Source organism: Bubalus kerabau, chromosome 11, assembly GCF_029407905.1.
Source record: "Bubalus kerabau isolate K-KA32 ecotype Philippines breed swamp buffalo chromosome 11, PCC_UOA_SB_1v2, whole genome shotgun sequence".
NCBI classification, from domain to species: Eukaryota; Metazoa; Chordata; class Mammalia; order Artiodactyla; family Bovidae; genus Bubalus; species Bubalus kerabau.
The window spans coordinates 70,995,399-71,139,577 of NC_073634.1; the positions used below are offsets into that span (position 1 = coordinate 70,995,399).

Genomic DNA, 144,179 nt, shown 5'->3' on the forward strand with positions numbered 1-144,179 from the left:
GCCTCCCTGTCCATCACCAACTCCTGGAGTTTACCCAAACTCATGTCCATCGAGTCAGTGATGCCATCCAGCCATCTCATCCTCTGTCGCCCCCTTCTCCTCCTGCCCCCAATCCCTCCCAGCATCAGAGTCTTTTCCAATGAGTCAACTCTTCGCATGAGGTGGCCAAAGTATTGGAGTTTCAGCTTTAGCATGAGTCCTTCCAAAGAACACCCAGGACTGATCTCCTTTAGAATGGACTGGTTGGATCTCCTTGCAGTCCAAGGGACTCTCAAGAGTCTTCTCCAACACCACAGTTCAAAAGCCATCAATTCTGTGGCACTCAGCTTTCTTCACAGTCCCAACTCTCACATCCATACATGACCACTGGAGAAAACATAGCCTTGATTAGATGGACCTTTGTTGGCAAAGTAATGTCTCTGCATTTCAGTATGCTATCTAGGTTGGTCATAACTTTCCTTCCAAGGAGTAAGTGTCTTTTAATTTCATGGCTGCAATCACTATCTGCAGTGATTTTGGAGCCCAAAAAAATAAAGTCTGACACTGTTTCCACTGTTTCCCCATCTATTTGCCATGAAGTGATGGGACTAGATGCCATGATCTTCATTTTCTGAATGTTGAGCTTTAAGCCAACTGTTTCACTCTCCTCTTCCACTTTCATCAAGAGGCTTTTTAGTTCCTCTTCACTTTCTGCCATAAGGGTGGTGTCATCTGCATATCTGAGGTGATTGATATTTCTCCCAGCGTTTCTCATTATGTACTCTGCATAGAAGTTAAATAAGCAGGGTGACAATATACAGCCTTGACGGACTCCTTTTCCTATTTGGAACCAGTCTGTTGTTCCATGTCCAGTTCTAACTGTTGCTTACTGACCTGCACACAGGTTTCTCAAGAGGCAGGTCAGGTGGCCTGGTATTCCCATCTCTTTCAGAATTTTCCACAGTTTATTGTGATCCACACAGTCAAAGGCTTTGGCATAGTCAATAAAGCAGAAATAGATGTTTTTCTGGAACTCTCTTGCTTTTTCCATGATCCAGCGCATGTTGGCAATTTGATCTCTGGTTCCTCTGCCTTTTCTAAAACCAGCTTGAACATCTGGAAGTTCACGGTTCACATATTGCTGAAGCCTGACTTGGAGAATTTTGAGCATTACTTGACTAGCGTGTGAGATGAGTGCAATTGTGCGGTAGTTTGAGCATTCTTTGGCATTGCCTTTCTTTGGGATTGGAATGAAAACTGACCTTTTCCAGTCCTGGGGCCACTGCCGAGTTTTCCAAATTTGCTGGCATATTGAGTGCAGCACTTTCACAGCATCATCTTTCACGATTTCAAACAGCTCAACTGGAATTCCATCACCTCCACTAGCTTTGTTTGTAGTGATGCTTTCTAAGGCCCACTTGACTTCACATTCCAGGATGTCTGGCTCTAGGTGAGTGATCATACCCTCGTGATTATCTTGGTCTTGAAGATCTTTTTTGTAGTTTTTCTGTGTATTCTTGCTACCTCTTCTTAATATCTTCTGCTTCTGTTAGGTCCATACCATTTCTGTCCTCTATTGTGCCCATCTTTGCATGAAATGTTCCCTTGGTATCTCTAATTTTCTTGAAGAGATCTCTAGTCTTTCCCATGATGTTGTTTCCCTCTATTTCTTTGCATTGATCACTGAGGAAGGCTTCTTATCTCTCCTTGCTCTTCTTTGGAACTCTGCATTCAGATGCTTATATCTTTCCTTTTCGCCTTTGCTTTTCACTTCTCTTCTCTTCACAGCTATTTGTAAGGCCTCCCCAGACAGCCATTTTGCTTTTTTGCATTTCTTTTCCATGAGCTCCTCCAAAAAAGACCCCCAAACAGCAATGTCTTTTTTGCCCCGTGCCGATCACAGGGCCCAGAAGACATCTGGAGTTTAGGGAATCTTTGCAGAAAGAACAAATGAGCTAGAATTGCCGGGTCTTGCTAACACAAAGGGATGTCCAAACTAAAGCTAAAGGGCAGCTCTGCCTCCAACTCAGGATTGTTGGAGAGACCAGCCAAGCTCAGCATCAACACCGCAGGACAGCACACCCGCGGTACGGCTCCCGCCCTCAACCCATTCTGCGCAGGCTCCACCTGTGACGTACGCGCGCTTCCCCCCGCCCCTTCCGGAGGCTCGCCGTGCGCATGCGCCCTACGTTACGCGCTTTGTTGCAAAAGCAACGGGGTGAGGTCCTGCGGTCCGCGCGCGAGGGGCGGCCAGACGCAGCGGACGGGGCGGAGGATGGAGGCTGTGGCGTCTGCTGCAACGGTCGTGGCCGCGCGTGAGAAGGTGGCGGTGTAGGCAACTCGGGCTCCGTGGAGGCTGGCGGTGGTGGCCGGGCCATGGCGGGAGACCGTCTGTGTTGGGCTCCCTGAGGCGCGCTCCCTGCTGTCTCGGGGAGCTGTGACCCATGGGCTTGCTGAGCAGCCGGGTGCTACGCCACCCGGGGCGAACCCCAGCCCAGCCGGAGCCGGCTTCTGGAGCTGGGGACTCCGCCCGGAGGCTGGAGACTGGTGGCGACGCGCCCGGCCATGGCTTCTGTTACTGTCCGGGCAGTCACAAGCGCAAGCGGAACAGCGGGACCTTCTGCTACTGTAACCCCGATTCCGAGACCGACGAGGATGAGGAGGAAGGAGACGAGCAGCAGCGGCTTCTCAACACCCCTCGAAGGTACGGGGCGGGGAGGGGGACACGCCCGCACTGCCCGCGCTCGCACCTGTTGGGCGGCTCCCGCGCCCCGGCTTGGGGATGAGCCCTGGGGGCTTCGGGGGCTGCGGCGCTCCCCAGCCTGTGAAGAGCCGGACGTGCCCTTGACGGGGTAGACCTGGGAGCCGGTCCGAGGCGGGCCGGATGGGGTGCACCTGGGGAGACGCCCAGTGGTCTGGCTTGTTAACCGCAGACGCCGCCAGGGTGGTGCTACCGCCCCAAGATGAGACTGAGAAACGCCAAGCCGGGCTTGCGCCTCGTTAAACCTTAGACAGGGCCAGCCAGCCGGCCTTCCGTAACACACCTCGGTCCTCTCTTGAGTGGGTGGCAGTAGAATTAAGTTGTTTTGCATCCGGCTGCCTTGAATAGTACGAGACACGTACATTCAAGCCCTGAAATGGGCACTCCTGTTGTCCCACAGCGGAAGGGAAATGGTTACATACAGGAGCTTTTTAACTGTAAAGGTGAAATTTTCAGTAGTGTGTACATTTGTTCCTCAATAGCAGCAGAGTCTTTTTAGCGTCTCTAGCACTCAAAGTCGTTGACCGTGGATATGTGTAAGGCACCTTGCTTAACCTTTTTTTTTTAGAAGAGTTGAAAAACGGGAGTATTTACTTGGAAACTAAAATGTAGTTTGTAAGTTGAATATATTTTCACATAAATAGTCTCGTTGCTACCTTTTTTTTAAGGCTATCAGGGGATCACATAGATGTAATTTTTTAAAAGAAACTTTAAAAGAGCAAAATTTTATGCTACACGTTACGTGTTTATTATAAAATAAGAATATCATAATAACCTCTGTAAGTAATTTGATTTCTAAATTCTTTCATACAGTTTTATGTTTATATTTACACAAATGGACCCCGACTGTCAAACTGTTCAGTTCCCTTTTTGGAGAATTAGTGTAGTATAGTTTTTAGAGCTCAGGTTCTGAGTTCTAGTCTATATTTTGCACTTAATAGCCTTATTTTTTCGTGACTAAAATGAAGATGCTAATACTTTACTTGTAGGACTTGACGGATGTTAGAATGCATACAATGCACAGTGCCTGGTATGGAAGCAGTCAGTAAATATTATGTCTCCTTGATGAATTGGCTCCCCTATCTTTACAAAATACAAAGACATTTACATCTGTATTACTATAGCCAGTATCACTTTGTCTTGATTTCCTTTTAACCTGTCTTAAAGTAGTATTTTGTAGACAGCATTTAGTTGAGTCTTGTTTTTAAAAAAATCCAATAGGATAATCTCTGCCTTTCGATTAATTAGTATTTAGACCACTGTATTTAATGACACTGTAAAAATATATGGGACTTCCCTGATGGCTCAAATGTAAAGAATCTGCCAATGCAGGAGACCTGGGATCTATCCCAGGGTCAGGAAGATCCCCTGGAGAAGGGAATGGCTACCCACTCCAGTATTCTTGCCTGAGAATTCCATGGGCAGAGAAGCCTGGCAGGCTGCAGTCCACAGAGTTGCAAAGAGTTGGACATGACTAAGCGTCTAAGGATTTGCCTGGAAAATCCCATGGACGGAGGAGCCTGATGGGCTGCAGTCCATGGGGTCACTAAGAGTCGGACACGACTGAGCGACTTCACTTTCACTTTTCACTTTCCTGCATTGGAGAAGGAAATGGCAACTCACTCCAGTGTTCTTGCCTGGAGAATCCCAGGACAGGGAAGCCTGGTGGGCTGCCGCCTATGGGGTCGCACAGAGTCGGACACGACTGAAGCGACTTAGCAGCAAGCGTCTAACACACACACACATAGAAATATATATGTCAGGGTCCATTTGAAAGAAATTACATAGTAATTTGAGTAGAGAAAATTTAATATAACCATGGCACCCCACTCTAGTACTCTTGCTTGGAAAATCCCATGGACGGAGGAGCCTGTTAGGCTGCAATCCATGGGGTTGCTAAGAGTCGGACACGGCTGAGCGACTTCACTTTCACTTTTCACTTTCATGCATTGGAGAAGGAAATGGCAGCCCACTCCAGTGTTCTTGCCTGGAGAATCCCAGGGATGGGGGAGCCTGGTGGGCTGCCGTCTATGAGCATAGCATAGCATTAAATTATTGAAGTAAAGGGATCTCTGAAAAATAGAAGAATAGAGGACATAGGGAGCAGTCACTACTTCTAGGGCTGAGACAGACTATCCAAGTAAGAAACAAGTTTGGAATAGGGCCACCTTTTCCAAGCGGAGATTCAAGTGTTAGAGGAGTTGTGGCCCTGTAGATGGTAGAAAAGCTTGCTAAGGTGTGGAAGGCTAAGACTGGCTAGCAAGGAACCACCCACTGGCATGCCAACAAAACTAGCTTCAAGGCTGTCTAGCTCACGAAACTGAAAATATTTACCATCTAGGCCTTTATAGAAAAAGTTTGCTGACCCCCAAGTTACATGAGTAGAGTGGAATGGAAAATCGAATAAAGCAAATCTTTATTAGGAAGTGTATATCAGAATCTAGTGTTATACTAGCATACCAGCATAAGATGACTAGTTTATTCAGCTCAGCGTGGAGAAAGGGTGTAAGAAATTTTTAAGGTCAGGAATTTTGTGAGTTGTCGCTAATATGCTTCCTGAGTCTGTCTCGTGTGCACTTCCACCTCAGCCACCACTCCATGAAAAGCTTTGGTCTCCAGGCCCACTTTCTACCTAAGACCTTTTGTCAAGTGCATGTTTTACTTTTACATTAACAAGACTTAAAACTCAGCTGTTCTGCAACCAGATCTTTAGTTTCTTGTCCATAGAGTGTCTCAAAATTGAAATCTAGTGAACAGTTATTTGTTGTTAGAGCTATGTAAATGTTGTTCACTGCAGAGTCAAGTAGTGTGCTAGGATTATAAATCGTACTTCCTGGGTCCAAAGTCACAACCACTTGTTTTCTCTTGGGAGAAATCTTCTAACCTCATAATTAAATTGAATCTTTTTTCTTTTTTTTACATTCCATTAAGTGTTTAAATTCGAACCCTGTTTTCATTTGTAGCTTATTAGAACAATACTCTTTTTTGTGTGTGTGTTGCTTTTTTATTTTCCTGGACTTCTTTGACTGGCTTCCACCCATTGGACAAAAGAATTATATTCCTTCATCCTGTCTTCAGATTTTTTTCTTTCCAAACACACTTGCATGGAGTCCGTCTTATTTAAACCCAAACCTCCCTCCCGGGTCCCTTCATCCTCCTGTTCCAATCTGGATTCATTGCCCTGTAGGTCAACACTTATCTTGGGACAGACATTGACCCCGTGTGTAGGATTAGATCCTGTTTTCTGTAGCCTGTGTCTTTTATGAACTCTTCTGAGGGAACTACATCCTCAAGTATATTTTCCTAAGAAAATTGCTAAAGAAGGTAATTTGTGCTTCAGTTCAGGTCAGTTCAGTCGCTCAGTCGTGTCTGACTCTGCAACCCCATGAATTGCAGCACACCAGGCCTCCCTGTCCATCACCAACTCCCAGAGTTCACTCAAATTCATGTCCATTGTGATGCCATCCAGCCATCTCATCCTCTGTCGTTCCCCTTCTCCTCCCGCCTTCAACCTTTCCCAACGTCAGGGTTTTTTTAAATGAGTCAGCTCTTTGCATCAGGTGGCCAAAGTATTGGAGTTTCAGCTTCAACATCAGTCCTTCCAAAGAACACCCAGGGCTTATCTCCTTGCCAAGGGACTCTCAAGAGTCTTCCAGTACCACAGTTCAAAAGCATCAGTTCTTCAGCGCTCAGCTTTCTTCACAGTCCAACTCTCACATCCGTACATGACCACTGGAAAAACCATAGCCTTGACTAGACGGACCTTTGTTGGCAAAGTAATGTCTCTGCTTTTGAATATGCTATCTAGGTTGGTCATAACTTTCCTTCCCAGGAGTAAGCGTCTTTTAATTTCATGGCTGCAGTCACCATCTGCAGTGATTTTTGAGCCCCCCAAAATAAAGTCTGACACTGTTTCCACTGTTTCCCCATCTATTTGCCATGAAGTGATGGGACCAGGTGCCATGATCTTCATTTTCTGAGTGTTGAGCTTTAAGCCAACTGTTTTACTCTCCTCTTTCACTTTCATCAAGAGGCTTTTGAGTTCCTCTTCACTTTCTGCCATAAGGGTGGTGTCATCTGCATATCTGAGGTGATTGATATTTCTCCCAGCAATCTTGATTCCAGCTTGTGCTTCTTCCAGCCCAGCGTTTCTCATGATGTACTCTGCATAGAAGTTAAATAAGCAGGGTGATAATATACAGCCTTGACATACTCCTTTTCCTATTTGGAACCAGTCTTGTTGTTCCATGTCCAGTTCTAACTGTTGCTTCCTGAGCTGCATATAGGTTTCTCAAGAGGCAGGTCAGGTGATCTGTATTCCCATCTCTTTCAGAATTTTCCACAGTTTATTGTGATCCACACAGTCAAAGGCTTTGGCATAGTCAATAAAGCAGAAATAGATATTTTTCTGGAACTCTCTTGGTTTTTCAATGATCCAGCGGATGTTGTGCTTACCCAGTTGTAAATTTAGTCTCTCACTTTAGTCATCTTTTGACTCAGTGCAGAAGTCTAATAGGGGGATGCTGGTGGGCTGCCGTCTATGGGGTCGCACAGAGTCAGACACAACTGAAGCGACTTAGCAGCAGCAGCAGAAGTCTAATCTGAAATAACTTTTTATATCTGATGATATTAATTCATTGTCTTCTAGCCTGCCATATTGATGAGAAATATGATACTGGTTTAATTCTCTTTTCTTTTTAGGTGACTTTTTTCTCTCTCTCTGGTGTGTTTGGAATTTTTTCTTTGGTATTTTGGAATTTAGAAGGTACTTAAGTATAGGTCTTTAAATGGCCTTGGTGCTTGGTGGATCCTTACAGTCTAAAGACTGCTTTGGGGAAACTTTCTTCTGTAATTCCCTTTCTTCTATTATCTTTGTTTTTTTCTTTCTTGGACCCCTGCCAACTGGATTTTGGATCTCTTGGACTGTACCTCTTTCTCTTTTTTTCTTTCTAGGCCTTTTTTGCTTTATGTTCTAGGAAATTTTCCTTAACTTTATCTTTTTTTTTTTTTTTTTTTAGTTTCAGCAACCGTGTTTTTGGTCCTAAGAGCTCTTTTCTCCCTCTTCTGAGACATCCTTTATCATAGCATCCTATTTTATAAATGTAATAATCTCAACTCTCATAGCAAATAGATGGGGAAACAATAGACACAGTGACAAACTTTATTTTCTTGGGCTCCAGAATCACTGCAGATGGTGTCTGCAGCCATGAAATTAAAAGACACTTGCTCCTTGGAAGAAAAGCTATGACAGACTTAGTGTATTAAAAAGCAGAGACATTACTTTGCCAACAAAGGTCCATCTAGTCAAAGCTATGGTTTTTTCAGTAGTCATGTGTGGATGTGAGAGTTGGACCATAAAGAAAGCTGAGTGCCAAAGAATTAATGCTTTCGAACTGTGGTGCTGAAACTGAAGCTCCAGTACTTTGGCCACTTGATGCGAAGAGGTGGCCAAATGATGCAACTCATTAGAAAAGACCTTGTTGCTGGGAAAGATTGAAGGCAGGAGGAGAAGGGGTCGACAGAAAACAAGATGGTTGGATGGTATCACCGATATGATGGATATGAGTTTGAGCAAGCTCCAGAAGATGATGGACAAGGAAGCCTGGTGTGCTACAGTCCTTGAGTCTCAAAGAGTTGGACTTGACTGAGCGACTGAACAACAACAAAATCTCAACTCTGTAGGTGTGCTAGTTATAATTAGAGTGTTGGGATTTTTTTTTTTTAAGTTCTCTTTTCCCTGAATTATACATTTCCTCTGATGCCAAATTCTCTCTTTTTAAAAATAGTCTTTAATACTCCTAACTTCCTCATGTTGGGAGATCCTTGGTTGGCTGCCTCAGAATGGGCAGCTTGTGTGTGTGTGTGTGTGTGTGTGTGTTGAATAAATAGATTTATTACTACTGAGCCTCCCCTTTGAGTAGGAAGACTGTCTACTAAGTTGTATATGATTGATTGTATATGGGTGCGACACGCTCTATTTTAGAACAGAGATTCCCAAACGTTATTGGTTCACAGTACCCTTCGTGTCTCAATAATGTTTTTCTTGGCACCTCTGGCCCTAAAGAAATTTTTAATAGTCAGGTCCAAACAAGTAAATAGCGTAGATCACATAGTATCTGAATAATGTTGCTGTGATTTCCTTTAAGTCTGTAATATTTCACATGCCTCCCTGAGTTTGCTGTGGTGTTCCAGGTGCTTTGGCACACAGTTTGGGAACCAGGATTAAATCCTGGTGAATAGGTTGGTAAGTAACAGGTTACATATTGCTCAAATGCCAGGATAAGGATAGCTTTGTGTGGGGCTCCAACACCTACACCAGAGTCTTAATTCTTCCTGATAAATATATTCTGTTTCTTTCTAGAAAAACCTTGGATTCTGTTTGCAGGAGTTATCTGTACTCTGTGTTCATAGTGGTGGAGGTCATTAGGGGAACAAGTCTCCCCATTTTCTGCCTTCTTTTTCTCTTGAGATCTCATCCTCCCAGCCCCATCCCAACCCCACAGTTTTGAAGGGCTTCAGCCTCCATTCTAGATCCTGATACATTTTGGGCTATGGCTTTCACTGCTCTTTTCCGTTCCAGTTTGTTTTCTAACTTCCAGATCCATGGAATTCTCTCAGCACCTGATAAGCCCAACCTCACCTTTTTCCTGTTGTGGGTTTATTCCTTTCTGCACTTTTAATCTTCATATAATCTAGAGAGAGTGCTTTTAGGAACTGGAGACTACTTGTCTTATTTATCTCTTACAGTAACCCAATGAAGTGAATATTTATACCCTTTTTTTACATGTAAGGTAACTGAGCTGTTATAGAGCTGGGACTCAAAGCCAAGTCTGTCTACCACCAAAGCATGTGCAATTTTTATTGTCTGTTGGGAAGAGGTATTCAATACACAGATTTAAGACGCTGTCAGAATGATTACTGATTTTTTTTTACATTTAATAAAAATAATCATTAATTTTACATTAATCATTAATTTTACATTTTTCATTAATCAATGATTAATGATTTTTTTCTTTGTTTACATTTAAAAGTTTTACTAGGAAAGCTGTCAGGATTGGCCAGGAGTATGAAAAATATTGATCAGCCTCTGCCTAGGGGTTTCCTCACCTACTGGATGGACCATCTTGATCACAGATTGTCAAAACAAAAATTACACAGTTCTTCCTTTAAATCTTATGCCCAAATCCAGGATATTTACAGATGCATAATATGTGATGCTGTTCTGGTTGAGGTTAGATGGGATACCCAGAATTCACTCCTCACTCTACTTTGTAAACCCTAAGACACACTTCTCCATTGAGCATAGTTGTGAAAATCTTTGGTCTGAGGCTGTAAACCATTTGTCTAATTTAGGGAAATACACATTTTAAGGAGTTTAAGAATAGTTTGGGGCTTTCCTGGTGGCTAAGTGATAAAGAATCCACCTGCCAATGCAAGAGGCATGGGTTCAGTCCCTAGTCTGCAAAGATTCCACATGCCACAGATGCAGAGCCCCAGAGCTGCATCTGCTGAAGCCTGCATGTCCTAGAGTCCATTGTCCACAATGAGAGAAGACACCACAATAAGAAACTCGCACACTATAACTGGAAAGTAGCCCCAGCTTGCTGCAACTAAAGAAAAGCCCGCACAACAATGAAGACCAAGTGCAGCCCAAAATAAAAATAAATTACATTTAAAAAAAAGTTGTTGGTACTAAAGTAAGATCAAATGTAAATTACTAAAATACTTGGGTAGGTCTTGTTCTTCATTTTGTAGTTGCAGTATTATTGCAACTATATTGACATTGTCCATAGTGCTGATTTCTAAACAAAAAAACAAGCAAAATCACCATGCTGACTTATCTTTATTGAATAGGTAATTGACTTAATTCAAAAATTGCAAAAAGGCGTATAGTGACAGGTCTTCCTCCCACTCCACCCCCGTCTATCCACTCTTGCCCCTCTTGGGAATAGAGTACTCCAGAGATAACCACTATTACTAGTTTTTTATGTGCCCTTCCATACATAAGCACATTTGAATGTGTAATATCTCTATCTTTTTACACCGTGGGCAGATTGGTTCTATTTAATAGAAATTGAGCAAAAAGAGTATTTAGAGTTACATACAAAATAAGTAAAATACTCAGTATTACACATACATAATGTTTGCATTTCTTTTAACAGGAAAAAACTGAAGAGTACATCCAAATATATTTATCAAACATTATTTTTAAATGGTGAAAACAGTGACATTAAGATTTGTGCTCTAGGAGAAGAGTGGAGCTTACACAAAATATATTTGTGTCAAGTAAGTATTTTATTTTTCTCTTTGAATAGCCAAGGTAGTTGCTTAACTCAAATTCTTTTAAGTCTTGTTCTTTCTCATTGTATTTTACAATAGTCTTTTGCATGAGTATTTGTCCTGTCTGATGGAAAATCTCATTCTGTAAGAGATACACTGTGAATATTGTTAGTGAAAACTTAAGTTTGGTCTAGGAAACAGATTTTGAGTTTTCATTGTCATACCGACCTAGGAGTATGTTTTTGTCATTCCAGTGAGGTACTTATTTTAGTGCCTTCTGTTGACAAAAATGGAAAAAGTTAGGGGAAAAGGATAGAAGAAGGACTCAACAGTTTTTAGTTTCTTTTCTCTCTTTCTTAGTAGATTATTTTGTGTCCATCTTGTGTGCTGTCATATGTTTATGAGATACTTAAATGTATAATTTCTATGCTTGAATTTAGAATACTATTGAAAAGGAAAACATATATATATATATATATAAAGTATACTCAGAAATTGTTCCACTGAGTGAAAAGCTTAGTTGGTTCAAGTAGTAACATAGGAATTCAGTTCAGATAGTAATATGAGAATTTAGTTTTCTTTAATTAAAAACAGAGTATTTTGATAAGCCTAATAGTTTCTTTATCATAATTTCTTTTTCATTTTGTTAAGTCTGGCTACTTTTCTAGTATGTTCAGTGGTTCTTGGAAAGAATCCAGCATGAATACCATTGAACTGGAGATTCCTGACCAGAATATTGATATAGAAGGTAACTGCCACCATAATTACTATTATGTAAAAATGATTAAAAACATAACCTTTTTATCCTTTTGACAGAAAGTATTTTCTTCTAACCTTGTTAACTAGGAAAAAAAGCTCCTTTTAACACTCACAGTGACAATTTTTTGTTGATTTACTCTATACTTTATCAATTCTGTTCTGTGTCTCCCTAATCTTACTTAGTCATGTCAGCTTTATCATCCATTTCCTTCATGTTTAAAAATATATCTGCCTGGGATATAGAGGATGTAGAGTGAAGAAAGGAGAAGTATGACCAGTAAACAGTAAGCCAGTAAACAGTATTCATTGCTTATTCCCTGTATAGAAAGATCTTTTCTGGGAACAAGTAGATGTATCAGGTAGTCAGTATTGTTTTAGAGCTATAATGGTCTTTAGATGATGAAGCTGAGGCCAGGAGGATTTAAGAGACTTATTTTAGGTCTCAGAGCAGTTTAGTGAGGTAGGATCAGACTATAGTTCTAACTCCTATCCTGGTGCTCCTGCTTCCCTCTTTGATAACTGAAGTGGAAATACCCAGTACTAACCTCATGGGCAAAGAATGTTTATAAAGCCAACCTTGCAGGACACACATGAGAATGGCAATAGAGAAAAGGACGGACAGGTTTCAAATAGCTGTGGTGGCAGGATACACAGGAGATGCGGGTTCAATTCCTGGGTCAGGAAGAGCCCCTGGAGGAGGAAATGGCAACACTCTCTCGTATTCTTGCCAGGAAAATCCCATAGACAGAGGACTGCCTGACTGGTTACAGTCCATGGTGTCACAAGGAGTTGGACACAACTGAGCACTCACTCACAAGACCAGGAGATAGTCTGTGCTCCACAGTGAAGCACTGAACCACCAGGGTTAAGATTGTCATTTGGTCTGTGTAGTTGTACTTAAAGATTGATCTACTCAGGGATATCTTCATAAAACTCTTTCCAAGGGTGTCTTAATTCTGACCACTAACTGACATCAAGGTTAGATGAAGGAGGATCCAGCATGATTTGATAGAATTGATGGAAATGTGTAACATTGTTATTAAAGCATCATCAGTCCATAACCATTACTAGAAGTTTTATTGGCAACCCACTCCTGTACTCTTACCTGGAAAATCCCTCGGATGGAGGAGCCTGGTGGGCTGCAGTCCATGGGGTCGCTAGGAGTCAGACACAACTGAGTGACTTCACTTTCACTTTCATGCATTGGAGAAGGAAATGGCAACCCACTCCAGTGTTCTTGCCTGGAGAATCCCAGGGATGGGGGATCCTGGTGGGCTTCTGTCTTTGGGGTTGCACAGAGTCGGACACGACTGAAGCAACTTAGCAGCAGCAGTAATTTTATTAGTGATGATCATCTTATCCTTTTAGACTAGATTTAGACATATGTCTTAGTGTATGAAGATTGTCCTTATTCTTGTAATATTCTTACAGCTAAAATTGTTATTTTATTCTATCTATGTATTTTGCTTTTAGCACTTCAGGTGGCATTTGGGTCATTGTATCGAGATGATGTCTTAATAAAGCCAAGTCGAGTCATTGCCATTTTGGCAGCAGCTTGTATGCTGCAATTGGTAAGTATGCCTATTACTCAAAAAATAATAACACTTGTGTCTTTGTTTCAAGGTATCCCTTCCAAAAACAATAATAAAACCTAGCTTTTATAATTTTTAAAATGAATATATAAATATTTCTTTTGTGATAAATCATTTAAAATGTTTAACCAAAAACTTTACTACAAAATGAGGAGGGTCTTGATATTTGTGTAAAATGAATGCAGGCTGTTTCTATGTAGAGATCTTAGAATGACTATAATGTGAAACAAATATACTTGTCTAAATCCATTTATAGATTTCTGTGCATTAATGGGGCTTCCCTTGTGGCTCCGCTGGTAAAGAATCCACCTGCAATGCAGGAGACCTGTTCAGTCCCTGGGTTGGGACGATCCCCTGGTGAAGGGAAAGGCTACCAACTCCAGTATGCTGGCCTGGAGAATTCCATGGGCTGTACAGCCCATGGGGTCGCAAAGAGTCAGACATGACTGAGCGACTTTCACTTCTTTCTGTGCATTAATGACTTATCTTGACTATTATGAAGCAAGTGGCTTATGATTTGATTATTAATTCATATAGTTCATGGATTCGGAAAACATTGAGTGTTTACTATGTAAATGTTTTCTTAGGAAATAATTGTGTGTAAACCACCTAAATGTATATGATCTATTGACAGAATGACAGATTTGTTCATTCAACAGAAGTATATTGAGCAGTGTGTCAAGCTAGGCATAGAGATCCAGAGGTTAATAAAGATATCTGTGCCTTCAAGAAGCTCACAATATAATGTGTGTAGAGTCGAGGAGGAAGAGTTGATATACAGGCCCAAAAACTAAAGTAAGAGCTGTCCAATATTATAGATATGATGATAAACTTTCTGTAGCACTTAGTGGATGTGCGAAGTGGTCAGTTTAACCTGGTGGTGTCAGAGAAGGAAGTTGTGTTTGAGGTTGAGTCTTAAAAACTAAAAATGTGTTTATCTTGTGAAGTAAGAAGAGAGGGAAAGAAAAAGCATTTCATGCAGAAAACTAAGACATAGAAATGAGAAAATAATGGAGCATTAGAAAATCTGAGTGGAACACAGATCTAGCATAGAATAGAAGAAGGGTTGGAGAAAAAGAGGCAGAGGCCAGATCACGAAAGTCCCTCAGTACCTTTTAAAAAGTTAACACTTTGCATAAGTGCTTTTGAAAAGTTCTAATCCGAGGAAAGACAAAGTTGTATTTTAGGAAGAATGCTTGGGATCAATGTGAAGGATGAGCTGAAAGGAAAGTTGAGTATAAATCCTATTGCAGTAATCCATAGGAGGGTCTAGATGAGGGTAAAAAGCATGAAGAGGAAAACTGGATACTGGCGAGGTTAAGCAGGGATTATCCACTAGACCTGATGACACAGATGGATTTTAAAAGGAAAGGGGCGGAGTCTAGAATAGCTTGCCGGAAAGTTTGAAATCCCAGTTTGAGTCAACATTTTATTTTGATCATTTTAAAAAGTTAAGTTTCTTCTTATGTGGCATTTTTATATACTGGTTTATTTGAAATAATAGTTAATAGCTTGTTAAATATCCCTGGCTGAGGTAATTTGACTTTTTAACGTTTTGATCCTTTTGATACTTATTTTCAATAATTATACTTTTGTAACTTTTAATCCTTTTTCGGTTTTATTCTAAATTCACTTTCTGCATTATCTGTGTGACTTGGCTATTTAACAATAATACTCTTGCATGGTGGATGTAGTTCAAAAATTTGAGTAAACTCACTTTCTGCATTATCTTTATGACTTAGCTATTTAACAGTAATACTCTTGCATGGTGAATATAGCTCAGAAATTTGAGTAAAAAATGATAATTCTTTCCCTATATTAAATAAAATTAGCTATTTGAAATCTTCTATATAAACATTTTAGATTAAAATTTCAATGTAAGTTTAAAACAATACTATATTTGTCTTAGGTGTATTTCTTAGATATTGATAGGTGTTTTAAACTTCAATAACAGCTTGCTGTTCATTCATACTGTGTACTTGCCTAGCCCATCACATAGTCGTCTGTGTAAAAAGGTCTTAGTTTTAAAAGAACAGGCAAAACAGAATGCTGCTTAAGTTTGCAAAGGTCCCAGAGAGGAGAACAGAAAAGAGAGTAGCAATTTTTATCTCTGTCTTACTGCTTTTACCCTCTCCCTTCCATTTTTCAGTTCAAGTATTCAGTTGAATACTTGCTGGATTTTTTTTTTTTTTTTTTTTAGCAATTTTTACTGGACTTTCAAAAAAGACTTAGGCTTGCTGCACTTAGTGGTTTTCTTTCTTTCTTCCTTTTTTTTTTTCCTTTTTAATATGTGAAAGCACATGTTCAGAGCTAATTTTTCCCGTATGAAATGGGCCTTTCCAGTGGTTATTTATATTTACAGGATGGTTTAATACAGCAGTGTGGTGAGACAATGAAGGAGACAATTAATGTGAAAACTGTGTGTGGCTATTACACATCGGCAGGGACCTATGGACTAGATTCTGTAAAGAAAAAGTGAGTTACCTTACTTGTGTTTCCTCTCATTCCACTTTTGGGAATTTGACTGCTTTGGTTTCTTAAGAGAATGTATGGCTATTTTAAAAAAAGAGAGAAAAGAATAGAATTTGCTATAAAAGGTTCCTTTTTATATTTGGACTAATTAGTAAATTCTTCAAACGTGTGGTCTCTGTGACTGTGGGTGGGTTATACATGCTTATAAAAACTATGGTCCCTCTTTACAGTACACTTCTATTAAATGTTTTAAAGCAGTAGGCATAATAGCCATTACAGTCGTCCCTCACTATCCGCAGGGGATTAGTTCCAGGACCTGGGTGGATACCAGAATCTGCGGTTGCTCACCTCCCTTATTTAATGGTCTAGTATATTCAAGTAACCATCTTTCTGTATACTGTGAATCATTTCTGGATTACTTATAATACCAATGTAAAGGCTATGTAAATAGTTATAAATCCAGTGTAAATGCTGTGTAAATAGTTGCTGTCTTGCGACAGATTTAAGTTTTGCTTTCTGGAACATTCTGAAGTTATTATTTTTTTCTCCAATATTTTCAATTCTCGGTTGGTTGAATCCACGGATACAGAACCTGCGGATACCGAGGGCTGACTGTATATCAGTGCAACTACTGGCAGTGTTTTTAAGTCTTGAGAATTGCAGTACCCATTTTCAAATTATAAAGAAGGTAACAGAAGTATGTAAGGTCCTTCATAAACCATTTAACACAAACTTGAAAATGAAGTTTTCTCAATTAGAAAGGCTCTTATTAATATTAAGGGAATATTCCCTTACTAACTGCTGACAAAATCAGTACTAAATTTCCAGTTGTTAAATTAAAATATTTGAGCATGTCCTAGCAAGATTAATATTCTGTTTTTACTTTAACTGTATGTCCTGCTTAATAAATCATAAATATATACTATATAATGAAATAATTCCATGTTTTAATTTCAGGTGCCTTGAATGGCTTCTAAACAATTTGATGACTCACCAGAATGTTGAACTTTTTAAAGAACTCAGGTATTTGAATTTTAAATAGCTTCATAATTATCCAAAAGACTGTTCTTCATTTGTTAAAAGTATGCAAGACATTTTTGTATAAACAAAAGTATATTATGAAAAAGTGAACTTAATGAAATGTATCTAAGTTTCTTTCCTTTGTTGCAAATGATACAATGCATTTTTTTTTATACAGGGCATATTATGTCTACTGTTTTAATCAATTTTAATGGAAAAATTCATTGCTGCTGTAAAACTATAGAAAGTCTCTAGGGTTACCTCACTTTAGCTGGACTCTTAAAGAATCTAAACATTTATTTTAAAAACCACTATCTCTTATTATCCAGAAATTACATTTGAGAAAATTGTCTTAAACTTGTTACTAAGACTGATGAAATTAAATTCACAATTAAGGTGGTCTTTTGATTTAGTTTGCTTGTTCTTCCTTCCTCCCTTCAAGTAATTTCTGAATGACGGCTATGTGTAAAGGTACTCTGTTAAGGGCTTTTAAGGAGGCAGAGATGATTATGTCATGGTCTCTGCTCTCTCTGAACCTATTTATAATAATGGAGCTAACATATCTGCTATGGGTCTGAGAAATTCAGAGTGGGAATGAACTTTTTTAAAGGCCATAATCACTTTCAGGACTGCAGTACCTTGACAATGATGCTTCTGAAACAGGGGTACAAATGTCCCTGGGAGTGTATAGCATTCTGATGGAAATGTACAAAACCAAAGGCTTTGTTATGTACAAAACCAAAGCCACATTCAGTGGCTTATTGGTTTGTCAATTTTGCTGACTTTTTGAGGGGAGAAAGGTAGGGAGGAGTAGGAGAGAAGTAAACATTTTTATGTTTAAATACATCGTGGAATGGAGAGAAATCAAGTTTCTTTGGGCTTATAAATACAAAAATTAATAGAAATGTTATTTTTATGGCTAGCCTTCTCCTAGATTCCTGGGTCCTTTCCTTTCATCTACCCTTAAGAGATACTTTGATAGAAAGATTTGAGATGTATTGTATTCTACCAGAAAATCATCATCTAATGATGTCAAGGCATAAAGTCATTAGAAACACTTTTTATCTTCTATAATTCTCATTGAGGTTTTTTCAAAAGGAAAATAAATCATAGTGGTCATCTTAAAAATTCAGATGCTCTTCTGGCTTGTTTAGGGTAGTGGGGGGAAGGGGAAAAAAGAAAAGAGCTAGTAATATCATTTCCATTCTAAATTTACACTAACACTTATTTTTTTATGTTACTCCCTTAATAAAATAAAAACTTGTTTTATGACTAAGCAGTTCTCTTAAGCCTGGAAGTAAAAGGTTACTTTGAAGATATATCTTCTTCAGTGAATTTTGACAGAATTTTTTTTAATTGAATGAAAGGGAAAGGCAAAAGAAAGGGAAGGCTGCTACTTTATGAGAGCATGCTAAAACTTATCTTATTAGGACTTTGCTTTACCTTGGTTAATCAGTGGAGCAAGCTCTTTGTTTCCTCAGCAGTGCAAGAAAAAACCTTTTGCAGCATACAGTCTGAATTATAAGTATTCCTACATTCAAATAGATTGTTTTTGTCTAAGATTCTTTGTCTTGGGCAAAAAGACTGATGTAGTTTTTTAATTCCATGTTTTCTTCTGATAAAAAAGACTTTTAAAAACATTTTCAGTCCTACCAGAGTCTTTAACTTTTGTATAAAGAGAGGCTCACTACTTCTATTTTATCTTTTCTAGTATAAATGTCATGAAACAACTCATTGGTTCATCTAACTTGTTTGTGATGCAAGTGGAGATGGATGTGTACACAGCCCTTAAAAAGGTATTTCCATAATATGATATGTGTAAAGATAGCCACTCAGCATTGCTTATAATAGTGAAAAACTGAAAATAGCTAGTGTCCAGTGGTGAGAGAGTGGTTATACATGCAAGAAAAGGAAAGGGACATATGCCAGAATGTTAAGTCTTTAGGCTTAGGGAATTGGTATCATGAGTAATTTTAATTGTATTCTTTATACTTTTCTCTTCTAGGAATACATTTGTTTTTTCCAAGGTTTTTTTTTTTTTTCCAATAAGTAACATGTTATTTACATGATCAGTAATGTTAAATATTTTATGCAGTTTTCAGAAATGTTTTTAGAATTGAGCTTTAGTTGAATTAATAACTTTATGATGAAATTTTTAACAAATTTTTCTAGAGAATGTTGAGATTCTTTTACAGGTCTTTTGTACTTGAGACATATGTCTCACTTCATCCTTTTGTAAGGTTTCAACATTTTTAGTATAATTTAGTTTTCACAACTCTGAAGAGACAAGTGGGCTGTTACTTTTGTTCTGTAGATGGTAACACTTAGAATTCTTACAATTACTTCATGGCAGACATGAGACAGAACCCAGGTCTGTGAGTTCTAGTCTGTGCTTTCCCCACGGCATGATTTTGCTGTTAGCCTTTTGTCCTTAGCACCAAGTTTACATTAACGTGGTCATGAAACCTGGGAATGAGTCACCTTCTGGGTGAGATTCTATTACTATTTTTCCTCAAGGAAGTTTAGTAAATGTGGTAACCTGTCATTAAAGGAAGGTAGACAGCCCATTTCTATCTCTGAGCCACTGGTAGCATTCATTCTTTCTCATAAGTATTGAATGTTCACTATGTGCTAGACACTGCTCTAAGTATGTTACCCATATTAATTCTAATGTCCTGTGAGGTTGACATATTATCATATAAGCTCATCTTGCAAATGAAGAAATTAAAGCCCAGAGAAATTAGGTAATTTCCCTCTCTATTAGTTGACAGGGCCAGGATTTAAAAATTCATGTTCTTCATTACTCTGCATACTGTCTCAACAGCAGTTAGACAATGAGAAATTCCTTTTTCGCATATTTAATTTCTTTTATAATCTCACATAGTATGTCGTGAAACTTAATTAATTGAGTAAAATAAATTAGTATATTTTATATATTGTATATATGTGTTGTATCTACACTCTATAATACAGTATATTTTATATGTATGTGTGTACACATACATGTAGAACATTTACCTTTTTAATACTAAAACTATAGTGCATTTGAAACCATAAATATTTTTCAGGTATTAGCTTATTCCTTATATGCTCATCTAGTTTTTATCTTTGGACCACGATTAATGCCATGATGAATTTAAGGCTTATCATGAGCATATCATGTAATAGTTTTACTTCCTTCACTTGCTTATAAAATGGAAATTAAATTTTTAGATACTCTGTTTTAAGAAAGCAGTTTGAAAATGTGAACTCAAAATGATGAAGTTTTACGGGGTTTTTTTCTTACTTATTTTTTTTAATCTAGTGGATGTTCCTTCAACTTGTGCCTTCTTGGAATGGATCTTTAAAACAGCTTTTGACTGAAACAGATGTCTGGTTTTCTAAGAAGAAAAAAGGTGTGATTAAAATTGTTATTCAGAACTTTTTTTATTGAAATTTAATTAAAATTGAGCCCTGATTTATTGATAAATAGAGAATTTTAGAGCTGGAGAGGACGTTGGGAATGATCTAACTCAGCCCCTTATTTATACTGAAAAAATTTAGGTTGGATAAAAGAGATTACAGAAAAAAAAATTTAATGGCCATCAGGAGCAAAAAAGTAGATAAAAATCACAGTCCTTAGTTCATGATTTTCTTAGTTCACTATCATTTTTTACCTATGCATAACTACCTTTTTCTTTAAAAAAAAAAAAAAAATAATGTATTGAACCTCAATGAACTAATCAAGTACTTGAACATTAAAAATTCAGTCTATTCATGTGCTTCTTTCCTGTTGTGTCACTTCAGCTTTCCCCAACCACTGTCTTTAGTTTTGTGTTTATTTTTCCCTTGCTTTTAAAAAATAATGTTATGGCATTCTACACATGTCTTAACATGAATGCATAACATAGTGATGTGCTAGTAAGCTGGTTTTCTGAAAACATAATCACTTATTTATAGCATTTAAAAAAAATTTTTAATGATAAATTTTCTTAGCATGACTAATTTCAGGCTAACATGATACTACTAAATGTGGAGTTGGAAAGAAATGCATGCCATGAGCTCCTGTGAGCCAGTACAAGCCAGATTCAACTCACTCCTGGACAACATATCATCCTGTTTTTTGTTGTTATTGAATTGAACTATTATACTGTGGTATTGATTTTCATTTCCTTGAAAACTGAAGAGATTGAACAGTTCTTTGTGTGTTTATCAGCATATGTTTCTTCTTCTGTGAAATGTCTGTTCAGGTCTTTTTCCTATTTTAGTATTGAAATTGTCTTTTCTTACTGATTTATGGGCATTCTTTATATATTCTTGATAACCAATTCTTTGTCACAAATATGTGTTGCATTTATCTTTCAGTTTAGATTGTTTTTTAACTTTTTTAAAGGTGTATTGATGAATAGAGGCTCTTATATTAAAATTCAGTGTGATCTTTTAGTCTTATTTAAATAAATTTTCTAGAATTATGTAGTGAGATTTACTAGCTAATTGTTTTTCCTTGAAGCTCATGAACCAAAATGTATAAATGACCATAGCAATAAAATCTAACTTGATTTGCTTCAAGAATAAAACATTAAATTTCTGTCTTAAGTTATACTTTATGGAAGTTAAAGAGGGATTTAAGAAATTGGAAAGGAAAAAAGTAGAGGAGAAAATTTAAGTTAAAAACAGAAGTAAAAGCTGAAAAAGATGAAGGTAGAGAAGTTAAAAAAACAAAGCGGGTCAATAGAAGCAGTAGATGTTAGGTAAATTTTGACATAAATTTATGCTCTTTTGAGCTCCAATTGGATTAACTGCAACAGTCCATCAAGAAAGAAATTACTTTGTAGTCTAAGTGGCAGAAGCTAGAATAGGAAACTGTGGTCCCCTCTGCCTTCTGGTTTTCCCACTCTAGGCTCTCTGTCCCAGCCTCAGTAGTATAAAAGTATACAGTTTAAGAAAACTTTGCAGGGAAACATTTACTGCATAAGGCAGAATGTATGTCTGATGCCCTTGTTTTTCAAAGGGGACTTCAGAAGTTTATTTCAAACAGTTTTTAAATTATAAAAGTGACAGATACCGAGAAAATAAGACCAAAAAGATCACTTGTAGCCCTTACCCACTATATTTTAGTATATTCCTCTTTGTTGTTGTTTAGTCGCTCAGTCGTGTCCGACTCTTTTGCGACGCCATGTATTATAGCCCACCGGGCTCTTCTGTCCATGGGATTCTCCAGGCAAGAATACTGGAGTGTGTTGCCATTTGCTTCTCCAGGGGATCTTCTTGACCCAGGCATTGAGCCAGGTCTCCCTCATTGCAGGCAAATTCTTTATCGTCTGAGCCACCAGGAAAGCCCAGGGGAAGCCCAATATTCCTCTTAGGTTATCTTAACTATTTGTCTTTTCAGATATATATGCATCAGGACCAAGAGAACAACAGAAATTTAGCAAATTTTCTGCATAGTTATACTTAAGGATTGCTTCCTTTATTTCCTATCAAAGCAACAAGGCTGAGTCCACTGCTGTGGGTATACCTTGTAACAGAAAACAGGCTAAGGATTATGTACAAGTCCATGCTTGATAGCAGCAGACCTTTCGTTCCCACTCATGAGAGCATATTGGAATGCAGCTGAGAGTATTTTTGGAAATAAGCTTAAATTCTCCCTAGAAGAAAAAATCTATAACTTTGAATTATTTTAACAATAAATACTACCCTTGTGTTGCAGATTCACAGCTACAATGTCTTTGTATCTTATTTTGTATTGTAGTACAGAATTAAGGTTTTAAGTAATGTTCATCGCTTGTAACTAAAGTGTAAATTATAAAGATGCCAAGAAATGTTCCGGGTCCTCTGTGTCTTGTGAAGACCCTTGAATGAGGCATTTGGGCTAGAGTTCCACTGAAGTGTTCAGTCCCTGGGAAAAGTGATTCTGGAAAGATATCATACCCTCGACTACCATTCTCAACCCTTCCTTTCCCACCTTGCTGGGCTATGTGCTGTCAGCTCCAACCCCCAGAAAGGCATCAATTGAATTCCCAGCCCAAGGGTCTAATTAGGACCAAAGTTAATTTCCTGGGGCTTTTTTTCTAAATCTCCCCAAGTTTGAAGAGATAATACATTTTGAAAAGAATGGCTATTTAGTTTAAGCTTTTTTGTGTGGTTTTATTTGTTTTGTAGATTTTGAAGGTATGACCTTCCTTGAAACTGAGCAAGGAAAACCATTTGTGTCAGTATTCAGACATTTAAGGTTACAGTATATTATCAGTGATTTGGCCTCCGCAAGAATTATTGAACAAGATTCTCTAGTACCTTCAGGTAAGAACAGGATAAAATTGTGATTTTAAGTAAAATATTTCTGATTGTAATAGTAATATATATATCATAGAAAAATAATAATGAAGAAAATAGAAGTTATCCTTAATTCCAGCAAGGATTTTTATACCAAGCAGAATCATACCATGTAGATAATTTTCTGTGTTCACATTATATATTATGAGTATCTTCCCATATCTTTAAATACTCTTCAGAACATTTAAGTGGCTGTATAGTATTCTATAATGTGGGTGTTCTTTAATTTGCTTTACCAGTACACTGTTTTGGACTAGACTTTGACTTCTGAAGTGTTATTTAAAGGTCAACTTCTTTTTCTATTAATACTCCTTAAATTTGCTGTTTTCTTTTTCATATCCTAGTCTTAAACTTTATGTCAAAGCAAATGTAATATCTTTGCTAGTTATGACTTAAAACTTGTGAAACAATTACTGTTTTAATTTTCTAAGTTAAGTGTCTAGTGTTTGTGTAGGATTAAATTTAGTACTATATTCACATTTAAGAAATAGAAAGTAGCATTTGAAGATTTACTTGTAAATTTGTATAGATTTATCTGAAAATTATAATTTTTTGACACCTTAGTTTTTAACATAATTGTGTTTATAGATTTAAATTGTTGAAATCGGTACATTTATTTATAAGGGTATTCAATAGAAAACAAACTGAGAGTTAACATTTCTGGTAGTTAAAGTAATGCATTTTTTAATAAAATCACTCTAGGCAGGTTTATAGACAGTGCTTTTTTGTTAATTTTGTATAATTCATTTGTATTATATTTGTGTGGGTTGTGGGTCTGAGATTTGTTTGTTTGCTCAGTCACCACTTCATTTGAAGATCATGTGCCCCTTTAGTATAGCAGCTTTATACTAGTTTTAGTGTATATTATACACCAGACACTAGCAGTGTGTGACATTGGATGCCAGGGCTTATTCCATACTCCCACTCTAATCATACTTCTTTTAAGGCTCTCTCTAATGAATTTTTAAAGAGTTTAAAAAATAAAGTCTGTTTTAAAGTAGTTTAATTTAGGTGTGTCTGTGATGCAAGAGGATAAGCTTTATATTTTTGGAATGTAAGATGGGCATAAATATTTCTAGTCTGAAATATTTTGCTTTAATATAAAATCGAAAAGAATTTAGATCCCAAATTTCTGACCAGATTTCATCCAAGATTTTTTCTGACTTAAAATTAAAATAGAGGGCACTTTTTTCATTTTAAAATATAAATGGACAAATAGTTTTTCCTGTATATCCGAATAAATTATCATTTCAAAAGCAGGGTATAACTAAAATTAAATCCCATGCTGTTTGTGAGAGGGCAAAAAGTGGCCACATAGCTCACATCTTCAAGATACCTTGGTATATGCTCTCAATAGGAATGTATCCTAGATTTGAAATAAGTGAAAATAGTTTGTTATTTAGCTAAAATTCGCTGATCATTTTTCAGAAATAGTGCCAAATGTGTTAACATTATTCAGTTGTATGTTCAGTAATCTGGGAAATTTTAATATATACATTTTTTATCATCATTAGGTCAGAATTAAATTCAAATGGAGATTAAATGAGAAAAAAATTAAAATTTTAATAGAAAATGAAGTCACTCAGTCGTGTCTGACTCTTTGCAAACCCACGGACTGACTATAACCTACCAGGCTCCTCCGTCCATGGGATTTTCCAGGCAAGAATACTGGAGTGCGTTGCCATTTCCTTCTCCAGGAGATCTTCCTGACCCAGGGACTGAACCTGGGTCCTCCCGCATTGTAGGCAGATGCTTTACCGTCTGAGCCACCTGTTAATTCCAAATTAAATCCAGACTTTGTGTAAAAACATGGTAGTATTTTAGGATTTAACTGTGTTGAGCGCGGTTGAATTCCATTATTTCATAGAATTAGATTTGTTGTGTTCATTCGTTCAGTTGTGTCAAACTCTTTGTGACAACATGGACGGCAGCACACCAGGATTCCCTGTCCTTCACCATCTCCTGGAGTTTATTCAAGTTCATGTCCATTGACTTGGTGACGCTATCTAACCATCTCATCCTCTGCCACCCCCTTCTCCTTTTGCCTTCAATGTTTCCCAGCATCAGGATCTTCCAGTGAGTAGACCCCTTGCATCAGGTGGCCAAAGTATTGCAGCTTCAGCTTCAGCATCAGTCCTTCTAATGAGTATTCAGAGTTGATTTCCTTTAGGACTGACTGGTTTGATCTCCTTGCAGTCCAAGGAGCTCTCAGGAGCCTTTTCCAGTACCACAATTGAAAGCATGAGTTCTTTTGTGCTCACCCTTTTTAGTGGTCCAGCTCCTTAGATTTACCTTAGGTGAGGTCATTAAGTCTGTTTTGTTCTATACTCTCATTGTCTTGCTTCCCTCCCCATTGATACCTCTGACCTATCTTGTTACCATCTTTCCCAGACCTTTCTCTTTATGTCCTCTCCTATATTCCCTCCATTTTATTTAGCTCTCTCAGAAGAGAGTATTTTCCCTCTGTGGAAGACTTTCTCTCAACACATCCTGCTAATAAAGGGTTAGGAGGCCAGATAGTCATCGGCCCAGCCACCTCAGTGCCCTTTCTAAATCCTTGTTGCATGTGATCCAGCTCATACTCTCTTCTTTCTCTTCTGACCCCCAGTCTTTTCTTTCACATTCATTTAAATGTGAAATGAATTCTCCACCCTTCTTCGGTAATGTAATGTGTCCATATTATCATTACATTTACTAGCCTCTGAGTAATTTGACCTTAACTCCTGTAACATTTATCTGCTGATCATTAAGCCCTTGCTACATTTGAATCTTTCTGTAACCCCAAATTTCTCAGCATCAGAAATCCAGTAGTTTGCAGGCTATAAATAACCTTCTAGATGGTTCATAGTCTCATTCCTCTTACACTGTTATTTGATTTCCAGTCCATTTTAAACTCCATTTTCTGCCGGTCTTTCAAGCCTCCTGCTTTTTTCTTCCTTTCAGATCTGGATTTCATATTAGATCATCTGAACCGCTCTCTCTCACAGTTGCCTTCAACTTTCTGTCCTACTTTACAAAATTCTGAAACTAAACTAAACCTTCTTTGTTCTAATACCCTCTACTTTGTGCTGAGTACTGCTCCAGAACATTCTATAACTTTTGTATTGGTGCCACTGCAAACTCATATTTCATTGCTAAGCTTGTACCTTGGGACTCCTTATATCACTTTTACTTGGTCACTGTTTTTAATTTGCTTCAGCAATCGTTTATCAAACCTCTTCCCCTCTGTTCAAGCTTCCTCTCCAGTCACCTCACTATCAGTGGGTGGTGGTGGTTTAGTCGCTAAGTCGTGTCTGACTCTTGTGATCCTGTGGACTGTAGCCTGCCAGGCTCCTCTGTCCATGGGATTCTCCAGGCAAGAATACTGGAGTGGGTTGCCATTTCCTTCTCCAGGGGATCTTGTCGACCCAGGAATCAAGCCTGTGTCTCCTGCATCACAGGCAGATTCTTTACCGACTGAGTTACTAGGAGAAGCCCATGGGAACTCTGTTGTTTTTTATATAAATTCAAGATAATCAGGCAAAGATTTATTCAGATTCCTAGTTTACTCACCTCTCCTTCCTGTCCTGTCCCAGAGGTTGAGGTGCTCCCTTTCTCTTCAGGCCAACTTCCTTCTGTGTTCATAATCTATAAATTTATGCTATCATTTTATAATATGTATCTTCAGCCCTTCCTGTTCTCCCTCAGCTTATAAATATGGTCAAACCTCTCATTAACAAAACAAAAATCCCTCCACTCCCATCTGGACCCTGAGTCCCCTTCATGGTAACTATTCCTCTGCCTTAAAATCACCTTCTTCAGAGTAGTCTATAGTTGCTGTCTTCATCTTCTTACCTTTCAGACTTTTCTCAACCCACTACAATCTGTCTTTTGCCCCCATTATTTTACTAAAACTTTCTAGCAAAAGTTAGGATTGTCCTGTTTTTAAAATCTAGTGATCTTATGTTAGTCCTATTTTAACTTCCCTAGCATTTTATATCATGGTTTGTTAGTTTTTTCTTTAATTCTGTACAGTACTAACTTAGTTTACAAATACTATACTCTTCTGATTCTTTCCCTGTCCCTCTGACCATTCATTTTCTTGTGTAAGTTTCTCTTACTCTGCCTACCTCTTAACCTCCTAAGGGTGCCCTTGGCTCATTGATCTTTTCCTTCTACATAGTGTCCCCAAATGATTTCCTTCATTCCTATGATTTATTGAGAGAATACAGTTCTGACCTCTTCCCTGAGTTTCATACTTAGATATCCAACTGATAGCGTGCCATCTATAAATTGCTTCAGTTCATCTATTCAAAAAAAATACTTAATCTTTCCCCTCCAGTCCTAGTCCCTGCATTCTTTTTTCTTCCTATATTTGCTTATCAGTCATCAACATTAATAACTTGCCCAGCCTCACAAAAATGGCAGAATCCTGAAAGTCATCCTATTCCTCCTCAAACTCTTTTCTTCCACATCCATTTACCATGTCCTGTATATTTTTTTCTTAGATAATTCTCAAACCTTTTTTTTTTTTTTACCTGCTACCACTTCCTTGTTAAGGCATCATTATCTCTTGCTAGGTTACTCTAGTATAGAATATATCTGTGGCCCTCTTGGGCCATATGTTTTTCATCTTTTTCTCTTAGGTACTTGATAGGTAGTAGACACTCAGTTTGTGTAAACTAAAATTGTGTCCTAAAACATACTTTAACAATTATCGTCTCTACCTTACAAAAATATTAAAAGTTTCCCCATTATACCCACAACAGTAATTCTTGACATTAAAAAGTTACAAGGATACCCATAAGGGAATAAATCTACTGCATTTACTCTATCAAATAAGTTTAGATTCTAATTCCTAACCTAAGAACTATAAAGGGGAGAAGAAAAAGTGTGTAAATTCTTTAGTGTCCCAGTAATATGCCAGATTATGCATTTAATGTCTATTATGTAACATAATCTTTAAAATTATCAAGGTAATTGTTCCCGTTTTATACATGAAATATTACTATCCTGTCACACAGCTAGTTAGAAGCAGAGCTCAAATGCCACCCCAAGTCTTTCCTGTTCTAAAGTCCCCCGGTGCCCCCCTTTTTTTTTTAAACTGCATCTTGTGTGTGTGTTAGTTGCTTAGCCTGAGTAAGCATGTGTTGGACTCTTTGTGACCTCGTGGACTCTTTGTGACCTGTCAGGCTCTTCTGTCCTTGGAATTCTGCAGGCAAGAATACTGGAGTGGGTTGCCTTTCCTTCTGCAGGAGATCTTCCTGACCCAGGGGTCGAACCCAGGTCTCCTACATTGCAGGCATATTCTTTACCATCTGAGCTATAGGGAAGTCCCCAACTGCAACTTACTGATTACTTAAAAGAATTCCACTGTGTTTAATCTCTTTAAAGTTGCATATCCAATTGTATAAACAAGCAGTAATTTTGAATCACCATTTTTTCAAGTATGTTTAATTTGGCTCTTGATAACAAAGTAGTGAAATAGATTTATTCCCTTACGGGTATCCTTGTAACTTTTTAATGTCAAGAATTACTGTTGTGGATATAATGGGGAAATTTTTAATATTTTTGTAAGGTAGAGATGATAATTGTTAAAGTATGAATTTTATGAAAATAAGTTGCTTAAAATGGAAAGATATAATACAGAAATTCATATAATTAGTTTTATTGAAAAATACTGTACTCAGTAAGTTAAATTGTCATCTTTTGGAACTAGATTTTTAGATTAATATACAAGAAGATCTTTGAGCTGAACTACTCCATTTGTATACTAATATACCTAGATGCTCTGTATAAGATATTCTTACTTATCCAGATAGGAGTTTTTATTATGTAGACTTTTTCCTTCACCTTCATGATCTAATTCTGACAATGTGCTTCATATAACAGTTCAACCTATAGGCTGTTTTTTGCTATAAGCTTTACTGGTTGTGAGTAGATTTTTGTATGTTGTATATACCTGAATATCAGTTCAGTCGCTCGTTTGTGTTTGACTCTTTGCAACCCAGTGGACTGCAGCACGCTAGGCTTCCTTGTCCATCAGCAACTCCCAGAGCCTACTCAAACTCATGTCCATCGCATCGGTGATGCCATCCAACTATCTCATCCTCTGTCGTCCCCTTCTCCTCCCGCCTTCAATCTTTCCCAGCATCAGGGTCTTTTCAAATGAGTCAGTTCTTCACATCAGGTGGCCAAAGTTTCAGCTTCAGCATCAGTCCTTCCATATTCATTCAGGACTGATTGAATATTCATTCAGGACTGATTTCCTTTAGGATGGACTAGTTGGATCTCCTTGCTGTCCACGGGACTCTGAAGAGTCTCAAGACTCTCTTCTCCAACACCACAGTTCAAAAGCATCAATTCTTCAGCACTCAGCTTTCTTCATAGTCCAACTCTTACATCCATACATGACTACTGGAAAAACCATAGCTTTGGCTAGACAGACCTTTGTTAGCAAAGTAATGTCTTTGCTTTTTAATATGCTAAGTTGGTCATTTATTTTCTTCCAAGGACCAAGCATCTTTTCATTTCATGGCTGCAGTCACCATCTACAGTGATTTTGGAGCCCAAAAATATAGTCTCACTGTTTCCATTGTTTCCCCATCTATTTGCCATAAAGTGATGGGACCGGAAGCCATGATCTTAGTTTTCTGAATGTTGAGCTTTAAGCCATCTTTTACACTCTCTTTCACTTTCATCAAGAGGCTCATTAGTTCTTCAGTTTCTGCCATAAGGGTGGTGTCATCTGCATATCTGAGGTTATTGATATTTCTCCTGGAAATCTTGATTCCAGCTTGTGCTTCATCCAGCCCGGCATTTCTCATGATGTATTCTGCATGTAAGTCGAATAATCAGGGTGACAATATACAGCCTTGATGTACTCCTTTTCTGATTTGGAGCCAGTCTATTGTTCCATGTCCAGTGCTAACTGTTGCTTCTTGACCTGCATACAGATTTCTCAGGAAATACCTGAATATACACTTTTTCATTTAAGCAATAAAATACTAGGCAAGCTAGGGGTGTATCTTATTTTTCTGTTTGTTTTTTAAAGTTTTGTAAATAAGACATTTAGATTTTCAAATAGTTTGCTTTTGGAGACCTCCTTCCCCATATCCTTTGTATAAAACAAGAGAAATTATCTAAATAAATTCATTCTGACGTACATTTTCTATTAGAAAAGTACTGTGTTTACATTTAAGACTGTTATCAATTAGATCTGCAACTGCTGATTGATAGTGCTATCCAGTGCCACCTTGACATGCCCATTCTGAGTTTGTTTTGGATTTTGGTCTGATAAAGTTTTAAAAAGTGATTGAACTTGTTTTCACTAAGTGGAAGTTTCTTGAAGGCACTTTTACAGAATCTTTCCACTGAACACTAACTGCCAAAAAGGATTCTGGCAAACTCGACCTTTTGGAGATATGTCTGCATATAATCATATTAAAAGCTCTACATAAAGGAAATTGTTTCACTTTTCATCCTATGTTTTTCAGTCTTGTTTTTTTTTAGGGATTTCTCCTTATATATCAGTTGTCAGCACTGCATTCGAATGAGTGGTTCTGTTGACTTATTTGAGGCTGATGCTATTGGGTGAACTACCAGTGACTGAAAAGATTTCTAGTTTGACTTTTTACTTTTAGATTAAGACAAGAAAGGAGGGACAAAAATATGTACACACATTTTTAACTTGTTAAAAATGCTTTTAGGAAATTGCATGGCACAACCAAAAAAAAAAAAAAAAATGTTTTTTAGTTTCAAAAGAGATTATTAAAAGTTGTTGAAACTAAGTTTTAAATTATTTTCATGGGATATAGCTTATATGATATTTGTGAATGTGAATGTATAACATTTTCATTACATTTTTATAAGTGAATCATGAAAAGCCACATTCTATCTCTAGATCAGTGAATTTCAAACTATAGGCATAACCTGAAGGCAATGGCACCCCACTCCAGTACTCTTGCCTGGAAAATCCCATGGATGGAGGAGCCTGATGGGCTGCGGTCCTGGTGGGCTGGGTCGCGAAGAGTTGGACGTGACTGAGCGACTTCTCTTTCACTTTTCACTTTAATGCATTGGAGAAGGACATGGCAACCCACTCCAGTGTTCTTGCCTGGAGAATCCCAGGGACGGGGGAGCCTGGTGGGCTGACGTCTATGGGGTCGCACAGAGTCGGACACGACTGAAGTGATTTAGCAGTACCAGTCGTGAGTTGAGAAATCATTTTAATGGGAAGGGATCAGCTGTTTTTTAAAAAAATAAAATACAGTAAAACAAAACTTTAAATCCAAATACATTGCAAGTAAGATTGAATATGTTTGTAGATATACTGAGTCACATGAGCTTTGCTGTTAGTCTTTACCTACTAAAGATGAATTGTTTGTCACCTAGATATTTAGCAGTTATTTAGCAACAATATTATTTTGAGGAAAGAAACACTCAAAAGTATATTTATGGAGGATTTTAAGAAAGGACACTAATAAATCTGTGCAAATCATCTGGATACCTTTATTAGGTAGAGAATTATGAAGTGAAAATCCAGATTTTAATTGCACTAGGGTTTCACCCCCTGCCTTTTGGTAGAGATAGACAAATCACTTAACTTAAAAATTAGAAAAACTGTCCTTTTAGTTGGGAATAAATAAAAACAAAAAAATAAATATGGTGCTAAGCCATTTCTACTTAGGTTTTTAATAAGTCCATGTTTTTACATAAAATATTTAAAATCTCAGCTTCCAAAGTCTCATTTTGTAGAAAAGGTAATACGCTTATTACTGAAGGAAAACATCTATTACATTTACAGTAATTTTAATTATAATAGTTATCTAAACCAGATGGTGACTGCAGCCATGAAATTAAAAGACGCTTACTCCTTGGAAGGAAAGTTATGACCAACCTAGATAGCATATTGAAAAGCAGAGACATTACTTTGCTAACAAAGGTCCATCTAGTCAAGGCTATGGTTTTTCCTGTGGTCATATATGGATGTGAGAGTTGGACTGTGAAGAAAGCTGAACGCCGAAGAATTGATGCTTTTGAACTGTGGTGTTGGAGAAGACTCTTGAGAGTCCCTTGGACTGCAAGGAGATCCAACCAGTCCATTCTGAAGGAGATCAGCCCTGGAATTTCTTTGGAAGGAATGATGCTAAAGCTGAAACTCCAGTACTTTGGCCACCTCATGCGAAGAGTTGACTCATTGGAAAAGACTCTGATGCTGGGAGGGATTGGGGGCAGGAGGAGAAGGGGACGACAGAGGATGAGATGGCTGGATGGCATCACTGACTCGATGGACATGAGTTTGGGTGAGCTCCGGGAGTTGGTGATGGACAGGGAGGCCTGGCGTGCTGTGATTCATGGGGTCGCAAAGAGTCGGACACGACTGAGCGACTGAACTGAACTGAATGTGTCAGAATTATTTATTGAGTGTGCTTGATTCATGTAATAATTCAGAAATGATTTACTTCTCATTATTTAGTTGCTTTTAGATAATTCCATACACGAACATTCCATTATTCAGTTTTCTATTAAAGGTTTTGTAAACACTGAAAATAATACTTTTGGTATGTTTCTCACATGAAAATTAGTATGAGCTATGAAAAGAAAACCATTAAATGTAAGAATATACTTTTAAATAAAGATTTAAATATATGTGATTAAAGTAGAGTCCTAAGGCGAAGGAAGATAACATTTACCATCATGAATCCATCAGTTCAGTTCAATTCAGTTCAGTTCATCAGTTGTGTCCGACTCTTTGCGACACCAGGAATCACAGCACGCCAGGCCTCCCTGTCCATCACCAGCTCCCGGAGTTCGCTCAAACTCATGTCCATAGAGTTGGTGATACCATCCAGCCATCTCATCCTCTGTCGTCCCCTTCTCCTCCTGCCCCCAATCCCTCCCAGCATCTCCTTGCAGTCCAAGGGATTCTCAAGAGTCGTCTACAGCACCACAGTTCAAAAGCATCAATTCTTCAGCGCTCAGCTTTCTTCACAGTCCAACTCTCACATCCATACATGACCACTTGAAAAACCATAGCCTTGACTAGACAGACCTTTGTTGGCAAAGTAATGTCTCTGCTTTTGAATATGCTATCTAGGTTGGTCATAACTTTCCTTCCAAGGGGTAAGAGTCTTAATTTCATGGCTGCAATCACCATATGCAATGATTTTTGAGCCCAAAAAAATAAAGTCTGACACTGTTTCCACTGTTTCCCCATCTGTTTCCCATGAAGTGATGGGACCAGATGCCATGATCTTCATTTTCTGAATGTTGAGCTTTAAGCCAACTGTTTCACTCTCCTCTTCCACTTTCATCAAGAGGCTTTTTAGTTCCTCTTCACTTTCTGCCATAAGGGTGGTGTCATCTGCATATCTGAGGTGATTGATATTTCTCCCGGCAATCTTGATTCCAGCTTTTGCTTCTTCCAGCCCAGCGTTTCTCATGCTGTACTCTGCATATAAGTTAAATAAGCAGGGTGACAATATACAGCCTTGACATACTCCTTTTCCTATTTGGAGCCAATCTTGTTGTTCCATGTCCAGTTCTAACTGTTGCTTCCTGACCTGCATATAGGTTTCTCAAGAGGCAGGTCAGGTGGTCTGGTATTCCCATCTCTTTCAGAATTTTCCACAGTTTATTGTGATCCACACAGTCAAAGGCTTTGGCATAGTCAATAAAGCAGAAATAGATGCTTTTCTAGAACTCTCTTGCTTTTTCGATGATCCAGCAGATGTTGGCAATTTGATCTCTGGTTCCTCTGCCTTTTCTAAAACTAGCTTGAACATCTGGAAGTTAATGGTTCACGTATTGCTGAAGCCTGGCTTAGAGAATTTTCAGCATTACTTTACTAGCGTGTGAGATGAGTGCAATTTGTTGTAGCATATTTGAAAATATAAATTACCAGCTTTACTTATTGCCATTTTAAATTTGAATTTTAATATGGTAAAAATTTTATCAATGTATTAAAATTTTAAATCCTTTGTTTTTCCATATTTCTTATTATTATTTTATTTGTTTTTACATTTTAGAATGGCTATCTTCTGTGTATAAACAGCAGTGGCTGGCTATGCTCCGAGCAGAACAAGACAGTGAGGTGGGGTAAGTATAGTGTATTGTGTGTTGTTGGGGTCCTTTAATGAACTGGAACCTGGTGGTCTGGAGTTGGCAATAAGAAAGTAAAAGAGAGAGAGTAAGAGGCTGATATTCCTTGGTTTACTCAGAAAACTGATAAAGCCTTTGACACAGGGCTTGCACTGCTTCTTGTAGGCACTGGACGCCCTCTCGAGGGGGTAAAAGCACAGTGTGCCTTCTCGAGAAGGTCTTAGAAGCCCGGGCAAGAAAGTGAGCTCAGCGGGCTTCTGCGCTCCAAAGAATTAGCCTGAGAGAGAGAGAAAGGAAGAGAGTAAAAGAAAAACACGGGGACCCAAGCTCTGATGGAGCAAAGGTGTTTTATTCAAAATAGTGTGGGTATATATACTGTCTTAAGAGGTAGCTATTTTCAGCAAAGATAAAAATCAAAAGTCCAGACTTACAAATTATCATAAGGCAATCCATATCAAAGAGAGAGGGTTGTAAATAATCACTTTTACCTTATGGTTCATAAAAAGGAAGAGGGTCGTAAATAGTTACTTATCACCGTATGGAAAAACTAATGAAGGAAATGCATGCATTCCTCAGCCCCGGGAGCGGTTTGCCAACTCCTCTTAATTCCTAAATATTCAGGAATTAGTAAGGGACAGAGGATTCATGACAGATCCAAAACAGCACACAGGAAGCCTCCTGTTAAATGCTTCCTGACAGTGTTTGTGTGTGTTAGTCACTCAGTTGTGTCTGACTCCTTGTGACACTATGGACTGTAGCCTGCCAGGCTCCTCTGTCCATGAAATTCTCCAGGCAAAAATACTGGAGTGGGGTAGCCATTCCCTTCTCCGGGGGATCTTCCCAACCCAGAGATGGAACTCACATTGCAGGCAGATTCTTTACTGTCTGAGCCACCAGGGAAGCCCCCATGGTACATCATAGCATTTTTTATTTAAAAAAAAAAAAAAATTTTTTTTATACTGAATTTAGTTGATTTTATAATATTGTGTTAGTTTTAGGTGTACATCAAAAAGATTCAGTTATATATATATATATATACAGATTATTTTCCATCATAATCTATTACAAGATGTTGAATATAGTTCCCTGGGCTCTATAATAAATCCTTGTTGCTTATCTGTTTTATATATAGTTGTTTGTATCTGTTAATCTCATACTCGTAATTTATCCCTACCTGTGTTCCCCCCCAGCCTTTCCCCTTTGGTAACCATAAGTTTGTTTTCTATGCCTGTGAATCTGATTCTGTTTTATAAGTAAGTTTGTTGGGTATTTTTGTATAGATTCATTTTTATTATTTTTTAGATTCCACATATAAGTGATATCATATGATAATTTGTCTTTGACTTACCTCACATAGTACAGTGTTCTCTAGATCCATCCATGTTGCTGCAGATGGCATTATTTCATTCTTTTTTATGGCTGAGTAATAGTCCACTTTATAAATTTGTGTGTGTGTACACCACATCTTTCTAAGACAATCATCTGTTGATGGGCACTTGGGTTACTTGGATGTCTTGGCTACTGTAAATAGTGCTAGGGTGCATGTATCCTTTTGAATTAGAGTTTTCATCATTTGGGGATATATGCCTGGGAATGGCACTGCTGGATCATATGGTGTCTCTAATCTAGTTTTTTAAGGAACCTCCGCACCATTTTTTCATAGCAGCTGCATCAATTTGCATTCCCACTAACAGTGTAGGAAAATTCCCTTTTCTCTATACCCTCTCCAGATTTATTATTTATGGTCTTTTTTATGATGGCCATTCTAACTGGTATGAGAGCATACCTCATTGTAGTTTTGATTTGTATTTCTCTAATAATTAGCAATATTGAGCATCATTTCACATGCCCATTGGCCGTCTGTATTTCTTCCTTAGATAATTGTCTATTTTGGTCTTCTGCCCACTTTTTGATTGGGTTGTTCATTTTTTTTTTGAGTTGTATGAGCTGTTTGTATGTATTGGATATTAACATTCCTTGAAAGTCACATCATTTGAAAGTATTTTTTCCCATTCAGTCAGTTGTCTTTTCATTTTGTTTATGGTTTCCTTTGTTGTGCAAAAGCTTTTAACTTTGATTAGGTCCCATTTGTTCATTTTTGCTTTCATTTCTTTTGCCATGGGAGACTGATCTAAAAAAATATTGCTTGGGTTATATCTGAGAGTGTTTTCCCTGTTCTTTTCTAGGAGTTTTATGCTATCATGTCTTTATACTTAGGTATATAAACTATTTTTTTTTGGTATATAGTGTGAGGAAGTGTTCATATTTCATTGATTTACATGTAACTGTCCAGCTTTCCCAACACCACTTGTTGAAGAGACTATCTTTTCCCCTTTGTATATTATTGCCTCCATTATTGTAGATTAATTGATGATAGGTGTGTGGATTTTGCTATGAATTTTTAAATGGACTCATGTTGAAAAAACAGTAACAGTATTAAAATCAAGAGCTGTTAGAGAAAAGATAATGTAATCAACGTTTATTCTTATATTTCTTTAACTGTCAGTATTATAAATATTTATCTTTCTGGTCACTTAGTATAATGGGGCATTTGCATTGTCATTTGTTTTATTAGTAAAATTGAATAATTTATGCATTTTGTCTCAGTGTTATGGTTTTCTTTTAACCTAATTGAAATGTTACTTGGAATAATGCTTTCATAAAGCATGATCTTCATATATATGTATAGGTAAAGCTGATTTTCTTATTTGTGGTAATATTGTCAAATTTTACTAATGTAATAGGTTTTTTGAAGACTTGAATCTAAGGTGAATTAACTCATGTAGATATACGTGCCTTCGTCAAAAGCACATGACCCCTCTACAAAATATTTCTGTACTGTCTTCATTTTAAGAGGAAGCATATTATCTGTTCTTTCAGTGTGTAGTGCTCTGCAGTTCACAGAAGTACTTCCACATTTATTGTTTGATCTTTATACTAGCTCCTTGGTATAGGCAGTATGAAGAAACAATCCACCTATAAGTTTATAGAAGGGCTTTACATTTAAATTTTTTCCTGCCCCAGTCTCTTTTAATTTATTTTTATATACCAGAAAACTTACTAAAATAATAGTCTAGTATGTTTATATCTAAACAGTATGTGAAAGGGTTCTATAAACTCATGATAATGATTATAAGATTGTTATCCAGGGTTCTTAGTTTCTGTTTACTTATAATTTATATCTCATCTTCTCCCAGATATATTCACAGCATACTTACTTTGCAGAAATTAGTAAGATAGTTGAAATAGGAATAAGAAAAATCCCTCCAAAAAATGAAAGTAAATTATTTATTGGAATTCAGATGTGAAGACTTTTTTAATGTATGAAATATTTTATAAACCATCCTACCTACTTCTTTTGTATATTCAATTTTTATATGATGAATGTTCTTTTCTTTTTTTTTCAAGATTTTCCTCATGTATACCCGTTTTGAGTTTATAATATAGAGTCTTACCTAAGAGTCTGAGCTAGAATAAGTGGTTTTCTTGCCCTCAGAAATATATGGCTATATTGCCCCTAATGAAGCACTCTATTCCACACATGCTGAGCATCTTCTTGCTAGTGCAGGGCCAGTAAAATGAGAAGGACAGTGTACTTCCTGGACTCTAGGTTATAATCTAATAAAGTCTCCCTCCAGGGTTCTCCTCTTCCAAATTCTTTTCCACATTGCCAACAGGATTATCTTCCTATGTAGAAATATATTTTCACTTCCCTGCTTAAATAGGACCAGGGACATTTGAGGTTAGTTAGGGATTATTGCTTCATGTGTGATAAATCTGTGTCAATATTATTTGAAAGTTCTTATCTTTAAGAAGTACATACTGAACTATTTACAGATTAAAGGATATGGTATCTGGAGGATCAGCCTCAGAAATAGATAGTTGGGAGGAGTGTGGGAAGAAGTGGGTTGAGAGTAAAACTAAAACAAAATGACTGAACCTAGATGGTAAAAAAAAAATCGGCTCATTATGCTGTTTACTTTTACAGGTTTTAAATTTTTCATAAGAAAAAATTTTAAAGTAACAGAAAAAATACATGGGAACTCTCTCATCTTAAAACTCCATTAGTGTAGCAGCAGGGGCAGCCCTTCAGCAGTCTGTCCCAAATGCCTTTTGCTTCGTCTCTCACTCTCGTTTTAGGTTCTGCCTGCACTACTTTCTTCAGACATTTGGTATCCTTTCATGCTCTGGTCCTTTTCTACCTGCTGTTCTTCTGCCTGGAATGGCCTTCTGCGTAGAGGTCATCCCTGACCTCTACCTCAAGAAACTCCCTCTCAGGCACAAATAATACTTCCCTCCATGATGATCCCACTCTAACCCCAGGCAATAAACCTGTGCCTTCTTCATGCTCTTAAAATTAGTTCTCTCCACATTATTATATTATTACTTAAGTCTAGCTCCCTACTAGACTGGGCTCTTGGATGTCATGGGCATGTTTTATTTTATCTACATTTAATTAATTTTTATTTGTTGTATTTGTTTCAGTATATTTGTGAGATGATGATAGCCCCAGTATCTTGGTACTTAATAAATGCTATATATGAATGAAGATATTATATTACTTTTATCATTTGGAATTCTAAGCTAGTAATAATGTCATTTTATTATTTCATACTGAAATAACAGTTTCTCTTAGTTGATTATGGCTTTTAAAGGGCCAAGTAAAGATTAATTGATAAAGTTCTACAGCAGTTTCCTGTTAAATGCTGAACTTGGTTTTCTTAAAAAATGGGTTGTGTGTGAAACAATAATAATAGATGATACCAAGTTGCATCTTATATATTTTATTTAATAGTTAGACTTTAAGTATTTTTCTTTCTTAGTAAGCAGAATTTCTCATAGATTTTCCCCCACCTCTTCTCTGGTTTTACCCTGCTCTTGTAAAAGTGTTCTAGAAGTCAAGGCAATAAGTAAAACGCTAAAGATTTAAAATTTTTTTATTTAGCAAAGGTAATGGGCTAGATGTAATCCCTGCATTTTGATCTTCATCCATACCACAAAATTTTGAATCTAGTAGCAATTTTTTCCTGTTGATTTGAACTCACAATTATTTTTCAATTATTAGTTGCTTATTTTCTATGAGATTTCATGTTTTATGTATATTTCTAGGCCTCAAGAAATTAATAAAGAAGAACTAGAGGGAAATAGCATGAGGTGTGGTAGAAAGCTTGCCAAAGATGGTGAAGTAAGTATGGGTTGTAACTCAATTGTATAGTCTTATACAAATTGTTATACTGTTAGTGCAAAATATGCTTTCAGTAACGGTCATGATACATGTTATCATGTCATAATGATAAATTATGACATAGTCATAAATGCTCAGAAGAGCATTTTTTTGTGTTTTAGTTTCTGTAGCATGATCTCCTGGGCAAGGAGTTACATGCTCAATGGTGACTAATTTGTCAGCTTTTCATGAGACTGTTCAACCTCTGGAGTCTAGATAAGAGATATGAGAAGATCCCTCAGTAATCCAGAAATTAAGATAAATAAGTTAATCCTATTAATATCTTAATATCTTTAATGAAAGCCATTACATAATCTTAAGAGTGATTCTGTTTTATAGTTACAACCCTAGATGAAAGACATTCAAACCTTTTGATTTGATTGCCATCCACATTAAGAAGTGTTTTTCATTACCACCCAGTGCAAATGCTTATAAGGGAAACAAAAGTATTACAAAACGGTGCTTACAGCTGCTGTGTCCCAAGCTTTGTTTCTACTTAATTTATTTTTAAAAATGAGTGTGACTCATTAAATTGATTTTACAGCCATTAAGGAGACATGAATTACATTTTTTAAAAAAACTCTACCCTAATTGTAATTTTTATCTTAAAAAAAAAAATCAGCCTAATTTTTTTGTTTGTTTTTCTTTTTTTTATTATTTTTTTTTAACTTTTTATTTCTATGTGTTCCCCATCCTTAACCACCCCCCTCCCACCTCCCTCCCCATCCCATCCCTCAGGGTCATCCCAGTGCACCAGCCCTGAGCACCCTGTCTCATGCATCAAACCTGGACTGGAGATGTATATTATCATATGTGAAACAGATTGCCAGCCTAATTTAGATAACAATTTGGTTATTTTTCTCCCAGATTTTCCCTCATTTTAAGTTTTGAAAGGTTTATTATTTTATGTTTGTGTTAACAGTTGTGATAAATGATCAGAATATGAATGAGAAATAGCGTCTTCTTTATTCCTTAGTCATCCTAGTTGCTGCTCCCAGACCTTGTTCCACCCTCGTCATAGTTGAATGATATCTCCTTTGACAAGTATACTTCACCACTCACTACTCTGACTATGGCCATCACTCCCTGGGCTCACTGGTTTGCTTTCTCCCTACTCTTCTTAGCAGTCTCAGTGGTTTTAGTATCTTTTCCTGAACCTTCCTTCCCTCTGTGATCTTGTGCACCACTCTATCTCAGTACCCATTTCCTGTAAGCATATCCTCCGTTTTTGTATGCCTGATTCATACACCCCCTTCAAAATCTCCATTTTAAGCACACTGTTTGCAGAATGTATCTTTGTAGCGCTCTCCCTCTCCTATTTGACCTCCCAACATCTTTCTAACCCCACTGGAATGTACATTACATTGCTCTTACTTTTTCCCTTTACCTTCTCACCACATCCCTACTTCTTTCTTTACTTGACTTAAATTTTATGTTACGTCTTGAAATTGGTCCCTGGCTTATACTCTTAATTTCTCTTTTCCCTTTTTCACTCTGTCAAATTCACCTGGCTAGTCCTCAGTTTTTGTTAAATCCCTCCTTTCCATGCTCTCCATGCCAATTATTGTTGTTTAGTCGCTGTCATGTCTGACTCATTTGAGACCCCATGGACTAAAGCCTGCTAAGTTCTTCTATCCATGGGATTTCCCAGGCAAGAATATTGGAGTGGCTGATTCCCATTGAGCTGCCAGGGAAACCCCTGCTTTCCATGCCTGCTTCCATACAAATGAATTCAACTAAGGAAAAACACCAAATATGCCCCAGCAGGTTTTGTTTGTAAATGTAGACTTCAAGCAGGTCTTTAATGCTGTGTGATCCTTGCGTCTCCCTAGCGAACTTACCCTCCCACGCTTGGAGTAACTCTCATACCTTCTCAAGGGCAGTGCTGCCACCCTTATTCTTATATCCAGTTGCGTTCCTTCTTTCTTTATTCAGAAAGTAAAGGCAATAGGAAGAGAATCTGTGCATCTTCTACCAACAGTACTACCAGTCTATCTGCATCTTAGCCATGTATTGTACTTTTATCAGAATGGATGAACTGTCTGTTTCTGTCCTAGTCCATCCCCTTCTCCTGTAACGACCCCATCCCTTCTCACATATTCAGAAGGTTTGTTCATACAGTCATCACCTCCCTCTCTTGCATCGTCAGTTTTCTCTTCTGGATCATTCTGATTTAGCATATAACATGCTACAGCATCACCCATCTTAAACCATTCCCTGACCCACATTCCACTCTAGCTCCCACTCCATTTCCCTGTACCATTTTTAAGCAAAACTCATTGAAAAAAGTTGCCTGTCTCCATTCCAATTCATTTACTCCAATAAACTCAAGTGAAACTGCCATGCCACTATCACCACTGATTCCTGCATTACCAAATCAAGTAGTTTTTAGTCTTCTGAAAGTTCTTGGCAGCGTGACCCATCTGCTCACTCACTCCTTGGAGATTTTCTCTGTGACTTCCAGGAGAGCACACTGTGCTCGTTTTCTTTCTACTTAATTGGCTGCTTCCTTTAAGTCTTTGCTAGATCCATCTCTTTCTCAACACATATTGATATGACTGGAGGATCAGTACTTGGACTTCTTCCTTGTCTTTGCTCTTTGGCTGGCTACTAAGTGATCTCTAGTCTTATGACTTAACACCAATTTCTAACTCCTGTATCCAGTTTCTCACATGACATCTTTCTTAGAATCCTAATAGCATCTCAAATAGAATGGGCCCAGTTAAACTCTGATTTTCATTCCCAGACTCCTCCTTCCAAGTATTCGCCAACCCATAAATAGCCCCTTTGTTCATTTATTGTATAGGCTCCAAACTTTGGATTCCTCTTTCTTTCATTCCACACCTGTTGTCTGTAAGAAGTTCCTTTAAATATATAGCTTCAAAATATACTTGCCCTGTCTTCTACTGTGACCCAAATCCAAGTCACCATTACCCCTTGCCTGGACTGTATTGGAGCTTCATAACTGCTCTCCCTGTTTTTACTCTTGTTGTACATTCTGTTTTCCACACAACAGCCAAAATCATCTTTTTAAAATGCAAGTTAGATCATGTTATCTCCTCTAAAATTTTCCATTAGACTTTTATCACACTTAGAAGAAATCCAAACTCTTCTCTACTATGGACACTGCACCCTATATTCTCTGGCCCCTGACTGGCTCTCTGAACTCATCTCCAGCTTCTATCCCCCTCAGTTATTGCCCTAGCCACATAGCCCTTTTTGCTGTTCTTCAGATATGCCAAGCATGTTTTTCCCTCCAGAGCTTTGGACTCGTTGTTCCCTTTGTCTAAGTCACTTTTTCCCAGATGGCTAACTGGTCTGCTCCTTAGTTGACTCAGGGCTCTAGTCATGTAGCATCTCCTTAAACATTACCTGACCACCTGCCTGAACCAGTAGGCTCCCCAGCTGCCAGCCCCTATCCTCTGCCCTGTCACTCTCTCCTGGAATTACATTCTGTCCTCCTCCACACAAACATACATGTATTAAAATATACATTTACTAGGGCTCAAACTTATCTACTGCCATTTCTTCAATGCCTAGGGTAGTACCTGGCACAAAATATGTGCTCAATAAATAATCAATGAACTATTGGTTTAATGTTGTAATTCATAGTGTCAACCAAGCACTCAAAGCCCTAACTTCAACTTCATTGTAGCATGCCACTTTACTTAATAGTGTCTTATTAACTATTAGTTGATAGAATAAACAAACTTGTGAGCCTCATGATGGTTTTATTTATTTATTTTTTGGCTACACTGGGGTCTTTGTTGCTCTGTGCTCTTTTTCTCTGGTTATGGTACATGGGCTTCTCATTGCGGTGGCTTCTCTTGTTGCAGAGCACAGGCTCTAAGGGCACGTGGACTGAGTGGTTACAGTTCCCGGGTTCTAGAGCACAGGCTTAATAGTTGTGGCGCACAAGCTTAGTTGCTCCACAGCACGTGGGATTTTCCTGGGTCAGGGATCTAAACCTGTCCCTCCTGCATTGGCAGGCGATTCTTTACCACTGAGCCACTAGGGAAGTCCCTCATGATGGTATTTAAAAAAACTCAGTTGGTGATTCTGTTGGTTAGTTTAGAGTATTTTTTAAATTTAATTTAAACTTTTTTTTAAAAAAAGCAGTGTTCGTTCATTTCTCCTACTCCCTACCCCTTGCCTCTGGCAACTACCCAGCTGTTCTCTGTAACTGTACATATATTTTTGGTAGATTTTACATGTAAGAGAGATCACACAAGGTATCACTTAAGGTATTTCAGAGTATAAATAAGGTATTTTTATTAAGGTATTTTTAAAGCAGGAGAAAATTTAATGGATTCTTACTACCTTTATCTAGACTCCTAGTTTCCTAACCTATACGCCTCCTTAGAATTGTAGTAAAAAGCCATATTAGTTATGATAAAATTACAGTGTGGAGAGTTGATGAAATAGATCATAAAGAGACAATATTAAGAAAGTACCTTAAGGAATAATGATCATAAAGGCTGCTTTTGCTGGCTTTGATGTATACCATGTCTGTGTAGTAAACCTTTTATATGTATTCTGTGTGGTAAGTCTTAAGGCACTGACAAAATTAGGAAACCATGATACAGGAATATTTGAAATGAATTTAAAAAAGAAAAGACATTTTGATCTTTTAATTTTGACTTGCTAATATGGTAAAATGAAGTAAATCTTTCTCCTCTGTATTTCAGTACTGCTGGCGGTGGACAGGTTTTAACTTTGGCTTTGACCTGCTTGTAACTTACACCAATCGATACATCATTTTCAAACGCAATACACTGAATCAGCCATGTAGTGGATCTGTCAGTTTACAGCCTCGAAGGAGCATAGCATTTAGGTAGGATGAAGTTTTACCACCCCACTCTTCCTCACTCCAGAAGAACTATAAAAATGAAATAAAACCATAATTTATACCAACAGTGGTAGAACTTTGGTAAGATACAATATACAATGAAACGGGAAGGAAATGATAAGAGTCTATTCTTATAAAGTGTATTAATAATCAAAAGTATAAACCCTAGATCTAATATATCAGGAAGAAAGAATGTGCTAAAATATAAATGGTATAGGGTTGATACTGGGTTTAAAGCTATTGCCTTGCTGCTAATCCAGAAAGGTCCAAACTGGAAATATAACAAGGTACTTGTATAGGAAAACATGTCTCATATTATCCTTAACTTTCTATAGGATTTCAGATGTTCAACTTTGCCTAATAGTTGAGCTGGCAGTATTTTTCTGGAGAGGATGCTGACAAATTAGAAAATAGCTTATTGAACAGATTATTTAAAAGTCCTGGATTCATGTCTACCTTGTGTGTGTGTATGCTCAGACATGTCAGACTCTTTGTGGCCCCACAGATTGTAGCTGGCAAGGCTCCTCTGTCTGTGGAATTTTCCAGGCAAGAATACTGGAGTGGCTTGCCATTTGCTTCTCTAGGCGATCTTCCCATACCAAGGATCAAACTCTGATCTCTTGCATTGGCAGGCAGATTCTTTACCACTGTGCCACCTGGGAAGTCATATTTAAGTTACACCATGCACAAAAATTAACTCAAAATGAATCAAAGACCTAAACATACGAGCCAAAACAATAAAATAACTCTTGGAAGAAAACAGGAAGAAAGCTTTTTGATACTAAATTTGACAGTGATTCCTTCAACATGATACCAAAACACAGGCAACAATAACCAAAAAAAAAAAATGTTGAACTTATCAAAATTAAATCATGTGTCAAAGGACACTTAACAAAGTGAAAAGGTAACCTGTGGAATAGGAAAAAAATATTTGTTAACCATATATCTGATGAATTAATATCTGGAATACATAGAGAACATCTGAATTCCACAACAACAAAAAAACTGATTCAAAAATGGGCAAAGAACTTAAATATTTCTCCGAAGAAAATGTACAAATGACCAATAAGCACATGAAAAGATGCTCAGCATCACTAATCATTAGGAAAATGCAGATCAAAACCACAGTGAGACATCACCTCACACCTGTTAGGATGGCTAATATCAAAAACAAAAGTGTTGGTGAAGATGTGGATAAATTTAGGAATGTTAAAATGGTGCATACTCTGTAGAAAATGGTATGGCATTTCCTCAAAAAATTAAACATAGAATTACCATATCACCCAGCGATTCCTCTTCTGGTTATTTACCCCCAGAGAATTGAAACCAAGGACTCAAACATATTTGTATACATAGCAACATTATTCACAATAGTCAAAAGGTGGATGCAACCCAAGTGTCAACAGATGGACAGATAAAACATGGCATATACCTAAAACAATATTATTCAGCCTGAAAGTGGAGGGAAATTTTCACATGTGCTGTAACATGAACCTTGGAGACACTATGCTAAGTGAAATAAGCCAGTTACAAAAGTTCATATGCTGTGTGATTCCACTTACATGAGGTACATAGAATAGACGAGTTTATAGAGACAGAAAACAGGATGGTGATTGTCAGGGGCTGAGGTAGAAATGGGGAATTCATGTAACTGGATACAGAGTTTCATTTAGGGAAGAAGTAAAGATTATGGATGGATGGTTCAGTTCAGTTCAGTCGCTCAGTCGTGTCCGACTCTTTGCGACCCCATGAATCGCAGCACGCCAGGCCTCCCTGTCCCTGACCAACTCCCGGAGTTCACTCAGACTCACGTCCATCGAGTCAGTGATGCCATCCAGCCATCTCATCCTCTGTCGTCCCCTTCTCCTCCTGCCCCCAATCCCTCCCAGCATCAGAGTCTTTTCCAATGAGTGGTGGTATTGACTAAAACAGAACAGTGTGAAATGTCTTCGGTGTCAAGAACAATACACTTAAACTTGGTTAAAATGGTAAGTTTTATGTATATTTTATCACAATAAAAAGGCATAACTTATAAATTATTTTTATATCCCAGATGTATATAATAGCACAAGCTTAAAAATATAAACAGAATCAGTTTATAGTTTGGAAAAACTTTGCAAAGTATTATCAAATAAAAGACTTCTAGAGAATAAATAAAAATTTTAAAGTAAAAGAATATGGAAGAAAAAAGTAGAAATTAAAGTAAGATAGGGCTTATTTAATGTGTGCTTTAAAAAATCATTTATTTTTGTGCTTGTGTGTGTATTCTAGATTACGTTTGGCCTCTTTCGATAGCAGTGGAAAACTAATATGCAGTAGAACAACTGGCTATCAGATACTTACACTTGAAAAGGACCAGGTATGTCTGATTACTTTTCTGTTAATTTTTTATTGTAGTATTTGTCTTTTGACTCCTTTTTGAAAATTCGTAAGATTTTAATATTTGACTTAAAGATTGGTTTGAGAGTTTTTTGAAGGTAAAGATGGAAGTGCCATGTTTACTCATTCAAAGTTTACTCCATTCTAGCAGAAGTGTCACTAAGACAAAAAAAGAAGGAAACACAATTTGATTGGAGGGGCAGGGAAAAGTTGACAGTATGGAAATAATATTCATCCTGAACATGATCTTCAAAAAGTTATGACTCTTAATTGTTTTCTCCATTGTGTTCATTATTGCATTTATTTATACATTAATAAGAGAGACCTTAAAAACAATCCGCTAAGTTTCCATAGATCCTGGATATTAAGAGAACCTAATCTGCTAGCACAGTGGGTTTCTAAAATGACAGACATCTACAGTGTTCCTAAAATTATCTCTGAGACTGTTTGTTTCTTCATAAATCACATGCGTGTATGTTTCAAAATGTCATGATGCCAAAGGAAACCAGTTTCAAAAAATAAAATGAGAGCTGTTAAAAATCAAGGAAGTTTGTTTCTAGTACAGCTAACCATCATTTCAAAGGACATACTGAGTTTATAAAGGGTTTGGAGCCTATAGTTTACATAAATTATTAGAAGTTATCAGTTTTGAAAGAAAAAAATAGAAAATAAAAAGCAAAACACACACACAAAGAAGTTAGCGGTTTTCCTCAGACTGAAGAGCCTATCATAGAATATCAGAATTTAGCACTGCATGGAGCAGCCTTGGAAGTGATAGATCTGACCTCCCTGCCTTGTATGAGAACTTCTTTAACAGCATTCTTATGGAGGGTCTTAACCACTGTTAGAACTCTTAGGGATGAAAAGCTGACTCGGTCATGTGGGGTAGGAAATGACAAGGCAGATACATAATAAGTTCAAATCTGCCTCCACTAAAATTCTCTACTGGTCTCTCTCACACCCTCTGGAGCTGCATGAACATTGTCTGTCTTTGCCTTCAACTTAGAACTTCTTTAAAAAAGCACTGTCCTGGCCGAAAGCAGCCAGAGACTTAATTAAAAATCACCAGGCCAAGATACTTGTATTCCTAGTGTTCCTTGATTTGCTCATTCAACAAACATTTGTGTCCCTGTTACATGCTAGGTTTTATGCTAGAAGTGGAGGAAATGAAGAGAAGCTTATGTTATAAAGCTGAGTAGCACAAGAGAGATGGGCTCAAAGACTAACATTGAGGGAGATATCTCTAACCTTTGGGGAGATATCTCTAACCTTTGGGTGTTGGGGAGTGGTGAGGGACAGCTCAGGAAGGCCTGTTCTGGACAAGTTGAAAAGTGAATGGACACCTGAACCAATCCTCAGATGGAGCCCAGGGAGCATATGGGTCCTTCAAGGAACTGAGAGGTTTGAAAGAGGATGAGATCAGGAGTAGAGCAGGGCATGATGGGCTATGGATTGAGTTTGGACTTTTTCTGAGATCTGTAGAGAGCTATGGGAGTTGCATATATGTATTTTATGTAGCTTATGGAGATTTGTTATAGAAAAATAGAAAATAAAAATAAACAGGAAAAAATCATACATGGTTCGCTGAGAGATGACACTTTTTTCATCTCCTATATTCTTTTCCCAGAATTTTATCTTACAGTTCAACTACTTTGTAACCTGCTTTTTTCCCACTTTGCTGTATGTAGCTTTTCTTGTCAATAAATGTATATGTGCAACATCATTTTTTTTGTCCTGTAATTTGTCTTTTTTTTTTTTAATTATTTTTAATTGAAGGAAAATTGCTTCACAATATTGTGTTGGCCTCTGCCATACATCAGGATGAGACAGCCATAGGTATGCATGTGTCTCCTCCCTCTTTAACCTCCCTCCCACCCCTACCCACCCCTCTAGGTTGTTACAGAGTCCAGGTTTGAGTTCCCTGAGTCATACAGCTAATTTCCATTGGCTGTCTATTTTACGCATGGTCATGTATGGGCTTCCATGTTACTCTCTCCATTTGTCCCACCCTCTCCTTCCTCCCCTGCTGCCCGTGTCCATAAGTCTGCATCTCCATTGTTGCCCTGTAAATAGGTTCCTCAGTACCATCTTTCTCCATATATATGGGTTAATACATGATATTTCTCTTTTTGACTTACTTTACTCTGTATAATAGGCTCTAGGTTCATCCACCACATTTTAGAACTGACTCAAATGCATTCCTTTTATGGCTGAGTAATATTCCATTGTATGTATGTACCACAGTTTCTTTATCCATTCATCTGATGATGGACATCTAGGTTGCTTTCATATCCTAGCTATCATATATAGTGCTTCAGTGAACATTAAGGTATATGTGCCTTTTTCAGTTTTCATTTCCTCAGGGTATATGCCAAGTACTGGGATTGCTGGTTCATATGGTAGTTTTTTGAGGAATCTTCCTACTGTCTTCCATCATGACTGTATCAGTTTACATTCCCACCAACAGTGCAAAAGGGTTCCCTTTTCTCCACACCCTCTCTAGTATTTATTGATTAATGTTGGCCATTCTAACCAGTGTGAGGTGATTACTGATTGTAGTTTTGATTTGCATTTCTCGAATGAGTGATGTCCAACTCTCACATCCATACATGACCACTGGAAAAACCATAGCCTTGACTAGACGGACCTTTGTTGGCAAAGTAATGTCTCTGCTTTTCAATATGCTATCTAGGTTAGTCATAACTTTCCTTCCAAGGAGTAAGCATCTTTTAATTTCATGGCTTCATCACCATCTGCAGTGATTTTGGAGCCCAAAAATATCAAGTCTGACACTGTTTCCTCTGTTTCCCCATCTATTTCCCATGAAGTGATGGGACCAGATGCCATGATCTTCATTTTCTGAATGTTGAGCTTTAAGCCAACTGTTTCACTCTCCTCTTCCACTTTCATCAAGAGGCTTTTTAGGTCCTCTTCACTTTCTGCCATAAGGGTGGTGTCATCTGCATATCTGAGGTGATTGATATTTCTCCCGGCAATCTTGATTCCAGTTTGTGCTTCTTCCAGCCCAGCGTTTCTCATGATGTACTCTGCATATAAGTTAAATAAGCAGGGTGACAATATACAGCCTTGACATACTCCTTTTCCTTTTGGAACCAGTCTGTTGTTCCATGTCCACTTCTAACTGTTGCTTCCTGACCTGCATATAGGTTTCTCAAGAGGCAGGTCAGGTGGTCTGGTATTCCCATCTCTTTCAGAATTTTCCACAGTTTATTGTGATCCACACAGTCAAAGGCTTTGGCATAGTCAATAAAGCAGAAATAGATGTTTTTCTGGAACTCTCTTGCTTTTTCCATGATCCAGCAGATGTTGGCAATTTGATCTCTGGTTCCTCTGCCTTTTCTAAAACCAGCTTGAACATCTGGAAGTTCACGGTTCACATATTGCTGAAGCCTGGCTTGGAGAATTTTGAGCATTACTTGACTAGCGTGTGAGATGAGTGCAATTGTGCGGTAGTTTGAGCATTCTTTAGCATTGCCTTTCTTTGGGATTGGAATGAAAACTGACCTTTTCCAGTCCTGGGGCCACTGCTGAGTCTTCCAAATTTGCTGGCATATTGAGTGCAGCACTTTCACAGTAGCATCTTTCAGGATTTGAAATAGCTCAACTGGAATTCCATCACCTCCACTAGCTTTGTTCATAGGGATGCTTTCTAAGGCCCACTTGACTTCACTTTCCAGGATGTCTGGCTCTAGGTGAGTGATCACACCATCGTGATTATCTTGGTCTTGAAGATCTTTTTTGTAGTTTTTCTGTGTATTCTTGCTACCTCTTCTTAATATCTTCTGCTTCTGTTAGGTCCACACCATTTCTGTCTTTTATCAAGCCCATCTTTGCATGAAATGTTCCCTTGGTATCTCTGATTTTCTTGGAGAGATCTCTGGTCTTTCCCATTCTCTTGTTTTCCTCTATTTCTTTGCATTGATCTCTGAGCAAGGCTTTCTTATCTCTCCTTGCTGTTCTTTGCAGCTCTGCATTCAGATGCTTATATCTTTCCTTTTCTCCTTTGCCTTTCACTTCTCTTCTTTTCACAGCTATTTTTAAGGCCTCCCCAGACAGCCATTTTGCTTTTTTGCATTTCTTTTCCATGGGGATGATCTTGATCCCTGTCTCCTGTACAATGTCACGAACCTCCGTCCATAGTTCATCAGGCACTCTATCTATCAGATCTAGTCCCTTAAATCTATTTCTCACTTCCACTGAATAATCATAAGGGATTTGATTTAGGTCATACCTGAATGGTCTAGTGGTTTTCCCTACTTTCTTCCATTTAAGTCTGAATTTGGCAATAAGGAGCTCATGATCTGAGCCACAGTCAGCTCTCGGTCTTGTTTTTGCTGATTGTATAGAGCTTCTCCATCTTTGGCTGCTAAGAATATAATCAGTCTGATTTTGGTGTTGACCATCTGGTGATGTCCATGTGTAGAGTCTTCTCTTGTGTTGTTGGAAGAGGGTGTTTGCTATGACCAGTGCGTTCTCTTGGCAAAACTCTATTAGCCTTTGCCCTGCTTCATTCTGTATTCCAAGGCCAAATTTGCCTGTTACTCCAGGTGTTTTTTGACTTCCTACTTTTGTATTCCAGTCCCCTATAATGAAAAGGACATCTTTTTTGGGTGTTAATTCTAAAAGGTCTTGTAGGTTTTCATAGAACCGTTCAACTTCAGCTTCTTTAGCATTACTGGTTGGGGCATAGACTTGGATTACTGTGATACTGAATGGTTTGCCTTGGAAATGAACAGAGATCATTCTGTCATTTTTGAGATTGCATCCAAGTACTGCATTTCGGACTCTTTTGTTGACCATGATGGCTACTCCATTTCTTCTAAGGGATTCCAGCCTGCAGTAGTAGATATAATGGTCATCTGAGTTAAATTCACCCATTCCAGTCCATTTTAGTTTGCTGATTCCTAGAATGTCAACATTCACTCTTGCCATCTCCTGATTGACCACTTCCAATTTGCCTTGATTCATGGACCTAACATTCCAGGTTCCTGTGCAATACTGCTCTGTAGAGCATCAGACCTTGCTTCTATCACAGTCACATCCACAACTGGGTATTGTTTTTGCTTTGGCTCCGTCCCTTCATTCTTTCTGGAGTTATTCTCCACTGATCTCCAGTAGCATGTATGGATGTGAGAGTTGGACTGTGAAGAAAGCTGACCGTCAAAGAATTGATGCTTTTGAACTGTGGTGTTGGAGAAGACTCTTGAGTCCCTCGGACTGCAAGGAGATCCAACCAGTCCATTCTAAAGGAGGTCGGTCCTGGGTGTTCTTTGGAAGGAATGATGCTGAAGCTGAAACTCCAGTACTTTGGCCACCTCATGCGAAGAGTTGACTCACTGGAAAAGACTCTGATGCTGGGAGGGATTGGGGGCAGGAGGAGAAGGGGACGACAGAGGATGAGATTGGCTGGATGGCATCACTGACTCGATAGACGTGAGTTTGAATGAACTCTGGGAGTTGGTGATGGACAGGGAGGCCTGGCATGCTGCAATTCATGGGGTCGCAAAGAGTTGGGACACGACTGAGCGACTCAGCTGAACTGAATGAGTGATGTTGAGCATCTTTTCATGTGTTTATTAGCCATCTGTTTGTCTTCTTTGAAGAAATGTCTGTTTAGGTTTCCGCCCACTTTTTTTATTGGGTTGTTTGTTTTTCTGGTGTTCAGTTTTATGAGCTCCTTGTATATTTTGGAAATTAATCCTTTGTCAGTTGTTTCATTTGCTATTATTTTCCTCCATTCTGAAGATTGTCTTCCCACTTTGTTTATATAGTTTCCTTTGCCATGCAAAAGCTTTTAAGTTTAATTAAGTCTCATTTGTTTATTTGTGTTTTTATTTCATTACTCTGGGAGGTGGGTCATAGAGGACTTTGCTATGATTTTATGTTTTATACAATGTTCTGCCAATGTTTTCCTCTTAGTGTTTTATGGTTTCTGATCTTACATATAGGTCTTTAGAATCCATTTTGAGCTTAGAGGCATGATAATGGCAGGAAGACAGTTTTTAGAAACTATTGCTATAATCCAAATTATCAGCAGTAAACAAAGCATGAATTACTGGTACACACAATAACATGGATGAAATAATTAAGCTAAATGCAAGAAGTGAGACAAAAAAGAGTACATTCTGTATGATTCTTTTTATTTAAAACTCTAGAAAAGGCAGACTATGGAACAGAAGCAGGCAGTTGGTTTCCAGAGGGTAGAAGAAGCATCAGGAACCTAAGGACACTGAGGGGGATGGATAGGGGGTGGATATGTCTATTATCTTGAGTATGCTGGTTTCTCAAGTGTATATACATGTAGTAGAACTTATTATACATTTTATGTAACTTGTATGTTTATACCTCAGTAAAGACCCTTTAAAAAAATAAACCAATATCCAATTAAAAAAAAAAAAGATGCTCTTGCTGTAACCCAGATCAGAAACAACGAGAACCTCAACTTAAGGAGGATAGTAATGGGGTGAAGAGATGTTGATAGGTTCTCAAAATTAAGGGGTGCACTTGGTAGAATTTGATGCTTAAGTGTGTGTGAGCGTGAGGAAGAAAGCAGTCAGAGATAGTACCTGGCTTTGTGACTTGGGCAACTTTTTTCCCTTATATTTGAATTATAGGAAGGAAAATGAACATGACTTGTGGGTAAAGAGATGATGAATTCTGTTTAAAGCATATTTGATTTGAGGGCACTGAGGTAAAAATTGGAACACTGGTGGATAAATGGGTCTAGCGTTTATCAGCAGTGCCTGGGCTAGGAATAATGATTGGATCAGACAACCTACAGGAAATTATGTTGAGAATATGACAGGATGGAAACCTAGGGAGCATTGGTATTTAAGGGGTGGGCAAAAAAAGTAACCTGGTATGAAGTATTTAAGAACTAGGATGGGGAATCAAAACCAGTTGCAAGCATGGCAGCACTGACGGCCCAAAAAGAATGGAAACGGTAGGTAGTGTTCAGTAGCTGATGATTTAAACTTGAGTTGCTTTATGTCTAAGCGAAGATTTCTAGTAAGGAGTTGGACTTAAGGATTCTGGAATTTAGAAATAATAGAGCTATAGTAGAAATAAGTAACATGAGCCTCAGAGAAGCAGAGAAGATAGAAGAAACAGTCTGGAAACAGATGAAAACTAGGAAGATACCACCACTATGTCTGATGCTGTAATGTATGGACTTCACTGCTTCCATGCCATAGTGGAAGAAGGAAAATGGAGCTTTTCTAAAGATAAAGGTGCACGTATAGATATAAACTGAGCCATCGGGCGGCATTAAAGGTTTTAAGAAAGCAAGAATTAGGTGTCTAATGGACGGGAAATGGGGATTAGTACAGTGTAATAATCAGAAATTGGTATGTCCTTTCAGCCCCCAAGTGATATCTGCATGGCTCTCTTTCCCCAGAATTAGGTGTTTGACCTACTCTCCCCCACCAACCTTAACTATATTTAGATACCAGAATGCTAATTTTCTTAAGAGTTGTGAGTGGAGAATCTTGCTTTTATCATCAGATACACACATCATCAAAGCCTTTGTCCTCAATAGACTTAGTAAATCTGCCTTGAGTCAGGTTATTGCTACAGATGTTGACTAGTCCAGGGTGACTTAAGCATCTGAAGGTCAACTGTGCTTTGACATGCTTGCTGTCTGCCAACCCTGTTTGCACCATCAGCCCAGGTGATGCCTCATCTGACTTGTCATCATATCCATTTTGTTCACTTAAACAAAATACCACTTTGCCCAATTTGGAGACTATAGTGTGTGTGTGTGTGTGTGTGTGTGTGTGTGTGTGTGTGTGTGTGTGTGTAACATTTCTATTCCCTGCCTTCTTTATCCAAATTTATCTTGCTGTTCCCCCAACACAGAAGCTGTATCTAGCTGAGCCTTTGTCTGTCACTCAATTGTTCCAGTTTTAGTCCCTCTTTAGTCCCTTAGTAGGAACACATGCTTCAGTAAATAATATAAAATTCTAGATTTAAACAGTATTTTAAAAGTATATTCTTCAGGGACTTCCTTGGTGGTACACTGGATAAGAATCTGCCTGCCAGTGCAGGGGACATGAGTTTGATCCCTGGTCCAGGAAGATTCCATGTGCCACAGATAATTAAGCCCGTGCATCACACTTACTGAGCCCATACTCGAGCCCAGAAGCCGCGACTGCTGAGCCTATGAGCTGCAACTACTGAAGACCGCTCGCCTAGAGCCTGTGTACTACCATGAGGAGTAGCCGCCACTCACCACAACTAGAGAAAGTCCACACAGAATCAAAGACCCAGCACAGGCAAAAATAAATATTTTTTTAACTTTTTTTAAAAAGTATATTCTCCAGTATGTATAAAGATAAAACAAATGCATATTAGTTCAGAGAATATATCCAACTATTGAAAAAATAGAGGAGTTCCCATTTCAGGGCTAAAAGGATTTATTCTTTTCATGAAAACCTGCTGGTAAACAGTTTCAGAGATCTGTAGCATGAGTGAGTAAGGGTTACATTTGTAGCTCTCAGGTGTAGTATCAACTTCTGTCTCTAGAATCTCAAGTTGCTCTCATGTATATTGATGTAACTGAATTTGATTTTTGATTTTGAAATTGATTTTACATGGTAATGTATTTTAGGTTCCAAGAGACATATAACTTGTTTGCATTAGAGATGGTGGGAAATCTTAAGACAAGGGTGGGAAGGGGCCATGCTTATTGTTGTGACAATAATGACTCCCATCAAGTATTTGCTGTACATAAAGACCATCAGACATAGAAGCCAAATGAGAAGTCTCTGTATTTCTGGGCCGTATCTGTTCATAAAATATGTAGGTACTTGATAGAAATTTTCCAGTAATGAAAATAACTACCGTTATTGGTAACTTAATATATAGCTGGCTTTGCTGAGCCCTCTATGTGCATTGTCTCATTTAATCCTAGTATAATCCTATGGAGTGGTTATTCTCCTCTTTTACAGTGAGGAAGCTGCAGTTGATAAAGTCAGTGACTTGCCCGAGGTCACAAAGCTAGTGGGTGGAAGTCTTGAGATTTGAACAGAGACTGTCAGATTCCAGATGCAAACTTTTAACCACCATACTAACCTTTAGTTCACTCAATTCAACAGTTTGGTTCTCTGTTTTACTTTTATACTACTACTATTATCATTAAAGTAACAAATTTGTTTTATAGGAACAAGTAGTGATGAACTTGGACAGCAGGCTTCTGATCTTCCCTTTATATATCTGCTGTAACTTCCTGTATATATCGCCAGAAAAAAGAACTGAAAATAGTCATCATCCAGAAAATCCAGAAAACTGAAGAACTCACCAGTTGGAAACAGTAGCACTTTGAAGACTTTTTTGCCAGCTTTAATTTAATGGCCCTGCAGATATTCACATCTAAGGTGACTAACAATGACAAAGGCCTTACGAACTGTACAGATAATACAGAAGACTATTCTTATCCTCATTACATTTCTATGCATATATGGAAAAGCATTTTAAAGCCAAGAGAATATCTGTCAAACCATTTGCTAATAAAGATATCAACTCGTGCTTTTTAATTTAGCATCAGTAGAAAATTGCTGTAGGTAAATTTCACATTTCTCTGCAACCATACATAGTCAGTTTTCACCTTGAACTTTGATCCTACTTAATGTTAGTGAACCTCAATTATCCATCTGTTAGTTTCATTTTTATTTGACTAAAAGAATGCTAAAGGAATAATCTGGCCAGTTATAAATGCTCTTTCAATTGGTATATTTAAAGCTGTCCTTAATTTTTTTTCCAGCTGCTCTTTATGATTCCTCCTACTAGTCAGATATTCTTCTAGTCTACATATGTTACTAATCATTAAATATTTTTTCATGGTTTTTAAGACTAAGCTAAGGAACTTTTATTTAACTTAAGCATTTTCATGCTTTTTTATTTTGCTTTCCTAGAATTTTAACAAGAAAAAAATCAGCTTCAGGCTTTCAAATGATCTTGAATAGGGGAAGAAAATTAGTTTGATTCCGAGGATATTCTTTTGCCTTTTATGGTCTTTTCTTTGACATTCTGTACAACTTTATTATTAGGTCACAGATTATTTATGTACCAAATATTATACTTTAAACATTTTCATATTCTGTGGTCTTTGAATTATTTATTTTCAAATTTTATTTGGGAATTCTATTTCCTACTTAAGCTCAGGACTTTATAATCTCCGAATTGAGTGCCTTTGAGTTACACATAATATTGGAAATCTCATAGTAAATGTAAATAAGGTCGGAGGATATCATATAGAAGCTGATAATAAAGCATTAATGTATAAATAGAACTTATTTTTGTCAAAAATGAGATGTACATTTTTCATGATTTATATATGTTCGGTTCTTACATTTACTGCTATTTTGAAAATAGCCAATGCTCATCATCTTTCCAGTCGAAGTGAGTACTTTTTGTGGTTAATATATATTTTTAGTATGTTTTAAGAAAAATGGGAATTACTTTTGTGTACCTGTACAAATAATAAATACTCATTTGGAGAAAGAATAAACAACATATAAAATGAACCAAAAAAATAACTCCGTTGAAACCAGAATTTTTTTTTCTAAGTTCGAATTTTTTCTAGTTAAGATTTAACTTTTAGAACTCATTGCTAGTTTTTATTCCCTAGCGATATGTCCATAGATCATAAATCACTTTTGTCCTTTCAAAATTGATCCTCATGGTGAATTTAAAGGAAGCTTTTAAATGCCTTCCCTATCTCTACCCCTAGAACTGTAGTTTGAATGGTTTTAATACAATAATTTGGCTGTATCAAGAGACTGCATTTCTTGTTTTTGTATTTGGCTATATCTCTTTCATGAGATGCTTTTGGTTTTTTCCTGTCTTATTGTAACATCAGAGATTCCTTACCCTTACATATTAAAAATATAAATACCAAATTTATACCAAATTTAAATAACTGAATTTTTACAAATCTTGGGAGTAAAGATAATTAAAGTTTGAGTATATTAGTAAAATTATTTCATTTCACTTGTATGAACTGATCAAAGTGGAATTATATATGGTTCCTGTCCCTTGTTTGTTTCCTAGCCAAATTGCTTACAAACAAAAGAATTATTTCTTCAGTCACAAGTAAGTTGTAGTCTCACTGGAGAAACCAGTAATTGTCAGCTAGTACTCCACACTGATAGTAAAGATCTGCTTTTGTTTTCTTACCAAATACTTTGCATACTTTTCATTCTTTTTAATTGGAATATTCTTAGTAAAGTATAAGTATCAGCTGGAGTCTTATATCAACTAATACATATGAAGATTTTTGTGTTGGTCATCTTTTGCCTTATAACCTTTGCCAAGTCTTTTTTTAAGCTGCAAAGGCTAGAAAACAATATTTAGCCAACTAATAATTATTTTTACTTGGCTATCAGTAAAGAAGAGGTCCTTATGAGGAAATATTCTAGAGTTCCATGCTAAATTACTAGAGATATATAAATATACCTTTCTTTTTCAAAAAATAAATTTGGCTTGAAACTTAGCAAGGTAGGCAAAATTAAATGATTAGTGGTAGTCATTGGTTTTTTACCAAGCATTTAGTAGCCAACATTTTATCACATTTCAAAGTCTTTAAAGAGGATTGATTGCCATCATTAATAAGCAAATTTCAACATCAGATGTAAAAATAGGGTCACCAGAGTCACTGTGGCTATCAAAGCTAATTAAAAATAAATAGAATTTAAAATTTACTTCCTCAGTCACGCTAGATACATTCCAAGTGCTTAGTTAACCACAAGTAACTAGTGGCTACTGTATTGGACAGTGCAAATATAGTCTGTTCATCATTGCAAAAAGTTCTGTTGAACAGAGGTGCTCTAGAATATTGGACTGTTAACGTTGAAACTGTCAGGAATTATATTCCCTTAAAGATGAACCCATGTAAAGAATAGAAAAGGATAATAGAATGCAAAGGGTAGATAACTTATCAATCACCTAGAATGATGTGTTGAATCATAACTTCAAGTAATTTGGACCTAAATCCATTAACTACATTAAAAAAGAAGTCACAGTAGTTTCCTCCCAACCAGAGAGTTTGCAATTCTTCTAAAAATCCATGATAAAAGAATACAAAAACAGAAAACCTCAAACATCATCAATCTCTATTAACTAGTGGTCAAACTACATCTAATTGGTGGTGAAATTACTGACTCAATAGTATGCATCCATTTGTAAAGATAAAGTCAAGTTGCTCAGTCAGTCCAACTCTTTGCGACCCCATGGACTGGGGTGGGGGGGTCCTCCAGCCATGGAATTTTCCAGGCAAGAGTACTGGAGTTGGTTGCCATTTCCTTCCCCAGGGGATCTTCCCAACCCAGGGATTGGATCCGTGTCTCCCACATTGCAGGCAGATGCTTTACTATCTGAGCCACCAGGGAAGCCCTCTATAAAGATAAAAGTAGGATGCTTTTGTAAAGGCTGGTGATTTTACATAAAATAGGACTAGAAAAGGTAAAACAATTTAACCAAGTCTCAAGATAGTACATTTGTAGGAATCACAGATGCTTAATGTTTAATGTGCCTTAGAGGTGTCTGTGAAGAGATACCCCAGGTCCAAGGTAAGGGAAACTCAAGACAGTAGGTGTTACAAGAGGGCATCAGAGGGCAGACACACTGAAACCATAATCACAGAAAACTAGTCAATCTAATCACACTAGGACCACAGCCTTGTCTAACTCAATGAAACTAAGCCATGCCCTGTGGGGCCACCCAAGACAGGCGGGTCATGGTGGAGAGGTCTGACAGAATGTGGTCCACTGGAGAAGAGAATGGCAAACGACTTCAGTATTCTTGCCTTGAAAACCCCATGAACAATATGAAAAGGCAAAATGATAGGATACTGAAAGAGGAACCCCCCAGGTCAGTAGGTGCCCAATATGCTACTGGAAATCAGTGGAGAAATAACTCCAGAAAGAATGAAGGGATGGAGCCAAAGCAAAAACAATACCCAGTTGTGGATGTGACTGTGATAGAAGCAAGGTCTGATGCTCTACAGAGCAGTATTGCACAGGAACCTGGAATGTTAGGTCCATGAATCAAGGCAAATTGGAAGTGGTCAAACAGGAGATGGCAGAGTGAACATCGACATTCTAGGAATCAGCAAACTAAAATGGACTGGAATGGGTGAATTTAACTCAGATGACCATTATATCTACTCTGCAGGCAGGAATCCCTCAGAAGAAATGGAGTAGCCATCATGGTCAACAAAAGAGTCCGAAATGCAGTACTTGGATGTAATCTCAAAAATGACAGAATGATCTCTGTTCATTTCCAAGGCAAACCATTCAGTATCACAGTAATCCAAGTCTATGCCCCAACCAGTAATGCTGAAGAAGCTGAAGTTGAACAGTTCTATGAAAACCTACAAGACCTTTTAGAACTAACACCCAAAAAAGATGTCCTTTTCATTATAGGGGACTGGAATACAAAAGTAGGAAGTCAAGAAACATCTGGAGTAACAGGCAAATTTGGCCTTGGAGTACAGAATGAAGCAGGGCAAAGGCTAATAGAGTTTTGCCAAGAGAACGCACTGGTCATAGCAAACACCCTCTTCCAACAACACAAGAGAAGACTCTACTTGGACATCCACCAGATGGTCAACACCAAAATCAGACTGATTATATTCTTTGCAGCCAAAGATGGAGAAGCTCTGTACAGTAAGCAAAAACAAGACCAGGAGCTGACTGTGGCTCAGATCATGAGCTCCTTATTGCCAAATTCAGACTTAAATGGAAGAAAGTAGGGAAAACCACTAGACCATTCAGGTATGACCTAAATCAAATCCCTTATGATTATTCAGTGGAAGTGAGAAATAGATTTAAGGGACTAGATCTGATAGATAGAGTGCCTGATGAACTATGGACGGAGGTTTGTGACATTGTACAGGAGACAGGGATCAAGATCATCCCCATGGAAAAGAAATGCAAAAAAGCAAAATGGCTGTCTGGGGAGGCCTTAAAAATAGCTGTGAAAAGAAGAGAAGTGAAAGGCAAAGGAGAAAAGGAAAGATAAAAGCATCTGAATGCAGAGTTCCAAAGAATAGCAAGAAGAGATAAGAAAGCCTTCCTTAGCAATCAATGCAGAGAAATAGAGGAAAACAAGAGAATGGGAAAGACCAGAGATCTCTTCAAGAAAATCAGAGATACCAAGGGAACATTTCATGCAAAGATGGGCTTGATAAAAGACAGAAATGGTATGGACCTAACAGAAGCAGAAGATATTAAGAAGAGGTGGCAAGAATACACAGAAAAACTACAAAAAAGATCTTCAAGACCAAGATAATCACGATGGTGTGATCACTCACCTAGAGCCAGACATCCTGGAAAGTGAAGTCAAGTGGGCCTTAGAAAGCATCCCTATGAACAAAGCTAGTGGAGGTGATGGAATTCCAGTTGAGCTATTTCAAATCCTGAAAGATGCTACTGTGAAAGTGCTGCACTCAATATGCCAGCAAATTTGGAAGACTCAGCAGTGGCCCCAGGACTGGAAAAGGTCAGTTTTCATTCCAATCCCAAAGAAAGGCAATGCCAAAGAATGCCCAAACTACCGCACAATTGCACTCATCTCACACGCTAGTAAAGTAATGCTCAAAATTCTCCAAGCCAGGCTTCAGCAATATGTGAACCGTGAACTTCCAGATGTTCAAGCTGGTTTTAGAAAAGGCAGAGGAACCAGAGATCAAATTGCCAACATCTGCTGGATCATGGGAAAAGCAAGAGAGTTCCAGAAAAACATCTATTTCTGCTTTATTGACGATGCCAAAGCCTTTGACTGTGTGGATCACAATAAACTGTGGAAAATTCTGAAAGAGATGGGAATACCAGACCACCTGACCTGCCTCTTGAGAAACCTATATGCAGGTCAGGAAGCAACAGTTAGAAGTGGACATGGAACAACAGACTGGTTCCAAAAGGAAAAGGAGTATGTCAAGGCTGTATATTGTCACCCTGCTTATTTAACTTCTATGCAGAGTACATCATGAGAAACGCTGGGCTGGAAGAAGCACAAGCTGGAATCAAGACTGCTGGGAGAAATATCAATCACCTCAGATATGCAGATGACACTACCCTTATGGCAGAAAGTGAAGAGGAACTAAAAAGCCTCTTGATGAAAGTGGAAGAGGAGAGTGGAAGAGGAGTGAAACAGTTGGCTTAAAGCTCAACATTCAGAAAACGAAGATCATGGCATCTGGTCCCATCACTTCATGAGAAATAGATGGGGAAAAAGTGGAAACAGTGTCAGACTTTATTTTTGGGGCTCCAAAATCACTGCAGATGGTGATGCAGCCATGAAATTAAAAGACGCTTACTCCTTGGAAGAAAAGTTATGACCACCCTAGATAGCATATTGAAAAGCAGAGACATTACTTTGCAAACAAAGGTCCGTCTAGTCAAGGCTATGGTTTTTCCAGTGGTCATGTATGGATGTGAGAGTTGGACTGTGACGAAAGCTGAATGCCGAAGAATTGATGCTTTTGAACTGTGGTGTTGGAGAAGACTCTTGAGAGTCCCTTGGACTGCAAGGAGATCCAACCAGTCCATTCTGAAGGAGATCAGCCCTGGGATTTCTTTGGAAGGAATGATGCTAAAGCTGAAACTCCAGTACTTTGGCCACCTCATGCGAAGACTTGACTCATTGGAAAAGACTCTGATGCTGGGAAGGATTAGGGGCAGGAGGCGAAGGGGACAACAGAGGATGAGATGGCTGGATGGCATCACCAACTCGATGGACGTGAGTTTGAGTGAACTCCAGGAGATGGACAGGGAGGCCTGGCATGCTGCGATTCATGGTGTCGCAAGGTTCGGACATGACTGAGCAAGTGAACTGAACTGAATGTTCTTATATAAAGTACATGTACTTTTTGGCTTCTCTGGTGGCTCAGTGGTAAAGAATCCCTCTGCTAGTGCAGGAGAAGCAGGTTCATTCAATCCCTGGGTTGGGAAGATCCCCTGGAGAAGGAAATGGCAACCCTCTCCAGTATTCTTGCCTGGGAAACTCCATGGACATAGGAGCTTGGCAGGCTGTGTAGTCCATGGGATCACAAAAGAGTCAAAGACAACTTAGTGACTAAACAACAACAACACACAAATTTACCTTTATTGAAAATTGCCCTGTCTGGTTAGGGAGGAAACTTGTAAGTATGATCACAAGTGTTGACATCACTCCAACCCTACCCCGCTGTAAAGTCATTAAAATAACCATTAGAATGAGGGAACCTCACGCCATGTATTATAAACAGGATTTTTCTTCAAGATAACAGTGCTGAAAGTACACAGTGATGGATAATCTATATTCTTGAGAGAGGGCAACTTGATCAGTAAATAAGGAAGCCTTAGCAGAGCACAGTTTCTGTCCCACATCTTCAGGTGGGGGAGAGGGGGCGCTTTTCTGCCTGAGGTAAATGTCAGGGCTGTCCCTTTAGGAAACTTTATTCCTTTGGTTTTCTCTTTCTCTTCTGTACTTTTTTTTTTTTTTATTTCTCTAAGCTGACTTGTTCATACCAATATTTTAAACATGCTTAGGTTTCTCCCATCTTCACAAAACCTCCAGATTTACCTCCACCCGTATTTTGCCCTGCCATATTTTGCCCTGCATAAGCCAAACTTTTCAAGAGGGTTATGCAGGGAACCCCCTGGTGGTCCAATGGTTAAGACTCCATGTGTTCACTGAGGGGGACCTGGGTTCAATCCCTGGTGGAGGAACTAAGATCTCAAAAGCCACACAGACCAAAAAAAAGGAGGGTATACAAATTCGCTCTCCACTGTAAAAGTCATTCACAACTCCATAAAACTGAGTGAACAAAGACTTTGTTGCTAAATCCTTTAGGTTAGATGCGGGGAAGTGGGGGGGGGGGTTGGTGTTTGTTTTTATTTTCTTTTTTTTTTCATTTTAACATTTTAAATTAACCACTTTGTTCTTGAAACAGCAGACTTCTCTTAAAACTTACCTGATAACACTCCTTCTGTTTCTCTGGCTACCCCTTAGTCTCCTTTTGGGGTTCTTCCTCTAGCTGTCTCTAGGCCCTTTTCGCTCAGCCTCCCTGAGTGGTTTCATGCACTCTCATGGCTTCAAATGAACATCTGTATTCTGATGATTCCTTTTCTGTGTGGTTCCAGCCGAGAGCTCTCTTCCAAGCTCCAGATACGCATCTAGTTGGCATCTCCTTTTGGGTGTTCAGAATGGCTCCTCACATTAGTAGGTCCAGATATACAGCCTTCACCCAAAACTTATATGCCTTATCTTAGCAAAGGATGTTACCATCTACCCAGGTTCACAAGCCAGAAACCTGGATATCATCCTTGAATCTTCAAACTCTCATGCAGACATCTAAGAATCAAGGTTTTCCAATTTTACCAATTCTCATACCTACTGATAACCACTCTAGTCTAGGTGACTAGAGTCCCAACCTAGACCACTGTACCATCCTCCTAGGCGTTTTGCACCCCCACCTCCCAGGCAAGTCTCCACGTTACCCAACATGTTCTCTGAATAAACTCAAATGTGATTCCCTCTGGTCCTCAAAGCCCTTGAACGAACAGCTCTCTGTTGCTTTTACATCAGGGTAACTTGACCACAGCTTACAAGGCTTCCAGTCTGGTCTTCACACGTTCACTCCTTGCTCCGTAGGTCTCTACTTTTAGCCCATCTGCTCCCTTGCCTCTTGTCCTGGCACATGCAGTCTCCTCTGCCTGGACAATCTCTTTCCCTGTCCCCCCAGCAAAAGTCACCCCATTTGACCTGGCTAATTTCTACTCATCCTTAAGGTCTCATTTGGACATCATTTCCTCCTGGAAACATTCCTTGAGAACCCTTCCCCTCAAAGGAGTTAGGTATCCACTTCATGTGAACTCCTAGTTCTGCCCCTCTGGGTGCATCTTGATACTGTTTACTTGTTAGTATCCCTCAGTGGACTACAAGTACTCAAGAACAGACTTGCTTTTTTCATTGATTAATCCTCTGGTACAGGACTTCCCTGGTGATACAGTGGATAGTAATCAACTTGCCAATGCAGGCTACATGGGCTGGATCCCTGATCCAGGAAGATTCCACATGCTGTGTAACAACTAAGCCCATATGCCACAACTACTGAGCCTGCCTGCTGCAACTACTGAAGCCCGAAAGCCTAGAGCCTGTCCTCTGCAACAAGAGAAGCCACAGCATTGAGAAGTCCTCGCACCTCAACTAGAGAGTAGCCCCTGCTGGCCGAAACTAGAGAAGGCCCATGTACAGCAACAAAGACCCAGCGCAACCAAAAATTTTAAAAGTTAAAAAAAATTTTTTTAATCCTCCGGTACTAGGTGTGCAATAAATATTTTTGTGAATACTTGTGTTCATCATGCCTTTTTAACTGCTTTCATTTTCTAGTGTTTTGACATCTGGGGCCTTGCCAAGACTGCCCTTCCCAGGACTAGCTAATTCTGCGAGATAGCAAATGAGTCCCCTCATGAGTCTGACTTTAATATGTAAGCCAGCCAGTGAGAAGTCCCTACTCTATCACCTCCTTTATCAAGCTCACAAGTCAAGGCATTATTCCTCTGCCACAGATCCCAGGGCCAGGTACCAACAGCTCTGGACAGCCCTTAAATCTCAAGAGCCTCTGGTCAGTCTTAGAGAACCTGCTTAGCCTGCTTCCCAGCCTCTGCTGTTCCCTCCAACAAAACTCAACAAAAGCTCTCAGCCATGTTTGCTTTCCCCTTGCTCCCTCTGCCTCCTGACCCGCCCTACTGCTTCCACGTGTGGACTTAAAACTTTGCATATGGTAAGTTTAGACTGGTTTGATATGAAATATTTTTTGCCTATGGACAAGATGGTAGGAAAGAATAATGGGGGCAGGGCGGGGGTGAGAACTGTGTTAGGGTGGTTTATATATGGCTTTTTCCTGACATTTCTAGAATACCAACAGGGAGCAGGGGCTTCCCTGGTGGGTCAGTGGTAAAGAACCCGTCTGCCAATGCAAGAGACCAGATTTCAGCCGTGGGTCGGGAAGATCCCCTGGAGGAGGAACTGGCAACCCACTCCAGTATTCTTGCCTGGGGAATTCCATGGACAGAGGAGCCTGGAGGGCTACAGTCCACGAGGTCGCAAAAAAGTGGGACACGACTTAGCGACTAAACAACAAAGCACATTCTAATGCCCACCTCGAAATAAGGGAGAGAAGATACTGAAGCCACCAGGAAAGAGGGGTTGGAGGAGCAGAGATGACAACTCTGTTCTCCACGGAACCGCTGGGCTCGGAAGAGGTGATATCAGGTGGGGGCAGCCTCCCTTCTTTAGAGGCCGGAACCCTGGCAAGTCGTTTTATCGTTTCCCAGTCGGCGGTGAAAGCTCGGTTCCCGGCCCTCCCGGAAGTTGTTGCACAGCCGTTTCCGGGTCGACTTGTACTGGAGAAGGATTCCAAATGGGTCGCAGTCGCAGCCGCTCCCCACGGAGGGGTGAGTCCAGAAGTGGTTCTGAGGGTCTAGGGCTCGGTCGGAGACTCGTCCCCACTTTGGTTCCCAGTCTAAGGGCCGCGGAGAGGGGGGAACCTTTTCTTCTAAGGAGAAGGGAGGGGTCTACTGGGAACGAAGACCTGGGCCCTACACGCTTCAGCCCTCCGGTTTGAAGGCAGTTTTTTTTTACCCACTTGGGGTTTGGCCGACTCTTTGTCAGCCTCATGTAATAACTTGTTTTACTTGTGGCTTGGGAATTTAGAGTCAGGCCATGGTTCCCGCAATTTCTGGGTGACCTAGTGCAAGTCATCCAGCCCTCCTGCGTCCGAATTCCCGTAATTAGACATCTGGGGTAAATATTATCTTTCAAGCTGACATGAGAATGCATGCCACACTCCGTAACACTCAGCATGTGCTGCCGCCAGGTTCTTCAGTGCTCAGGGTTTCCTCCCCAGTTTATAGTAGGGAAATCGATGTTTAGGAGTTTGCGTTCAGAGTGCTCACCTCATAATGACTTCTGGCCCCAGCCCCCAGAGGGGGCAGTGAGAGGGGAAGAGTTCACTTAGAACCTCAATTCTGCCCCCTCGTTAGTTTTTATCACCTTCAGCTAATCAGGGTTGATCTTAAAAGTTAAATGAGCCTTCGAACCACAGAGGGCTATTGAGCACTTAACAAGTTCTCAATCCGAATTGAGAACTGCTGTTTAAGTGTCGAACACACCGGTTTTCCTTGATTAGTGCGGAAAAATAAATGCGTGTTGAAATGCTGGTGAAGTGAAGTGAAGTCGCTCAGTAGTGTCAGACTCTTTGCGACCCCGTGGACGGTAGCCTACCAGGCTCTTCCCACCATGGGATTCTCCAGGCAAGAATACTGGAGTGGGTTGCCATTTCCTTCTCCAGGGGATCTTCCCAACCCAGGGATCGAACCGGGGTCTCCCGCATTGCAGGCAGAAGCTTTAACCTCTGAGCCACCAGGGAAGCCAAGTTTGGGTTAAATCTATACCGTTAAAATTAATCTCATGTGTCTTTTTTTACTTTTTAAATGTGACATCTAGAAATGGCTCGCATTATATTACTGTTGGTCGGCTCACCATCCAGTAGATGTTTGAAGTAATTTTTGACTCTGCAATTTTGTGTTTTTATTAGAGCGTAGGCGGTCCCGGTCCACATCCCGGGAAAGAGAACGCAGGCGCCGAGAAAGGTCCCGGTCCCGGGAGCGAGATCGGAGAAGAAGCCGTTCTCGGTCCCCACACAGAAGGCGTTCCAGGTAAGTGCAGCAAAGCAGAAGTTTTACCACAGCTGCGTGGTCGCTGCTCTTGACTTTTGTTTTTATCGCTTACAAAGGGACTTAAAGTTTCATGAAATCAGCGGAACTTTATCCCACTTTATTCTAAACCTAACATTCCCATTGGTAAAATGGGGTTGATAACATTCCACATAATAGAGTTGCCTTGAGGAGTAAATGAGAAATAATACATGAAAAGCACTTAGCAGGAGTAAGAAGTAAGTGTTTTGTATATTATAGTCTTACTTTTTTATAAACTTTTGGTGCTAATAGTTTATTCAACCATATAATCAAGAGTGTGAGATCTTGGAAGAATCTTAGAAGTGGACTCTGATTCTTAATAACCATCAAATACACTTGTTGTTTTCTTTTCTCTGCCTTACAAAAAATTTTTAGCCTCGCTACACTGAGTGTAACTGATAATTAAACAATAATAATTTTTTGTTAATAGTCAGGGCCTAGGCAGAACTTTCTTCCTCATTCTGCTTTGAGGAACAAATTCCTTTCTCTAGAATCCGGCTTTTGTTCAGCCTTTACCTTTCATGCACTCATGTATATCTGTGCTCTTCAACACAAGTCACCAGGTATGTCTCTGTTGCTAACATCTTTCCTTATTAAATATTAGGTCCCCAAGACGACATAGATCCACATCTCCTTCCCCTTCTCGACTGAAAGAAAGAAGAGATGAGGAAAAGAAAGAAACAAAAGAAACAAAAAGCAAAGAACGTCAGATAACTGGTAATATTAGATAAATAACTGTAGGAAATGTACAGCCTTGTTTAGAAATTCAATTATAAAATCAAGTATAATTTTTGAATCTTTAGCTATTTAAGTTTTTGACAGTATTCATTAAGGGCTTCCCTAGTGGCTCAGCGGTAAAGAATCTGCCTGCAATGCAGGAGACAAACGTTCAGTCCTTGGATTGGGAGGATCCCTTGGAGAAGGAAATGGCAACCCACTCTGGTATTCTTGCCTGAAAAATCCCATGGACAGAGGAGCCTGGTGGGCTATAGTCCATGCTGTTGTGAAAGAATCGGACGCAACTGAGCACACGCGCGCGCACACACACATACATAGTATTCATTTGCATATGGTTTTGAGATTTTGTTTTAATTGTACCCTAATTACTAGTTATTTGGTGCTCTTGATACAGGAAGGACAGTTAAAAACATGAAAATATTCTATCTTGGAAGTATCTTCACTGTCTGATGTTGAAGGTGGTCCTTCCTAAAGATGCCAAGCATATCCTTTTAAGCAATCTCTTACAATGGAGGATAGAGATCACACTTTTTCCTTGCACCTTAAGTTATATTCTATCCAAATTGAGGGATTTTTCATTAAATTCAAGTCTTTAGCTAATTGTTTAGTATATTTTCTGCTGGTAAAGTGAAACAACTGTTAATCTATTGCCAGCTCTCTTTTTTATGTATAAAATGAGTTTAAAATGTATCACTTATTTTTGCAGAGGAAGACTTAGAGGGCAAAACAGAGGAAGAAATAGAAATGATGAAGTTAATGGGATTTGCCTCCTTTGACTCCACAAAAGTAAGTAAAACATGTAGCCAGTCAGGTATTCTTAATGTGAACTGATCTGCCCCATTTTTCCATATTCTTTTACTATCACTTGTAATTTCTTCCAATGATGCAAGTTTATTCTGTTAGAAGACAGTAACTGTTTGTGTGAAGGGATTTGAAAGCAAGGGAAGGAAGTTGTGGGCTGCCATTGGAATTCAGGAAGTATTTGCTTGGGATATTTGAATTAGATCTTAAAGGGCCAGTAGAGGTGATCAGACAAAGAAGAGGAGGAAGATCATTTGAAGTAGAGGGAAAAGCCTCACAGAGATGCCCTGTCGGCATGAAGCGGCATAGAGTATTGGAGGAGGTGCAAATTCAGTGACTAGAGAAAGGGTGTTGATGGGCTGGTGACTATAGATGGGGCTAGAAATAGAGGTGGGAGGCAAATCACAAAAGGCTGATATCCTTAGCCATACTGAGGAATTTAAGTTGATTATTTTGGTGATGAGAGGAAGCATGGTTTTTAAGCAAGAGAGCAACAGATTATATGTATGTTTAGAAAGATGACCTGGGGCCTCATGGAGGGCAAACAAAAGACTAGGAGAACTGCCCAGTCATGCAGTGAAAGATGATGAAGCCCTGACCTGAGGAGAGAGGCTGGAATACTGAGAACAATTCAGAAACAAGAGTTAGTGGTGGTGGGAATGGAGGTGAGTAGTCAGTGATGACTCTTGAGGTGTCAGGCTGATAGGGTTAACCAAATAAAGGATTGTAGGAAAGGGAAGTGCTATGAAACAGAATGAAGTGCAGCTGCCAGATAAAGATGGCATTGCATCAGATCAGATCAGTCGCTCAGTCGTGTCCGACTCTTTGCGACCCCATGAATCGCAGCACACCAGGCCTCCCTGTGCAGCACCAACTCCCGGAGTTTGCTGAGACTCACATCCATCGAGTTAGTGATGCCATCCAGCCATCTCATCCTCTGTCGTCCCCTTCTCCTCCTGCCCCCAATCCCTCCCAGCATCAGAGTCTTTTCCAATGAGTTAACTCTTTGCATGAGGTAGCCGAAGTACTGAAGTTTCAGCTTTAGCATCATTCCTTCCAAAGAAATCCCAGGGCTGATCTCCTTCAGAATGGACTGGTTGGATCTCCTTGCAGTCCAAGGGACTCTCAAGAGTCTTCTCCAACACCACAGTTCAAAAGCATCAATTTTTCGGCGCTCAGCCTTCTTCACATCCATACATGACCACAGGAAAAAACATAGCCTTGACTAGACGGAGCATACATATCTCATAACTCAAGAAGAGGGATTGACAGGAATTTGAATGCTCTCTAGCCCTGACCATCATATTGAAAAGAATAAGGAGGTGGGGAGGCAAAAGAGGGAGAGGTTGTGGAGAGGGAGATGGGAGAAAGATAAGGAGATGGGGTAGAGAGAAATAGAGCAAAGAGGAGATGGAGGGAGAGAGGAAATTGAATGAAGAGAGAAGGGAGGATAGAGAGAGGAAGCCATTAAGAATAGACAGGGAGAGTGTGTGTGGAGAGAAAATATATTTTTAAAACTTTGTTTATAGAATTTTAAGTCCTTTTCATTTTGCAAATAGAAGTCGCAGTCTCTGAGGGGAGGTGTCAAAAATAATCCACTTCCCCTAATCTTGTGTTCCATTATGTCATGAATGGAGTGGGGCAATCGCAGATGCTCTAAGAGCTTCTAACTGATGTCATTCTGTAGGATTCCTGTGTATTTTTTAAATGACAGTGTGTGGCCTAAGAGGAGTACCAGAGGCATGACTATTTTGAGGTGAGAAAATTAAGAATGAGCTATTTGATTCTCACAAATGGTTATGTGAACCCCATTTTAAAATTTAATGCGATTTCTGTATCAGGTTTTTTCCTTGAATATACCAGTTCCTTATTTGCTATTCCAATGAGCGTTTTGTAAGTAAACTGGTTTATTAATACATATATTGGATGAATAAACATATTTACAAAATGAGACAACTAAATTTCACTGTTTTTAGAAGAATAGTGAAGGACCTTATTAGAATTCTTTTTTTTTTTTTGGTTTTACTATTGCCTGACGTTATGTTTGGAATTCCTGAGTATCAGATGTAAAGATGGAGCCACTACTTTTAAATGTAGTCTGTGCTGAAGATGTTTGTTTATAAAGGAAAAATAAGGTGAGAATTTATAGATTCCATAAAAATTATGGAGTACCACAAGAACAAATGATGTCAGTTGTTTTGTTAATGACATCAACAAGGATGTTATTTCATATGCAGTTGGCTTCAGGACTCTCAATTATAGTTCCTCAGCTCATTTGTATTTTTCAGTAATATGTATCTTATGATATTTCATCATTAATCTATGGTGGAACCTCTTCAAATGCCAAATTAGTCACTTATTTTCCCTTCTATTTTAACATTCTAAAAAATTTCAAAGTTGGTTTTGTTTATGGACAAATTTTCTATTCCAACATGTAAATAAGAGAGCTAAGAATATACAACTCTACAAATAGTTTTCAAAAATCAGTTAGCCTTTAGTAACTGAACTTAGTAAAAAAAGATTAATGGACTTCCTGGTGGCTCAGTGGTAAAGAATCAACCTGCTAAATGCAGGAGACTTGAGTTTGATCTCTGGGTGGGGAAGATCCCCTGGAGAAGGAAATGGCAACCCACTCCAGTATCCTTGCCTGGGAAATCTCATGGACAGAGGAACCTGGCAGGCTATAGTCCATGGGGTTGCAAAGGGTCGGATGCGGCTTAGTGACTTAACAACAGTGTGATGTTACACATGGTGATCGTGTAGATATTATCATCATGATTAGACATCTTGATAAATGGAGGGAATTGTGAGGAAAGCACAGTTAACAGTCTGTGGAAATTAGAGAAGAGAGCTCTTCCTAGCAGCTGGGTCATTTAACTTGGCCTCGAAGAATGCACAAAAACCAGACGGTTGAAGATTGGATGGGAGTTGAGAAGGCAGTTTAGGCATGAGGAACAGAAAGTGGTGAGTTCATTTTGCTGAATCAAAAGACCCATAAAGAAATTAATGAAAAAGAAAGTCTGAGGTACAAGTGATACAACATTAGTACCTGTTATCCTGATTCTTGATTTAAAAATCAAAATTTCAAAGCCTATGCAAGAAATGGGATTAGATACGAATGGTGACTGATTTGAGAATCCCATTAGTTCAGGTCATAAGTTAAATTTTTGTGAATATGAATTTTTCTAGAGGAGATATCCATAACTTGTATCTGGTTTTGAAGAATTCTCTAACCAGAAAAGGTGAGGCTCTGCTACCCACTTTCCCTGCATGCCTTGCACATAATACATATGAGCATTTGTTGGTTTGAATATTGGTATTTCTTTATATGTGACTATAAAAATGTAAACAAGGTTATAACACTTGAGAGTTCCTGGGATATCATCAGGATCTGAAAATTCTTTCAGTCATTGGACTACGTCATGCTTAAATGAATCTTGCCATTAAAGAGGTCTGTGGAATCCAGCTCTTTGATCAAGGCATTTAATATATTCTTTCTCTTGTGTGTTGTTTGTGTGTGTGTGTGTTTTGGTTTTTGTTTTTTGCTTCTCTCCAGGGGAAAAAGGTGGATGGCTCTGTAAATGCCTATGCCATAAATGTATCTCAGAAGAGAAAGTATAGGTATGCATAGCTGCCATTATTACGTTTGAACTAATATAAATTATATGCTTGGGAAAGAATTTGTTATGGGATAATCATGTTTGTAGGAAATGTAGCAGTTTTCCATACAATCCCTTACTTTAGTTAGGTTTCCATATTGTTCCTTGATTTAATCTTCCTTGTTTATATTCTTGTATGTTAAAATAATTTTAAATTTATCTGTGAACCAGAAACTATTACAGAGAAAGGGTAGTTGGAGTAAAATTTTAGGTTATAAGTAGTTCTTTCTTCAAAATAGCATAATCTCAAGTCTTTAGACTTTAATTTCATTATAATTATAGGTTTTAAAATAGATTCCTTCTGAATTATTTATCTAAATTGATTATGTAAGGATTTCAACTGTAAATACCTATCTGTTAAGTATAGGCATATTTTATTAATACCACAAAACAAACCAATCCATACTTGAAATCTCACTGCATGAACAGAAAAGTCAAGACATCTGCAAACATTGTCTTTTTCTCTACATTTTATCACTTCAGTTAATTTAGACTAATACTTCAGTTAATTTAGAAATGTGAATAGTGTGATTTGAGACGGCTGTGAGTTAAAATACTAGAATCAACAGTCCATTATAAAATTACCTTCAAATAAGGTCTTATGGGGAGAACTAGTACAGTGTGTAATCAGATTTGTTTGATAGGTACCTATTTGAAACTCTTCTCTGTTTTCCTTAAACTTGGTAGCTGTTTGGTGTTACTTAAATATGGATTTTCAATTGATTTTTTTTTTTTAGGTCTGTAGAATCTTCCCAAATAATACTGAAAGTATATTTCCATGCTTTTGTTTAGATTTTGACTTTGAATACTTCTTGCCCTAGACGTTGCCATTTTAGAAATAGTTTATAGGTTTAACTTCTGAAGCATATGATTGTTTCTTTTATAAGACAAACCCACAATTTTTTTAATAAATAAATTTTCTCATCATAGGCAGTACATGAATCGAAAAGGTGGATTCAACAGACCTTTGGATTTCATTGCATGAGCTGAAATGTTGAAGAATGATGTTTTTTCCCTCATCTTGATCAGAACAATGGATTTTTGTATTTAATATGCATCAAAAACAGGATCAGAGTCCTTCCTCCTTGTAAAGTAAGAAAATTTTATTTATGATGTGTGTAGTTCACTTACCCAGCCTCAAAAAAAAAAGAAGTTAAATATTACATTTTTATCCTTTAGGAAATATCATTTGGGGCAGTCATCAACCCCATTTTTTTGTCCTTATTCCTATGGAAACTGTATATGTTTTTTTCTTGGATGCTCTTTATGACTTTTTAAAATACATAAAAGTAATTTGGAAGTAAGTTTCTCAAATAAAGCAATAATTTCTACCCTTTTGTATTTGATATTTTTATAACTAGAAAAAAATAATCTCCCTACACATTTTCTTTTTTCATACATAGATATAGATATCATGATTCTTCATAGTTTTAAAAATTAGAATATTGAAAAAATATAACTGAATTTTTTGTGTCTTCTGTTTTTTGCCCCCTGTCCCAATACCGTATTTCCCCAGTTAAAAAGCAATACATGCTTATTCAGTTCAGTTCAGTCACTCAGTCGTGTCCGACTCTTTGCAACCCCATGAACCTCAGCACGCCAGGCCTCCCTGTCCATCACCCAACTCGTGGAGTTTACCCAGACTCATGTCCATTGAGTCGGTGATGCCATCCAACCATCTCATCCTCTGTCGTCCCCTTCTCCTCCTGCCCTCAATCTTTCCCAGGATCAAGGTCTTTTTAAATGAGTTAGCTTTTCGAATCAGGTGGCCAAAGTATTGGAGTTTCAGCTTCAACATCAGTCCTTCCAATGAACACCCAGGACTGATCTCCTTTAGAATGGACTGGTTGGATCTCCTTGTAGTCCAAGGGGCTCTCAAGAGTCTTCTCCAACACCACAGTTCAAAAGCATCAATTCTTCGGCGCTCAGCTTTCTTTATAGTCCAACTCTCACATCCATACATGACCACTGGAAAAACCATAGCCTTGACTAGACGGACCTTTGTTGACAAAGTAGTGTCTCTGCTTTTAATTTCATGGCTTCAGTCACCATCTGCAGTGATTTTGGAGCCCAGAAAAGTGAAGTCAGCCACTGTTTCCACTATTGCCCCATCTATCTGCCACGAAGTGATGGAAATGGATGCCGTGATCTTCGTTTTCTGAATGTTGAGCTTTAAGCCAATTTTTTCACTCTCCTCTTTCACTTTCATCAAGAGGCTCTTTAGTTCTTCTTCACTTTCTGCCATAAGATTGGTGTCATCTGCATATCTGAGGTTATTTATTGATATTTCTCCCGGCAGTCTTGATTCCAGCTTGTGCTTCTTCTAGCCCAGCGTTTCTCATGATGTACTCTGCATGTAAATTAAATAAGCAGGGTGACAATATACAGCCTTGATGTACTCCTTTTCCTATTTGGAACCAGTCTGTTGTTCCATGTCCAGTTCTAACTATTGCTTCCTGAGCTGCATATAAGTTTCTCAAGAGGCAGGTCAGGTGGTCTGGTATTCCCATCTAAATAAAAAAACAACCTTGGGAGAAATCAGAAGGTAGGAAAAAAAACAAAAATCACCTATAATCTACCCCCAGAATGTTAACATTTTGGTATTTGTATTTCCAGGCTCCTATGGGTATATATTTCTTGCCCCTAGCCAAAGAGATCAGATGCTGCTTTCTTTGCTAATTGTTTTTCTCCCCTGTACTGTGAACATCTGTTAAATGCTCTTATAAATTCTTTGGAAACTTAGGTTTTAGTAGCTACTTAGTTATATTGTAATTTATTAACTAATCTTTTATTGGTAAACATTGGCTTCCCTTCCAAGATTTGCTGTTATAATCAAAGCTATGAGTAGATTATTTAGGGGTAAAGGAAAAAAAGCAAAACACAAGACCCATGAAGTAGTATCCTTGTTGCATGTATTCTTTTGTACTTGTTGCCTTACTTGCTCATGTTTAGGTCTTGGAGGCAGCATTGCTGGGTGAGAGAAAGGTGCATGCTTTACCCTTTGTGTCCATGCTTAAGGCTTTTGATATATGTATGGTTAGAAGGCTAAAACCCAAGCATCACCAGTAAAGTATGAGCATTCCTGTTTTATATACGTGTACCAGTATTGTTTTTTTGTTGTTTTTTAAGTTTCCAGTCTGAAGGTTAAAATAATGGCATTTGGTTTTGTTTAGTTTCTAAGGAAGATGTATGTTTTAAGAATGTGTTAGCCATGTATATTTCTTTTGTGAAATACTTATTTCAAACCTTGGCTCCATTTGTCTTTTGGCAAGCTTTTCTTTTTCTTATTTGAAGGAATCTCTTTTTCTAATGACCATTACCTGTTCTGTTTCCTATCTCAGTGATATTTGAGGCTTTGTGGCTAGATTTTTAATTTGGAGGGTTTTTTTGAGTAACTAATATAAACACATGGAACACAATTTGATGAGCTAACTGTATCCTTTTGGAGATATTCCATGTATACATAAGCATATAATTTATATGTATATGTGTTTTTTACTCAAATTTAAGCAAACTTTACACTCTATTTTGTACCTATTGTTTTTTCACTTACTGCTACATCTTAAGATTGTTTCTTATCAATGTGTGTAATATTCAGTTCAGTTCAATCACTCAGTTGTATCTGACTCTTTGTGACCCCGTGGACTGCAGTTCGCCAGGCTTCCCTGTCCATCCCCAACTTCTTTTCAAATGATTTTATTTATTTTATTTTTGGCTGGGCTGGGTCTTTGGTGCTCTGCGGGCTTTTCTCTAGTTGCGGAGAGTGGGGCTACTCTGTAGTTGTGGTGTGTGGGCTTCTCACTGCAGTGGCTTCTCTTGTGGAGCACAGGCTTCAGTAGTTGTGCCTCGGGGGCTCCAGAGCACTGGCTCAATAGTTGTGGTGCACAGGCTTATCTGCTCCATGGCACATGGCATCTTCCCGGCTCAGGGATCAAACCTGTGTCTCTGTCATTGGCAGGTGGAGTCTCTTCCACTGAACCATCAGGGAAACCTTATTGCCTCTTTTTTTAAGGGTAGCAGTTAGAGTTCGTTAAATGTGCTACGTCAGCTGTACAACCTGTAGTACCCACTGCACAAGTGTCACTACCCCAAGCAGTTGGGTTATTTGGCTTAGACTTTTTGCCAAATGAGTAGATTCCCATACCCTGACCCTCCGAAATACAGCCTATCTGTAAAGTATCTGCGATAAGCACTGTTTCTGACCACACTTGTGCACATCTAAAGGAAAGCTCACCCACTTGTCTTATTGGGAAGCTAAAATTTCTGGGATGAAATAATATTCCCCAAATCAAACAATGGGTATTTGGATTGTCATTTTAATGTGGTGTTCACTGTATTGTCATTTTAGTATGCTGACTTGAGATCCTCAAGGCAGCATACTTTGTAAAGAAATAATCTGAGAATACCTAGTAGATCAATAGGTTCACTCTCTGTGAGCTAACTCCAAAGAAATGGAAGAGGAAGAAATCTTTAAAGATCTAGAGATGAGATCAAGTCTTGCTTTGAAGGAACTTTTATCCATCAGATCATCTGATTCTGTAAGAATAACAAAGATGGAGCATTCTTGTCTTCTTCTAACAGGCTGCTCCTCTCAGAAGACATAAATTGTGCCAAATCTCCTAAGCATCCAAATGTCAGAGTGCTCCAGGGCTCAACCCCTAGACTCTCCTGTCTGCCTCTGGTGAGTCGTCCCTTCACAAAGCGTCAAATGTCTTCTGCCGTGGCTCTCCATTGTATACTTCTAGCCTGACTGTTTTACAGAATTCCAGTCTTGTAGATGCACTTGGATTAGTAGGCACCTCAAATTTAAGATGAATTGACTTCTGATTTCCCTGCGCAGTCATCTCCTCTCAGGCTTCCCCATCTCAGTGAGTGGCCTCTCCATTTACACCTCTGCACAGAGTGAAACTCCTTAGGCTCATTCTTCGCTCCTCTCTCCTGTGTGGCACATTTGATTCATTAGAAATCCCTTCAGCTCTAACATTCGAGTATATTTTGAATCCAACCACTTTTTTCTCCCATATTTATTGGGATATAATTGACAAATACAAGTTTAAGATATTTAAAGTGTATATTGTGGTGATTAGTTGTACATCAAATCTGACCATTTTTCACCCACCTATACTAACAGAAGCCATCTCTAATAGATTTCCTTCCTTCCCTTCTGCCTCAGTTTATTCCCCACCTAGCAGCAGAGTGAACCTTATAAATGTACATCTGGTCGTTGCTTCTGGCTCTGATGGCTTTCTATCATTTAGAGTGAAGACCAGTCCTTACTGTGGGTCTACACATCTGTACAGTTTGGACCATGGCTTCCTGTAGCCTAACCTTTGCTACTGCATGCAGCCACACTACTCGCCTCTTTGCTGTTCCTTAAAAATAGATATGCATCTACCTTAAGAGTCTTCCTACTTGCCTTTCCTCCTGGAATGTCCCTCGTCTCCCTCCTCCCACCTCTCATAGTTACATGGTTAGCTTCTTTATATTGTTCAGGTCACTGCTCAGAATAAGGTCATTCCTGACTACCTTATCCAAAACAGCAGCCTCCCCTTCCCTCTCTATCCTTTTACCCTATTTTACTCTTTTTTATTTAGCTTTTTTAAATTGAAATAAAATTCAGCCTATTAAAGTATATCATTTCAGAGACTTCCCTGGTAGTCCAGTAATGAAGACCCTGCACTAACTTGCAGGAACTAAGATCCCATAAGCCCTATGTGGCATGGCCAGAAATAAATAAAGGTACGTCAGTGGTTTTAGTATATTGACAGTTATGTATTTATCACCAGTAATACTAAAATACTTTCATCAACCCAAAAAGGAACGCCATGCTCATTAACAGCTGTTGCTCATCCCTCCCCTTCCACCTTACCCTCCAACCCAGAAACCGCTAAATTTACTTTGTGTCTTTAAAGGTGTATCTGTTCTGGACATTTTCATGTAAATGGACATTTCAAATGGATGGAATCACACAATATGTGACCTTTTGTGTCTAGCTGCTTTTGCACAGCACAGTGTTTTCAAGATTCAATTTATCTTGTATCATAAATAGTACTTCAAGGGCTTCCCAGGTAGCTCAGTGGTAAAGAACTCACCTGCCAATGCAGAAGACAGACTTGGGTTCATTTCCTGGGTTCGGATGAACTCCTGGAGGGGGAAATGGCAACCAGTCCAGGATTCTTGCTTGGAGAATCCTATGGACAGAGGAGCCTGGCAGGCTACAGTCCATAGGGTTGCACAGAGCCAGACATGACTGAAGGGACTTGGCACACACACATCCCTTTTTTATAGTTTATAATACTCTGTTCTGTGGATGTGTGTGCATGTGTGTGTGCATGCTCAGTCGTGTCCAACTCTTTGCAACCCCATGGATGTAGCCAACCAGGCTCCTTGTCAGTGGAATTTCCCAAACAAGACTACTAGAGTGGGTAGCCATTTCCTTCTCCAGGGGATCATCCCGACCCAGGGATCGAACCCAATTCTGTCTCCAGCATTGGCAGGTGGGTTCTTTACCACTGTGCCACCTGAGAAGCCCCCACCTGTCACACTGTAATTTGTAATTCATCAGTTGATGGGAATTGGGGTTGTTCCACTTTTTTGGCTATTATGAATAATGCTACTATGGACATTTGTATCCAAGTTTTGTATGAACATACGTTTTCACTTCTCGTGGGTATGTAACTAGGAGTGCTATTACTGGGTTATATAGTTAAACTCCATGTTTAACTTTTTGAAGCACTGTCTGTTTTCCAAAGTAACCGCCCTATTTTATATTCCCACTAGCAATTTGTGAGGGTTCCAGTTTTTCCACATGCTCTGCAGAGTTTCCTTCTCCTTATAGTTTATCATTCCCTGACACTCGGTTACTATGCCTTTGAACTTTGAGAAGCAGGGCTTCTGTCTTGTTTGCTGCGGTAGCCCCAGCACCACAAGTGCCTGGCACCCAGTAAAGCATTCAGCGAATACCTGCACATGAAGGTAGTTTAGTAACATTGTTTCACTTAACAACGTCTCTTCGTGTTGTTTTTTTTTTAATTTGTATTGGAGTATAGCTGATTTATAATGTTGTGTTAGTTTCTGCTGTTCAGCAAAGTGAATCAATTATACATATAGCCACTCTTTTTAAGATTCTTTTCCCATATAGGTCATTATGGAGTACTGAGTAGAGTCCCTTGTGCTATACAGTAGGTTCTTACCTATTTTATATATAGTAGTATAAATATGTCAGTACCAGTCCCGCAATTTATCCCTCCCTCCTTTTCCTCTTGGTAACCATAAGTTTGTTTTCTACATCTGTGACTCTATTTTTATTTTTTAAATAGGTTCATTTGTACCATTTATTTTTAGATTCCACATATAAGTGATATGTGATATTTGTCTTTCTCTTTGTGACTTAAACTTCATTCCACTTCCCTAAGTTTTTAAGTTAACTTTTAGTTATCCAACTCTTAAATGAACACATTTTTCCTATAAAAATTTTAAAACATAACTGCTTAATCCCTTTTGAACAGTCCTGATTCACTGTGAATCCTTTGTAGTGTTTCCTTCCAGACATGCGTGTGTGTGTGTGTGTGTGTGTGTGTGTAGCAGACTTAGTGCTGGAAATGAGGAAAAAAGCCCAGTTTGAGGTGTTTGGTTTGTTTTTTTTTTTTACACAGATAATATGCTGCAGGGATTACTCAGCACTGCCTTGGAGATGTTTCCATGCCTATATATATATACACTCGTCTTTTTTTTTTTAAACTTCTACATAGCGTTCTGTGTAATATATGTACCCCTGTTTAGCCATTGCTCTGTTTTTAAAAGTAGCAAATATTTGTGGAGTAATTAACTTTTGCAGAGCAGTGTTTTTAAAGGTTTTTAAGTTTTAATTTTGTGATATTGGATATCATGATGTTAGAGTGTCCCAAGTAGCCACAAAGAAAGATTAATACTAAGTCAGTAAATCACAGTCCTGATTTTTACATTTCAAAGAATAAAATCAGTTCCTCAGAAACTCAGAAAACAAAATTCATTTTAATGTCATTATAGTGTTTTTTAATTCAGCATTCATCAGTTCTGGAACTTTTTAGACAGTTAAAGGATAGAATACCAACAGTTGTGTTCTTTGTACTCTGAGGTACTCAACTGAAATGCACCTCTGTCAGAAGTTCCGTTGCATTTAATAAACCTGCCATTCAGCACTGGTATTTACTACTATCCTCTGCCCACCTAGAGTATAAACCCCTCAGAGGAAGGAAACTAGGGCTTTTTAAAAAAAAATAAAGATTATTTGACAAATACAATCTTTTGTGCTTCCCATTTTCAGTATATTTTTAGTTTCCAATTCTATCAGTTTAGCTTGATACCTGCTCAAGGATATATATAAACTGTTGTCAGCCTATGTTTATTCTATTTCATATAGCTTTTTACTTAAAATTCTGGTCATAAAATTTAGGTTCAAACATTCTGGTATTTCAGGTCCTTACTTTGAGGGTTTTGCCTATCCGTTAGTGCTTGTGTAATGCCTTTGAAGTGCTAGATGCTGGGGGTAACCACTTCTTCATTTTAGGATTTCAGTTCTTCAAAATCTATACTTTCAGATTATCTAACTGGTCATTCATTGTAATATATTTGTATAAAATAATTGCTAGAAAAACAAGAAAAAACCCTTTATTTTATACTTACTGCTTGATGTCCAGTAGGTGGCATCAGACACCCTTTGGAGTTCTTCATGATACTAGTTCCTAGTTGGTATTACTGGTTTACTGATCATTTCTTCCAGTGCTGCCAGGGAACAGAAAGAGGTCTATTCCTTAGTCTTAATTCTCTGATTTTATATATTATTTAATTTATTTTTGTTTGGAATTTAAGCTAAACCTGTTGGTGTTTAAATGGTTCCTTTGCTATATCTGACTCAGATTTCAACCATTTTTCCTTTTTTAATTTTATAAGTGTGATTTTCAATCAGGCTAATTCCAGGGGAAGGATCATGATTTTGAAATAAGACTGGCTTTTTAAAAAAAAGAGTTGAGGGTAAGAGAAAGAATAAAGAGATGCTAAATGTTCATAATAAAATCAAAGAGAAAATATAGAAGTATACAGAATCCAAAATTAAGAATGAAATCAGTGCTTTTACTGTCAGTAAAAACTGTATTCATTACTGTTTTCAGGTTGGTTTTACAAATACCCTGCAGTTAAAAATTATATCTTTATAATTTTTATAAACTTATATCCCCAGTTCTAGCTTTTTGTGCTTTTTTGAAAACTTTTATCTTCAGTGTATTAATTTCTGTAAAGAATCAGCTTTTAGATCCAATTAACCATTAAAACCAGAAAATATGTGTTTTGTATGTAAGGACTGGGTTACTCTATTTATTCTTATTCTTTTGAGTTTAATGGATTTGTCAACCATTAGAAAAGACATATTTAAAACTTACCATCATAATTACATGTTTTTCTTTATTTTCCCTGTGTTTGAGTGTCAGTGTTTGTGACTCATGGAGATCCGGTTCTTAATTCCTATTTTTTGGAAAAACTACCACCCATAGTATGGGCTTTGGGTGAAACATATCTAGGTTCAGTTTCCATTTCTGGCTGAAAGGATGTCTAAGAAAGTCATTTAGCTTCTCTGGGCATCAGTTTCCTTATATACAAAATGTAGATAATTAACCTATCTAGTGGGGTTCTACTGAGGATTAGCAATAATGTAGGTAAATTACCTGACAAGCTATTGTTTTCACATATTGGCAACAATAAACTGTTTAAAAGTTTTGTTAAATATGTTCATGCTTTACTCATTTCTATATTCAAGAGTCTCAATTTACCAAGAGTTTTATTTCATCTTTTTTAATGGAGCTGTCAGTGTATTATAACTTGGGTCTCGAGATAGCTTAAGGAACAGTTCTTAAAAATCTTAGTTCTGTTCTACGTACATTTATATTGGTACCACACACACACAAACATTTATAGCCGTCTTGAATAGGAAGTATTCTTTTTGAATGTTTTCCTCTAGAATTAGAAGGAAAGAATATGAAAGAGATGTCAAACAAATCTCAGAATTCAACGTCAATCTGCAGGTACAGGAAGTTTCTGAGCTTTTAAAATCCACTCGCATGAGGGAGTAATTAGCCAGCACTTAGGGCGGGGTATACAGCCTCGCGATTCCAGTGCTTTCTGGGGAAAGGAAAAAAACGCTGGGTGGCGAGCACTGAACACAGTCTCCCCCGCCGAGCGCTACAGCCACGTGGCGCTCGCCGGAGCCCCAGGCCCACCGCCCTCTCGGGCTGTCGGCGGGGCCTTTGGCCCCGGAAAGCCTGGAACCTCCGGGCCGCAGTCAGCAGGCCCAGAAATCTGGCCCCGAACCCGAGCAGGGCAGAGCGCCCAGGTGACGCGCGGTGCCAGCTTCCACTCTAGGGGCGTCCAGCAGATCCCCGCAACTTTTCCCCGGAGACAGGTTCCGGCAACAGGTCCGAGGAGGGGTCGGTGAATCATCGCTGCTCGGTGCCTGGGTCAGCCGTGCAATCCAATGCCAGATTCGGGTAGGAATAGCCCGGCGTCTAACCACTAGCCATTCAGGGATCGCTAGCCAGGGGAACGATGACGTCATCGTAGCTGGGCGGTGTCGGAAGGTCCCACCAATAGGAGACAGGCAAAGTGGCTTGCTTTCTGTATCTCTTGGCCAATACTAACAAAGCAAAAGGGGGCCCGGTTGTTGGTATAGAACCAATGGAAAACAGAGAAGGAGCACGAGGCGGAGTTGAGAATCCTGTCACCAATTGGAAAGGGGGGGTGGAGCCCGGGCCTTGTCAAGCGTGACCAACCAGGGAGAGGAGCGGACTCTGAGGGGCGGGGCCGTAGTGCCTTCCCCCAATCGGACAGGTCCGGGGGCGGGGAATTCTTTGGGGCTCCCAATGAGGGACGCAGCCGAAGTGGGCCTGTCAAGAGAAGGGCCTGGGGGCGGGGGACGGTGAGTCGGGGATAAACACTCCGCGGCGGTGGCGGCTGCTGCTCTTCTGTAGGTTCTGTCACGGTGTCGGTGGTGCCCAGCTCGCCGGTCCCCTCCCGCTTCCGGCGAGCGTGGTCGCCAGAGAGGCTCTCTCAGCCCTGCTCTGCGGGGTCCACAGCGGGGCGCGGGTGTCCGGCGGCGGCGGCGAGCCCGTGTCCAGTGGGGGTTGGTCCCGTGGCTCCGGCCCCCGGTGCAGAATGGCGGCGGCGGTTCGGATGAACATCCAGATGCTGCTGGAGGCGGCCGACTACCTGGAGCGACGGGAGAGAGGTGCACGGGGACGGGAGGGGTCCGGCCCGAGCTAGTGCCGGGAGCTCGGAGGGGCCTGGCAGCGGATCCGGGCGCCCAGCCTCTCCGGGGGTGGTTGGAGGAGCTGAGAGCGCGACCCGCGAGCGCTCCCAACCCCTCCAGCTTTCCCCACGCGCGGTTCGAAGGGAGGCCGTCGCTGCCCCCAAAGTCAATGAATGGGAGTAGAAAGGGACTGCTGCCCCCGGGATCCTGAGCGCTTCCCCCTCCGCACCCCGTCGCGAGTGGGGTGCCCGGGGCCCCCTCAGCCAAGCGCTTGGTTTACCTCACCCGGCTCTTCCCGGCCCGCCCCAAAGTGGGCCTGGCGCCGGGTCTCCCAGTCGGCGGAGCAGCTCCTCCCTTGCCCCGCATCCTCCGTCCTCGGCTCTGGCTCCCGGTGTCTGGCCCCGCACCTTCGTCTGAGGCCGGTCCCACTTAATATACACCAACCTGCTGGACGTTGCCAATGGGAAACCCAGGCTCCATGAGACTTGCTGTGTCTTTCTCAACAATGAGCAGCTGGAATGCTCCTTACACCTGCTCCGAACTGAGGGTATTCACTCAATTAAAAAAACAATCATTGTTCTAAGAATTCCACCTTGCTCCTTTTAATTATTTCCACAGTCTTCTTTTAATAAAAAGTAAATCCATTTTTAAAAGGAAATATTGTGAAGGGGAGAGAGTGTTGACTGTTCTGTGTTCATTCATTAACTGGATCCTCCGGTTTTCTAGAAGCTGAACATGGTTATGCCTCCATGTTACCATACAATAACAAGGACAGAGATGCCTTAAAACGGAGGAGCAAATCCAAGAAGAATAACAGCAGTAGCAGGTAATTTGGTAAACATTTTCCTTTCTCTTTTAGGTTATGCCGCAGATGATACTAGGTTTTAACCCGTAAATGAAGCGGCAATCTTGATTCAGTAATGTATACATAGTCCTAAGGCATTGGAAGAAACCCTTCTATTTGGGTTGAGGGGACTGAGAAGAAAAGAGAAATGGAAGTGTTTTCTATTTCTTTATGAACTTTTTTCCCCCAGAACTTAATTTTGTTTTTCTTCCCTTTGGAACAAAAAATCGGTGGAAACTTCAAGTGGGATTAAGCAGCAGTGACAGTATTTTGCCTTCAGAAGTTGCAGATTCAGGGCAAGTTTTCTATAGCTGAAAATACTGGACATTACCCACTTTTTACTTTTCATAGTGAAGATTTTATAAATATGTTAAAGTATTGATTTGGCATAGGTGGTAGGATTTCATATTTGACGTGTAAATTAAATACAGTGATATGTCTGATAATCTGTCACTCTATTTATAATGGCAAAGAGGAACAATTGAGGTTCAAACCTGCTTTTTGGTGATGGAGGAATAGATTAATATAATATTAAAATATTCATATGCCACAAGCTTTTTACGTTAATCCTGCAATTCTTGAAATTTGTAAGTCTCACTGGAAAGTATTTGGTTAATGGTCAATGAAATCACATAATAAAACCCTGAATGTACTTCCTGGTATAAATGAGTACTCCATTAATGCTGTTGCACTCCCTTTTCCTCCTCTTTCCTCTTAATATATACGTTAGCTAGGAAATCTGTTTTTATTAGATTCATTCAATTATACCTTTTATTCCAGTAATTGAAAATCATTGACATTTTCCTTACTGATTTAGAATCCTTGTCTATCTCCCATTCTCATGAACACTCTGCAAATAACTGTATTTGGTTAGCGTCTGTGACATTATATAGACTACTAAAAGCCAGAAGTTTCCCACTTAAACCTTTAACTCCCTTGTTCTTCCTTCCTCTTCTGTCCTTGGTTCACCCCATTGTCCTTAGCGTTGGAAGAACCACAGGATATGAGTGAGCAGCACATATGTGCCGAGCTCTTGAATAGGAAGGCACGGGAAGGATGAACCTGTTAATTAGTTACCTGGTGGTTTTTCCTTTCCCTGCCACCTTTGGCATTATCTGAAGGTGATAGCAAGTAGATCTGTGCACGAGTGCTGACAACCTTTAAGAAGGTTGATGCTGACTTGTAGTGTGCAGTGGTATAAAACAATATCTGTGTTGCTTTTTGTTACAGTATTTTTTAAATAACTTTTTGAAAAGACATTGAAGCCTTTTGCTTTATTTTTATGGAAAAGTATAGTTCATTTGTTACTTTTACTCTTGTCCACTCATGATTTGAGAGGAATTGTTCACATTAATAGTCAAGGCTTAATCCTTGGTACTTTGTTTTTTCCTAAGTTTCACAGAAAAGTTGTTGAGGGGATGTTCAGTGGTGAGAAGAAGGGGATGTTGTTGAAGAGAAGTAGCTTGGCCCCAAAAGGTGATTGCCATGCTATGCCATGCTAAATCACTTCAGTAGTGTCTGACTCAATGCGACCCTATGGACTGTAGCCGGCCAGGCTCCTCAGTCCATGGGATTCTCCAGGCAAGAATACTGGAGTAGATTGCCATTCCCTTCTCCAAAAGGTGATTAGGAAAGAAAAATAATGATAGTTGAGAATTTCAATTCAAGAAATAGATTCTTTCTCTTTTCTTTAATATCCAGCTTTATTCCTGGGAAAATGATTGCAACTCTGGATTTGGGGGAAAGCTCTATTATTTCTGTAAATGGATTTGGTTTGCTTTCCATAGTTAGAAACAGGAGACTCTCACAGTTTTCCATATTCTTGACTAATGATGAATTCGTGCAGTAATTTAAGTGGTGCAGGGATCTCTGCGAGACCATGATTAAACCTGGAGATTGCACCAAGCAAAACAGATGAAGCAACAGCAGGTTGTTTTCTTTAAATGTAATCACTTCCTTCATGACCTGTTTGGAATGACCCTTACCTGAGCAATGAGACATCTCCCCAGAGAATGCAGTTTGACCCCTTGATTTGAATCAGACTTATATCCAAGGCCATGTATGGTCAGAATTTTGAACTGATATAAGAGCTATAGATTACTTCTGGTTTACATAACCATTGGTAACAGTGTATGCTTGTTAATTCAGGTTGAAATGCTGAGCTCTTTGCTTGTAGCGTCTGGGGGTTACTCTTCCTTGGACAACAATAAAAAAAATAAGATTTAGCTGCATAGCAAACTTATTGGAAACTGAAAATGCAGATCTTAAGTTTCTCTAATTGCTTGTCTAAAAACAAAAACAAGTGAAATTGTGAATATTAATTGTTCTGGAATCATCTGGAGAACTACAGGAAGATGGAATTTTTTTTTTTCTTTCCCACTGATTTTTTAAATCAGTTACCTAAATAATTACATTTGAAATCCAGAGTTTTTAAAAGCATGTTTTGTTACATTGGTGAAGCAGGCATTGGCATTCATGTGAAAGAGGAAGTTCAGCCCTTGTCACCCAGTTCTTTTATGAGACAGTGGTCATATAGCTGACTTGACAGTGTGAGTCTTTTTTAACCCAGGGACTGGTTTGGCTTAGTTATATTTTTGTTAAAATATATTTTTAAGTGATGACATTTGATCTTTTATCAATGAGTCCAGAGTTATCCAATCTTTTCAGTAATCACATGGAAAATGATTTTGATACAAGGTGTCTATATATTCTTATGCTTTAATTAAAAATATAAATGTTTTCCCATCAACAGAGTTGGCAGGGAGTCTCTGGACGGCCTTTTCTGAATGGCCTCCCTTTTATTAAAGACAAATTCAGTTTCACTAAACCAAATGTACTTCAGTAATGCCCTAGCCGTTAGGTGTAAGTCCCCTTGTAAAAATCACCATGTGTTCAACACTCTTAAGTAATCAAATAAGATCCATAGTTTCCAAAACTCTGTTCAAAGTTTGGAAAGAATTGTGCTGCTTATGGAATTTGTAAAAAAGATTATCTTGGGAATTCTGAATTTTTTATATGTATCTTCAAAGAATCCAGATGGGATAAGGGTGACTTGTGGTGTCTGATTTTTCTGTAATCGGACACCATGTTCTTTACAAATATCCACCCTTCTCTCCTCCACCTCCTCAGAATGGTCCATGTCTACAGTTAAACAGTGTAATTTTGACCACCTGTCATCATATATTTTCATCCATCTAAAAAATGTGTCAGACTTTGAACTTGTTATTCTCCGTTAAAAGCAGAATGCCGCGTGCTATCAAGCCAAAGGTTTGCAGTTGCAGGCCAGACTCGTGTTAACAGTGATCTCCTGCTGGCCATTGCAGGAAGTGAAGTATACATCAGAAAAACACTGAAGGGTAACCAAGTGAATCAACTTAAAACTTTTAAAAAAAAAACTTTTAAGTTAACCAGTTTTAAGGTTCATATAGCCCTTATCTAGAAAACAAATATTCTAAAATTTAAAATATTGTCATTATTGTCTTGTTTGTTTTTCCTTGTGAATGAAAATTGTATCCCAGAAGGCTTGTGGAAAAGAAGTTTAGTGCTGGATTAGAAATTTCCCATTTCAAGAATGCCCCAAATCCACAACTAGTCTCTGGTGTGAATGAACGGGATGGTGGTGCCCCTTGCTGTGAATGAATGGTCGCGCATTCACAGAAGTAGGGTTTCTCCATAATTACTGTGAGAATTTATTTCCAAGACCCAGTAAAGTTCCAGTTATTGCCCCACAGAATTCTTGACCTGAGCCAGGGTGTCATCTCTCCTGAACTGATTAGATTCTAGAGAATTTCCAAAAGTAAGGTCAAGATTCAGTTCATTTATAATGCTGGCAGTTTCCTCAAGTTTATTTTTAACTAGTTGGGATGAGTTATATGAGATGGACACTGAGATAGCCACACTGACTGACTTCTTGTGACATCTGTGAAAACCTGTCCATGAATCCATAGGCCAGACCTTATATTCAAGGTCAGCTATAAACGCACTAATAGTCTGATTTCACACATACCTGTGCTTTCATCCAAGCCTCTCTCATCACTTTTACAGTTGCTACCTCACTGATCCACATGTGTTCTGTAGATAATTGGCAATCATTTTTATTTCCATTTTACAAAAGAGTTAACCAAGGACAGGATGGTAAGCATTTGTATTTCTTCCACAGTATCAGTCAGTGGCAAAGCTGGACCTCAGATTCCACCCAAAGGGCTGCCCTTAACCAACCTGTCATCTTTACATTGAACTGAGTTTTGGAAGCCCCTTCCTAAAAGCATTTGGTAGCTCTTCAACAGTAGCATCTTTTGGGAGGTTGCATGCAATAAAATAACTTCAAGGAGTAGAAAGATTGAGGGAAGAAGGGTTATATTTATCCTTTTAAAACTGTATCCTATAGTCAGACAACCTAGCATACAATTTTGGTGTATAGTACACCTAGAGAACTGCAGAGTTGGGTGGGGATGCCAAATTTCTGGTGTTCCACACTCAGCCTAAAGAAAGCCTTGTGGTATTATATAACCCAAATTCACATCACATTGTGCAGCTGTTTTTCCCTTTGTATAAGTAGAACCCTTTTTTTCCTTTCTTAAAATGGATTACTTTTCCACGAGGGAATGCATGCCTCTCAGTTTGTCACTTCTCCTTGAATGCTGTTTGAGATATTTACATTTATCTATTTCCCCAGAGGGACTCATTTCTTAGGTAGAGCCCTTCCTCTGTCTTCTCTCCCTCCAGCTTGAGAGAGAAAGAAGTTAAAATAATTGTGTTGGCATTGGAGCAGTCCTTTAAAACAAGAATAATGTTTCTCTTATTGTTCCCTCTTTCAGATCGACTCACAATGAAATGGAGAAGAATAGGTGAGTTGAGGGTTCTGGGTGTGGGATGGCGGGAGCTTTGATGTATTTTTTCATTGACACTTGGTTGCTGCTCTTGGCTTCTCACAATGAGCCCCTGATATTAGAGTTCGCTCAGTATCCTCTAATCAGCACTGCCTATAAAGGCCTTAGATAGATGGGCTTCCCAGCTCCCAAGATGACACCCCAACCCTCATCCCCTCAGCCTGCTGTTCCCCAGCAGTGCTTTCCCTGTGACTATTCTAAGGCCAAAGTGTTTTAAGTCAGAGGTAATGTTCCCACAAATAGTGTTTTTCAAAAATTACATGCTACTGAATATAATTGGTAGTGCTGTCTTAAATCATGTACACACACAGATATATATACATACATACACATACAGAAGTTCACTTGTGAGTAAAGAAGCTCAAAATTTAGGTAAATGTATGCAAAGCAGAAATTGGAGATGGTGAGGCACTCAGACGAGGCGGGCCACCCTCCCTGGGCTCCATCTTACCACATCTCACCTGATTCCCTTCTGCTGCTGATTTGACTCCTTATTTTTCAAATGATGTGGCCTAGTCACTCTCAACTCTGGTTGCACATTAGAATCACTTGCAAAGCTTTTATTTTAATTTTTTTTTAAATGTTTGTTTCCATTAAATATAGTATACACATACACTCATATGAGTTGGGAGGGCATGGCTCCCCACTCCAGTATTCTTGCCTGGAGAATCCCATGGACAGAGGAGCCTGGCAGGCTACAGTCCCTAGGGTCAAAAAGAGTCAGACACAATTGAAGCAACTTAGCATGCACACACAGTCATATACTCTTTGGGGTAAGAGAACACATTTTTATTTCTGCTCATTTTATAGAGTAACTTTTTATTATAGAGTTTTTCAAATATGTAAAAGTGGAGTGAATAATGTAATCAACTTCTATGTGTCCATCACCCAGCTTCCACAATTATCAGTATTTTACCAATCTTGTATAATAAACTCTCTGGGGAGTGTTTTTAAAAGCACATTTTCTTCTACCTCTGGTAATGCAAAACATAACCACTTGCTTTTATCATGCTGAAAAAAATTAATAATTCTCTGTGGAACTTTAGTGAAAACACACACACACACACACACACCAATGCTCAGACCTCACCCCTAGCGATTCTGATTTAATTGGTTTGGGTTGAGATCCTGCACTAGTATTTTTTAAAAGCACCCCAGGTGATTCTCATGTTCAGCCAGGGCTGCAGACCACTGAACAAGCTTCATTCTGGTCTCTGAACTCCCATCAATTTGAAGTACAGGCTGTCCATCCAGACTGAGTGCTTTCTCAGTGCTGTGCATGAACAGGATGATGTGTGATGATGGTTCTCTAAACACATGTGGTTACTTCATGCAAACCCTCTTTGAAGAGAGTCTGACTCTGATAGTCAGAATCTGAATGGCATGTTTCATTAGTGAAAGGGAAGACCATACCTGACAAGGGAGGAGAATCTTGGAACAGGCCGTGTGTGTGTGTGTGTGTGTGTGTGTGTGTGTGTTGGAGATGGATGGTGAGTGTGCCTCGCACATGTGCTTCTCCGCATCCTTCTCCTCCCCTTTCAATTTCTCTATGATTGTGACTGACCATGTTTGAAATTAGACCATCTTTATGCATTAGGGATTTACATATCATGAACTGGAAACTCCAGAGTATCTCTTCTTAAGGTGGAAAGGTAGTCTCATGTGGCTTCTCTTTCTCATCTTTAGATTCTCTTACATCTCCATGGTTTTTAGGGGAACTGTTAACTGGGACTGTTTCTGCTGAAAAGCCTCCTAGTTCTCCTCCTCCTCATAGGCATCTATTTGTATTATTAAAATGTCATCCCTTCAGGTAAAGGCTCTTAGGTGTACTCAGCTTTGTGCTTCACCTCTGCAGGAATACCACAGGATGTCAATTTTATCATTTACTTTAGCAGTTCAAGAATGTTTATTTTCTGCCTACCATGTCTTAAGAGCTTGTGCTCAGTACTAGGGTATTAAGTAAGTTTATACTGGGGTATGAAATCAGCATGGTCTCCATCCTAGAGAAATGTAGTTTGTCTAATGAGAAAGATGCAGAGACAGTCTGCACAGGAAGCAGTGGAGGTAAAAGTTCTAGAAAACTGGATTTGAAGTCATAACTGGGACAGTTGCTTATAATTCAGATTGTGCCCAGTCAACATTTGTTTATTGAAGGGCTAGTGGTCTGGTTTCCTTATTGTCCTTCCTTTTTTGGAATTTGGTCTTCTACGGTCTTGATCGTTTATCCCCTAGTCTAAAGCATGTAAGCAGAAGAGAGGGAAGTAAGGACTCACATTTAGTTAATTTAACCAAGCGCTGGTTGCTTCAGTTGGTGGATGGGGCCGGGGGTGGGGGGCGCGGCTGGGAGGGAGTTAAAGTTGTCGGTTCTTCTCTTGTAGAGTAGATGCTTATGATTTTAGGGTTTGATGGTCAGTTGAACAGCTGCATCTCCTTGGTTTTCATAGCTGAATCCTACAAAAGAAGACCACTTTGCAAAATGCTAATACACTTAGGCCATTCTTTTCCTTAACATCACATTAAAAAAAAAAAAAGATTGCCGTGGCTCTCAAAAAAAAAAGCAATTGAGGAAAAGAATTCTAATAATTGGATTTTTTTTCCTCTTTAACATTGCAGAGTTAACTAGATTTGTGTTAAGTTTTTTTCACACCAAAACCTTTTCTGTGGCTCTTTAGAGATTCTGAATAGTTGGTGTGCATCAGGACTCCACTATGAGAATATTATATTCAAACTGCCCGTTTAATAATCTTGGCAGTGGTGGGACAATTAAAAGATTTCTAGAATGGTGGAGATGGAGGTGGTAGTGGCAGAGGCAGCAGCAGTAATTTTCATTCAATAGACTAGGCATTCATGGAGCACCATAGATGCTGGGCACTAGGTGCTGGGATCCAGAACCCAACAGAACCCGAGCCCCCAGGGCGGAGGGCTCAGTTTGGTGTCACTGTAGATACATCTGTCACTTGGTATGTGCTTCTCTGCATTTTAACTAATTTTGTGGGTCTAGCCCCCTAAGGAAACACCCATGGTGAGTATGTGATCTTTCTTTTGTTTTTAAAACTGATCTCATAGAAAATTTTGAGAAATATAGTGTATTGTGTGCTCAGTCGCTTCAGTCGTGTCCTACTCTTTGCAACCCCATAGACTGTAGCCCGCCAGGCTCCTCTGTCCATGAGATTTTCCTGGCAAGCATACTGGACCAGATTGCCATGCCCTCCTCCAGGGAATCTTCCCCACCCAGGGATCAAACATGCAGTTCCTGAGTCCCCTGCATTGCAGGCACATCCTTTACTACTGAACCACAGGAAAGCCTTCAGAAATATAGAAAATCATATACAAAAAATTAAATCATCCATAATTCTAGCAGCCCAAGGAGATCAGTGAAACTTTGAAATGTATCTTTCAATGGTTTTTTGGAAAGTAACTTTTAAAACAGTTTAGTAAGTTGGAAAGTTCAGAAAAGCACAAAGAAAATAAAAATCACTGGTAACAGACCTTGCAGCAGTAACATCTGTCAACATTCCTACTAAGTTCTGTATCCACTAGATTTTTGTGCATACTTTTTAAAAATCAGTATTACATCATATGGTGTGCCATAACTCATATAACCAGTCTCCTATTTTAGGTTCTTCCCAGTATTTTGCTAATATAATTGATGCTTCCTTAAACTGTCTTATAGATAAATCTCTATCCAACATCATAATTATTTCCTTAGGGTAAGTCATGGTTGTGAAATGACTGGTATCCAAATGGTTGTGGTTTTTGATATTGACTGCTAGATTGCCCACCAGGCAGATTATAGGCCATATTTTCCTTCACCTTCACAAGTTTATGTTTTAGCTTAGACTTTTATAAATTTGATAGATAAGCAAACACACAACTTGTTTTAACTTGCATTCTTATATTACTAAGACAGTTGAACAATTTTTATTATCTTTGACAGTTTGTGTCTGTGTATGTGAATTGCCTGTTAAATAAGTGTTAGTTGCTCAGTTGTGTCCAACTTTTTGCAACACCCTGGACTATAGCCCACCAGGTTCCTCTGTCCATGGGATTCTCCAGGCAAGAATATTGGAGTGGGTTGTCAATCCCTTCTCCAGGGGATCTTCCCAACCCAGGTCTCCTTGCATGGTAGGCAGATTCTTTACTGTCTGAGCTTCCAGGGAAGCCTGTTAAATAAGCTTTGCCCAATTCTCTACTGAGGCATTTGTCTTTTTCTTTATTTTGAAAAGATTCTAAAATATGAAGAGTGTGTATGAAAGAAATTGCCCCTTGGTGGACTTTCCTGGCAGTCCAGCAGTTAGGACTCCATGTTCCCAGTGCAGGGGTGTGGGTTCAATCCCTGGTTGGGAAAATAAGATCCACAAGCCATGTGGCCAAAAAAAAGGTGTTGTCCCTTCAGGTGTCATACAGTCGCCCTGTTTGTCATTTACCTTTACAGAGTCGGTGTTCTCACACTATTTAAAGTTGCTGCCTCTGTGTGTACTAAATTCAGGCTAAGTCTGATTCTGGACTTGTTCTTCTGTTCCACTGATTTGTCTGTTCTTCCTGCACCAGTGTACAATTTTAATCATTGTGGTTTCATGCACTTCAGGATCTGGTGAAGCAAATCCCTATTCTTCCCTCCTTCTCCTTTTTTTTTATTTTATCAGTTTATTTTTCTTGATGAATTTTATAGTTAGTCTTTGAATTCTCCATACCCCAAATTCTTTGGGGATTTTCAAAATTCAAACGAAATAATTTCAGTATAAATTAACCTTTAAAAGTACATGTTTACATATTAGAGTTTTCCATCCAGGATTTGATGTGTGTGTTCATTTACTCAGATCTCTTTTATGTCTCTAAGCCAAGTTTTGTTGTATTTCCATGTAGATCTTACACATGCCTTGTAAAAGGTATTCCTGGATTTATGTGTATATATTTTTAAATTGCTACTGGTTTCCCACTGTTACTACTACTAATTAATTATTGTTGGGAGGTGGGAAACCTTTTAGTCTTTGGTTGCTGTGATATGCCCTTTATTGATGATAATTGTGCTGTCTCTTTTCCTTAGCTGGTAATTCCTCTGGTTTGAATGCCCTTCAATACGCTGCTCAGCAAAATGGAGGCTGAGTGAATGCAAATACGCTGCAGCCGGTGGGTCAGGAGTCAGGTGCTTGAATGGGCTCCTTTTCAAAAGAAGGCTCTAGCATCTCCTTTAATTGTAGACACCCATTTTTTCTGGAATGGTACACACATGCAGGCCTTTCTGGAATTAAGCAGCTGGTCTAGAGAGAGTACCTCTACCAGAGTCTTCTGACCCCATGACAAAAGATTTCTGTGTGTGCTCTGTGAGGAGGACTCGGCAGCCTGACCTAAGCTGTTGTTTTTATCTGGTCAAACAGTATTTCATGGCATCTGGTCTGACTTGAGAAGCCATTCCAGTCAGGTCTCTCTTGGGAAGATATGCTAATAGACCACAGTTCCCTAGAGTTGTTTCTTCTGGAGTCTTGCTTTTCAAATGGCCAGACTCCCACGGAAGGGGTAGGGGCCTGAGTTGTGGTGTGCATTGCACCACTCTTCCGCTTTTGAACACCCTTGACCACATTCACATTTCACTCTAGGATGTTGTAACAAATCCACATTGTTTTGTTGCTACAGGGGCCTGAGGACACAGCCTGGTCATTACAAAGGAAAGGTATAGGCATTAGTGTTCAGATCTCTCTGGTGATGGTGTGGAGGTGCACCCTGATTTGTGCTACTAGAATCCGTTTTCCTGGACTGTACCTCTTGGAAGAACTTGTACAAGAAACATGCTAGTTATTCAGCCAATTTCCAATTCCCTACCAGAACACTGGAGGCACTCCTTGCTTTTTGTCCTAGACATTAATAGTTGAAGGGTGAGATAGACCTAGCAGGTACTATAATCTATATTTTGTGTTTTTTTAAAATTGGGCTCTATAAAGGAAATATTAAATAGATGATTATGTATTTAATACTTTAATATAGACTGACTTTATTAAAATGTATTCAGCATGAATTACTGTTTACACATTGCTTACTTAGTGTCATGTTCCTATACAGTGAGGATGTATGGCTATCTTTGTGTATTTTACAAAGGTTACCATCACAGTTATGAAAGATCTTCAAAACCTTCCAAGATTCCACTTAAGTCAGTAATAAGGATGCATTTGGCAATATTTATAAAGGGACCATTTTAGAAAAAGGAGAGTACTTTTTTCCCTCAAAGAGTGACCTGTATTCTTCCCCTGGATTTTTTTGTAATCCAGTAAGGCTTTGGTCTCAACCCAAAATCTGGAGAAGGTTATGATTTCCGTGACCTGTAGTCACTTTTAGAGGAGTAATTTTTGACACCATAAGATTTATTTCTTCTTAGTCTATACTAAATATTCTTTTTTAAAATCACTATGTGGCTCATACATACCCATATTACATACCCATATTGGAAATTATCTTTATTCAACCAGCAGTTATTCAACCTTCCCTGGCTCTGGAAGATCCCCTGGGGAAGGAAATGGCAACCCACTCCAGTACTCTTGCCTGGGAAATTCCATGGACAGAGGAGCCTTGTAGGCTACAGTCCATGGGGTCGCAAAGAGTTGAACACGACTGAGCGACTTCACTTCACTTCACCCTCCACTTATCATATAGGATTTACTATTTAATTGGCTAAATCTGTGTCCACACAAAAGTAGGAGAGGAAATAGGTATGGTTTATGTAACTTATTTTCTCCCTTGGTAATAGTCTTAGGCCCAGTTTTAATGAAAACTAGTACTCAGTGAGGTCCAGTGGATCATGTTCATTAAGCATGGCTTTCCTCAAAGAGAAGGCATGTGAATTACCAAAGAAATCAGGTTCTACTATGAGGACAGCATCTGCAGGTGCTTTATTATTTGTAGACTCAAGTAGATTAAGACGAAATGGAAGACAGTCACTTCTGTTAGTTGGTAATGGAAGAAACAGAACAAATAGATACATAGGAGGTCTGCAGCCTGCAGGTGAAAGGATAAATGAATGTTATCTATTTGGAAAGGGAAACACGCTTCTAATCTGTGAAAGCTTGAAAACCCTTATGGAGAAGTGAAGTCAAACAAGATGTAGATAAGGGAAAAGAAAAAATAATGTTCGGTAGAGGGCAAAGGAGGGTCCATTCTAGAACTTTCAGTGAGAGCTGTTATTTATCACAGCCTGGAGGTAGCTGAGATAAGTGATTCTGCAATAATTTGTTTATATGTTTGATGTAAACTTAAACTTTTAGTACCTCAAAGGCAGTGACTTTGTCTCACTCAGCATTCTATCACCAGCGCCTAGGAAGGTAGCAGTGCATAGTAATCCTTTGAGAGATGCTAGAGGTTAATAAGTGAATGAAACAACCAAGTGTATATTTCAGGATTTCCATCTGTGAACCTGATTACTTATCTGTCCTCTTCACTGGCTACCATCCTGTTGGCTCTGCCCCAGCCTGGTACGTTTTTGTGTCATACATTTCACTGTGAAACTCTGGCAGCGAGAGTCCAGTTACATCCTCCATAAGAAGAGTAATGTTTGATAACAGTGCCTCTCTCTCAGTACACTCACACACACACACCTGCATACCCTCTTTCACACCATTCCTCCTGGTCTTGGCTACATACGATCAGGTAGAACTTTAGGGATAACAGAGTAAATTCAGGAGCACTGTCTGCAAATAGCATCATCTCTACCTGGAGACTTACTTTTTCTGTTGCATCTTTCCATCAATTTACAAATCTGCTCACCTGAGCGAGAGAGGTGTGGATAGAATCAAAGTAGCTTGAGTCTGGAAGCAGAAATAAAAAAAGCAGCATTCAGAATTGTCTGAGAGCACACTGGTGAACCCAGGTGCCTTCTGTCAGTGCCAAGCTTGAGTGGCAGGAAGTGCCCCCCAAAGGCCAGAGCCCACTTCACTGATGACCTCATTCACTTGCAGGTTTAATTTTCCATAACTCATGGCTGACATGAGTTAAGGAAAACTAACAACAGAACTAAGTCATATCCAAATATACTTTATATTTAAATATTTAATATATTTAGAATGTCTTTTGATATTTATTCCCCACTCCCCTACTATTTTCTGAGTAATCTGTTCTTTTCCAAGGATTTGCAGTGTTAGCTCCATTATATGCTCAATTCACATCTATTCCTAAGTCTGTTTCTGGGAATTTTTTTCTTCTCTTCCTTTGATTTGTCCACCTTTTCCTATATTAGTATATTCTGTTTTTAATTATTGATACTTTGTAATACAACTTAATGTTTAGCATAGCCCTCTTCATTCTTCTCCAAGAATTTTGGCAGTCTTTTTATTCTTCTAGATGAAGTTTAATTTCCCAGCATTAAGAAGAATGCTGTGGGGATTTTTTTTCTCCTGGAATTATGTTAAATTTGTAGAAAAAGTTGGGTAACATTGATATTTTTACCTTGAGGGTTCATATCTAGGGATGTGCTATTTTTTCCATTTATTCAGATTTTCTTATGTCTCTCAGCAAAGTTTTACAGTTTTCTTCCCAGAGAGCCTTCCCAGACTATTTTAAGTCTGTACTTAGACGTGCTTTCCTTTCTTCTTGCTATCAGACATGAAATATTTTAGGTTTTCTGGGTATGGATAACACATCCGGAAATGAGCTTGCATTTCCAAGGTCAGTACATATTTGCCCCAATTTTTACTTGTCTTTGGCCTTTGAACTAGAGATGTAGGCAGGAGTCTTCATGTGGTTTAGATGGTTCCCTCCACACTGCGGAGTCCCTTCCAGCCCTGCCTCTGCATCATGGGGGTTAGCTTTGTAAAGTCCCTGCTAATATTTTAAATGTTAAAAAAAAAAAAAAAATAGTACCTTTGGCATAAGCAAGACCTGTATCTCCATAGAAAATGGATTAGATTTTCCACTAAATCTTTTAATGACAAAAGATGTCCATTTTCCTTAAGGAAGAGTTGAGTGAACTGGATTTTAACTAGACAGCCTGTTTACCGAGTGAGACACTCTGAGTTCCCTGTTGATTTTGAAAGGAATATGATAGGGTTATAATTATCTGTGTTTGCTCCCAGCAATTATCCTTCCTCAAAGGAAGCTAGGATTGAAAGAATAACTGCTACCATATACAGAGCACTTCCCGTCAGACCCTGGTCTGGGCTTCCATACCCCATCTCAGTTAATACTCACAACAGGCCTCGCAGGGAGGCATTGTCATCCTCTACTGCCAAGGAAACGGATGCTGCATGGAGTTAAGTAATCTGCTCAAGGTCACACAGGAAATAAGTGGCAAGGCCAGAGTCCCAAACCTTTACCCTAATCACTACGCTAATATTTGGTTGTATAGTGACTGACACATTCAGAATATAAAAATAATTAAAAACAAAAATAAATAAAATTTGAAATACTAAAAAAAAAAGCACACCAAAGAGAAGCTGTAGTTTGCATCTAGTTTAATTATCACTAGTTATAGGCCACACTTGACTCTGAGCATCCAGATCAAAGATTGGTTTCTCTGTACCACTGTAGACCAAAGGTATATCAACCTATGCACAGTAACGAAAGCAATATTTCTGAAGAGTCAGCAGATGAGGTTTGTCAAAGTCCATCACTTACAAAGCAGTTGGATCAGTGCAAAAAGAGGAGGCAGTTGGGGCAGGAGGGGGCCAGGATTTGACTACCCTTTTCTGCTGGTGGCAGGGTGGGAGTGGGGAGCTGGGAGGCAGCTCTAGACAACAGGAAGAGGTCTGTCTGAATATGTGATGAGAGGGGATCCAAGTAAGGGTCAGATGGAAGTGTCGAGTAGCTTCCTGTTGAGGAGATATAGCCAAACCTGCTAATTCCTGGAAGAGGGGGTTAGGCCAGGTTCACGGTGGGACAGTAGGCTCCTTGTAGAAGGCCAGAGCCCTGGGCAGGGGAGGGGTCAGGACTGAGGACAGGGCGCTGAGACAGGAGCTTGTTCTACTTGTTTTAGATCTAGGAGGTCCATGGGTGCTCACAGCTGGCTGAAGGATTCTGGGTCCCAGCTTGGGGGTAGGGGTGTGTCTTGGAGTCGAGGACCCTCAGTGGAAGCTGCTACAGAGGGGTCTGTTTGCTTTTCTGCGTCTGGCTCAAGAATTGAATTTCACTGCTGTATGATAGAACTGAAGCTTCCTTACATACCTCATCCCTCCTCTGAGGTCGGTCCAGGCACCAGCCTGCGGATGTGTGTGTGGCATGGTGGGCAGGGCAGCCATGGGGCTGGAGCAGTGAGGCACTGTAGCAGGCCGAGGCAGGCACTCCAAAGACACCCGCTGACTTTGGATCTCTACAAAATCCAACAGCACTGAGGCCCTATTTTCATAAAACTAGGTCAGCAAATACTGAACGAACATGTATTACTCTAAGCTTGAATCAGTCAAATGGCTGATTTCAAGTTTCACAACTGGGAGTGTTCTTTGGCCACCCACATTTGGGGAGTGAAATTGTCTTTTCTGGGCCCGACTCCCTGAATAACTAGAAATGACACTGCATGGAAAGATGACTTTTATTATTTTTATCAAAAAACAAACTTCCTTAAAAATGTACATACTCATATCTGTAGATAAACCCACATCATAGAAGGACTAATATGACACTGTTCTCAATCACGCAGTGTTTGCAGTGAGCAGGCTGAAAAAAAGGTCTCATTTTAATTTTTGAACTTTTAAAAAAATGTGTAAACTTTGTAGTGGGAATAAGTTAGATAACTATGTATGACTAATCATAGTTTTTCATAGTGTTTCTAATAGTAGGATCTGTTTTCATGGCTCTTTTATGAAGAGGTGAACAAGTACATTTTATACACAGCTCGTGTTTGTGTTTCTCCTCATGTAGTAGTTGAAGGAGCAAACTACTAATGTGAGTCCTTGTTTGCGGCCATTCCACGTGGGCAGGTTTTCAGAGCAAGCAGAAGTCTTATAAAATAGTACAGAATTTGTACCACTACATCTTCCTAGCTCAGGAATGAATGCTGGACTCCTCGAGCTCCTAACCCCTGGACATCAGGACTTAGGGAGCCTTGGAGACCTCAGGGCAACCTCAAGAGCTAGATGAGGAAGGAGGCTCAGAAGCAGATGAGGCAGGGGCTCAGAACCACTCAAGCCCCGAGAAACTTGGTCCAGTGGAATAGAAGACACCATCCATGCTACAAACATGTATTCAGCACATATATGAGAGGGGAAGGCATCAAGGCAACTGAACAATAGTTAAGTTGTAATCCCAACTTTCTAAGGAGTTAGCAATGAATGGTTAAGTCACAAATACCAAAAAATTCAGGCAGAACAGTGAATTTCCCAATGAATTGTATAAAAAGTACTCAGGAAAAGGAGGAAGCCCTGTGGACTGGAATGGCCTGCAAAGGCTTTGAGGAGGTGGAGGTTCACTGAAGCAAGAGCTCTGAACCTCGGCTGTTTCTTACATTCACAAAATCTGCTAGGTTCCAGAATAAAGCCTAAACCAGGGTCTCAGTGAAGTATTCGTTTCCCAAATTGTAGAGACTCTTGTGCTTCTGGTCTGTAGTGAATGCTGTCTCCTCACTGAGTGTCTGCAGCTTCTGCCTCGGGTGGCCTTCCTCCCGTCCTGTCCCTCTCCAAGACACACAGGTGGTCCTTGCCAGCTCTCAGCATGCTTGCTGGTATAGCAATACCACTGATGGGCTTTTTCCTTATTCTTGAAAAAATGCGTTTAACTTTTTGAATGGCTGAAAAACCAAAACCTGTAACAAATTATTCAGTAAAAATCCCCTCTCTGTCTTTGTCCCTGTCCGACTAGCCCTGATGCCTCTCTGCCCAGTTGCTGTTACTAGTTTCTTATGTATCATTTCAGACTTTCTTTATGTCACACAAGAAAACATGAATATAGATAATAATTTTTCTTCTATTTTTACTCAGAGATAGCATGTTATAGGCATAGTTAGGTATCTTGCTTTTCTTTTCTTAACAGCATATCTGAGTGCTCTTTCCTCATAATGCATAGAGCATATTTTCATTGTCTTTCATAGCTGCATAGTACTCTACTGTCTGGGTGCACCATAATTCACTTGACCAGTCCCTATTGATGATGGGTTGGGTTGTTTCAATCTTTGCTATTATTAATAAAACTGTAACGAATAACCATACACATTTGTCACTCACATGGATAAATATTATATACAGCAAGATATAGTTGTCATGATTTAGTGATCCTGAAAGGGGAAAGAGAGGTATGGGTTCAAAGGATTCCCTCACTGGCATGTATAGTATATAGACATCAGTGTTTACCCTTGATGTGTGTTATAGACTTAACTTTAGAAAACCATGGATTTTTGCATCTCCTTGGTTTTTATCAGAGTTGCCTAATTTCAAAAGATGTTCACTTGGCCAGAAGTCCCTGGTGGCATTTGCCTTCAGTGGGCCTGGGCAACTGCATACTCTGTTACAGCTTGTTCTCCCAGGCGCCTTCTGGCCAGCTATGAAAGTCTCAAGTGCTTTTTTGATGTTGTTTTTGTAGACGGGCCCACCTTCGCTTGTGCCTGGAAAAGTTGAAGGGGCTGGTGCCACTTGGTCCAGAATCAAATCGACACACTACGTTGAGTTTATTAACAAAAGCCAAATTGCACATAAAGGTAAGCACATCCTGAGGTGCCTTTTTGTCTTGACCTGCCCACTGAGGGTTTGTTTGTTGTCATGAGAGACTGTCTCCGGGACAGTTCTCTTCTCTGAACTCTTCCAACCTGCCTCTTGGATGAATCACAGACTCAACCTGTCCAGCACCCAACCGAGTAATTCTCACCCGCCAAGAACCAGAAGTTAAATTGTCCTTCCAGCTGTCCATGTGATGTACGAGCCAGAAACTCAGGGTCACCCTTGATCCTGATATCGTCTTGCTCCTTAGCCACATGCCTTCAAGACTTACATATGCCACAGCCTGCTCTGTTTCCATAAACACCATCATGTACTGCAGCAGACTCCTCAGAGGGCTCCTCCAAGCTAATCTCCTTTTCCCAAGGTCAGTCCTGCCAAAGTTCAAATCAACATGTCACCACATGGAAAAGTGTTCCGTGGCTGCTCAGGACATACTGAGCCAGGCCTGCCTCACCTGCCCCCTTCCCACGCCCTTGCCTGTGCAGCAGCAGCTCATGCCAGACACTCCCCACCCAGCCCTGAGCTCAGTCCCTTGCCCTTGTCAGGCTCTCTCACCACGGGGCCTTTGCACATGCTGTGCCCTCTGCGTGGTGCACTCTTCCCTCCCTTCTTCACCTAGATGACTTCTTGTCATCCTTCAGACCTCAGCACAGGTATCACGGTACAGGGATGCCTTCCATGACTGAGTTGCCTTCTTCCTGTTAAGAGATGGTCCTTACTGCTGGATCTCTCCCTTTAGGACTCGTCACAGCTGACCTCTGACCATGGTTTATGTGACTGTTCACTTGTCTCCATCCACTATGTTAGAGTACAGGCAAGGATGGGACCAGATCTTTGTGTTCACCTTGTATCCCCAGCACCTCCCAGAGGGTCTGAAACAAAGTCAGCACACAGTATGTGTCTTGAAAAGCAAAGGGTAACTCCTGAGCCAAAATCACTGTTTAGCATGTTTTTATAGTCATAGTCACAAGCGGACATATGTCACTTGAATTATAGTTAGTAGCCTGCATACATGGCAGTTCTGCGGCAGGGGGCAAGAACCTCTGTTTAGAGCAAAACAACCACAATTACATAATCTTCATAATTATCTGAAGAATTATCTGAGACACTAGAGAACAGATTTGTGAAAACAAAGTGATTTATGAAAATGTGTTTTCTAAGCTCTTGTTTGGACAGTTCGGAATGAGAACTTCAAAAGGGAATATCATTCCCGCCAACAGACAGAAGTTAACTGAGACTTGGCATGACACAAAAAATCACCAGTGTAATTGGGATGTGTACTTGAATAAACATACCTTTAAAGGAAAAGGTGTGTTTCTTAAGCTTCTGTCACACACAGTTGCTCAGAGAGTAGGTGCTGGGGGAGGCGTCACCACAGACAAGGGAGACCAGGTTGGGGATGCCCGCCACGGTCTTTTCACTGTTGCAGTTGAGGGGGCCGGGTGCCAGTGCGTCAGCTCAGCCCAGAATCCACACAACAGTGCAGGTTCCACAGTGCTGTTGATGGTGATAAAGGTAGATGAAGACGGGGTCACCAGCCAGTCAGCTCGCTGTCCCCGCAAGAAGCTCAACAAGGGACACGGCAGACGGCTTCTGTGGGAAACTGGCATATTTCACCTCTAGGCAGGGAGGTGCAGGGCCATCACCGATTGTGAAATGTGCCCGCACCCTTCAACAACTGCCCCTTCGACCCACAGAAACTTGAAGACTGTGACAGAAAAGCCATTCACCAAATCGACCAGCTGCAGCGAGAGCAGCGGCACCTGAAGAGGCAGCTGGAGAAGCTGGGCATCGAGAGGATGCGGACGGACAGCACCGGCTCCACTGTCTCCTCCGAGCGCTCTGACTCCGACAGGGGTGAGCCTCCCCCGCCCCCGCCCCCTTCCACCCGGGCAGAGGGGGGACCAAGGAGCCCCCTGACTTGGAGAAGTCAAGGGGTGTGACCTGCAGGAGCCCGCCTCCTGGTTCCTCAGCGGTTAGGGCCCACTGCCGAGCTCGTCTTTCCCAAAGCAGGCCCTCACCACGGTCTGTCTCGTCCCCACAGAAGAGATCGACGTGGACGTCGAGAGCACAGACTATCTCACGGGCGACCTGGACTGGAGCTGCAGCAGCGTGAGCGACTCGGACGAGCGGGGAAGCATGCAAAGCCTGGGCAGCGATGAGGGCTACTCCAGCTCCAGCGTCAAGAGAATAAAGCTCCAGGACAGTCACAAGACGACGTGTCTTGGTCTCTAGGAGAGCGTGGTCACTTCGGCTGCCGTCCGGATGGTCCTCCCTGTCGGCTCCGATTTAGGTAGCGTATGGGACCTGCCCACAATCCCCTCGCACGTCAGCTTCCGTGTACCACGTCACCAAGAGCAGCTGCGTTTAAAGTTGTCAAGGAAGTGCTTAGGATTGTGGGTTTCTGTTTTTTCTTTTTCCTTTTTTTTTTTCTTTTCTTTTTTTTTTTAAATCCCCAATTTCCATCTCAAAAAGGGTTGAGCGGCCTGCACCCGCCCAGTGTCGGGCAGGCCGGCCCCGCTGAGCCAGTCAGTGCAGCCAGGACACCCAGGGGCATCTCGACTTCATGTTGCTGAGTCTGGGGTGGCTGAATGCTGCTTAGCCCCGCACGAAGTTGGGGGACGCCGACCAGGATCGTGGATTTCTGATTGCATCCTCTAGCTTCTCTCTTTCTCTCCACAAGTCTCTCTGAGAGACTGTACATTCCAATCCGTTTGAAGCATCCAAGAACTCTGAGGCCGAATAAGCCCCTCGCACATCTCGGCAGTTCCCCCTCTTATTTACTGTCCCGTGTGTTCTTCTAGACCTTCTTTAACGTTTTCTGGCTTCCTGTGTGACATGCCTAGCAGAAATGTCCAAATGTGTCTTGTGCTTAGGAAACTGAAGGAAACAAACTTTTCAAGTGGAGATCCTGATCTCAGAACTCCAAAGTAAGCTTTGAAAGTGGCATTGAAGAGCACTTAGCCCTGGCCCTCACCACCCATGACGAGTCAGGATTACCTCCAGAAAACAGGCCCTTCTCACACATACACACACAGACACACATGTATACACACACCCCGAGTGAACGCCCCAACCCACATGCAGACAGGAGCAGTATTTCTAACCTTCGGATGGACACCTTGCTTATAGAAGTTCCAGCGTCATTTGTCCTCACAAACGCAATGGTCTGTTTTTGTGTGCTGTCCCTGGGTCCGTGCTGTGCCTGCTCTCTGAAGGCACGTTTCCCCTCCCAGTTGGTTTTGCTACTTGTCTCTGGAACATTTTTTTTCCTACCTCAGAGATAAATGAGATCTCCATTTCCCACTTAACACAAACTGATTATGCCTCTTCCCCCCCCCCCCGAATAAGTGACATTTGGTCCAATCTTAATCTATTTTCCTATGTCACTTTCAGCAATAACTGAGCTTTGGCGCTAGCTGAGCTAGTGTTCATCATCAGTGAAAGGGGAAAAGTCCACATTTCTACTCTCTGTTGCAGGTGAACAGGAGGGGACGGTACAGTGTTACTAGAATCCTTCCTCACCGACTGTTTTTGGACGCACCCAGAAACTTCTTTATGGAGGCTTTTGGGTTGATAGTTTAAAAGGCTGATTTTTCTTTCTGGTTATGATTTCTCCCTTAAGTGGTCTCCCACTTTGTAGCATTTTTATTTAAGCTAAAACAGAGCACATGTATATGTACATAAGACACATTAAATCTATAAATACTATTTATTCATTTTATATAAACTAATGTAATGGAAAATAAATTCTTATGACTTTGTGCTTTTATAGATGTTCTAGAAACTTTGTATGTAGGTATCTACAAAATTGGCTCATTTCCCCTTAATATTTTTGCATTCATATTTTCGAGGTCTTGATGTTTCCAACCTCTGGCAAACCTTTTTCATTGAATTTGAACCATTTGTAATAACTGTGACGCTGCAACAGAGTGTGCGTCACAAAGTGATGAGAACATTCCTAAAATCTACAGCCGCGCTGCGACCTAAGGGCTCAGTGGCTGAAGCGGTAGTGGTGGCTGCCTGTGCCCCCGGCTGGCCTGCGGTCTCCCCCACCACAGCCTCGCACCTCCTCAGCGCCCCTCCTTGCCCACAACTAAAAGTTCAAAGGCACTCCACACGGAAGCTCATTCTAGACGTGAAGAGCAGTCTGAAACATTACCTTTGTGTTTATTTTTGCTTTTTAAATGATTTCTTAATGTATTCAAAAAATTTTAATTGGAAGTAGTGGATTCCTAAATGATTCCAAAGTCATCTGTAATTCTTCTATTTTTGTTTTGTTCTGTTTTTCTCTTCATTTCAGCTTTGGGTGGGGGGAGGGGCAGGTGATACAAAAGATTTTTCTTTCTTTTTTCTGTTTTTTAATTGTTGGAATCTTTTCCAATTACCAGCTGAAGATTTGCACTGAAATACAACTTGTATGCCTTTTGCATTTTTAAAGCCTGCTTCCTGAATTTAAGCAGAGTGATAGTGTTCAAAGAGCCAGCTCAGCCTGTAACATGTTTGAAAAAACTGCACTTTGAGGTCCCTTTTGAATGCCATTCACTAGACCTCGCAAGCATTTTAATTGCTACCTTCAAGCGCCTCACAAGTCCACGATGCTGGATGCTGTATGGCATCGAAAACTCAAGACTTTGGGAAAAGCTTGTGGGCTTGCGTTGAGGGAGGGAAGGGAACAAAACTCATGTATTTTGTTTGTTTAATTTAGAAATAAGGCATCTGAGAGATGCCGTTATTTTCTGTGTTTTAATTGTTGTGCCTTTTGAGTTATACTGCATTTTTGTCTTTCGGTTGAAATATGAAATGTACTGTCCCGATATAAAATAGTGATTATTTGACCTTTGCACTGTTTGTCTGGTCCTTTTCCATTTGATGGCATATAAATGTGGAACTTGATAGATCTCTATATTTTTAATGCACTTGTGATAAACTGACACCAGGGTTAGACACAACTTTCAAAGCTCGAGGTAGACCAAATCGGCGTGCCAGACAAGCCTCTCTCTAACCAAAACTGTAAGCTTCAGGACCAGCAAACTCAGCCCAAGGCAGCTAATCCTCTCCCCCACGTGGCTAATCAGCCCCCTGATTCGCCAATCTGCCCTGCCATTCACTTATCCACCAGCATGACTGTTAAAAGCTAGACAGTCTTTTTGGTTCTGGTTTTTCTTTCTTTTTTTTAATTTTTTAAGCAAAATGAAAAACCTTTCTATTAGGGTTGTTGGGGGGAGGGGAGGGGCAAAGATATAAACCCCAGCCTTTAAGACTTTGACTGTTGTACGTAAATAATAAATGTGTGTAAATATAGGCACATGCATATTTTTATGTGAAAACTGGTTTTAAGAAACTAAGAAGAAATCTACACTCTTATTGATAACCATTGCAATGCAAGTGAGAAAATAAAGAGTACGTAGTGCAGTTTAATTTCACGCAGTGAGAAAATCTCTGTGTGCTTCTGCTAACACCCAGAAGACCTAACTTTCCCTGCCTGTTGGCTTAGAATGGCGGGCACGCACCCAGGGTGTTTTTGGTTTCTTTTGCTAAGCAGAGATCTGGATTCAAGGTGCTGATAGTGACCGCGGCTCCTTTCTCTAGTCACATATCTATGCTAGTGTTTCAAAGACCATCACCTTTTTGAGCAGGACCTAGATTTTTCTTCCTGTCAACCCAAAGCTAAAATAATTTCAGTGCTGATTCAGAATTGAGCTCTAAGAAGGCCCTGACCCTACATATGGCCACTTAAGTGGCTTGAGGATTTTTTTTTTTTTTTTAAAGATGGGCATTCTCCTGTAACTTCTACTTTTTTTTCAAAGGAAGCAAAGGGTCTTTCCCTGGGTTTCCTATGGGTCTCTTCTCTGTCCCTCAAGTGGCCAAAAGCAAATCTTGGGTGTGGGGGAAAAAAGTATAAACTGAGTAGGATTGTAATGTTCAGAACAACTGCCTAGCAATATCTTGGGGCTTAATAATGCATTTTTGTGGACTTCCTTCTTCCTCTCCCCCATCCTTTAAAGAGAAAACTTACTTTTGAAAAGTATATACAGATATATAACTTAGGTTTTTATATCATACTGAATTGGCAAGGATACCACTTTCATTGTGCTTTATAATCCATTTAGTCCCCCAAATCTCACTCCTTTCTTTCTTCTTTGTTTTCCCAAGTGTCTTTGTCTTCCCCTTTTACCTGCCCTGTGTGTTGAACACCAGAAAGTCAAAGGCTGCAAAGCAATTTCCTGCATGTCAGCCTCTTATTTTTGTATGTCTAACTCTTGGATGCAGTAGGTTTCAGTAGCTGGCTACTCCTGATTTTAAAAATCCTTCCTGGGAGAAGATGACCCAAAGACCCTTTTAGATGAGGTGTTTTTTCTCATTCTACATGATCAGATCTCTGTAGACTGTGGGATGTTTTGTTTCTGGAAATATTTGGGGATGGGGGCAGGGGGGTATGATATGTAATTTATCATGATTTTTTCATTAATTTGTTACATGGATGATTTTCTTACCCTATCTTCTGAAAGAAGAAATAATTGCCTGGCACTGTTATCATCAGCTATTGAATGGCTGAAGAAATTGAGTATCTTTGTCTTCTCTCAAAATCATAAAATAAGAATTAGTAAAGCACTTGTTTCTAAGATTTACCCAGATTTTAAATTTTGATTTCTTATTCTGTCTGGAGGGTGTGGAGGATTGAGAGGGCTTTCTTCATTTTAGCTTTCACCAGAGAACCAAGCTTGCCTTGACCCCTGTCCTTAGAATTGGTGCTCTAGGAATGTTGCTGTCAACCATCAACGTTGGGGGCCTTCACCCTAACAGTAAACAGCCTAAACAGGGAGCAGCAGACAAGAGTGTGAATTTCTGTTTCCAGATGTTTATTTCTTGATGTAAATATGATGCCAATGTAAATCCTGTGTCAAGACATAGAGAATGGTGCTTTTTACTACAGTTAGAACATGCATTTTGAGAACTACTCCATGTTTTAGAGAATCTTTGCTGTGTATATGTAAACTTCTGTATTGTTCAACCGTTAACAAATAATAAATTATTTCATTATTAAAGAAATTTTCGTCTTCCTGATGTTTTGTACCCAGTTTAACCTTTCGAGGTTTTTTACTTAGAGAACTGAGTTCATCAGGTTTCTCTTTCCTTTTAATAATCATGGAAAATTTGCTGGCCAAAAGTTCTCAGGACTTGGATTCTGTAATGGGAGCTTTGATCGTGTGGCTCCGATTGAGGCCCTTCCCCGCTGCTTTCCTCCTGTTCTCCTGCTCAGGCACTTGCTTTTGGCTCTGCTCCACTGCGATACATCTGATCATGCAGACTGCATGCGGGGCCACGCAGCAAACCAGACTACCCTGTCTTTCTGGCAGCCCGTGGTCTGGTGGGGAAGAGGGCAGTGTATTCCCCATTCGATGCAATACAGTCGGTGGTGGAATAAAATCATACAGGGACAGGCTATGAGAAATCATAGAGCTGGTGACATTCAGGTTGGGCCCTGGAGAAAGAGTTTTCCCTTGCAGGCAAAGAGAAGAGTCAGTACAACCAGGCAGGTGAGGGAGAAGGGAGAGCTCCTGGGGCTGGGGTGTGGCTGGGAGCCCATGGTGAGTGATGGGGTGCAAGGGGGACAGTGCACCAGGAAAGACAAGTCACTGAGAGGAGAAAGAACACCCAGTTTAGGAAATTTGCTTTTTCACATATTAAACCCTTTGGTTAATTCAGATTTATTCATTCATTTTTTAAAAATTTATTTGGACTTCATTTGTTTTTCTTGATCCACGATCCTACCAAAGACACATGTTAAATCCCAACCATCTCTCCTTCAGACTCCTCTGGCTGTAACAGTCACTCAGACTTCCCTTGTTGTTGCTGCTGTTCTGAAATATTTATTATTTTTTATTCACTTATTTGCCTGTGCCAGGTCTTAGTTGTGGCACTCGGGTCTTCAGTCTTCATTATGGCATGCGAGATCTAGTTCCCCGACCAGAAATTGAGCTGCCCGCCTGCATTGAGAGCGCAGAGTCTTGGCCCCTGGACCACCAGGGAAGTCCCTTTCTATTCATTCATTTGACAAACAGGGATTGAGTGCCTGGGCGGGGCCAGGCTCTATCTTAGAGATGAAGACACCAATGAACGAAACATACAAAACCCTGCCCTCTCGGAGTTCCTTTCTAGAGCAGCAGGCTTAGTGTTCAAGTCCTTGGCCAGGCAAGTTTGCTGAGCTGAGTGCACCGTCCTGACCTGACATTGTTCCCGCAGCAGAGCACTTGTTCAGAGTTAAGGAAAAAGCTTCTTTCTTCTTCTTGGCCAGTGACTTCTTCTTCTAAAACCACCTAAAAATTTTGGAAGATTTTTTTATGGTGCCCCAAAAGTGAACTATGATGACTTGAGGGTGTTATGAAAAAGGGTCCTTCTGGTAGTTCTACTTGGGAAAAGCTAAGGCCTACCTCTTCTGTTTTCTCCCCCAAAAGCAGGGCTATATGGTAGGCCCTCCTAGGACATGTGAGTCTGGGACCCATCTCTGTGGACAGGCTCCAAACTGAATCCACCAAAACTAACTTGCCAGCAACATGGAAGAAAGCTACATTCTGCCTTGCATCAGGACCCCTGTTTACTGTGGCCAAGAGAGGAAGCTTTAAACCACAGATAACCAAGACAGCTCTCACATAAAGAGAACCTCTCCCACAGATGACAAATCTTATTTTCAAGGTTTCCTGACTTTGTTTGTTCACAGTAGCCTGATGAAAAGAGTCTTCTTCTCTTCTGCTATTTGGGCCCATGGTCAGCTTACACGTGCTGAGTGCTTACTGAGCACTGAGTGCTCTGCCCTGTGCCCCCGACCCCTGGCCGGGAACTCTCACAGCCCCGGGGATGTGCCATCATTATGCCCATTTCGCAGGCGGGGATGCAGAGAGAAGGCTGAGGCATCTTACCTTGAGTCCACGGAGCTGGTGACCTCTGGCCAGAGCCCCACTCTCCCTTGCCTCGAATTTTGCAAATTGCAATTGTGTCAAGTTGTAATCAGTTTTTCATGCATAGGCACCTTTTCTGTTTTAAGCCTTTGAATGCAGCCACCTACTTTCTGTGGAGGAGCCTTCAGCTCCAGTTAGTGAGGCCGAAACAGGGAAAGCACAAGACAGTTGGGGATTGTCATGGCTTGGTCATCACCCTCCCCTAGATCTCTCCTCTCTGCACTTGTGGTGAGGAATAACCACCCTCTCTGGACCCTAACATGGAGCCCGTGGCAGCAACCCAGGCAGCTCCTGAAGGAGGACGTCTGTCCAAGCATTGAAGATGCTCTTTCTCTACCGTGTCTTTTGGGTTGACGACCCCGTGACATCACTCTCCTGATTCAACCAGCATTACCACATACAGATCTGCTTAGCATAGGCAGATCCCCATCACCCCATCACCACCGAGCACCGCTTTGTCCACCTCTTGGGTGTCATGTGACCTAGCCCCCTCTGTCCCAGGTGAGACTTGTGGAGTGGCCGTGTGGAGCCCAGACAAAGTGGTTGGGGCTGCAGACTAGGGGTGACAGGCTACCCAAAGGGAAAGGAAGCCACATGCAGGAAGAGAGTGAGGGACCCTCCTTCAGGCGGATTGGAGGGTAGGCTCTGTCTAGCTGGAGCTTCCTCCAACCTCCCTCCTTGGGAGCAAAGGCAGCATCTCTGTGAACACAGGCTCCAGACTTGGTGGGTAACTGAGGCGAGAACCAGCGCTGGAGCAAAGGGAGTGGCCCCAAGACCACGGAAGATCTGATGGCCGGGGAACTTGGAGGGTTGAAGAGGTTCACTCTGGCCTCGGCATGTGTGCTAAGTCATTTTAGTCATGTCTGACTCTGTGTGACCCCATGGACTTTAGCCTGCCAGGCTCCTCTCTGCATGGGATTCTCCAGGCAAGAATACTGGAGTGGGTTACCATGCCCTCCTACAGGGGATCTTCCTGACCCAGGGATTGAACCCCATCTCTTAAGTTTCCTGCATGGCAGGCAGATTCTTTACCACTAGCGCCCCCTGAGAAGCCTTGGGATGGTGGTGGGGTGTTCTTTTATAGAATCCCTTTGGCCGCACCTGGGGCAGAGGTAGGCGAGGACAGTCAAAGCAGAGAGCTCTGTGTCAAGGATCCGCCTTCAGAGAAAGCATGACCTGGGAGAGGAGACACCTGGAGGCTGTCCCCAGCCCTGCACAGAGGGCAGGGGGGTAGGAGACCCAACATCCATCTGCTGGGAAGTTTGTTCAGTTAAAAACACAATGTCTGACTAACTCCTGCCTTGCCTGGTTGATATTCCCACCTCTCAGAAGGCAGACGATGTTTTCATGAAACACCAAAGAGAATTCTGATCCATGAAGACAAGCAGGATGGCCAAGTGGGAGGAGAGGTCCTCAGGAGCATCGTGTCCCTTAGATGCCTCAGAAGGGGGTCCCAGGTGACGGTCAAACACACACACTCTGGTCAGATGGATCCCACCCTTCCCACTCTGGGTGACCTGGCTCTAGTTTCCTGGGTCTGCATAGTGAACATATAATAGTATTTACTTCTTGGGGCTGTTGAGGGGATTAAGGCAGACACGGTGTGGGAAGTCCAGGGCCTGGTGGTCAGAAAGTTTAGTGTCTCTGAGCAATGACAGTTAGTTCACTAGCAAGGATAGGAGCTGGAGGAGTGTCAGGAATACAACAGATTTTCAGAAAACAAAGTTCTGACTTTCAGAAAGAAATCAGCCTGGAAGGTAAAATTACATTAGAGGGTAGGGAAGTGTTCAAATATGTCATTCTGACTGTGCTGTTTAGACAACAAATTGTGGACAGGAAGTGGTTAAACTGAGAGGAGGAGCAGAGAAAGGCTGACTTAGGGACAGAAGGTGACTGACTGTGGGGGAGGCGCCAGTTTTCAGGTGGCCCCTCACCCGGGGTGCTGCTCAGAAGGCAAAACTAGCGCTAATTGGACTTCCCTGACATGGGACTTCCCTTGTGGTCCAGTGGCTAAACTCCAAGCTCCCAATGCAGGGGGCCCAGGTTCAGGCCCAGGTTCACTCCCTGGTCAGGGAACTAGATTCCACATACTGCAACTAAGAGTTCATGTGCTGCAATTATAGAGTCCCGTGTATCACAGTTAAGACCCAGTACAGCCAAGTAAATAAATATTAAAAAAAAAACAAAAAAAACTAGCCCAGAATCCCCCAGCCCTGTAAGGGCAACCCTCAAAGAGAAAGCAGGAGGTGCAGGGGTGGCTCTGAGAGCCATTTTCAAGTAACTCATCAAAAAAGTGCTAGATGCTCAAGTCCCGGCCTTTGCATGCATCTTTCCAACAGCAAATTCAGACCAATCAGAGCTAGAGCACTAGCCAGACAGTCAAGGAAAAGCCACACTTCAGGTGTGAACTCTGAGCAACTACAGACATGGTGACATTCTCTGCAATTTTGGAGTTAAAAGCTTGAGTCAAAGCAGTTGCTGGTCAAGCAGACCAGCACCAGGCAGTAACTGCATGGGGTCTAGAAAAAGCATCAATGGAAACAGATCATCAGGGCAGGACCTCTCTCTTCATCACACTTAGATCATTTAAGGGCCTCCCTGATAGGTCAGTTGGTAAAGTATCCGCCTGCAATGCAGGAGACCCCGGTTCAATTCCTGAGTCAGGAAGATCTGCTGGAGAAGGGATAGGCTACCCACTCCAGTATTCTTGGGCTTCCCTTGTGGCTCAGATGGTAAAGAATCCGCCTGCAATACAGGAGACCTGGGTGCGATCCCTGGGTTGGGAAGATCCCCCGGAGCAGGGAAAGGCTACCCACTCCAGTATTCTGGCCAAGAGAATTCCATGGACTTTATAGTCCATGGGATCACAAAGAGTCAGATGCGACTGAGTGACTTTCACTTCACTTCACTTCAGGTCCTTTAAGGCGGGGCAAAAATTCGGAACCCAGTGCAAGAATCCCAGTGCTTTCCCTGAAGAAAGGGTGTGTGTTTTCTCAGAGAAACGGTGAATCATGGAGTTGCTCATCTTTGTCTTCTTGCTTTGGCTGCCAGGAAGCTCAGAGTTAAATGCACACCTCACCTTTAGTAATTATGTGAGACTATGTGATTTGTAATTAGTGTTCTAAATTCCCCCTAGTCTTTTCTCTCACCTTGATTTTTATTTTAAAAGTTTCCTACTTTAATATATGTAAATTTGGAAGTCATTTCAGATCTACTCATGTAGAGAACAAAGAGGACGGTCATATAGGAGCACTGCCTGTGTATAATGAAAAAGTTTCCGGTCTTTTCTTTTGCAAGCAGGGGGAAGTGAGGTTGACTAAGCCAGGGTGAAGGGAAGAGGGTCAACAGCGAGGAGAGGGAAGGTGAAGTGTTTTTCTTTAAGTAGTGGAAATGAATTTGCCAAAGTATAAAAGAGAGCTGCCTTGGGGCGGAAGGTAGCCCCACCTCGTCTAGAGGAACTGGGCTCCTCCAGGGCTTTCCACATAGGCTGGAGGCAGCAGAAGAGTTGACCTGGGTCTGAGTCACCTGTCAGAAGCGGAAGGAACACCTCCTTTTCTACCCAACTCAAGAAAGTTCACTGGATTGAAAGCAAATGAGACTAGTGTTTTTATAGGACTAGCCTGGAATCTGCTCTAGTGCATATTTTTAAAAAGTAAATCACCCACAAATGTCAGCATTTTATTAAATTACTCACGGCCCCACCAAGTAGACCATGGGTCAGTGGACACAGGCCAATCTGCAAGATGGCGCCCAGCAGTGTAAATGGAACACTGTCCTCAGCCCTTGGCCATTCAACACGACTGTGGGAACCCGGAGTCTAGTGTGGCTGGCACGTTCTCCACATCTGCGATGACCTCTGGATAGCAAGTTGGCATGCAGACCTCCTGACAGAATCAGGGTCCCCTCATTATTGACAGGCTGCCATGAGGGGCGTCGTGGATCTGTGAGGGGCGTCGTCGTGGACAGATGCAATTGAAGAGACAGTACAGGCTCCTGTGTTCAGTCATGAACACACCAGTCACAGGGGCCTGTCGCCAGGTGGGCTGGATGCCAAGTCTCCACTGTGAAGGGGCTGCTGCTGCTAAGTTGCTTCAGTCGTGTCCGACTCTGTGCGACCCCATAGATGGCAGCCCACCAGGCTTCCCCATCCCTGGGATTCTCCAGGCAAGAACACTGGAGTGGTTTGCCATGTCCTTCTCCAATGCATGAAAGTGAAAAGTGAAAGTGAAGTCACTCAGTCGTGTCCGACTGTAGTGACCCCATGGACTGTAGCCCACCAGACTCCTCCGTCCATGGGATTTTTCTAGACAAAAGTACTGGAGTGGGGTGCCATTGCCTTCTCCGGTGAAGGGGCTGCTGCTGTTACTAAGTCGCTTCAGTCATGTCTGATTCTGTGCGACCTCATAGATGGCAGCCCACCAGGCTCCTCTGTCCCTGGGATTCTCCAGGCAAGAACACTGGAGTGGGTTGCCATTTCCTTCTCCAATGCATGAAAGTGAAAAGTGAAAGTGAAGTCACTCAGTCGTGTCGACGCTTAGCGACCCCATGGACTGCAGCCCACCAGGCCCCTCCGTCCATGGGATTTTCCAGGCAAGAGTACTGGAGTGGGTTGCTATTGCCTTCTCCTGTGAAGGGGCTACCACAGAGCAAAGCTCTCGGGTCTCATAAAGAGGCCCATAGGGGAAACCAGAGCAAGTAGGGGCCCCCAGAATGGGGGCTAACAGCTCAAGACAGCACGGGGCGCAGCAAAACTTCCTCCCTGGCTCTGCTCCCCTCACTCCACCCCAGGCTCTCCCCACCCCATCCACAAGCATTTCAAAACAGACTTCAGATCTCAGCCTTCCTTAATGGCCCAAACCCCACTTGCCGAACTCCACCTGGCTCAGCAGCACTTCTGAGTCTCATCTGAATCCCATCTGAGTCCCCACCTGACCTGGTCCTGGCCACCCTCCCTGACATCTCTTTGCCGATTTCAAAAGTCGATATAGTCAAAGCTATGGTTTTTCTAGTAGTCATATATGGATGTGAGAGTATATGACAGAATCCTTATGGTTGGATCATAAAGAAGGCTGAGAGCCGAAGAACTGATGTTTTCAAACTGTGGTGCTAAAGAAGACTCTTGAGAGCCCCTTGGACAGTAAGGAGATTGCACCAGTCAATCCTAAAGGAGATCAACCCTGAATATTCATTGGAAAGACTGATGGTGAAGCTGAAGCTCCAATCCTTTGGCCACCTGATGCAAAGAGCCAACTCATTCAAAAAGACCCTCATGGAGTCGCAAAGAGTTGGACATGACTGAGCAACTGAACAACAACCCTCCCTGAGCTCAGATCCTACCATCTGATCCCTCACTCATTTTGTTTCACCTGCCCTGGCCTGGGGGCTGGGCCTCTGCCTAGAAGGGTAGCCCGGCCACCTCCCTTCACTCAGGTCTCTGCACAAACATCAGCTGACCCACGAGAACTCCTTGACCCCCTTGGCATAAAACTGCATATCCCCCATCAGTTCAATCCACCACCCACCCTGATTCATTTGTCTTTATCACCACAGGACAAGTCATTTTTTTATCTGTCTGGTATTCAAATACAGCTGTGCAAAAGCAGAGGCTTGACTCTCCTCTGTGGCTCTGTCCTAGGCCAGTGCCCAGCACACTGGATGGATGGATGCTTGAATGGCTGGATGGAGGGATGGATGGATGGACAAATGGATAGATGGATGGATGGATGGGTGAGTGAGTGAATGAGTAAGAGACGAACTTCTAATTCAGAGCTGAAGCAGACAATAGTCTCCAAAGTAATGTGCCCCGAGGGCAGATGGTGAGACTCGGAGTGAGTTTTCTCCTACATGTTAAGGACTTTATCACCATCAAAGCACAATGAAGGCAGCACGATGAGAGCCATGGAAATTGCCTGAGTTTTAGAATAATCCAGATGACTTGGCCAAAAATAAAAGCAATTTGATAGAAAATAATTTGATTGAGAAGAAGTTTAGAGGAAAACAATTCAGCCTGAGGGACAATTTGGTCTAAAAAGGACATTCCACCTTATTTTCCAAAAACTAGAATTTTGATGTAGCATAGAAGAGGAATGCAGGAGCCTATTATACAGAGTGAAGCAAGCCAGAAAGAAAAACACCAATACAGTATACTAACGCATATATATGGAATTTAGAAAGATGGTATGATAACCCTGTATGCAAGACAGCAAAAGAGACACAGATGTATTGAACAGTCTTTTGGACTCTGTGGGAGAGGGTGAGGGCGGGATGATATGGGAGAATGGCATTGAAACATGTAAATTATCATATGTGAAATGAATTGGCAGTCCAGGTTCGATGCATGATACAGGGTGCTCGGGGCTGGTGCACTGGGATGACCCAGAGGGATGGGATGGGAAGGGGAGGTGGGAGGGGAGTTCAGGATGGGAAACACGTGTACACCCATGGCAGATTCAAGTCAATGTATGACAAAATTAATACAGTATTGTAAAGTAAAATAAATAAATTAATTAATTAAAAAAAAGAGGAGTGCATTCTTTTGCGCCTTTTCAAGTATGTTGCTTAAATTTCAGAATAGTTTTACTCTCTGCTTTAAATATCTAGTTAACATTTTAGCCAATTATTAATATTTTAATTCTGTTCATTTAAAAATTTTATCATTAAATGTTACACATATAGATAAAAGTCCATAAAACAAATGTACTGCTTAGTGAATTATTATAAACACCCATATAGACACGACCCAGTCGAGAACCAGGACACTGTCAGCCCTCAGGCGCCCCCAAATGCCTTTCCCAACATAGAACCCTCGTTACCCAAAAGGACAGGGCAACCCTGCTTCTGCTGTAATCATATCCTTTCTTGCCTTTATAATTTTCCTCCTGAGTAGACATGTGTACGCACTGCAGCTTAGTTTTGCTTGTTGGTTTTAGAATATTTTGTAAATGGAATCACACCATACAGGTCTGTGTCTGGCATTTTTTCACTTAACAGTATAGCTGGGAGGTTTGTGTGTGTCACATGTGGTTGCAGTATGCTCGTTTTCATCACCGTATTGTGAGGTTGGTAACAGCAAAAGTTTGGAAACAATCTGAATGTCCAAAAATAGGGAACTGGCCAAATAAAGTATGAGTTTACAAATAAAGTATGCAGAAAAGTACTGCATAATCCTATCTTTGCTGAAAAAGAAAACCAAGAGTTAGAGAGTGAAAGAGAAAGAATGAAGGGAAATACATCCATATGAATGTCTACAGAGAAAGGTCCGGAAAAATATGCCACGTCTGACCTAGGCGGAGTGAGTGGGCACAAGGCTCTTTGCAAAGTTTCTTCGTATATTTTTGGACTGACCTAATTTTCTGGTTTTCCTAAACGAGCAGTATTGCTTTTGTAAAAGAAAGGGAAAAAAGGAATTTAAATAATGAAAAACTCATCAAGCAATAATAAGCAACAATCAAAACAAAAAAGGCTGTGGAATTCGGGTGAGGTTTAAGGGAGGGTTTTCCTTCCTAGTTTATTTTAATGCCAATATGTCTCCTCTACTTGTTTGATGATTTTTGTGAATTTTTTTTCATAAAGCGATAGAATCAATGAATGTTTCCGACCACAGTAACACGTTAGTGAGTTCTGCAAATACCTTACACACTGTTTAGTTAATGAAGACCTCTTTGTTGAACATTTCAGCTATTCAAATTTATTTTCACCCACTTTGTCTTGCCTTGCTCTATTTATAATAGATGCAAACAACCTAAATTCACTTTAGCCAAATCTCCGTTTGTCCAAACCGCTCCAGTGGACTGAACTGAATATTCTAAAGGCAGGCAGTCTTCAATGCCAATCTCAGTTCAATCATTTACCGTGAGAGCAACACAGCAGATTAACCTTTCTCTATTTCAACTTCCCCATCTGTTAAAGCGGGGTAAAACTTACACTGTAGGGGTTTTGTGACACTTAGAAAGAAATGTCCACATCAGCATCCACGAGTCACCTCAGGCCAGTCTCTCAGTCTCAGCACTGTTGATGTGCAGGACTGGGGAATTCTGTGTTGGGGGGTCGGGTTGGAGGGGGGTGGTCACGTGCACTGCAGGATGCATTAGCAACCCCTCAGAGCTGTAACAACCAAAATTACGTCCAGAAGTTGCCAACTGCGCCCTGAGGGCAAAACTGCTGTCTCATGTAGACTTGTCCCCCTCTCATAGCCCATCACTGAGGTTCCCCAAATCCTGCTGGTATCTTGGGAATCGGCCCCTTTCCCCACTGAGCCTGCTTAGCCTCGTCAACCAATGCAAAAATCCCACAAAAAACCCAGACAGCTTCCCTCCACTCCGACTTGTTCCCTGTGCTCCATCTGTGGGTGGTGGCACAGGAGAATGTGAATGTGCGCTTTTGTCGTTGACTGTTCCATCTAGAGCAAGTAACCGGGTTTTAGGGCTCTCTTACTTCCCTGGGCCAAAAGCCAGTGTCACCTGTAAGACAGAAGATACGTCCCTTCCCCATCCTTTGTGCCTGCCCAAACCCATGGATGACAATATGTTCGAGTGTCCTGAACGGGAGGTAGGGGGAGGCCTGTAGGTGAGTGAGAAAAGATGAGAACAGATCTGGCCAGACAGGGGGTGGACAGCAGTCAGTCCTGGAGAGAAGAGACACCCTCACACCACTCAGCAGCCTCATCCCAAAGAAGTGATAAGACATCACAGGCAGTGGCTAGCCTGGCGTCCCTAGGATGGCGGGACCCAAGACCCGGGCCTCTTGTACAAGCGTGCATGGCATAGACATCAGCACGGCCACGTGGCCTGAAGGAACCTGTGGACAGAGACGGGGGCATCTATGACTTGCAGCCCCTCTCCCAGCAAGGCTTCAGTGCTGCCAAAGATTCTGGGACCTTTCCCCAATCCAGAGCAGGAAATGTCCCCAAAATAACTGAAAGTGACTGTCTTAAGAGCCCAGTTGAATGGGGACTCAGAGTAAGACATAATTAGCTTTAATATTGGGGGAAAATATCTTTAAGTGGCATTTCCCACACATCTCTGAGTTTGCGGAGAGGCTCAGATGCATTACAGATGCAGATGTCAACATGTCACTTCCCTGCCTTCCCCTTACCTGAGAATGAAGCCCCTGACTGCACACAATGGACGAAGCAGGTGCTTATTCTCCACACTTGCTCCCAGGACAGACATCACTCATCAACTGTGCCATCTTGCTGGCAGTGTCTGAACACAGTCCCAGCATCTTTCGCAGTGCCTCCGAGCAGGCAGCTGCGTGGATCTGAGTTGGTACTCGAGATGAAACCAAGTGTTTCCTTTAGGACCCACCACCACCACCACCACCTCATCCTCCACAAACACATTTTACCACTTTTAAAGTTGGTACATACGTTAACCATCGGTACATATGTTAATGTTTACAAGGTTTATTTTTTCTTTCTCCAAAAAATATTAAATTTATAATGCAGTCTTGAATTGAGTGCATCTCAGAGCTGAAGAAACCCAGCGTTGGTTATTCCTGGCTTTCTGGAGTTTCCTCAAAGGCCATTTAGGACCCTGCCCCTTTGTCCCCAACCCAAGTCACCCTGTTAGCCAGCACCAGCCCAGCTTATCTCCCTCCCTCCCCTCACATTTCTCCCTGTACCCTGCATTGTCTTGGGGAACAACCACTTGTCTTTCAGGACTCAACTTAAAGATCTCTGGAGCCCTTCCTGACCCCAAGCCCCAGCCCCACCACATGACCCCCCTGTGCCCATGCGCACATGGGCATGAGGAGGGGACGCCATGCTGGGCCACTCTAAGGCTTGGGCTTCCTTTGTCCGGCTGCCTTCCTCCTCTTCAGATTGTGAATCCCTGGAGGGCAGGGCTCACTTCACACCCTTCCCAGGGCTGGAAGATGCTCTAATTGGAGCTCAGGGAGACAGGCCAGGGCAAGGCTGGCCCCAGGCAAGTCCCACAGGCAGCAGGTGGAGAATTCACCCTTATCCAGGTTTAGGCAAGGCTGGCCCACAAAATTGAGCAGTCAGAACTCAAGAACCAATTTATGAGCCCACAGTGAGAAGCAACAGCCAGGTGGAGTGGGTGGGCATAGTGGCCTGAGCAAGGCCTGTCCTCCTTGCCACCAAGCCAGGGAAGCCACACGTATTACCCAGGGTTGCTTGGTAGCAGTGGATTCTGGCCAGGACAGTGCCTGATGGGACCGAAACATGTGGTGGCATCAGCTCTGACAGCTGCCTCAATGTCTCCTCGGGGACTGAGGACCAGGTGGGTAGGCCAGGTCACCTCTCTGGGGCATTGAGGCTGGCCACTCCCTCAGCATTGCCGTAAGAGAAGGATGTGTGGCCTTTGGTCTCTGCCTCCAACTGCCCTCCTGATGGACACATTATGTCCTCAAGGTAACCTAAGCACACCTGGGAGCCTTAACTCGCCTTGTGATGACTGCAGTCTGATTTGATTGTTTATCTTTCTTATTTGTTGCCAAGGACCACCCACACCTGGCATTGAGTAGGTGATTAATAATTGGTTGCTTCTGGCTTTGTTTTTCATAGGCTTATGGGTTAGCAATTCTGAAACTACTCTCTGGGTACTTAGGATTGAGCAAATAAGTAACCTGGGATCATATTTCTCACTGGAGAAAGACGTTGCAAATATGGAAAGGAGGGAGATTAGAATAAACTCTATGGTGCTGGGTTGGAATTGGAGGTTCAGTGTGAACTCAAGTTTTAAATATATATAGAGAGTATATATATATACATATACACACACACACATATATATATATATAGAGAGAGAGAGATACATACAGAAGCATTCATAGATGTACTATTTTTTTCTTAGTTCTGACTACTGAGAGCATCTAAGAGTATTGACACCCTAGTAGTAACAAGCATACCCAACACCCAGGTCCTGGTTTCTAAATACCAGACTCCACCTAAAGGAACCAGGGCTCTTGGAGAAATGGCCAGTTTCAGGGGTGGTTCAGGGAAGGTACAAGATGAACCTGGACTATCTTGTGACAGAAAATAAAGAAGGGCTCAGATGATGGTAGGGACATGTCCCAGAAAGACAAAAACCAGTCTGAAGAGTTTCCCGAGGCCAAATTTAAAACAACGTGAGCATCAGAATGATAGTAACAGAGTATAGCTCACCAAATAAAACAATAGTCTGTGAGCCTACAATTATTTAAATAAACAATAAACAAACAGGAGGGGAAAACTCTTCTTCAGAGTTGAGTGCCAGCTAACAAATGTAGAAGGGTAGAATTAGAAAACCACCATTGGCAGGCCAGGACCATTGACGGGTCTAATAGGTGACTGATAAGAAAGGCTATTTATATAGTCTCAGAGCATCAGCCTGGAAGACACTCATTAATTACACAGGGAAGGGACTTCCCTGTGCTCCAAAGGCCAAGATTCTGCACTCTCAATGCAGGGGGCCTGGGTTTGATCCCTGGTCAGGGAACTAGATCCGCATGCGGCAACTAGGAGTATGCATGCCATAGCTAAAGAATCTTGTGTGTTCTAAATATGACCCGGAGCAGACAAATAAATAAGTAATAAAGAAGATAAATATTTTTAAAAATTATACAGGGAAAAGACATGTAGTTTACAGAGGGAAATCTGTCACCATTTTGACCAGCTAATTCAAGTTAACATCACCAGTAATGGAATAAATAGGTGTCCCACAGCATCTGATATGATCCACTTGAGAAGGATACAATATCACTTTTGGATACTCTTACCAAAAATGCATAACCTGAATCTAATCCTGAGAAAATATCAGAGTCACAAACGTAGGTTCACATTCTGCAAAATAACTGACCAGGCTCTTCATAAATGTCAAGATCATGAAAGACAAAGACTAAGGACTGGTTTGAATTAAAGGAGACTGAAGAGACATGACCACTAAATGCAGTGTGTGGCTGGCTTGGATCTGGACCAGAGAACAATTGTTTTCTTTCACTATAAAGGTCATTATTGGGCCTTCCCTGGTGGTCTAGTAGTTAAGACTCTGCGCTTCCAATGCAGGGGGTGCAGGTTCAATCCCTGGTCAGGGAAATAATTTAATTAAAAAAAAAAAAGCATGAAGAATTATCTAGCAAAGTTAGTAGAATTAGTAGGCATTTAGTATATGGTGCTTGCATGCACATTCAGCTGTGTCCAACTCTTGCAACCCCACGGACTGTAGCGGGCCAGGCTCCTCTGTCCACGGGATTTCCCTAGGCAATATATAACACCGGAGTGGGTTGCCATTTCCTTTTTCAGGGGATCTTCCCGACCCAGGGATGGAACCTGCATCTCCTGCGACTCTTGCATTGGCAGGAGGATTCTTTTACCCCAGAGCCACCTGGGTCACTATTAAAAAGGGTGTCTGGTGGGGATCATGAGTTGCCCCTTAACTAGAGGCATCAGAAAGTTCTAGGACAGGAATTTTCAAACATTTGTGTGTGTAAGAATCACCTGGAGATTTTGTTCAGTGCAAGTTCTGCTGCATGTCTGGGTTGGTGCTCAGAGCCTCTATTTCTAACAACTCCCAGGTGATGCTCACAATGCCTTTCTGCTGGCCCAGGGACCACCCTCTGGGTCGCAATGAGGTAGATACAGCTGGGATTAAGACCAGGCCTTCTTGAGCCTAGCTGCACAGGACCACCAGGAAGAAGTGGATTTTATTGATCCTCCCAGTGATTCTGACAGGCAGCCAGGATTAGACCTTCACAGCCTCACCTGTTTCTGTCTTCTCCTATCCACTGTCTGAAGTTCAGACCGGAAGTCTGAATACTGCCATGGCTGCCAAGCTGAATTTGTTGCTGTTCCTCTACTCTGTCCTGTTCCCAGAAGCCAGGTGAATCTTGCTGCTCCTTCACAGTTCAAACACTTTGATACAAGTTAGGTGCAACTCCCCACCCAGAGATCAAGCCCTCTGAGATGTGTGGCTGAAACCCACTGTACCTGGATGCTCACACCCTGTCCCTCTATACTCTGCTCCCAGGAAGCAGCGTCCCGGTCCTGCAACCCAGGCTCCCTTCACACACACAGCACCTCTTGTCTCAGTCCGGTCTCCAGGTAAGAGGAACCAACCTTCCTCCAGGAGGCCTGTGCTGTGATGTCAGTCTAGCTGGACCCACCCGGGTGCTCGCTTCCCCCAAGAGAGAGAGCTGGCTGAGAGCCTGGTGACTCAGACTCACTCATAGCAAGGCACGAAGGGTCTCTGTGGCGGGGATACAGGTCATCCTGCCCCTGTTCATACAGGCAGGGCTCTGCAGCCTGCGTCCATAGGGAACAACTTGGGTGTTGCCCTGAAATTCTAGCCTGGCACCCAGCTCCCCATTCACCTGTTCCCCTCCCACCCACTCTTTCCCTTCCCTCCTCCAGACCAGCAGGTGCCTAGGATCTGAGGGACCTAGAGGAAAATAGGTCACAGGGAGGTGCCACCTAGGTTGTCCCCTCTGGGGAGGGTTTGGTCTAGGAGAGATGTATTTGTCAGGCGTTGAAAACCAACTTTGAGATGGGGGATGGGGGACCTGAATACCATGAGACCACCTCCTTCTCTCCTTCCCCTCGGCTCCAAGGCAAGGGCCAGGGCTGGGCCGACACTTCCCTGGTCCTCACATTCCTGAGGAAGAACTTCCTCCCAATCCAGCACCCACTGCTGCCCCACGCGCCCTGCGGCTGATGTAGCCAATCCCTGTTAGGATGCTGGGGAACCCAGGGAAGGGCTTCATAATCAAGGGGATTAGGGACCAGGGGTGTCGCAGTTTCCAGGAGAATCACAGCTGGAATCTGAGGGAGGAGCAATCATTCTCGGCTCAGACAGGTTCAAGGTCAAGGCCCCAAAGGCTTCTTAGAATAAAGCTCATCCCCACCTCTGACTCCCACTCAGGCTGTTCCCCTCTCCCTCATGAATGTCCAGATGGAAACTCCCAGGAAAGGCTCATTCCACCCTCATGTAGGGAGAAGACCCTTCCCGCCTCCCATCAAATTTCCTGAAGTTTTGCACACTTAGTCTCCCATTGGACCAGGGAGTTTTCAGAGTCCCAGTCCCACTGAGTTCTAGAAGAGGGGCAGGAACCTGGATGCAAATATGAGGTAGATCCCCTAAGAGAGAGGTACCCCATTCCTGGATCTGGAGTGTCCTCCCCGCCACCCCGCCTCCACTATCCTGCAGAATGCCCTTGGGCTGCCCCAGGCAGGGTAACACTTGGCCCCCAATCATACTTTCTGCCTCCAGGTCCTGGCTCCCTGGTGGCTGTAAGAACCTATTTTCCAGGGAGAGACTTCATCAGTTGTTTACAATAACTGTAATTTTCCAATCCCCAATCAAGACCACAACTTGAGGGTCACTCTTGGGTATAAGAGGCAAGTTGGATACTAAAATATTGCAGTTTGTAATGATTAGAGGAATCAGGATTAGATTAGACATGACAAGAATTATGGAGGAAATAAGTCAAGCTATTTGAAATCGAGGTTGTCTTGGAAAATCCAAGCTATATCGTCTCTGTACACGTATTCTCTTCTGTTTTCTAGCGAGACCCTCTGAAAATACTTGAACCTTCCTTCTCTTCACCACTCATTCCCTGTTTTCCCCCAACCTCTCACATCCATTGCATTCATTCCCAATCAACACATTACATGGTTTTTCCATGAGTCATCCTTTATTGCTGTTTGAAGTCATGAATTATTGGCACAAGACGCAGTGGGTTTCAAAGTAAATGACAGAAGGAAACACAGTTTGCAGGTGGGAAGACCCAACAGTGAAGAATCCCAGAGCAGCCATGACCTTGGCCTTGAGGGTTGGGTCTTACTTGTAAGGACTCTGCAGCCAGGACCTAGCCCAGTCAAGTTAGACTACCTGGCCCACAGGTGATCGAGCCACATCTCCAGGGAGCTGAAGGGGTCCCCCAGTTCTCTCTCAAAGACCATCATTGTAGCCTTTTTGGAACCTTCTTCTAGCTGCCAAGTCTTGGCCACAAACAGCAGTGTGACAACCACAAGGACCCTCTCCCCTCTGAGACAGCCAACCTACTCTCCTCACCTGTTCCTTTTCCAATGGAAGCTTCCCCTAACCAGGGCAGATAAAGGCCCCTGCAGTTGGAGAAGGAAATGGCAACCCACTCCAGTGTTCTTGCCTGGAGAATCCCAGGGACGGAGAAGCCTGGTAGGCTTCAGTCCATGGGGTTGCACAGAGTCGGACAGGACTGAAGCGACTTAGCAGCAGCAGCAGAGGGAGGAGGGGGGAGGGGAGCAGGAAAGGGAGGGGGACATGAGGGGGGGGAGTTGGTTTCAGAGGGTTGGCCAAGTTCAGAGGTTGGCCAACCCTAACCCTGAGGAGACGTGCCTGTCCCATCCACCATGGTGGGTCCTCCTGCCAATATCTGAGGGATGAAGCAAAGGGGGCTTCTCAACAAAAGAGTTGCTGCCCCCCCTCCTCTGAGGAGGGCTCCTCCTCTATGAGCTCCAGGTCGAACTCATCTTCCAGGGATCCTCCCACCGGCAGAAGGCGGAACTTCCTCCCTTTAAGTGTGCAAGTGCGGTGCTCGAAGTCCAGGACGGCGTTGTGATCCTGGAGCACGTCGGTCCCAATGATGGCTTCCTCTGCACTCGCGTTGGCCACTAGGAAGGCTGCCTTCAGCTTCAGCTTGCCCAGGGACACCACTGTATCCCAGACGCCCAAGATCTTCATTTCGGCCCCGTTGGCCACTTTCACCACATTCTCAAAGGGCCGCAGTGTATCCAGGTCACCATCGGTGACCTCCTCCCACAAGCTCGGGTGGACCACGGAGACCTGGGCCCCAGAGTCCACCAGGAACCTCACGGGCACTTTGCCAATTTTCCCCTTGAGGTAGTAGCCCTTACCCATGCTGTTGGCAAAGACGATCTCCTTGGGCAGGTGGCTGTGGGCGGCCTCGGGCCCCCCGAAGGTCTTCAGGAGGGTCTCTTTCACAGCCCCGTAGTTTCCCTGGTCCTCGAGACTGAGACCATTGAAGGCCCCCAGGGCGTCTCCCCTGAGGGACTCTTTCAGGAACCTCAGCTTGGTGATGTGGTCCCAGTGGTTGAGGTGGTTGATGACCTCAAAGCGATGCAGCCAAAGGTGTGGGGCCACATTGGCTCCATCGAAAGGCTCTGGGACGAAGGCACGCTCCCGGTTCCTGACTCCGCTCCCGGCCATCCCTCTGCTCCCTTCTGGAACTGCAGCAACAACCCACGGCAGGTAGAGAAAGCCACAGATCAGTGACAGCGCAATCACGCTGGAGAACAAGGCTTCTCTAAGCAGACTGTTGCTGGGTGCCCGCTGTTGGCAGGCTGGAGGGACCAGGCGAAGGCTGTCTGATGGACTGCTGGGCGCAGAGCTGTGGCCTGCTCACACTGCAGAGCCTTTTTGATACCCAGCCTGGGCCCCCACGGCTCCCCATTCGCCTTTGTTCTGGGAGCTCCGCCCCTGCTCCTCCCACTCCCCCTCCCTCCAGCATCCTGTTCGACGGGCAGGATCAGTGCCCCGCCCTTCTGCATCCATCAACGGGACAGGCCGCGGGCAGCCCACGAAGGCCAGCCTGGGTCAGAGGGGGCCTCCTCAGGTACCCTCCCCAGCCTGTGTCCCAGAATAACAGATGAGGACAGGACGACGTTACGACATCCAGGTGTTTGTCATCAGCTAAAGGAAGGTGGAGTCAGGGACCAGAGGCAGGGACCAGGGACCGTCAGCTTCTAAACTGGGGAGGCCCCTTTGCCCTCAGCCTCGAGTGACCCCCTTTGAGTGGTTAAGGGGAAGGAGCTTACATTGACTGTGTTTCTGCTCTGATTGAAGTGAGGGGCTGGGTGTTTCTCATGAGCTCTGAACCAAGTACAGAATCCCATAAGATTCTCTGGAGAGATGGAGGAGAGTCCCCAGAATCAAGAATGCCCATAGTTTCTTTAAATGAGGGAACACATGCACACATTTTCCATGAATGCAATTGCTACAGTAATTTTCCCTGGTTGATCACACCTAATTCAGAGTCATTCTGCCTTCTGGAAGTGAGTGCCAGAATCTGGAGTCAGGCTCCGACTCTAGCTCTGGGCAGGCCCCCTCCTCAGCTTCTCCCCTCTCACCTTCCAGAAACCTTTATAAGAGTCTGTTCCCCAGGTTCTTCAGACCACCTCTTCATCTGGGCATTTGTGGAAAGAGCAGCAAGAGAATTCCACTCCTTTTTATTCCAAGAGGGGGAAGCACCCACTGTGTTGGCAGAGCCAGCAGTGAGAGTCTGGATGGCTTTAGATGGAGGAGGCTGGCTGTGGGACCTCCTGCGGGGCTTGGGGTGGGAGGGTGGAGAGCCGTCCCCGGGCACCCCATGGATACGCAGAAGACAGATCTGGGAGTTCATGGCTGAAGTCTGACTTGGGCTTGTGCAGGGTGGCTGGGGCTACTGGGGGGCCCACACTGATGACCCTGTTTAAATGTCGCCCCTCCACAGAGCCCTCTACTCTGTGCCCACTCCCAGGTGACAACCATGGCAGTGTGCTGTGTGGTTCATTCATAAGTCTGTGTCCTGCCCATGTACGACTGCCTCCAGGCCCGGTAGGAACTGACTGTGGGGCAAGTAGGCGCTCTTTCCCGGGCTCCAAGCCTGCTGAGTGCTGTCACCAAACAGGGGAGATGAAGACAGGAGAGGAGCAAGAACCAGCAGCACACCTGTGGCTCTGAGCTGTTTTTCCTGGCCCAGAGCCTGTCTCACCAACTCCCTGTCCCACTGATCACCTGGTGCCTGGTTGAATTCCAGAGGACCCTGGCTCCAGTCCTGCCCCTGGATGGCCCCAGGGCCTCTGACTATGCCAGAAGACCCTTAGCCCCTGTGGCTGTGTCAGCCCCTCGCACCTGACACAGTGAGCCAGCACAGAGGCAGCTGGGTCAACACCTCTCATCACAGCTGCCTGGCTGAGGTGGGGCCATCGTGCCATTCCAGAAACCCAGAGGAGGGGGAGTGGAGTCACTGGGCAGGTGGGTCTCCTAGAGGATTGCACAATGCAAAACCTGCACCCAGAGAAACGGCCCTGCACCCACAAGACCAGGAAGCCCCTTCTGCAGTGGATGTTTGTGGATAGACTCCCAGTCCCTGGAATGGGCATTGTTCTGTGGCCCAGGTACTGACTTAGTGGCTTTGTGGCTCCCTGGTATTCATCACCTTGAACCCTTGGTCCCCTGGAAGTGGGAAGGAGTTAGGAGGCTGGCATGTGACCGAGGGAAGTAAGAAGTAAGGTGGCTTCTCAACTAGCAACTAGGACTGCTGGATGCCCCGACTGTGGCCTTTCAGGCCATCATGGTGGACAGTGAGGTCAGGTCTCCCTGTTGCCATTGTCTGGAAATAGGAGGTCCCTGGGACCTGGGTCATGGTCCTCACTTGATTGGGTTTGGTGTTCACTTTGGCCAAGTCATTCAATGTCTATCCCCCCAGTGAGCATCGGGACAACCTTCAGGACAGACCAGCTGCCGTACTCCACCATTCTGAAAAACAAGGAGCTTGAATGGCTAAATGGCTTGTCTCAGGCCCAAGTTACCCAGTGCATGTAAGGGCATTTTGCAAATAAAGGCAGGGAAGCAGGTGTGTTGGGTTCAGAAAGGCATCCGGCTAGGTCCTGAGGCTTTGCTGTTGATGGCCTCTGAAGGGGGCAGTGATCTAGCGGGCAATGAGAGCTGATGGCTAAATACTTGAGAATTTTCTGAGTTAGTCTTAAACCAACTGGCAGCTTGAAACCAGACTTGGTGGGAGCATTTATACCACAGAAATTGGCAAATTCTAAATCAAGCCCCCCTTCTTCTGGAAAGCCAGCTTGTCATCACATTCCTGCTTGTGGACCTTGGTCACTCTCTCTGGGTCAGGCAAAGCACCACAGCCACTGATTAACAAACTTCTAGCATCTCCACTCCTGCCCAACCACTTGTGCCCAAGTCCCCTCTCCAGCCCCCCTTGCCTCATGCTCCCCCACAGCCATTATTCTTCTGGGTCCTTGGACCTGAGGCCCTCCTCAGTGAACCCCTCTAGGTTAGCTGTCCACACAGTCCCACCTGGGGTCCCCAAGACAGAAGCACACAGGGGACTTCATGGTTACTAGGTGAGCTCACAAGGGTTGAGATTAGGGAGGTTCTCTCGTGAAGATCAGGAAAATGGTGACCTCAGTTCTCCAGCTCCCTTCAGCCTTGGGAGAGGCCCATCCCTGGAACACCTCAAAACCACTCAGGAACCTTGGGTTTGCCGTGTCAGTTGAACTGATGTGGAGCCCAGCCGGGCCAGGACAGGCACCACTACCTCCTCCCAGGACCCAGGAAATCGTGGTTAATTATTGATAAATATAGGTATTGGGGTGGGAACACCCTCATTATTACCCATTGGCATCTCCAAAGTGTGCTTGGAGGCAGGCACTTATCCCAAGAGGAGGCTAAACAGGAAGGGTTTACCCTCCACACCCCTCATTGAGATTTTGGGGCTCTGAGCTCTGCTGGCCCCACTCCCTGCCTCCGCTTTGCCATTTCATCCCTCCCCAGCCCTAGGGGTTGGGCAGGGTGGGGGGTGGCGTGTGACGCATTATAAGCCCATGAAAGGGCCCTTCAGGGGCCCCTGAGAATTGAAGCCCTTGGTGAGCAGTGGGGACACCCCAGAAGCCTCATTCCCCTTCTCTTTACTGTTTCTTCTGCCTGACCACTGCTGGGGTACAGAGGGACCCAGAGAGGAGCCCAACCCCTCAAATTCTGAGATTAGGGGGGTCCTGGGGTGCAGGGTGGGAAGTGGGGGGGCCTGGGCATTCTCAGGAGGTCATTTTGAGCAAAGAGCCTGGAGACACCCTACAGATTCCAGGGCTCTGGGTGAGGCCCAGATGTAACACCAGGAGGGGCAGAAAAGGCACCACCAGCCCTTGCTGTGCCCAGATAAGGGGCCCTGCAGCTCCTCTCCAGCTGCCTCTGGCCGGCGCCCCGTACTCCCAAGATCAAGGTCACCCTGGGAACTGGATGGGGCGAGAGCAGACACGAATTTAAGGAGTTTTCAAGGCAACAAAGAAGTTTGAGGGGAGACAGAAGGTGCACTTTCTCTAAGCGGGGACGGCTTCATGAGCATCCAACCTGTGAAGTCCCAGGGACTCTGCTCTCAGAAAGGCCAGGGGGATGGAATGGGGAGGGAGGAGGGAGGAGGGTTCAGGATAGGGAACACATGTATACCTGTGGCGGATTCATTTTGATATTTGGCAAAACTAATACAATTATGTAAAGTTTAAAAATAAAATTAAAAAAAAAAAAAAGGAAGGCCAGGGTTGGTCTGATGTGCTGCTGACTTTAAATTCCCAGTAGTTGGAACAAAGAGCCCCACGCTCATTTTTTCCAGGCCCTGTAAATTATGTAGCTGGTTGTGTCTCCAACCCATCTGATGGGTCTTCACACACATGGACATATACACACATGGACATACACACATGCACACACGCACACCCTCCTTACCACGTATCACACATATATGCTGTCACTCAGTTGTATCCGACTCTTTGTGACCCCACGGACTGAAGCCCACCAGGCTCCTCTGTCCATGGGATTCTGTAGGCAAGAATACTGAAGTGTGTTTCCATTTCCTATTTCAGGGGATCGTCTCGATCCAGGGATCAAACCTGCTTCCCAGGTGGCATTGGTGGTAAAGAACCCTCCTGCCAAGGCGGGAGACGTAGGAGACACAGGTTTGCGCCCTGGGTTGGGAAGATCGCATGGAGGAGGGCACAGCAACCCACTCCAGGCAAAGTCAGACATGACTAAAACGATTTAGCACACACATACACACACAAACACACACATACATACCCACACACACTACACAACCCCCTTACCACGCCATCACACATATATGCTCAGTCACTCAGTTGTTTCCGACTCTGTGACCCCGTGGACTGAAGTCTGCCAGGCTCCTCTGTCCAGGGGATTTTCCAGGCCAGAATACTGGAGTGGGTTGCTATTTCCTACTCCAGGGGATCTTCCTGACCCAGGGGTGGAACCCACGTCTCTTGCGTCTCCTGCTTTACCACTAGCACCACCTGGGAATCCCTCACACATATACACATGTCCACAAAAACGCACCCCTCAACACACTGTGCTCACATCCTGTGCATGTAAAACCCACACCAAACACACAGTCACACTATAGTTCTCAGCTCAAAACAACTAAGCAATTGTGTAACATGCATATAGAACTCAGCTCCCACCTTTCATTTCACAGATTTCTTTGCACACACATTTACACTAAGTATTAAAACCATATTTATTGGAGGCACCTGCAGTTTATTAGCCCCTGGGCATACTTACTGGCCCAGAAAACTAGGCTGGTCCCATCACCGTGGCTTACACGCTAATGAAAACAGGATACAGCTGGTTAACAGCCTGGTTTTTGAAGAGTTCAAGACCAACGTGTGTGCAGGCTGACCACTTGAAGAGCCCCAGTCACAGCTTCAAAAGTAGGTCACGCTGCCTTCTGCCCCCACCCACTGCCCTCACTGTGCGGGGCCAAAGACACGATGCCCTCTGTTCCTCCTGCCTCCAGGCTCTCCCACCACAAGCAAACTCCCCCAGCCTGCCTCGCTCCTTGCAGCTCCCACCTGGCCCGTTCCCCTCAAGGCCCTGTGCTAGGGTTGATGTGAATGTGGAGTTGGGGAGGGTTGATGGCACAGCTCCTGGGAGGTGGGGACCCAGCTGCTTCCGGTGTCCTGCTTCAGTGGGTGGTGGCATCAGGTCCTCAAGCTGAAAAGAGGGGCAGAGCAGTGAATTGTGCATGAAAATCTAGTTAGGGATTCAGATCAGAATCCAAGGGCATCTGGGTGAGCTCTGACCCAAGCCAGGCATGTGGGGAAATCCACGGCACTGGCAGGTGCCTGAACCCCAAACCACAGCCCCTGGACGGCCAGGCCTGCTGTTCTGAGTGGGAATCCCACACCTGGCATTCACATCTCCTGTGGCCAAAGGCGCAAGGGCAGGATAGCTTTTCCTTGTGTGTTTCCCACCCTGGGTCCTGGGCACAGCTCGGGGACAGAGTATTCCTGCCCCGGATCCCTGCCTCTGTTCTTTGCTGTTCCAGAACCACCTTCTCCCATTTGTGACCCCCTCGACACTCATCTACCACCTGGCTTAAAAGCCTTCCACCTGGATGCCGCCCTGCTCAACCCACCAGCTGAACTCCCCTTGTCAGCAGCCTGAAAGACCATCACACTGGAGGGTCCCAGAGAAGTTTAGGGAACAGGGATCCCAGGCCTAAAGCCACTGCCAGCCCTCCAGACCCAGGGTCAAGGCCAGGACCAACCAACAGTTGGTCAGAACAAGTTTCTGGCTGAGTCCCTAGAAGTTCAATATGCCAAAACCAGTTCTTCCCCTGTTTTTAAGCTTTCAGTCAACTATGAAGATTACTTAAGGTGTTCGGAAGGCCTCCCCACTCCCCTCCTCCCAACCCAGACCCTCCAAAATAGGTTCCCACCTTCTTCCCAATTCCTGGTGCCCCCAGCCTGGACCAAGCCCTCATCCCTTCCTTCTCTGATTTCTGCCACCCTCCCTAGGGGCAGGGGTTCTACCTGGCGACAGGGACTGGCTCTAAGGGAAGACCCCAGAAGATCCCCCTCTTTTCCATCCCTGTGGGGGGATGATGCCAACTGAGGTTGGCAGCAGGACTCATCAGGTAGTCCAAACAGCTCTGGAGACATGAACTCACTTTTAACAAACAATCCTGAAATTTATGAAACGTTCACAAAAATCAAAGTATACAGATTGTAGTCTCCAAGTACAAGTAGGCTTCTAATGACATCAGGACGCTCAGCTTAAAGCTAGACACGTGGAGGACTTTTGTCCAACTTAAAATACCTCAAAGGCAGCTTTGAACTGATCCCAAAATAGCTTTAATTTGCTGCTAATGATAACTGGTATCTTGAGGAATGCAAACATATAAAACAGCCTCGGCACAGGAGCTGCTGCTTTGGAATCCACTGCCAACTCAGCTTTGCTCCTGACTTATGGAAGACAGGGGACAAAGGGTGGCTCCTTCCGTCTGGCGTGTCAAAGTGGTCTCTGCTTTACCATCCAGAAGAAGGAGGGGAAGGCAGGAAAGGGAAGATGGAAATGCCAGGGGAGCTCTGACACGGATGGAAATCTCCAGGTTATTAGTAGCAGCAGTAACAGCCATTTATCGAGCACCTACCCTGGGTCACACACCATGCTGGCAGCTGTAAGTATGTGTAAGGCTCTGAGTCTAGTCTGAAGCTAGATGGGGATGGGCAGTGCCCAAAAAGTGGGTTGGTTCCATTCCAGACCTATTTCTTGAGGCTAACTCTGCTTCATGTTGGGTGATGAATCAGATCTGAGCCCTGCCCTCACAGAGTTCTCAGGTAAGTGGGGAAGAAAGACTCAGACACGGGTGCCCTAATTCCGGAGAGATGAGAATGGGAGGCGGGCAAGATGGTGGTCCAAGGAGCACTGGGCACCTCATCCCACCAGAAATCTACTAGTATTACCCAAGAAAAACAAAAAGTAAAGGGGTGCTAGAGAGGACGGAATGAGCTGAAACCAGGGAATGAGGGCAATCACACATCACAATTCAGATGGACTGCTGTTGCTCTCCACTCACTCTGTGCAGGAATCTGGGGGCAAAGGCCCTCAGGCTAACACATAAGACAGGAAGGCATTTAGTCACTAGATACAGCAGTCCAGTTGAAAATATGTGTGTAAACATGGAAAACAGACTGGAAGAAAATACTAGTTTGGCCAAAAAGTTGGTTCAGGTTTTTTTTAACATCTTATGGAAAAATCCAAACAATCTTCTTGGCCAACCCAATACCACAAAACAAGGACAGTACCTTTGTCTGGGTGGTGGGATCATGAGGACCTTAATTTTCTTCTAAATTCATTCTGAGAATATATTCTCTAATAAAAATATTATTTAAAAATAAACAAACTTCTTCTTACAAGTTCTATAAGTTTAAAATTATTTTCAAAAAAAAAATAAAATAAAATTATTTTCAAGTAAAAAAGTTTTTCACAGGGAGTATATGAGAAATCTGTTCCTTCCACTCAGTTTTGCTATGAATCTAAAACTGCTCTAAAAAATAGTCTTTTTTTTTTTAATTTTTAAAAGGTACTTAAAGAAGGGATAATAACATTGCCAATAGTAATAACTATTGAAACTAAATGATAGGTATGAGAGTTTGAGTTTCCCACAACTTTGGGGTGTGTTCAAAAATATTCCATAATAAAAAGTAAAATTGTAAGTAAACAAGGGACTTCCCTGGCGATCAGGGGCTAAGACTCCATGCTCCCAGTGCAGGGAGCCGGGGTTTGATCCCTGGTCAGGAAATTAGATCCCACGTGCTGCAACAAAAATCCTGCATCCCGAAACTAAGACATTGCACAACCAAATTTAAAAAAAAAAAAAAAAGTAAACCAAAGCTCTGTGCCAAGACCATCCCCAGCCTGGCCTGCCCGGTTCTAGACCCACTGCCCGGCGGTCTGCGTGTCACCCAGGCTTGGGCACTGGAGCCACTGGTGACCCAGGACAGGCAGGGTGAGTGTCCCTTTTGGGCATCCTCTCCCCAGCTGCAGAGCAGAGGTTCTCAGCTAACTCCTGGCCACAGCACCACGGACACACGGGGCCCTAGGCTCCAGGCTCAACATACAATCCTGCTCCCCGTCAGCGCCCAGCCCCCCAAACTCACGGCAACAACACTAGCCTTGACCCTCCTGCCAGGGCCACCACCCAGCTTCCTGCAGGCTGCAGGCTCCTGTCCTATACTCTTTCCTCATGGTCTCTCCGTCTTCATCTGAGTCAGCTGGCACCAGGCTCTCACATCCTAAAAATGAGTCCCTTGCTGGTCCAGCATCCCCCTTGGTTAATGACTGTTCCTCTCCTTCCTCCCCAGTCAGTTTCTAGAAGGGCTGGTCCACACTCGCAGGACCAAGGCAGGCACGTGCCCCACTGTGGCTCAAGACCACCTGCATCCCTCTGTCACTGAGCTGGTCCACCTCGCACAAGGCGCTGTACAGACTAGAGCAACGTTGCTTCCTTCTGTTTCACTGTGTCTGTGCCACTCAATCCCCAAGCCCCTGGCTTCTGCCCCCTCCTCCTGGAGCTGCACCCTTGCCAAGGGCATCAGTGGCTTCCCAATGGCCACATCCCAGGAGCCCCTCAGGCAATCTGCTTTTCCTCCTAGGTCTCGCCTGCCCCATTGGTTCCTGGGACCCAAGTTTTTTGATCTTGTGCCTCAAAGAGCACTCCCCTAGTCTTTCATGGCGCCTTTCTCCCCAGGCTCCCTCTACTGCCCTTCCCCTGTCATTCTACACTCTCCCCAGCCTGTACCCTGACTGAACTCTCTGCTCCACTGGCCCGTACACCCCACAAGTCCACTTTCAACACTAAACACATTGTCTTCCCAGACCTGCTCTGCCTCACGTGTTCTTTCTTTATCTGGGCAAAAGCACCACCGTGGAGCCAGTTTCCCAAATCATTCACCTTCACCGCCTGCCTCCTCTGCTGGCTCCTCCTGAGTCCCTACCCCAACTCCCACACCCCCACCTCCATCCCCACCCCCATCCCGGGTCCATCTGCCCTCTACACCGCTACTGCCCTACTTCAAGCCCAACTACTGTAATAGCTGTCCCACAGGTCTCCATCCCCGCTGTCCCCTCCCTGGTAATCCACTCTCCTGGGGATGCCAGAGTCCTGAGATGGAAGCCACTCATGTCATTCTTCTGCCCCAAATTCCTCCATGGCTCCTCAGGCCAAAACAAAATCCTGACTCTCAGCAGGGCACGTGAGGCCCCTCCCTAACTCATGGTCTCCCTACACCAAATGACTTGTAGTTCCCCAAACATGAGAGGCTTTTTCATGCCTTTTCACAAGCCTGTCACTTGGTGGGGCAAGCCTTCCCCACCTATTCTCCAGGTGAACTCTAAGTGTTCCCTCAGAAGTCAGCTAAGCTACTGCCACCTTCCTTGATTTCCCTGACAGATTTAAGGGCTCCCTCCTTTAAGCTCCCATCTCAGGGACTGTAGTCTTCATGCCATCTGCAAGCTTCCATAAGCCAGGGCCAGACCAGTTCCTAGCTGGAGCACCAGCACGATCTAAGCATGAAGGACGTGGTGGTCTTTGAGGGTCTTTACTCCTGTCGTTCCCTCTGCTCATCCATCCGCTAGACCCTGCTCACCTTCACTCTTTCCCCAGAAGCACTACCTGCTCTCCCTCAACAACTGCCTCTCCTCTGTGACTTTGCGAGTCAGGCGAGCGGTGCTGTCTTCACCAGGTAGACTGGTGTTATTCAAACCTGTTACTGTGATCCTAGTAAGGAAGACATTTTTCATCATACTCCAGCATACATATGCGTTATAACATATGAAAAATACAGTTACATATGTGTATGTGCTGTGCTTAGTCACTCAGTTGTGTCCAACTCTTCCCAGCCCCATGGACTATAGCCTACCAGGCTCCTCTGTCCATGGGGATTCTCCAGGCAAGAATACTGGAGTGGGTTGCCTTGCCCTCCTCCAGGGGATCATCCCAACCCAGGGATCGAACCCAGGTCTCCCACACTGTAGGCAGATTCTTTACCATCTGAGCCACCAGGGAAGCCCAAGTATACTGGAGTGGGTGGCCTATCCCTTCTCCAGGGGATCTTCCCAAGACAAGAATCGAACCGGGTCTCCTGAGCTACAGGCAGATTCTTTACCAGCTGAGCTACCAGGGAAGCCCATATATGTATATGTGTGTGTGTGTGTGTGTGTGTGTGTGTGTATATATATATATATATATATAATATATATATAAGCAAAATGCATTTACCATATGTGATACACTCATGTTTTCTATCTTACTCCACTTTTTCTTTTTTAAATGCTGGTAATGACACACTAAATTAAGCTCCCAACCATGAACTGGTCCCCTGCCCTCACCATTTAAAACCTCTTCTGTAGCCAGTGGGGATCACTAAGGGTTTCCTGCAAGGGAGCAACATGATTAGAAGGGTGGGTTAGGACAGTGCTTCTCAAATGTATGAAAGTGAAGGCCCTGTGCATTTACAGTCCATCCTATACTTTATTTAAAAAAAAAAAACAATAAAAATGAATTATTAGAAAATAAAATAACAAAAATATACAAAATAACACAAGCCCCTATTTGCTGTAATAAAAAAATATCCTTTGTAGACACTGTGGAGTGATGTCAGAAGCATGCTGGGAGACAGGTGCTAGGCTGGGACCAGGGATGTGAGGTGACTTTGCCAGGCCTGTTTGCCAGGCAATGCATTTGAGCCCTTGACATGTGCCACACCTGCACTGCCAACCTCTCTCCCAGGGCACTTCCAATTTGCACAGTCTGAAGGGCTTTGTTAAGGCAACAAGCACTGCTATGCAGGCTCCTTGTCTATGGATCCACTCTGCTTACATTCGAATCCCAACTCAGCCACTAAGCAGCTGTGGGCCATGGTCAAAGGACTTAGCCTCTCCCAGCCTCTGTTTCCTCTTGGAATCATCCTGGGAGATTAATAAAACAATCTGTCCTGCAGGGAGGGGCCCAGAACTGGAACCTGGTTGACACCCCTGCTTCTGCCACTCATGGTTAGGATTCTGGTCCCCTGTCTTTCTCAGTCAGCCTCATCCTTGCAGGTCCCTTCTCTGCCCCTCACTGACCACTGCAGCAAAACCACCTCAGCTCCTTGCTTCCTCTCTGTCTCATGCTCTCAGAAGACGGCTTGCACCAGGATGTGGAAGCAACCTAGATGTCCATCAGCAGATGAATGGATAAGAAAGCTGTGGTACATATACACAATGGAGTATTACTCAGCCATTTAAAAGAATACATTTGAATCAGTTCTAATGAGGTGGATGAAACTGGAGCCTATTATACAGAGTGAAGTAAGCCAGAAAGAAAAACACCAATACAGTATACTAACACATATATATGGAATTTAGAAAGATGGGAACAATAACCCTGTGTACGAGACAGCAAAAGAGACACTGATGTATAGAACAGTCTTTTGGACTCTGTGGGAGAGGGAGAGGGTGGGATGATTTGGGAGAATGGCATTGAAACATGTATAATATCATATATGAAACGAGTCACCAGTCCAGGTTCAATGCACGATACTGGATGCTTGGGGCTGGTGCACTGGGACAACCCAGAGGGATGGTACGGGCAGGGAGGAGGGAGGAGGGTTCATGATGGGGAGCACGTGTATACCTGTGGTGGATTCATGATGATATATGGCAAAACCAATACAATATTCTAAAGTTAAAAAATAAAATTAAAAAAAGTTAAAGGAAAAAAAAAATAATAGCATATTCTCTAAAAAAAAAAAAAGAAGAAGATGGCTTGCATCCTACAAGGCAGAGAGAATAGTAAGCCCCAGCTTCTGTCCACTCCCACTCCTTTCTCGGGGACTCTGTACGTATCAGACTAATCCCTCCACCTGGGTCTCATTCACCCACCCCTCCTCTCTACATTGACGGAGCTTCTTTCCACCGATTATTCCCTCCCTCTTCTGAGCATCCTTCCAAAGAGTCAAGTCTCTGATCACTCCTCAGCCTAAGGAAATCTGCCCTGTGGTGTGCTGATAAACGTTAAACAACAGACCAGCTAGAGAAAATAATGTATGCATATATACACGTATATGAGCTTATTATAAATTTTACTGACATAAAAGATGTTTCAGTTCAGTTCAGTTCAGTCACTCAGTCCTGTTCGACTCTTTGTGACCCCATGAATCACAGCAGGCCAGGCCTCCCTGTCCATCACCAACTCCCGGAGTTCACTCAGACTCACGTCCATCGAGTCAGTGATGCCATCCAGCCATCTCATCCTCTGTCGTCCCCTTCTCCTCCTGCCCCCAATCCCTCCCAGCATCAGAGTCTTTTCCAATGAGTCAACTCTTCGCATGAGGTGGCCAAAGTACTGGAGTTTCAGCTTTAGCATCATTCCTTCCAAAGAAATCCCAGGGCTGATCTCCTTCAGAATGGACTGGTTGGATCTCCTTGCAGTCCAAGGGACTCTCAAGAGTCTTCTCCAACACCACAGTTCAAAAGCATCAATTCTTTGGCGCTCAGCTTTCTTCACAGTCCAACTCTCACATCCATACATGACCACAGGAAAAACCATAGCCTTGACTAGAAGGACCTTTGTTGGCAAAGTAATGTCTCTGCTTTTCAATATGCTATCTAGGTTGGTCATAACTTTTCTTCCAAGGAGTAAGCGTCTTTTAATTTCATGGCTGCAGTCACCATCTGCAGTGATTTTGGAACCCCAAAAATAAAGTCTGACACTGTTTCCACTGTTTCCCCATCTATTTCCCATGAAGTGATGGGACCGGATGCCATGATCTTCATTTTCTGAAATGTTGAGTTTTAAGCCAACTTTTTCACTGTCCTCTTTCACCTTCATCAAGAGGCTTTTTAGTTCCTCTTCACTTTCTGACATAAGGGTGGTGTCATCTGCATATCGGAGGTTATTGATATTTCTCCCGGGAATCTTGATTCCAGCTTGTGCTTCTTCCAGCCCAGCGTTTCTCATGATGTACTCTGCATAGAAGTTAAATAAGCAGGGTGACAATATACAGCCTTGACGTACTCCTTTTCCTATTTGGAACCAGTCTGTTGTTCCATGTCCAGTTCTAACTGTTGCTTCCTGAGCTGCATATAGGTTTCTCAAGAGGCAGGTCAGGTGGTCTGGTATTCCTATCTCTTTCAGAATTGTCCACAGTTTATTGTGATCCACAGAGTCAAAGGCTTTGGTATAGTCAATAAAGCAGAAATAGATGTTTTTGTGGAACTCTCTTGCTTTTTCGATGATTCAGCGGATGTTGGCAATTTGATCTCTGGTTCCTCTGCCTTTTCTAAAACCAGCTTGTACATCTGGAAGTTCACGGTTCATGTATTGCTGATGTTTAGCAGTTTATAAATAATAATAAAAATACTGTATTTTTTATTGTCAAAAATTGTAATACTGTATTCTTTATTGTCAACTGAATACAGCAAATGGAGTCTTATAGAATGTTTTCATTGATTTTTACCAACCCCTTGACTCCATAACCAACCTAAAATTATAATTGAAAAGTGAGTGTAGTTCCATCATGAATGGTGGTTGATATTTTTGTTTGTGCTATCTAGTAAAAAAAAAGTGAAACAATAGGAATATATGTTGGAATTTCACTCATTTGTCTATGGTGGGACCAACTTCCCTACTGAATCAGATAATAGTTTTTGAATACTGGAAGAACATGTGTTCAAATTTTTTTGTGCCATTCATAATGTAGGGGCTACTGGCAAATCATACATTTAAATTTAATTTAATCTGCCTTGTTAACATTTCCTTTATAAATTTCTTATGTCTAGATAGTCAACAATACAATAAATCAAGCTCTGATTTGTGGTATTTATGAATTTCAATGGTGTAAGTATTCCCACCATGGCCAGTTTCAAGCTACCAACAGGATGTTACTGAATGCAGAGCTGGGAAGAAAAGCCCAGTAACACAACATTATATAGTATTTCCACAGACATAAGAGGTAAAAAAAAAAAAAAAAAAGCATAAACAGTAAAACCTAGTAAAATTCTTAGGAGATGATGAGTTTTGAGTATTTATCTTTTTTTTTTAACAGAACTTATTTCATTATAATTTTATTTAGCTTAACTTTTTAATAATAGCTAGGTTTAACAACTGCCTCACAAAGTTCCTAAAAACTTAGGAATTTGGCCCTTAGGAACTGATCTGATCTGAACATGTGTGGATCTGACCCCTCCCCCCAGCTCTGCCTTGAATGGGATCTCCAGAAAGTTCTCCCAGCCTGATGGCACCTTCCAATGTATAAATTTCAGGTCCTACATTGTATGCAAAACTGAACTAATTTTCTTGCTCTCAAACTTGCTCCACTCCAGGGCTACCATCTTGGTGAAGGGCTTCTCCATCCACTAAGGAACCCAAGGCCATAAACCACTGTGTGATTTAATCTGGTTAGCCCTCAAGGGTCAAGAGAAGCCCACAGAGAAAGACATGATCCAGAGGGATTTTTAATCAGCACATAGAGAAAATTTGATAAATGGTGATGCTGATAAATGATGATGAAGGCAATGGGGAGCAATGAAATTCTTCCTTATCCAGAATCACAGGCCTTTCTGGAGGATCAATTTGAGAAATATAATGGAGAGATACAGCATACAGGATTAAGTGATGGAATCAGAAGTACATTTTAAAAATGCTTAAGGCACGGTGATTCTGGGGATGATTAGGGAGGAGGACAGCTTAGGAAGGAATGCAGGAGTACCTGGTGACAACCTGGAAGGGATGACTGAGGGGGCTGCCCGGTTCCTGGCCTGGGTGTCTTGGAGGACAGTGGCAGAACTCTCTGGAGACCACGAAGGAATGGCTTTGTGGGGTGACTATGAACTCATCCTGAGGTGTTCTGGGTTTGAGGTCCATGTTCAACCAAATGGAAAAGTCCCTTTGTCAGTTGGATATCAGAATCTGGACTTCAGGAAAAGGTCATGATCAAAAGATGGAATTTGAGAGCCATCAACAGATCAGTATTTAGGAACCATCTCCCCTTGGAGAGAGGGAATTGGCTGGGCAGAGGACCCCACCTCAGGCCTGGGGACACCAGGGTTGGAGGGGTGGCCATGGGCCCGGAGATGGAGAAGCAGTGAGAGAGGCAAGAGGCCAAAAGCAGAGTGGGGGCCAGAGAGACAGAAGAGGCGACAATTGCAGGAGGAGGGTGCGCTTAGCACCGGCCAAGGGTGGGAAGGATGGACATTATTGCTGAGCATTTTAGCAACTTGGTGGCCCAGAGACATGGGTTGAAGGAAGGCCAGCTGGTGAGGACAAGGGCAGGGCAGCGGAGGGAAGGAGAAGGTTGGGAAGAGGGGATGCTGGTTCCCAGGAGCGTGGGGCCTGAGGGGGACAAATGAGGGAGGTGTCCACAGCCCTGCTGGAAGGGTTAGCCTTGGGCGGGCAAGGAGCTGTGTCTCAGGAGGTGTGCAGGGGGACACGAAGGCAAGCCAGGAAGGCGGGGTGTCCGTCCAGATTCCCTGGGAAGCAGATGCGGAATGGAGTTAGGAGTGACGAGATTCAGTGGGGAAACACCTGTGAGAGAAAGGGAGGGGAAGCAGGAGCAGGCAGAGAAGGCTGAGAGCAGGCAGGAGACACCTCACACCGGGGGAAGAAGGGGGGGGCCCTCTCTGCCCTGTGGCCTCAGCACTGGGGGAACTTGGGCGCAGCTCCCCCCACATCCCTCGGCCCCCTCCCAGGGCTGAGCAGTGTGCCTCCATGACGGCCACAGCAGGGGCTCCCCATCTCTCAGAGACGTGGGGTTGGGGTTGTTTGGCAGGCGTGTGGTGGAGAGCTGATGGGTGGAGGATGGCGGGGAGGGCTTGGGACAGTTCCAGGGGAGAAGGAAACTAAGGCTGGAGGCCTGAGGTGTGGCTGCGTGTGGAGGCCTGGAGTCTGTAATCTCTTCAGTAACCCCATGGGGGAACAAGGATAGCAGGAGGCTGGTCTGTCCTGGGCCAGATGTCTAGCCCAGTCAGGGGCGGTGGAAGGACAGAGGAGCAGGGGGCGGCAGGCTGGGGGAAGAGGGTGCCTGATGTGATGAAAGGGTCTAGGCCTCTGGGAACGGGAGGGGAGGATGGGCTAGGGCGTGTGCTGGGGAACTCTGTGAGGCTGAGGACGGGGTGATGGAGTCGTGGATGAAAAGTCTGTGAGGGAGAAGGCTGGGATCAGAGCGTGGGGACTGTTTTAGAGCAGAGGTGGAATAGTTCTCGGTCATGACAATGTTGGGTGGTTGAGGAGGGCACAGCACCACGAGGCCAGGCTGCTCCCAGGGTGGGGGGTCATGGACTGATGGCACATTTGCAGTCCTGTCACATCCCCCATCAGTGGGCAGCCCTGTGGCCCTGTGCCTGATGACCCCCTGAGCCCCTGGAGCAGGGC

General features: G+C 41.8%; 4 protein-coding genes across 11 annotated transcripts; 3 read left to right on the top strand and 1 right to left on the bottom strand.

Moving 5' to 3' along the window:
* The first annotated feature begins 2,139 nt into the window (after positions 1–2,139).
* Positions 2,140–57,265, top strand: GMCL1 (germ cell-less 1, spermatogenesis associated). Of its 2 annotated transcripts, XM_055540545.1 has the most exons (14): positions 2,147–2,683; positions 10,903–11,026; positions 11,672–11,768; positions 13,253–13,350; positions 15,734–15,846; positions 16,801–16,866; positions 18,575–18,659; positions 20,168–20,258; positions 23,005–23,142; positions 34,185–34,254; positions 39,367–39,442; positions 44,170–44,315; positions 46,602–46,689; positions 55,891–57,265. In XM_055540545.1, exons 1-14 carry the CDS (start codon positions 2,424–2,426, stop codon positions 56,017–56,019), a joined length of 1,581 nt encoding a protein of 526 aa, XP_055396520.1. In that variant the 5' UTR covers positions 2,147–2,423; the 3' UTR covers positions 56,020–57,265. The 2 variants fall into 2 exon arrangements, with proteins under 2 accessions (XP_055396521.1, XP_055396520.1); XM_055540546.1 differs by lacking the exons at positions 39,367–39,442; positions 44,170–44,315 and having other exon boundaries at positions 2,140–2,683.
* An 8,743-nt stretch (positions 57,266–66,008) lies between these two features.
* Positions 66,009–74,000, top strand: SNRNP27 (small nuclear ribonucleoprotein U4/U6.U5 subunit 27). 4 transcript variants are annotated; one of them, XM_055540547.1, is made up of 6 exons: positions 66,009–66,169; positions 67,312–67,432; positions 68,076–68,188; positions 68,916–68,995; positions 72,567–72,631; positions 73,600–74,000. In XM_055540547.1, the coding sequence occupies exons 1-6, from the start codon at positions 66,136–66,138 to the stop codon at positions 73,652–73,654; spliced, it is 468 nt and encodes a 155-aa protein (XP_055396522.1). In that variant the 5' UTR covers positions 66,009–66,135; the 3' UTR covers positions 73,655–74,000. The 4 variants fall into 4 exon arrangements, with proteins under 4 accessions (XP_055396522.1, XP_055396525.1, XP_055396526.1 ...); XM_055540550.1 differs by having other exon boundaries at positions 72,521–72,631; positions 73,600–73,691; XM_055540549.1 differs by lacking the exon at positions 66,009–66,169 and adding an exon at positions 66,914–67,041.
* A 2,646-nt stretch (positions 74,001–76,646) lies between these two features.
* On the top strand, positions 76,647–107,637 carry MXD1 (MAX dimerization protein 1). Of its 4 annotated transcripts, none has more exons than XR_008700448.1 (8): positions 76,647–77,350; positions 80,325–83,923; positions 84,671–84,770; positions 89,606–89,635; positions 102,167–102,281; positions 103,998–104,157; positions 104,345–104,593; positions 106,692–107,637. XR_008700448.1 is itself a non-coding variant. In XM_055540553.1 (8 exons), exons 3-8 carry the CDS (start codon positions 83,851–83,853, stop codon positions 104,533–104,535), a joined length of 669 nt encoding a protein of 222 aa, XP_055396528.1. In that variant the 5' UTR covers positions 76,649–77,350; positions 78,360–78,408; positions 80,325–83,850; the 3' UTR covers positions 104,536–107,637. The 4 variants fall into 4 exon arrangements, 3 of the variants coding, with proteins under 3 accessions (XP_055396528.1, XP_055396527.1, XP_055396529.1); XM_055540553.1 differs by adding an exon at positions 78,360–78,408 and having other exon boundaries at positions 76,649–77,350; positions 104,345–107,637; XM_055540552.1 differs by having other exon boundaries at positions 76,649–77,350; positions 104,345–107,637.
* An 18,997-nt stretch (positions 107,638–126,634) lies between these two features.
* Positions 126,635–127,743, bottom strand: ASPRV1 (aspartic peptidase retroviral like 1). The gene is given in 2 exon segments (XM_055541744.1): positions 126,635–127,578; positions 127,581–127,743. Coding segments are annotated over 2 exon segments (1,107 nt in total).
* Positions 127,744–144,179: the final 16,436 nt, after the last annotated feature.

Bases quoted from the DNA above. Each gene is read 5' to 3' on its own strand.
- SNRNP27 (XM_055540547.1), top strand. From the start codon at position 66,136: ATGGGTCGCAGTCGCAGCCGCTCCCCACGGAGGG. The intron at 67,433-68,075 runs GTAAGTGCAGCA...ATTAAATATTAG, and splicing joins CCACACAGAAGGCGTTCCAG to GTCCCCAAGACGACATAGAT. The intron at 72,632-73,599 runs GTATGCATAGCT...TTCTCATCATAG, and splicing joins TCTCAGAAGAGAAAGTATAG to GCAGTACATGAATCGAAAAG.
- MXD1 (XM_055540553.1), top strand. From the start codon at position 83,851: ATGGCGGCGGCGGTTCGGATGAACATCCAGATGCTGCTGGAGGCGGCC. The intron at 84,771-89,605 runs GTAATTTGGTAA...TCCCTCTTTCAG, and splicing joins AAGAATAACAGCAGTAGCAG to ATCGACTCACAATGAAATGG. The intron at 104,158-104,344 runs GTGAGCCTCCCC...TCGTCCCCACAG, and splicing joins GCGCTCTGACTCCGACAGGG to AAGAGATCGACGTGGACGTC.
- GMCL1 (XM_055540545.1), top strand. From the start codon at position 2,424: ATGGGCTTGCTGAGCAGCCGGGTGCTACGCCACCCGGGGCGAACCCCA. The intron at 44,316-46,601 runs GTAGGATGAAGT...TGTGTATTCTAG, and splicing joins CGAAGGAGCATAGCATTTAG to ATTACGTTTGGCCTCTTTCG. The intron at 46,690-55,890 runs GTATGTCTGATT...TTTGTTTTATAG, and splicing joins TTACACTTGAAAAGGACCAG to GAACAAGTAGTGATGAACTT.